The sequence below is a fragment of the Urocitellus parryii genome, chromosome 12 (genome assembly GCF_045843805.1).
Source record: "Urocitellus parryii isolate mUroPar1 chromosome 12, mUroPar1.hap1, whole genome shotgun sequence".
Classification (NCBI taxonomy): Eukaryota; Metazoa; Chordata; class Mammalia; order Rodentia; family Sciuridae; genus Urocitellus; species Urocitellus parryii.
This window is the reverse complement of record NC_135542.1, coordinates 94,386,488-94,530,666: the sequence shown is the minus strand read 5'-3', so window position 1 is coordinate 94,530,666 and position 144,179 is coordinate 94,386,488. Positions and strand designations below refer to the sequence as shown.

At 41.5% G+C, this 144,179-nt stretch overlaps 1 protein-coding gene across 1 annotated transcript; it reads left to right on the top strand.

The window, feature by feature from the left end:
- Positions 1-70,569: 70,569 nt before the first annotated feature.
- Positions 70,570-130,672, top strand: Eva1a (eva-1 homolog A, regulator of programmed cell death). Its single transcript, XM_026397454.2, has 4 exons — positions 70,570-70,856; positions 94,578-94,663; positions 101,568-101,738; positions 129,427-130,672. Exons 3-4 carry the CDS (start codon positions 101,639-101,641, stop codon positions 129,798-129,800), a joined length of 474 nt encoding a protein of 157 aa, XP_026253239.1. The 5' UTR covers positions 70,570-70,856; positions 94,578-94,663; positions 101,568-101,638; the 3' UTR covers positions 129,801-130,672.
- Positions 130,673-144,179: the final 13,507 nt, after the last annotated feature.

Here is a 144,179-nt window from a genome sequence, read left to right as displayed (position 1 = left end):
ACATCAATGCATTTTAGTCAATTCTTCTAAGAGAATCATGGAAGGAAATTAGCAATTGGCTAGAAAAGGATCATTTCTAATTTTATAATAATGTCCACTGGTTTGCTATTATAAATGTAATACGTCTTTAAAGGAACCAGAAAGTGATTTTTTTCCCTATTAAAAGAGAATAAGTTGACATATTGTTTCATGGACACTGCAAGAAGGCACAAGTATCCTGGGTCAGAGACAAAGGACCTTATTATACAGCATGACTATCAGCAGGTTTGTAAATGTTTCCCTGGCCTCTAATTCCCACATGGGTGACACCACGGTGCCCAGATTATGGTGCACACATAATGTCAGAAGCAGACATTTTTAAAAGACTATGTATATTCAGAACCTCCAATTTTTTTTGGGGGGGGGGTGGCGAGTACCAGGGACTGAACTCAGGTGCACTCTATCACTGAGCCACATCCCCAGCCCTATTTTGTATTTTATTCAGAGACAGGGTCTCACTGAGTTGCTTAGTGCCTCGATTTTGCTGAGGCTGGCTTTGAACTCACCATCCTCCTGCCTCAGCCTCTCCAGTTTTGAATAGAGAAAACACCCTCTCTCGCAAACTGTTTTGTGTTTCAGGTCTCATTACACTGCTCCATATGTATTCTTAATCTCCCTCTCTCTCTCTCTCTCTCTCTCTCTCTCTCTCTCTCTCTCTCTCTCTCTCTCTGGTACTAGGGATGGAATCCCGGGTTTCACACTTGTTAGGCAAGTTCTCTACCATTGAGCCGCATCCCCAATTTTGATAATCTTTTAAATACAAGATTGAACAATTAACAAGATTAAACCTGAGAAGAACATAACTTATTGTGTTCTCTGCCTCTCACTTGCCCCCCCCAAAAAAGAGGACAGTCCCTTGTGTGACCCCCAGTCATGTGCTCTTAGAATCTAAGCTGATAACTGGAAGGACAGAATTATGTAGTGGATGACCCTTTGAAGTGGCAGAAATCTTATTAAACAGCAATCAATTAAGGCTGCTCCCTGACCTTTCCTTCCCTGGGGAGTCAGAAGATGAAGGCCCCAATCTGATGGGCCTTAGCACCCAGCCAACCAGGGAGCATGTCCAGGTAAAGACATGCTCACAAGGACTCTCTGTGTTAGGTATCATTGTTCCCAATCATAGGAAGAACACCAAGTTTATCAACTTGTTCAAGGTCATTTTCACTCAACTAGATGAGTGATTCAAACTGGTCTTTCCAGTTCCCAGATCTGTCCTTTTTAGGGCAGTGAGGAGAGAAAGTTTTCAAAAGGTGGAAATCACCAGGTGGAACTCCAACCAGTACTGTTCTCCTCCCAACAGAGCGACTCTGTTTCATAGCTTGAGCATTTGCCTGAGATTACATTTGAAGAGAGAGGGGAAAGGAGAGAAAGAGAAAAGAAACACTGTACTACTCAGATACTTTGAGGCTGAATTAAATAAGACCAGCTGTTAATATATTTATTATCAAAATTCTCAGTCTATAGCAGTCATTCTCAAATCTCATGTACTTAAGAGTCAGCTTGGGTGTTTGTTTAGCCTGGAGATTCCTAACCTCGATCTCAAATATCAAATTGAATAGGTCTGGGGTAAAGCTTAGGAATTTGCAGTTTAAACAGGTGCCCAGGAAAATTAGATGCAGGTGGTAAGAGAATGCATTTTGAAAAACTGAGCAAAGACATTTCGAAAAAAGCATGTTCAGCAGGAAGCACTCAGAAGGGGTCTAATCATGTCCATCTATCATAAATGCTATCCTCTTTGGAAATCTGTCCATGAATGATCCAACCGAGCTACTTGGGTTGGACCAGGGGTCTCTTCACTGATTTGAAGCTGGAAAGAGAGTCGTTTCTGCCATAAAAGGGAGAAAGGGAGCCTTGGGATTGGACTTCACACAGGAAGATGTTGCATGGGAGTCTCAGGGGGAAAAGAGAGCGTTCTAAAACCAGTAGAAAGGAAACCCTGAATAAGAAGATGTAAGAAAACCAAAAGAAATGGACAGAGAAGTTATTCTCCTGAATGATACTGAGTACTATTCTTAGGAACTCAGAGGTATAGAGCACATTTCTCATCTCTAAGTCATAGCCTGACAGCCAGCCACAGACTCAGCCCCTTCACCTGAGACTGATGCCCTCAGAACCCTTCTCTTTGGATTCCACATTACCAACACATTCCTGAAAGGTTTAAGGACAATAATTTGAATTCCAAGAAGCCACAGGGATGGCATTGGTGAGCACAGATCTTTGTTGCAGGGGGAGTTAGATGATACATGGGAGCCAAACTAAGAGCTTTATAGAACACTGACAAAAATTATACCCCAAATCAAATGTATTACCTGAGAGGGGTGTGTGGGAGGTGAGGGTGATTTCAATGCCTCCCGCAGGCACCATGCACATATCATAGCAATCGATGATTGGCTGGTTTTGCTTTTTCCCTCTGCTGTTTCTCCCATTAGCAACAGAGGCTACAAAGACTCCAGGGTCACTAAATTTATACTTGGCTTGCTAAGGTCTGGGTCAGCTCCACATCAGGGTGGGCCTGCAGTGTCTGGTGCTGTCAAGAGCCTGCGAAAAGTCAAGGTTAGCTCCAAATCATTTGCTGATTGACCCATGTGAACACATAGGCTCATGAGTGGTTCTAAACCTGGCGGTTCCCCCGGTCTATGTATGCATGTGGGTTTCTATACCTGCTTCTCACTACCCAGAGATTGCTGGCTTGCTGGGCACCCCCACACAGTCACCCGCCCAGGGACCTCAACTTTACCATATTCTAAATTGAATTGATATAATCATCTCACCTACACAGACTTGCTTCTGTATTTAGATCTTGGTGGGTGATATGGCCACCCAGTTGTCTAAGCCATAACCCTGGGAACCTCCACTAATTCCACCCTCTCCTTCCTCTGCAGCATCCCACCAAGACCCTGTGCTGTTCTAACATCCTTAAGCCTAACCTCTCCTCTGGGTCTTTGCCTCTGCCCTAGTTCAGTCTTCCTCATTTCTCCAGAAGATTTGTAATAGCTTCCTTACCAATCTCTTTTCTAGGGTTTCTTAAAGGAGATGTTATTGGCATTTGGGGTTTGATCAAACAGTTCTGAAATTATATGATCTCTCTCTCTCTGTCTCTCTCTTACTCTCTCTCTTCTTTTTTGCCTCTGTCACCTGTGTACATAATGAAAGCAAAAATAACGAAACGGGGAACAGACTTCAAAGGATCAGCAAGCTCTCTTTATTGAGCAGCAGAAAGGCACATTTTCAGGAGAGAAAAATGGCGACTGGTTACAAGAGGGGTCCAATTTTTTTATAGGGTTTAAGTGAGGCTTAATCATCATGGCAAAATGTGTAGTGAGACTTAATCAGACACATTTAATTGTAGCAGAATGTGTGGGTAGGACAGTCAAGGAGAACAGTTGTTCAACTTCAAAGCCCGAGTAGGGGAAAGCATTTGTGCCAGTTCAAAGCCCAAGGTACAAAGCCCATTGTTTTCCCTCTCTTCCATCCCCCAGCCATTGTCTCCCTTTCTGGGGGGGGGGTTGTTCCCCCTTTCCCCTGGGGGTTATTGTTTTCTATATCCTTCACAGGAGATGTCAATAGTGCCCTCTAGTTGTGAGAACCAACCTCTCTTCCCATGTGTGATGCTAGGAAGAGGTTAAATTCTGGTCACAGAACCAGGGTCAATATGGAGCCACGGGAACCACTGCAGGTGATCTGAGTCAAATCTGGAGACAGGAACTTGTTCCCTTGGTGGGGATCTTACACCCTCCCAGGGTAGGAATGCAGGTCCACCTGGGAACTTGGACCCATCAGACATCCTATCTCTTCTCCAGGCCTGGTCCCCTTCAACCTGGTCTCTTTGGTTTTCTTGTTTTCCTCTTTTCATGCTACACAATGTCCCTAGGAGACAGATGCCACTTATAAGCTCTAAATGTCAGAAATAGTAATTTCTCCCAAACTTGCATCTCCAAGTTAAGATATCTCTTCTAAGATCAATACCTTTATATATTTAGACATTTAATATTAAAAAGGAAGCTGAAAACAAGATGAGATAATGAAAATCCAAAAGAATTCCATAGAATAAATGAACAAGCTCTAATTAGAGATATTGATACTGGTTTCATAGGGTCATTTCAAAAATAATGTATTTAGGTCCAAACAATGTTTATAGAGGCACACAGTAAAATGAAAACTTGGGGAAACGAAAAGACCCAAGTATCTACAGCTAACTGATTTTTGATAAAGGTACTAAGAACACATAGTGGAGAAAGGACAATCTTTCCAATAAATGGTCCTGGGAAAATTGGAGATCGATTAACAGAAGAGTAAAATTCAATCCCTATGTCTCACCAGTTACAAAATCAACTCAAAATGAATTTTGTTAGTCAGTTTTTCATTGCTGTGACCAAAGTCCCCGAAAAAAACAACTTAGAGGAGAAGTTTATTTGGGGGCTCATGGTTTCAGAGGTCTCAGCTGATTCCATTGCTCTGAGTCCGTGGTGAGGCAAAACACCATGGCCAAAGGGAAAGGCAGAGGAATTCACCTCTTGGTGGCCAGAAAGCAAAAAGAGCAAGTGGAAAGGGCTGAAGATAAGATGAAGAACTGGAGATCATTCCGTTAAGGGAAATAAGCTAGGCACAGAAAGATGAGTAGCACACAGTCCTGCTCACGTATTAAAAGAGAGGATCTCATAGAAATTGAAGTAAAATGGTAGTTAATAGAGGCCAGGGATGGATGAGATGGGGAGGGAGGAATGGGGAAGGTGGACCAATAGGTACTAAGTTATACTTCAACAGGACTAGGAAATTCTGGTGTCACTCTACTATCGCACAGTAGAGGGACTGTAATGATAATAATAATGTAGCTCATTTCAAAGAGCTACAAGTAAGGACCTGCAATGTTTTCACCATAAAGAAAAGAAAAACTTTTCAGCATATAGAGGCGTTTAACACAATTTAAACATTACACAATTGTATTGAAACATTGCATGGACCCCATGAATATGTACAATCTTTATGTTTTGTTTTTTGGTACCAGGGATAGAACTGAGGGACACTCAACCACCGACCCACATCCCCAGACCTATTTGGTATTTTATTTAGAGATAGGGTCTTACTGAGTTGCTTAGCACCTTGCTTTTGCTGAGGCTGGCTTTGAACTCGCCATCCTTCTGCCTTAGTCTCTGGGACACTGGGATTACAGGTGTGCGCCACCACGCCTGGCCTGTATGTTTTTATGAATTAGTTTAGAAACAAATTTAAATTAAAAAAAAGTCAAACATAAAGAAATTAATGATTATTCAAATTTTTAAAAATATACTTTTCAACAAATATTTCTATACATGTGGAAAAAGGTGGAGATATATTTTTTTGGCCATATATAGAAATAGATTTCTAATGGTTAAAACTTAATGTAAGAATTAAAAAGACTTAGAAGAAAATATAAATTGTATGTAAAGTCTGTCTTGCTTGGTGACGCAAGCCTGTAGTCCTTGAGACTTGGGAGGCTGGGCCAGGAAGATTGCAAGTTCAAGGCCAGCTTCAGCAATTAAGTGAGACCCTGTCTCAAAATAAATAAGTAAAAATGGCTGTAGAATATAACTCAGTTGTAGAGTGCCCCTGGGTTTGATTCCTAGTACCAGAAAAAGGAAAAATAGTGATAAAACCATGAAGAAAAGATCAATGAACTTAGTTATATTGATATTAATAACTTCTGAATAACACAAAATAACACAAATAAAATTAAAGACTAGATTAGTCCAACTAAAGATCAATACCCAGTGTATACAAAGAACTCCACATGGAAAAAAAACATGGATAATTCAACATTGAACTTTTTAAAGCATATCAATAATCATTCGTGCAAGAAAATAATAAGACTTTGAAACATAAAACAATTTCATCATCTGAGTCACAATACCAAACAAAATCAATCAAGGGAATTAAAACTAGATGAAGGGAATTAAAATTAGAATAATGATAAGACAGTATTTCTTCTTTCTATATTGAAACAGAGAAGGGGAGAGTATAGGAGTAGGGATAAAGTATTTAGTCCACACTCTGTTGATAGGATATAAAATTTGCTAAATATGATAGTAGCTTAGAACTACTATACTCTTTGATATATTAATTCCACACCTTATCTACCCCCAAGGAAAACTCACACATTAAAGACATGGAGACTGTTCACTGCAAACATTGCTTACTATAGCAAAGAACTGAAAGGAACATGATGGTTAAATATACTGTGATAGGTCAACAGCTAAATATGCTATGGTTTATTCACTTCTTACGATACTACACAAGGAAAAAAAAGATACTGCACAACAGAAAAAAATATATATGTGCAAATGTGGACATTCAGAGAGAAGATAACAGGTTTAAAAATCAACTGTTATCATATATTGTTATATAAAAAATATGGAGAAAAGAAAAACTGCTTTGCTTGAGAAAGGAAGTTTTTGGTAAAGGGTGGGTAGCCACAAGGGAGTTAAAACGTCAATGTACCTTTTTGAGAATTCCGATATGAAATAAGCCCTTAGTATTGACATTAGAAAATTTCAGTAAAGGAAGTCACTAGAGACTTACCTTTGCTGAAAAGTATAGGGAGCAAACTACAAGAAGACGAAGAAAATTATTTCAGAAAGAAGAGCTCAGCTTTTTCCTTACTCTCCTTCCTAATTCTTCCCATAGGAGAAAAAGAGCCATCAGCAGTAGCAAGCAGCAGCCAGCAGGTGGCACCACCCACAAGCTTCCCGCTCTGGTGGGCCACTGCTTTCGTTGGGACTAAAAAGTTTATTTCTCTTTTTGTTGGGGGGAGAGATCTCTCCCACTCCTATTACCACTGACATTAATATATATATGTAGATATGTATATATAATATTTGTACATATTTATTTATATTTATATATAAATATAGGTTGTAATTACATTCCACAGACTTAACAAAACATTGTGGACTTCATTATTATTTCTGAAGAAAAGTCGCAAATGTCCTGTAGCATAGTAGTCCTTCCCCCAACTAGCATCTGAAGACATTATCACCCAGCTGATAACTCCCTAGGGCTGTCAGAGAGCTACTCCTTCTTCTGCAGCTCTCACCGCACTCCACCCAGGGTCCCAGCTGGTAGAGGGCTTCTCGCCTGGGTGCAGGTATCAGGAAGTGGGTGTTGTTCCATTGGAGTAAGCCAGGTATTCCTTGTTCACAAGCAGATTGGAGGTTATTTCTAATTCTCTTGTTGTGTTTCTCATTTATGTGCAGATGGTGAATTGATGAGTTTGGGATCCGTGGAGTGATCTGGTCTACAGACACGGGTCCCCCTTTCTGAGGAAATACACACAAACCACAGCTATTTTTTAATTGATCTATATTTTTGCAATAAACCCAACTATTATGAATACTATTTTGAGGCACTAATCGATGTTTTTCCTTCTTGTGTATTTCCTTTTCTTTTTTTCCCTAACACACATGCGTGCACACACACACACACACACACACACACACACACATGCACACACACTTGTGTAAGCCCCATCTGCTGGTCTCTGGTTAAAGCCAGCACTCACCAAGGAGACAGTGTTAGATACCCTGAAGGTAAACATTACCATCAGGGCAATGCTTTTGTGATTAAAATCATGATTCCAAGTTCCCTGGGGTGGGGAGAGTCTGGGAGGAAGTCAGGTACTGAAGTCTGAAGGGTTAGGAAGATCTAGGAAAGGAATAGCCACCACCTCCGTGACCAAGTCCCAGAGCATCTGTGGGTCTTGAAGACAAGAGTAATTCCCCATGCTCTCTGAGAAGAGTTCTTAGGAGACTGAGGGAGAGCAAAGAGTGATGGGGATTCCAGAGAGATATTAGGGGACTGGGGACAGGAGTCCAGGGACCAGCAGCAATATCTCAGCAGGAGGATCAATTCCTTCTGGACCAAGGCAGAGAAGAGGTGGAGAGCTGCTTCCCTACCTGAGAGGAGTAAGGTGGCCTCGGCTCAGTGGGGAGGGAGTGAACCTGAACACACTTGGGTGAGATTTCTACTGTTCCCATGGAAAGGTGACAAAGATGGTGGCGTTGGGCCTCCAAATAGATACTGAATTAAATCTAATTGAAGCTGTGTCCCCTTTACATGAATTTTAGACTAAGATTCCTCCCTGAAACAAAGACAGGTCTTGTTTCCTTATCAACACTGCTCATGAATGAAACCTCTCGGAACATCTTTGCTTGTTCCATCATAAGTCAGACATACAGCTCCCTTGTTTCCTGAACGAGGCCTGGAAAGAAATACAGATATGAAAATAGACAAAACACTCAGTGTAAACTGTAAGCATCAGGAGTCACTGGTCCACTGGAGGTTGACTGAGCACAGAGAATGAATATTCATTTCACACAACTCTCAGACTTTCTGCTTTGGCATCTTTCAGAAATCTCCGAGGGTTTCCACTCAAGTCTTCTTATCTCCCCAGGAAACACATTCCATTTGGCCTGGGTCTTATTCTTATCTGAACCTCTTTGCTGATGGCATCTTTCCTATTCCTTCTCAAACATCTAGTTAGCTTTAGGTACAGACCTACAACTGCCAGCCACATCACCCCAGGGCACATCCTCTGGGCACTAGAATTCAGCATCTCCAAACCCTTATTTTTTTAGTTTACTTTTTCCTGTTGAAGAATAAAATAAAAAGCACCAGAGCATTGAAAAATACAAAGTTTACTATATAGCCTGATAAGGAGTTCTAACCAGAGAAGAAATTCACTAGAAGCTTCCAGAGCAAAAGTGCTGAGAAAGAGGGAGGTCACACTGGTAGGCTGATTAAGGATGCCATGAGTCCAGATGCCTCTACTGTGAGCAAAGATCTTCTAAAAGGTCAGCCAGGTCTTCTTCCCAGGGCCACTCAAATTCATGGTCCTTTATTGAGTTGGGATGAAATAACTTAGGGTTCTCATCTCCTGGGCAAGTGTAAATGGACAATTTAATTTGTTGTTGTTGTTTTAACCACCAAAATCAATGGTGTTTTGCTTCTAAACACTGCTTGTTTCCTTTCGGTAGACTAGATTCCCAGAGTGAGATTTCTTGGCCAACAGGTATGTGGATTTGTGATTTATTAGAAATCATCAGACCACCTTTCAGAGTGTTATAGAGCTGCACTCACCATCAATGATTGTAAGCATTTCTATTTCCTTTCTCTTGGCTGGCTTTGCATGTTAGCTCTTTTTATTTATTTATTTTTTAAAGTTTTAAAAATTGGGGGCAATCTTGTTTGTGAAAAGTGGTATTTAATATTTTTTATTAACTTACATTTTCCTATTGGTGAGATTTGAGTTTCTTTCTGTAGGCTTATTAGTTACTTGCATTTCTTTTATCAATTGTCTGTTCATACACATTTTTCCATTTGTCTGTTTTTAAATAAAATTTTAGGCATTCTTGGTACTTAAATACACTAACTCATTTGACCTGTTAAATACACTAATCCATTTTGTCCACTCTATTGATTTTTAAATTTTTTTTCTTTGGGGTAAATTTTATCATATGCATTAAAAGTAATAAGCAAATATATCAATATGTTATTTTATGGCTTCTGAACTTTGTGTCTGTGTGGGAAGGATTCCTCATTCCCAGAGTTTTACAAATGTTCTCTGAGTATCTAATTAAAACACATCCATAATATGTGATTACCATCATTTCTTGGGTGTTCTTTTCTATCTTGTTAGGGCATCTGTACTGGGTTAGATGTCTGGAATGTCCCCCCCAAACTTGCCTGTTTTGCAGATACCCAGTACAGCAACATGAAGAGGTGGGGTTTAGTGATTGTATTGTGAGGGCTTTGACCCATCATTGGATTAACCCATTGATAGCTTAGTGGATTATGGGGAGGTGGTAGAAACTGTAGGCAGGTGGGTTTGGAGGAATCAGTCACTGTGGGAATGCCCTTGGGGACTATATCTTGTCCCTGACTCCTCCCTTACGCACTTTCTCCTTCCTCACTGCCATTCTTCATCCACACCCTTCCACCATGATGTTCCGCCATACCTCAGGCCCAAAGCAATGGAGCCAGCCCACTGTTGGCTACAACTTCTGAAATCATAAGCCAAGAAAAAGATTTCCTCATAGAAGTTTTTTTTTTTCAGGTATTTTGGTCACAGTGATGAGAATCTAACTAATAAAGCATCCAAAGATATAAGTTAATTTTCCTTCTGCAGTCTGGAAGCCTCTCTGATTCTTGGGAACTCAGTAGATTACTATGACCTCCTATAACTATGACCTCCTGGAGTTCAGTACATTGGTGATGTTTTGCCAAATAGGAACTTATGCTATTATGCCCAGACTTGGGTGAAAGGGAATATTAGTGGGAAGTCAGAAAAGAGGGGCAGGGGTCCGTGGATGTGGCCAGATACTGCATGGAATTCAACATCCTATAGTAAAATTGGAGTAGACTATAATAAATGCTGAGGGTCTACTTCTGGAAGGGTCTCAGGTATCCTCTGCATTTAGGATCAGTGTCTGGTGCCTCTTTCTCTCTGAATGATAGACTCATGGAAGGTAGAGAGGACTGGAAAATTCTACCTTCAGATCTTGGAGGCAACAGCTTCTTTTCCTTGTTAGTGCCATAGTGTGAGAATTTAGACTTTCCCTACAATTATGAGGATATGTGGCAGCAGAGACTACCTTACTCTTTTCTGTTCCATCCTGGATACCAGACATACAGATACACGGTGCTACGAGTATCCTTAGACATCACTGGATAAAGTCTTTGATGGACACTGGGCCAGTAGACAGCTTATAAATCAAACTAAGGATGAGCAGGCCACACTTCATGTCACTGTAGCTGGTCACATGTAAGGCTGGGCACAACTGAAGAGCAGATCCTGTTTGGGGGATGTATGAGTCACCCATATCAGGCTAAGCATAGAGGAGGCACCCACAGTGGTAGGTCTCTTTTTCCTTGATCCTCTTTCCCTTTCTAACCAGGAAAACCACTACCATCTCTGTCATCTAAAAGATTCAAAAACCTTCCATATTCTGTGGAGTAATAAAGTTCAGCTATGGAATGGCTATTTTTGGGTCTCATTCCCCATTTGAACAACAATTTCTTCTTTTTTTACTTCCTCCTCCTCCTCCTCCTCCTCCTCCACTACCACCACCACCTCCTTTTCTATTCCTCTACTTCCTCCTCCTTCTCCTTCTTCTTTTTTTCCAGTACAAATGAATGTTTGGGATATACAGAGGCCTAGAATAAGAAAGGAAGGAAACTCTAAAATTACCTGCATAATAAAGAGGTAATTTTCATTAAACAACACATGTCCACAGAGTACCAGGACTCAAAGATAAAGATAACAAAGAGCTGGGGATGTAGCTCAGTGGTAGAATGCATTCCTAGCAAGTACTAGGTCCTACTACAAAAAAAAAAAAAAGAAAGAAAAAGAAAAAGAAAAAGAGAGAGAGAGAGAGAGAGAGAGAGAGAGAGAGAGAGAGGAAGAAGCACCATACACACACACGGGGGGCGGGGAGAATGAAGAATCTTAAGGAATGTTGGGGAGGGCATTGGATTCTATACTGTAACACATAGGAGCAAAGCCTTCTATGTATGAATGTGAAGAGGCAGAAATTCATTTGTTCCCTCTTTTTTTGGATTTAGAGGAATAAGAAGAGGCAAGTACAAGAGAAGCTCTGGTAAGCTGGCAGGGTGGGGGGGCAGTTGGGAGGAGTGTGCAGCTGGCAGCCCTGGTCTGACCCTTCTAGGCCATAAACTCATGAATGGAGGATCCTTGAAGCTGGAAATAGTAGACCAGACAAAGAGATTCAAGATGGAAGACACACTTCAATACCATGTGGATTTGGTGGATCTCTTTGATTAATTCTTAAGAATCAAACATGGCAGACAGCATAGAAGTTAAAAAAAAAAAAAAAAAAAACACCCTGAAAAGTGGTAAAAAACAAATAGGATACAAGAATGAAAATTTACACAGAGGCAGAGTTAGGTCCACCTAAACCCTGAGGCAATTCTCTGTGGACTCATAACCAACAATTACTGGACACCTCCTGGGTATGAAACATTATGCTAGGAACTGGAAATTGAAATATAGTTGCACAAGATCTAGCCCTTACCCTGTGGAGTTTGTTATAGTCATGCCATCCTGACATGGAGTGACTTAGGCCTTCTTCTTGCTTCTCTACTAGGGACTCCCTGGCCATTTTTCAAGACTCATTTCAAATCCAAATTACTCAACAACTCAAAAAAAAAAATTAGCACTCTCTCTCTCTCTCTCTCTCTCTCTCTCTCTCTCTCTCTCTCTCAGAGCAATTTTAAGAAACTAATTTTTAATGCTTTATTGCTGTCATGAGTTTCTGTCTTCCTCAGGAGGCTACAGAAGAGAAACATTTCATGTTGTTGACATTTGAATCTGTTAGCTTTGTGATGTTCATTGACATGTGCATATCAACCCAGGAGTGGGCTGTGAAATCAGTAGAGCTTGGCCAATCTACTTTTTAAACGAAGTAGAAAAGAACAGAAACCACCAAAGTGATCCACACATTATATAAAAATGAGTAATGTATGAAATTTTTTTCTGTTACCTATGTGGGTGTCCTAAGTCACAGTGTAAGAGATTCTTCTAAGAATCATTTTTAAAAGTCAGGAAAACACTTGAGGCTCAGTTATTTCGGGGTAAAGAACCAGAGGTTCTGAGGCTTTCAGACTATACCAGACACCGGGAGTACTGGGGTATTACAAGTTTTTAGTTAAATGCACAAATGAAATAACAATCATTTTCTACAGGTTAAGGCAGGGATAAGAAAAAAAAAATTTCTATAGAAATAGTGGATATTTTAGGTTTTGTGGACTCTGTCACAGCCATCCAACTCTGCCAGTGTAGCCCCAAGGTAGCCACAGACCGACCACATGTAAAGGAAGTATGACTGAGTTCAAATGAAATTTGACTTTCATATAATTTTCAAGTGTCATGAAACATTATTCTCTTTGAGTTTTTCAACCATTTAAGAATGTAAAAGCCATTCTTAGCTCATTATGTTTTGCTTAGGCAGGGTATGTCCCTCTACGTTGTCCAGCTAGCCTTGAACTCCTGGACTCAATCAGACTCCTGCCTCATCCTCCCAAGTATGTGGGACTGCAGGCATGTGCCACCATGCCTGGCTCATGGTGTTTTGTTTTGTTTTGTTGGTATCAGGGATTGAACCCAGGGGCACTTAAACACCAAACCATACCCCCAACCCTTTTTATTTTTTTATTTTGAGACAGGATCTTGCTAAGTTCCTTAGAACCTCACTAAGTTGCTTGCTGGTTTTCTGTTTGCGACTAAAAGGCTCAGGAGTCACTCCAGTTAAACTGGGCTAGCTGGGTTGCGTGAAATAACCACACAAGAGACACAAATACCTTTTTCTTTGGGGTGGCTGTGACGGCTCCTCTGACCTTAAGTGTCCGCAGAAAGAGAAAGAGAATACACGTGCTGAGCCCTTTTACTGAGGAAAAACTATTCAAATGAGGCAAGGGGTCAGGTTTCAGGGGGCTGAGTCTAGCTTCATGTTGTCCACTGTCAGCAGGTTGACTGACATCTAGGTAGGCCACACCCAAGGACACAGTAAGAGGAGGGGACACACATAAGACACTTCCATGGAACATTCTATCCTAAACAGGGCAAGGGGTTATATTACAAAGGAACAGGTGAGTGTAGCTCCACCCACAGGGGCTGTAGGAAGACAAGCTCAGGCACAAAGACATAGTCACTGGAACCCTAGAGGAGTGGGGCAGTCTAGCAGCATGGGTGCCTGAAGCCACATGGCCCAGCAGGGGAGTTCACTCAGTCAAGTGCAAGGTTAGTCTCTCACAGTTGCTGAGGCTGGCTTTGAACTTGTGATCCTCTTGCCTCAGCCTCCCAAGTCGCTGGAGTTACAGATGTGCTCCGTGTCCAGCTTCACAGTGTTTTAAATACTGGGTATGAAATAGAAGATTTGAGGTTTGACAAAGCCAACAGATGAAGCCCATAGCCATCATAAGTATAGTTCCCAAGAGGAAGGGGCCCGTCGCATCTTGGTGGGGAGGGTTGGACCTTGGAGTTGGAGAGGAGCTAAAGGGAAAGGGGGAGATGGGGGCTGGAGTCTTTTTTTATCCTCTCTGTGGGAAGGAATAGGTCAGGCAGGGCAAACAGGTTTATTATTAACCAATAGGAATAGTTTCAGTGGGCTCTGAAACCATGGTATGGGGCTGTCCCTGGTTTCCTGCTCTCTCGCCCTGCAGTGTTTAAGGCAGGTGGATGGAGGTCTGAAGTGTGAGAATTCGATAAAGGAGACAGTTGAGATGGTGGGCTCTGCATTTGGTTTGGTTAGTTTGTATTTGCAAAGCATGCTCCCAGGTGACATTTGGCTAATCCTTGGAGGGGCAATTCCCCCAGGGTCAGCAAGGAGCCAGATATTACAACATCAGAACAAAGAAAAGAAAACACATGGCTAATACACATGGATTGTCCAAAACCAAGTGGTGAACCATGGGCTGTAGATTTATCAACACATGGGCTCAGGGAACGAAGGTAATGTCCAGTACCTAACATCTAATTGTTGTAAAAAGTAAGAGTAAATAAAGAGTATCTCATGAAGCTTCTGGATTCTTGCCAATAAACAGGAAGAGAGAAACTAATTCATGATAATAAGAAACATCCTGTATCCACTTAAACTTAAAGGAAACCCTTTCCCCTTTTGGCCGATGTGTTCTTTTCATTCTGCTCTGACTGTCGCCAGAACCTAACTATCCCCTGCCCGCTCTTTCCTTTTATTTCACAGAAAAAGGTAACAATCAGAAGGAACATGCATTCTCAGAGTCATTAGTGTCAACACGATTACATCTTCTCAAGGCCTCTAGTAAAATATCAGTGTGATTTCTGTGTTCTCATCATTTTACCCAGGCCTGATTAAAGTTTTTGGAGCTCCTAATCTAATTATGCCATTGTGAATTCCTGGGAGGGCAGGGATGGTGTTTTCTTTCTCATGTTACTTCCTTGCTCAAATCTTTTCACTGGCTGCTTTTTGCAGTGAGAAGGAAATCCCAAGTTCTGTCTGGGGCCCTCTGTCTTTTCTTCTCTTCCCCAGGTGCCTGCCCTAGGCTGATGATTCAGACGCATCTGTTGACAGGTCTCCCCACATCACTCCCTTTTCAGTAGCCACGTTGTGGGTCTCTTGATTGACAACTGGGTTCCTTCTGTCTGCCAGAACTTCTACCCTTTCCCATTCCTCATTCTTGAGGTCTTACCCTTCTGTGAACTGGTTCCCCTGCAGGTCTTTTTCACAGCTACTTATGGCTTCTCCTTCACAGCTGTGTCTGCACCATGTCATCACCTTGTAATGTTAGTCTCTTCCATTAGATCCTGGCCCCTCCAGGGCTTGAGGGTATGGGACACAGTAGTGACTCAATAAGCATTCACTGAATGGATGAATGAATGAATGAATGAGCACAAGCCAGTGCACAGCACCTTGAGGCAGAGTGGGGAGTCTGGAGCGCAGGACAAGGAATGACCGCTGCGCTGTGTGCATGGGTCCTGCAATATTCCTAAGTGACTTGGTAAATCTTCATCCACGAGGTCATTTTCAAGCAGCAGCCGCCCAGGGGGAAAACGCATTCTCAGCCTGTCCAGGGAGAGAGAAAATGAGAGCGAGAGAGCATTAGGGCCTTTGAGGGTTGATCATAGGTGTGCATGAGGGTGTGGGATGGTACCCCTCAGTGATGCTCCTGGGGGATGGGGAGAGACAGAGAGTGAAGTGCACAATCCTTGTTTAGTGTAGTTTGCTAAAATTTGAGTAGACACTTTAGACATTTCCCCCAATAACCTTACCACGCTTACTTCACTATCACCATGACATCATCTGGAGACTTGACTGACAATGCATAATAGCTCCATATTCTCCTGTTGCATATAATGAGCAAATGAGGACTATTTTCAATGGTTGGTGGATCTAGGGTTCCCTCTTTTTTCTTTTTTTTAAAAAATATTTTTTTTAGTTGTAAGTAGACACAATTCCTGCTGAGGATTGAACCCAGTGCCTCATATGTGCTAGGCGAGCGCTCTACCACTGAGCCCCAGCCCCAGCCCCTCCCTCTTTTATTTCTATTTTATTTTTAATATGTTCTATAATCTGTGTATGCTTAGATCATAAAGGAAACCTCATGTTCAGGAAATGAACACACTATCCCAATTGTGCCAGACCCAAATGTTCTCTCCACCAGCCTCTCTTTGCATAGCTGTAGTGCAGTGTTGAGCATGTGGGATCCAGAGCTGTGGTACTAGGGTTTATAGGCTGTGTTTTGTGACTGAGCACCCGACTGAACCTCTCTTGGCCTCAGTTTCTTCGTTGGGAAAATGAAGTATAAGTAGCAACTATCTCCCATAAATATTACCAAATTAATGATCAAATGCAGGTACCATATTTGGAAAGGTGTCTGCATCATACTAAGGTCAAAGTGAATGTGAACTATCAATATATTTGTATCTGAAATTAGTATTGAAAAAGACAAAACGGCCGGGCACAGTGGTGCATGTCTGTAATCCTAGTGGTTTGGAGGCTGCGGCAGGAGAATCGCAAGTTCAAGGCTAGCCTCAACAAGGCCCTGAGCAACTTAGTGAGACCCTGTTTCAAAATAAAAAATAAAATAGGGCTGGGAGTGTGGCTCAGTGGTAGAATATCCCTGGGTTCAATCCTCAGTACCCCCCCCCAAAAGAAAATTGACAAAATGTAATTTAATTCATGTGAAATAGTTTCAAACTACTTATAGTGCTGTGTTGGTGTATAATATAGCTCAGAAAGCTTTTCATTGGAAATAATCAAAATAAAACAGTTTTGTTACTCAAAACAGTACTCAGTAGTGATCTGGAGAAGCCAGTGCTTCAAACCAGGTGAGGGCTCAGAAAAGCAGATACTCACTCAACTGATGAGGCTGTCTGCTGGTGGGTCCTCTGGGGAGGGCTGGTGGCTGGAGAGCCGCCATTTTCTCATTTAACACAATGAAACAAGAATATGCCCACATTTCCTCTTCCCTGGTTGTACAAAGACGTTTTTTCCTGAAGTGGACTTTCTGTCTTACTAGCAAATTGCCCACAATTTGGGCTGAAAGAAGGAAGCTGTGTTGTGGACTCCTTACAATCCCTCGAGGAATGGGCACACTTATCCCCAATTTAACGTCGTTGAGGACAATGACATGCCCAAGGTCACACATCAATGTGTTGGGTCATTTATTTGTTGTGTGCCAATTATACCTAAGACCAAGGAGCTAATCCTCCTCAAAAGGATTAGTGTGGGGGTGCAGCTCAGTGGGAGAGTGTGTACTTAGCATGCACAAGGCCCTGGGTTCAATCTCAGGCACACACACACACACATACCACACGCACACACACACACACACACACACACAAAAACAGAAAGAAAGAAATAAATAAAGGAGAAGAAAAAGGCTTAGCCTGATATGAGTAAGCCATTTAAAAATCCTGTATTGGGGTAGGTGTTGTAGCTCAGTGGTAGGGCACTTGCCTAGCATGTGTGAGGTACTGGGTTCGAATCTCAGCACTACATATAAATAAATAAAGGTCCATTGGCAACTAAAAAAAAAAAAATACTGTACTGCAGTGGTTGCTGGAGTGTAGGGAGCCAGAGTGGGCTTAGAGAACAGTCAGGAATGTCATTTTACACAGGTCTGGAAGGCAGGGTCCCCCAAAGAAGAGTAATTGAACTCAGTCTTGAAATAGGAATAACCCTTTGTCAGATGACAAGAGGCAGCCCTGGAAAATCCTCCTGACCCAAATGATCACAAAGGGAAGGGCAACTCACAATTAACTAACCAAAGTATGTATATTTGATTTTCTGCATTTTGATTAAGTTTAAAATTTAAAAATTACTACTCTCTCATAATTTTAATGTAATTATTTAAAAATTTGGAAATTACCCAATGGAGAAAAATAACAGACATTTTCAGTTTATGTATTTTCAGAAACCTTTTTGTCTGCCTTCAAACACGAGTGCACATCAGCCTAAAACAAGATGCCATCGATGTTCTGCCACATCAGTGAACATGCACCTTCAACATCAGTTATAATGCTTGCCAAGTGTTAAATCATGTGGTTGCTCTGCACTTCATTTGACTGAGGCCCCATGGGTGGACATTTAGGCTGTTGACTGAGCGACTCTGAAGCTATGCCAAGCTGAGCTGGAGAATGTGGCCCAGGTAGTGGCAGCTGGGGACGAATCAGGTAATAATTACTCAGTGATCCGTGCCTGCCTTTCTTGTAAGTTATTTGCTTTAGATTTAGCTGCAATTTTGAGAGCTAAATCCGCGTATTTTGCAAGAAAAACAAATAAGCCAAAGTACCTTCTGCAAAGGAGAAATGGGTTCATGCGGGTGAGATCTCAGAAGCAGCTGGAGTGGCCCCTAGGAGCAGGTGGAGAGGGGGGAACATGAGACTTTCCAACCTCCTGAGGATGAGTTCATCGTGGGTGTAGATTCTGAAATGTAATACAACCTTGAAAAAAAATTAGAATATTTGCTTTGGAAACGAAATTTATATCCACAAAATCGTAGAGTGCTTATACAGTAAACCTTACAAAGCTCTCCGAGTTCCAACATAAACATGAGTACTTTAAAGAGTCCCAGCAGTGTGACCTTGAAATCAACATACCTTGGAAGCTTCTCGCTAGCTTCCTCTTCTCTCCATCCTCTCCGTTTTTTCGAGTGTCTGTCTTGTGCCAGATGCTTTGCAGGCACTGAGGATGTTTAATGGATGGATACAGATGTCATCTGAGAGGACCTTATTCATAGTCATTGGGGCAATAAGCTATAGAAACAAATTCGCTAAGGCTCATGTACCCACAATGCACATAGATCTTGGATGAGTGTAACTTTGGGGAAATCGGAGCTAAGTTTGCAGAGCAGCTGATGTTTGCGTGAAAATTTTTTCCCCCAGAAAATGAGGGGGAAAGGCTTGCACAAAGGCGCAGAGTGGGAGATCATGACCTCTGGACGTGCAGGCAAAGGTACAAGTCACCTGGAGTCTCAGGGCACACTGAAGATGAGGCTGAGGCTGTAAAGAGGGGGGCCTTGTACTACCTGGAGGGAGACTTAGATTGTCTCCCATACACACAATGAGGAACCACCAAAGGATTCTTTGTAGAGAAATTGCTCATGATCTTTCCCGGCTCCTTGCTTTCAAGAATACTCTAAACGTAAATGGTCTCCCCAATTCCAGCTTTCTTTCAATCTACTTAACTCTGATTCATTCTTCTGTTGTGGGGCAGGTCACTCAGAAAACACACCAAGTCCCAGTTTTGTCCAAAGTGGAGAGTCTTTATTTAGCCTGCCAGCCAGCGACTTGCTCCCCGCAGGACCCATAACTTTCTCTGCAAGGAACAGCCCTGAGCCTGAGCCCTTTAGGATATTTAAAGGCAATAACCACAAAAACCACATCCAGGTTGACATAGCTGCAAGCAAGCAGGTACAGAAGCTGACAATGGCAATGGGTACATTGGTATTTCCCACGGGACTTTCCAGATGGCATAGCAGCAAGCAAGCAGAAGGGAAGTGGGTCAAAATGACCCTAGTTCAGTACAATTTAGAGATTGGTTATTGAACGTCTAGACAATCAATCTCTGACAAGGTACATTGCCTAAGAAAAATGAAAATCAAAGTGGACAATTTGACATTGTGTAAGAATTGCTATTTTGTGTTGCCAAGTATGTTGTGCTAGGTAATGGGTACAGACTTGGGGTTTTCCCAAGGAAGAAGCATTTATTACATGATATGGGGTTTCAGGGTAAAATGGAGTCTGTTTGGTCATTGCCCATATAGCCCGGCCCATAACACTTCAAGCTTCAGCTTGAATGTCACATCTTTCCTATTTACCTGTCTCCTGGCAGCCAGATTTGGATGTGCTTCCCAGTACTCTGCTCTTCCCAGACTGCACAGATCTCTTAATCCCTGACCATACTGCACTGTAACAATTTGTAAAGCTTAGCTGCCTTATGGGCTGTATCTTCCTGTTTAATTTTTCCACCTCAGTTCCTAGCACAGAGTCTGTGCTGGAGAGATGCATGCTTTCTTTCAAATCCCTACAGCTTCTCTGCTTTGTACCGCGGAGGCCAATCATCGCAGATTACATTTCTTGGGATAACTTGCCAATTGACGTTCTGCTAGCTTTGGTCAATGAGAGGCACTGGTGGGGAAAAGGGATGAACCAGGGTATTTCTTTCCTTCTTCTGCTTTGAGTAGCACCACTGGAAATATGTCCCCCAAGGTTTCAGCTCTTACTGGATAACCGATTCCAAGGTTCAAGTTCCTGCCAAGTGGTCACTGCATCTGGCTCTGATAACATCACCTCTTCCTTTTGTCCCTTCATCTTTGGGGATGGTAATGGTTTCCTGCTCCTATTATTTCTCTGTTGCTTTATTGTTTCCTGCTTGGTTTTTTTTTTTTTTTTTTTTGACTTTTCCTATACCATTAGAACTAGTTCTCTGTATTCGTTCTCTTCTGTTGAGCTCACCCTGCATCTTGACATTTTCATGCATGGAGGGCTTGACAGAAAGGGCTGCTCAAAAAATTTGTATAGGTAAATTTATTTTTTCCTGTGAGTCAACTTTCCATTGCTGTGACAAATTACCTGAGAAATATCAACTAAAAGGAGAAAAAGTTTATTCTGGCTCACAGTTTCAGAAATTTCAGTCTATGGTTTCTTGGTCACATTGCTTCGAGACCTGTGGTGACTCAGTGCATCGTGATGGGGAGTGTGTGATGGAGTAAACTGTTTACGCAAAAAGAAAGAGATTTACAGGAAGGAACTGGGATCTCAATAGTCCCTTCAAGGTCACACTCTCCATCACTTAACTTCCTATTGTTTGGTTCCATCTCTGAAAGTCACTTCCCAATGATGCCACAGGATGGTGACCAAGCCTTATTATGCCGCCTTTGTGAGAAGGGTAAATAAATAACATCTTCATATGCAACCAGTATATCGAATACACTCCAGTGAAATCTTAATCAAAACACATCTTTCATTTGGGTCCTTTTAAAATGTATTTACCCTGGACTGTCGACTTTATTGCTCACTCAGGTAATGATAATTGTGCACTCACTTCATTGCAAATGATCTCTCTCGAGCAAAAAGAAAGGTTAGTTTGTGTAATAATAAAAACTCAATCTCATCCCCTCCTCACTGGGGAATAAAACAGGGAAAAGCTGCTATCTGGGAAGGTCTGGTGATCTGTTTCTCACATTCTCGGTGCATGTCCTCCGAGCTCGTTAAGAAGGTTGGCAACTAGGCTGAAATTGAACTTGATAGGGAGCAAGGTCAGCTTCTGCTGCACTGGGGACCTGCATCTGATGTCACCTCCTTACAGTCACATACCTCAGATGTGAGCAGAGCCTCCTGATCATTTGGATGCCCCTCCTCCTGCCAGAGCCCTTGGTTTGATGAGGGCCCACTCTGCACCAAATCTCACAGTTGGGGGTCCTTTGGTACCCCAGGCTCTGCTCTCAGCCAGAACTGAACACTGCTGCAGCCTGGCTTTTCCACCTCTTGGTGGTCTGGGGGACACACATCCTCGCTCTCAGGAATTCTGGCAGTGCAGCCCAATCCCGGGGTGCCTCCTCTCTTCTGCTGCCCAGGCCATCTCTGTGTGAGCCAGGCACCTGTTTCCTGTGCTCCCGACTCCCATGGAACACAGTGCGAGACCTCTCAGTGTCCCTGGGAGGCCCCCTGCCTCAACTCCAGTGAAGGAGCAGCCCCTCCGCACTCCTCAAAGGGAAGTGGGGACTTGGAAACAACGCGCTCCCAAGAAACCATTTCATGCCTTTTTTCCCTTTCTCTCCTCTCTACATTTCTACAGATCCTTCCATAGTCTCAAGTTAGGGATAATAATTCTGGATCATAGAATCAGTCCTCAGAAATCTCTTTACACATTCTACATATTGTGAGCTTTCTTTCACTGGTGTCTTGGTTGAGACTGAGGCAAGAAAAGTCTCTCCTAACAAGCATGTCACAGTGTGAGTGAGCACCTTGGAAATCCTCAATTTGCTCATCCATTTCCTGGTCATGCAGGTACTCACCAGACGCTTGTTCCTTGGGTAGGGGACCTGGAAACATATCAGAGACTGGACATCCCTAATGCTTAAGCAATCCTTATTCCGAATGAGGGGGCACTGGCTGGGATCAAATGACAGAGTATGGACACATACTGTGTATGCTAGTAATTACTTCCACACTTAAATGTACACTTCCACACTTAAATGTACACATATCTTTTTCTTTTTTCCAGTTGTATGGCAAATATCCTCCATCTACCCTGTGATCACAAAACCTGACTCTTCTTGAGTAAGTCCCTCCTCTCCTCTATCCAGGTCTACCCCGCGCGCGACACAAATGCGAGGCGCAGTCCGCCGGCGCCTTTGCCTGGGCCGCCACACGGTGGCGCTGTAAGAGGCCCCTCAGCCTTATACAAAGCGACTTTTGTCCGTGTCCCGTACAGCCGCTGAGGTTCGCTGGGAGAGGATGACCCCATTCCCTCAGCGGTAACTTCAGCCAGGAGTCACCCCCTCTGGAGCTCACGAGGTTGCAGCTCAGCTGAGTTCTGCCCCCAGTTTCCTTTCGCAGCCGCCTTCCAGGTGCCAGCTGGTCCCAGGAGCCCTGGGGCAGCGCAGGCTCCTGGGAATCCCAGCGATCCTTTGTTTTCCACCCCAAACACAAAAGGTCCAGTTATCACCCCCTCTTCCTGGGCAACAGGGCTACTTGCCATCCATCTAGACTTCTGAGAAAAGTCCCCTCTGTGATTCCCTAGGGGACTCCAGGATGCCCTACCTCTTTCTCTCCTTCTCCCCTCACCCCAGGCTAGCAGCCTTTATTGAGGTCACCTTGGTTTTCTGTCCTACTCTATAAACCAAAGTAGTTGACACTTTTCTCACCAGAGAAGGGGACTACAAATTTAATTTTAATCTTTTGCAAGCACCCTTCTTGTAAGCCGGGCGGCCTCAGAGAGTAAAAACTGTGTCTAATATGCTTGAAGAGAGAGAACAGCCCATAGCCCTGACCTTGAGAACAGACCTCTGGGAGCACATTTGAAATCCATGTAGCAGTTTGACCTCTCTGCCTGTTAAGGAAGTGACTTTGGATTCCAGGGGCTTGTTCATGCATGACAATTAGTTTTCAAAGCTTTCAAGAGCAAAGGGTAGACTCCATGGAGATGCCAAGTGGGGAACCCAGTGTTTTTGTTGCAGAGCTGAATGTCACAGAGTGTCCTGGCTGTCATACCAGGGTCTACCCATTCTCACTAAGGAAGAGCCAGGCACTGAAAGGAGCAGAGGGCTCCCCAGGTGACAGTACAGCTCACAATTTGGGAAAATATCAGCTGCTGTCTGAACACAGGCTGGGCTGCCACACGGTGCAGAACAGTTTGAGGGATGCTTTGTATGTTATTTCTAAGCTTTACAGCCACTTTTTGTGCATAGATATTATTACACCCATTTTAAAGATGAGGAAGAACGTGGCTGAGAGAGGTTAATTAGCCAGTTCAGTGTCACACAGCTAGTGGAGTTGAGGTTCAATATCTTTGCACTCAAAAAAGCTCAGTCTCTTCCCACAATTGTATGTTGCCTTTTGAGAATGGTGTCCACATTGGAAAAGGATGATAAAGAGAATGGATCTTGTTATCTTGCCGGGTCCCTTGTGAGGTTTTGTCTGTGAATCATCATAAAAATCATTCTGACATACTGTCCCCAGGGGGAAGAGAATCGAGGCAGAAGCACAAACCACTTCTTTTCCTTAGCAGTGGGTGGGTTTCTTGCATGTCTCTGTGCCTTTGTCCCTACTGTTCATCTGCCTGGAGTTACCTGCCTCCCTCCCCACCCAGCTCTATACCTGGGGAAAGCCTGACAGTGGAGCTACCTCTTCTGAAGAAGGATTTCTTTCCGAGGGCTCCTCTGCACACACACAGGTGGGTTAGACACCTGTCCTCTGCCTTCCTTTTAATCTTGTGCAGGTATTATTCTAGCTACAGGCATTGCCAAGATGATGCCGTGGTAGGAGGGGATCTCTCTTTCACTCAAAATCAAAGCTCATACCAGGAGTGATTAGAGTCCCAATGAATCAAGAACAGGAAGATACCAAGGGGATCTGCAGAACCCCAAAACCAAAGGGGACTGTGGTCAGCGAGTGAAGCTGGGGCTGGGAGCCAGGAACCTTCACAAGGTGATAGGACAACACTGGGAGTCAGTCCTGAAGGGACGCTCAGTCTGGCACGGGGCCAGCTCATAGACGGTCCTCCGTATGTGGGTGCTGGATGGGAAACGGATGAATGGAGGATGATGAACAGCCTTTATTAAGCCAAACCGAGGCTGTGTTTGTCACAGGCAGTGATTACCACCGTCTGCTTGAAGTCATAATTCTCTCAAAGACTCGTCATGCCCCTGGCACTTCCCACTAAATTTCCCAACTGATTTCCCCGTCAGTTTGACCAGAGACACGGACCACTGGAATTGCCAAACCACCGTGACCATCTGGCTGCGCTGTGAGCAGCAGCGGGTCTCTGTCCGAGCGCCTGTTTGCAGAACTGGAGGTGGCCAAGCCTTACACTGTGCTCCAGCATGACTCAAGTCCTCATTTGGGGCCCAGTCCCTAGTCCTGGCCATGAATCTAATTGTGCCCAACACCCCCTTGTTTTTCTAAGTGGGTGTTGGGAGTTTCCTTGGTTAAGCCTCCAGGTCTTCCCTCCTTCCGGATTTAATGAGCTCATTTATTTTTCTTTTTTCACTTAGCGAGTTTTAGGGCCAGTTAACGAGTGGTAAGGTTCTTTTTAAGAGCCAAGTTGGACCAGAGTTCAGGGCATTTTTCTTGCCATTTCCCACTCTCAAGTCCCCATTGTCCCTACACATTTCTCCCCAACTCTAGCAGCTGCCCTCCCCAGAGCAGTTGCTCTATGTGAAAGTTTCTGGTACATCATGACAGGGAAATCTCAAGACTTATTTATTTATTTTTTTTTTCCTTTCTCCCTTCACGTGCTTTCCCTGGAACAATAATTTCAAGATGCTTGTGCTTTCTAAAAAAAAGGAGGCCTGTTGAAGCACCAGGGGAAGAGATCCACTTTTGAGTTCAGGGTTTCCCCTGTGAGTTTGTCGGAAGTTTTGGTAGGTTTGGGAGTGGGAGAGGCTGGTTGTGAATTCCAGGGAGACTGCCAGAGGCCGTTTAAGCCTCCTTTGTGGGAAGTTGAGTGGAAAGAGCTGCGGGTAGAGAGCAGCAAGAGAAAAAGACTTGGAAGCCTTGTTGCGGTTGTTGGTGCTTGGGAAGTCCCCAGCCCAGAAAGAATGTGCAGGAATGCAAGGTTTATCTGGCAAGAAGAGAGATCAGCGGCAACTCCACGCTGGCTTGGTTTCTAGAAGCTCCTCTAAAGTGATGACTTCACAGCGGCTTTGTTGATTCATGATGTGGGGGAAGCTCCGTCTGAAGAGTCTCCTGTATGTTTGGCCATTGTCCACCCAAGAGACAAGACTGAGCATTTATTTACTCTGAGGTAGACACCGCACTCAGCACTGGGCATGAGGAGGAACCATTGGACCCAGTCCTAATGAACACCCACAGGTCATCTCTGCACAGAGAAGCAAGGATACCTGTGTGATGGGAGAAGGAGGCAGGGGCCTGGGGCCGGGGGGACACCAGAGGATAAATCATGAGAACCTCAGCATGTCACACTTAGATAGTTTGCAGAGTAGTTGTTCACCAATTATGTCTTGCTGAACTGCTACAGCTTGGGCACAGTGCTGACCACCAGGATGGCAGAGCCCTCAACCTGATTTTTCACAGGGAACTAGACTGAGGGTGGCTATGGGGAGCCTGGGTTGCTCTACAAAAGCTTCATACTGGGTGAAAGCCAAGGCTCAGATACCAGAGTTCTTAGCACCCAAAACCCATTTTGAAGCTTGTTGTGATCTGGTTCCCTACTGGACCCCTGCAGAGCTGAGAGGAGGCCTCAGGTAGGGCGAGATGCCTGCCTTCTTCTGCCATTGGGTTGCTGTGTGCATTTGTTTCCTGGGGATGCTAAACACAGTATCATAGACTGGGAAGCCTGAACAAGAGGGATTTAGGGTCTCACAGCTTTGGAGGCATCCAAGATCAAGGCATGGGTGGGGTTGGTTTCTTCTGAAGTCTGTTCCATGCTCTCCTCTACTTCTGGCAGTTTCTGCAAACTGTGTCATTTCTTGGCTTTAATTTTATTTTTTATTTTAGTGTGTGTGTGTGGTACTGGAATTGTACCTAGGGGCACCTTACCACTGAGCTACATCCCCATACCTTTTTATTTTCATTTTTTAAGACAGAGTTTACACGAAACTGCTAAGCCTGGCCTCAAACTGGCAATCCTCCTGCCTCAGCCTTTTGAGTTGCTGGGATTATAGGTTTTCATCATGGTGTTCCTTGACTTTTAGAATCACCACCCCATCTTCCTGTGGTATCCTCCCTGTCTCTGTGTCCAAATTTACCACTTTTAAAAGGACATCTGTCATACTGATGAAGACCAATTCTAATGACCTCATCTTAACTAATTGCATCAGAAATAAGCCTATTTCCAAACAAGGTCACATTCTTTTTTTTTTTTTTTTGTACTGGGGATTGAACTCAGGGTCGCTTAACCTCAGAGCCATATCCTCAGCGCTTGTTCTTTATCTACTTATTTATGTTGAGGCAGGTTCTCGCTAAGTTGCTGAGTGCCTCCCTAAATTGCTGAGGCTGGCTTTGAACTTGCAATCCTCCTACCTCAGCCTCCCAAGCTGCTGGGATTACAGACACGAGCCACCGCACCGAGACCAAATAAGGTCACCTTCTGAAGTACTGGGAGTTAGACTTCAATGTATGAATTTTAGGGGGACACAATTTAATCCAGAAAACTGATTCTGATGGTATCAGCATCCTGCTACCATTAGCAGCACCTCATAGGAGAAAGCAAGAGATGGATCCACCTCGAGGAGGGTGAAGAATGGTGTTCTGGAAGAGAACCAAAGGGTGGCCTGGAAGCAGAGACCCATCTACTGGTGGGAGGGTTTGAGATGGAGAGCAGTGTGGTGTGTGAACGTCTCATGACCAGCTGCAGAACCACAGAAGGGGGAGCAGTGATGCAGACTTGGTCCTGTCCCATGTGGTCAGAGACAGCAGGGGCCTAGAGAGGAAGAAAACCCCCACAAGGGCAGCATCAGAGAGGCCAGGACAAATTGTCCAAGGAAGGCAACAGGCAGAAGACCCCTCAGGACCTGGTAGAGCCATCCTGGGCAATTGCAGAATAGAGGAGAACTACAATCAGGGACCAGCGTTCTTGGGGACTTGGGGTCATCTGGTAGGCAAGAATCAAAGCACAGGCCTGTGCAACTGGGGTGACCGGGGCGATTCAGGCGGCCACCCGGGATTAGCCAAGACTCTCAACCACTTCCTCTTTGAAACACAAGAAAATTTAATTAAAAAGCATAATTATGGTTGTGTGTTGTAATATAGCTTTGTAGATTGACAAATAATTCTGAAAAAGGAAATAAGGGACATTTGCTGTACCAAACATTAAAATTTAAGATCTAGTGATTGTCATCAAAAGAATGTGTCTGGCACATGAATAAATGGTCCACTGGAGCAGGCTGGAATTCAGGAATAGTCACAGTATGTAATATCCCATAAAGAGGACTTCTCAATTTAGTGGGAAAGTAATGATTCGTTCAAGAAATGGTGTTGATCTAATTGGCTCTCCCTCTGGAACAAAATGGAGGTAGATCAGCTTATACCATATGCATAAATAAGTCCCAGATGGGCTGCGGTTAAAGATCTAAATGTAAAGAAATAATACACACAGTGGCACAGACCTATAATCGCAGCTACTAGCTGGTGCAGGAAGATCGCACCTTCAAGGTCACTTCAAGGTCAGCTTTAGCAATTTAGGAAGATATTGCCTCAAAATATAAAAATTTAAAAGTCCTGGTGATGTAGCTCAGTGATGGAGCATTTGTCTAGCATGCATGAGGCCTTATGTTGAATCCCCAGTACTGAAAAAGAGGGAGGGAGGGAGGGAAAGAGGGAGGGGGGAGAGGAAGAGAAAGAGAAAGTACTTGAAAATTTATATAATTTTAGGAAATAATATTTTATATAATGAAAGGAGTTTCTAAAATCCTAAAGATATGGGGAAAAAGACATGTTTCCACATTTTTTTTCAGATTAAAAGGAAAAATAAAAGGAACCCTTAAGCAAAGTCAAAAGACAAACTATAGACTTAGATAAATATTTGTAGCACAAATGAGTGGGTATTATCTTTAATATGCCCAAAGTCCACATAAATAGTTATTAAAATCGCAAAAGGTAACAGGAATATAGGAAAAAATTACTAATAGGCAGGTTGCAGAAGAGGAAAGAAGATTTAGAGGTAGTAGAGAATGGAGTAGAGGATTAGAGAAAGTAAAATTAATTCTTTATTCATGGGATTGGCAAAAATTTTCAAGGCCATTAACATCCTGTGTTAGAACACAGAGAAATGATCACTTTTATACCTTGCTAGTAGGAATAGGAATGGCTAAAAACTCGAGGGAAGAATAGTCTAGCAATATCTACTGAAGTTCACACTCCGGCTTCGTAACCCCATGTTGAGAAGTCATTTCAGTGGATACAAGAGCCTGATCCTTAAGAATATTTTGATGAATTGATGAGGCTGTTTGCAGAAGCACTGTCTGCTTTGGTGAAATATCAGGCAATGGAGGATCATCCATTAGCAACGGAATGGCTGAATAAACATGGTGCCTCTATGCTGTGGGACACTGTGTAGCTATCACAAAGGAAGACAAATGAGTTAGCTCTAAGTATCAGTGTATTCACATGGAGAGATACTAACATATTAAGTGCAAACAATAAAGTTGAGGGGAAATGGGTATACTATGATTCCATTTTGTTAAAAAGCAGAACGAGAAAAATAAAACATGCACATGTGCCTGCTCCTATTTGCATGTATGTATACCAGCTCCAACAAATGTGGTTTAATAGCTTCCATGGCTTCAGGATGTAGAAATGAGAGGGAATTATTTTTAACTTTTTCGTTGCTGTTTTTATTATTACAAGAAGTTATTTTTTAATTCAAAGCAATCAGAGCAATTTTAAAGGAAATAAGGGATAAAGTAGTTAGAATATGCCTTTGACTCCCTGGGCCTTCAGAATAAAGTCCCACTCTTTTTTATTTGACGTTCAAGGCCCCTGGATCTGGTCTCTACACCCAGCATCAGTGTTTCCCTTTGTTCTGTTCCTTCCCCTTGGTACCCCAGCTGTGCAGGACTAGGTGCATTTTTGGCACCAAGATCCCACCCCATCACCCCATGCACCTTGTCCTCATGTCTCATGGGAATCCCTGAGTCTGGCGAACTACTACTTACCTATTCATACACCTCTTTCTGTCTATCTCTGGGTGGCATTGCTGGCCTGTAATCACATGTTTATTTTAGTTTTATCTCCCACTGGACCGTAACTTCCAAGAGGGCAGGAATAATGTTTCTCAGAGTGTCCCCTGGGCCTTCCTTGTCTAGCTCATTGTAAGCGCGAAACACAATAAACATTTGTTAAACGAATAAAACCACAGAAGAGAGAAATGAATGAAGAATGAACGCAAACATTCGAGATACAAAGAAAACACAGTCTGTTGCCCTCGAAATGGTGGGGTGGCGAGGCGGGCATGTGAACAGCACAGTTATAATACAAGATAATTATTGTCATGGGACAGAAGGAACTTAAGCTACTTAAAACTGCCTGGGGAAAGTCTGGAAGGTTTCACAAGTGAGGAAGCATTTAATCAAAGTCTTGAAGGATGAACAGACATTTACCAGGACAATAAGAGGATGGAGCAATGTTTCTGGTACAAGGATCAACTCCTGCGGGGTGGGGTGGGGGGGCAGCCGCATGAAAAAGCATGACTTCTTCTGAAAACCTCGAGAGAGATTTAGAAGGGCTTGAACACAAAGTTCAAGGTTGGGGAAAGGAGTGTATGAAAGATAATAAGCGAGGCAGTTTGAAATCAAGTCATTCATGGCGAGATCTTTCCAGAAAAGGTTGTAAGCAGGGTATGGCCAGAGAGGTTTAGATCAAGAGCAAGGATGAGTTAGCATGGGGACAGGAGATAATACCCCATAAGGGAGATTGCCCAGGATCACAGTATAGAGACGGCTGCTACCCTCTACTCAGGTTACCAGGGTGAACCAGGGCCGGAACTGTGGGCTCCAGGCAGCAGAGATGGGCCAAGCAGGAGGAGGTCAAGTTGACATGCATGGTGCTTGATGGGCTGGGGAGTGGTGGGGAGAATCAAAATGACCCCTAAAATTCTGATTTGGCAACTTATATTTCATCTATTGTAACAATAAATATTGGAAGAGAAGTCAGTCTGAGAAAAGCAGAGAACAGTGAACTTGACTTGGGCCCTGCTGAATGTATTCATTTTCTAGAGCTGCCAGAACAAAGTGACACAAACTGGATGGTTTAAAACAAAAGAAATTTATTCTCCTACAGTTTTGGGGGAGGGTTGCGTTCAAGATCAAGTTGTGGGCAGGGCCATCTCTGCTCTGCAGCCCGTAGGGGAAACCCTTCCTTCCCTGTGGGCCTCTCCTCAGATCCTGGTGATGGCTGGAAATCCTTGGTTCCTTGGTGGAGCTACATTTTCTAGCTCCTCCTCTCTCCCACATGGGATCCTCCTTGCAGATTTTGTCTTCATAGGCATATGCCTTTTTATAAGGATGCTGGTTATATTGGATTGGGGCCCACCCAAAATGATTTCTTTCTTCTTTTTTTTTTTTAATACAAGGAATTGAACCTAGGGGTGCTTTATAACCAAGAGATATACCCAGCCTTTTCTATTTTTGAGATAGGAAATAAGGATAAAGTAATTAGAATATGCCTTTGACTCCCTGGGCCTTCAGAATAAAGCCAAACTTGCTAAGTTGCTTGGGGCCTCACTAAACTGCTGAGGCTGGCCTTGAACTTGCAATCTTCCTCCTCAGCCTCCCTTATCACTAAGATTACAAACATGTGCCACCGTGCCCATTCCTTAATGATTTCTTGGCTATATCTCCGAAGGACCCTGTTTTTAAATAAGGTCCCAATTTTCAAGTACAGGAGGTTAAGACTTCAACTCCTTATTTAAAAAGAAGACACAACTCAACCTATTTGAGTTTGAAGTTTGCTTCTGAAGGGTCATGGGAAACCAGGCTCCAGGGTTCTGGGGTGCATGCTTGTAATTCCAGGAGGCTGAGACAAGAGAATTTGCAAGTTCCTGGGCAGCCTAAGCAACTTAGAAAAGCCATGTCTCAAAATAAAATTAAAAGGGGTGGGATGCAAATCAAAACTATTCTAAGATTTCATCTCACTCCAATCAGAATGGCAGTTATCAAGAATATAAGCAATAATAAGTGTTGGCGAGGATGTGGGGGAAAAGGCACACGCATACATTTTTGGTGGCACTGCAAATTGGTGCAACCACTATGGAAAGCAGTATGGAGATTCCTTGGAAAACTTTCAATGAAACCACCATTTGACCCAGCTATCCCACTTTTTGGTCTATACCCAAAGGACTTAAAAAAACAGCATACTACAGGGATACAGCCATATCAATGTTCATACAGTTCAATTCACAATAGATAAACTGTGGAACCAACCTAGATGTGCTTCAACAGATGAATGGATAAAGAAACTGTGGTATGTATATATACAATGGAATATTACTTAGCATTAAAAGAGAAAAAAATTATGGCATTGTCAGGTAAACGGATGGAGTTGGAGAATATCCTGTTAAGTGAAGTAAGACAATCCCCAAAAAACCAAAGGCAAAATGTTCTCTCTCATGAGTGGATTCTGATCCATAATCAGTGTGTGGGGAGTGGGGGAGAATGGAGAAATTTGATTGGGCAAAGGGGAGAGAGGGAAAGGGAGGGGCATGGGGGCAGGAAAGATGGTGGAAAGAGATAAACATCATCATCACCCTAGGTACATTTGTGACTACACATATGGTGCGACTCTACATCCTGTACAACCAGAGAAATGAAAAGTTGGGCTCCACTTGTGTACCATGAATAGAAATGCATTCTGCTGTCATGTATAACTCATTAGAATAAGTAAACAAATAAATATTGATGGAAAAAAAGGGGGGTATGTGAATCAGTGGTAGAGCATCCATGGGTTAAATGCCCAGTACCACACACAGTAAATGAGTAAACAAATAAATAGCCCATGGGACCTTTAGGTGGAGATGTCCAGGAGTCTTGGGGGCGGTGGGGCAAGGGTTCAGGTAGAGGCCTGGGCTGCTTATCTTTATTTAGGATTTTCAAACAAAGAGATACAGCCTGGGCTGATCATGGCAGGTAAGTAAGTGGCCTGAAAAGGAAAAGCTTGGGGAAGGTCATGGTTAAGGATTCCACTTAGGAGGCAACTGGGAAGGAGGGTGCATGTGTTCGAGGGACCCTGTGCACGTAGCCGTGACAGAGTTGGCCTGTGTCCTTCTTTTCCTGGGACCTGACCTTCACCCACTAGGGACCACACTCTATGCTTTCTGTTGCCTGATTCTTTCAGCTCTGAATTTCTGGCCTCTCACTGCTTTTCTCCCTTATGCAGGAAGCACTGGAGCCCCGCGGGCATCTCCTGAAGGAGTCAGCAGGGCTATTACAAGATGTTGTTGGGGCAGCCAACTCTAAACTCAGCACCACAGAGTGGCATTGATGAAGCAAACAAGGCTGGCTTGTTTGTATTTTGTGTTTCCTCAGAAAGGAGCTGGCAGTTTTGTAATAACACGGAGGAACTGCACTTCAGTGCATCACCCACATTATCCCTGCCTGGCCCACCAAGCACCACCCATGGTGTAACAGACTTACCCCCGCTATCCTACACCCCCACCACAGACAGGCTGCCAAGTCAGCTTCCAGAAAGCTGTGGATCCTGGACTGAGATTGAAGGTGAGGGCAAACCAGAATGGGGCAGCTGAGGGCCTCTGTACTTGGGTCTCTGAAGATGTGCCCTTCAAGTAGCATGGAACATGGAAGATGCCGTCATGAGGGCAGATGCTTGGCTGCCCTGTCCACTAGTGTAGCCCCAGCACCCAGTTGGCTCCTGGTACACACTCAACACCTACCTCCTAGGTCTAGATGGCCTAGGATCTGAGACATTTGTCCACACTGGGATCATGAAAGGCCTGGCTGAGGTCACGATGCTGGGTAAATAGGAGAGATACTCACAGAAGTCCTTGCATCTTTTTCCCTGTGGCCAGTGGCCAGACCCACTGCCCAATGGCCCTCCTGTGCCTCTTGCTGCTTGCTCCAGTGAAACCTATCCTTTCTGCTTCTGGGGAATGCAGGAGAAGCAAAGACCAGAGTCACCCTTGCATTATGGCAATAAAAACAATGGCTAATATTTATCAAGTGCCTGTACAGGGTGAGCTCTGTGCTCGGCATTTTATTTGCATTATCTCAGGTAACACTTGCCATAACTCTCTGGGGGGAGGAGCTGTTTATGTCATCATTTTAAAAATAGAAAATGAAATTAAAAATGGTGAAGTCACTCTGCCCAAAGCCTAATAGCTAAATGGTGGCACGGGAGTGTTTCAACGGGATGATCCGCATTTTTAAGTCCACTCTTGAGTCCCTTCATTGTACTTGTGAGCTTTGCTGGTTTCTTGTTGAAATTTCTTGTGCACTTGTTGAGTGGTTAGCTTGTGAGTTACGGCCCAAGAGATAGGGAAGGAACTATGTAGCCGCACCATGGCGCACACCTGTAATCCCAGAGGCTCAGGAGATTGAGGCAGGAGGATCATAAGTTAGAGCCAGCCTCAGAAACTTAACAAGTCCCGAAGCAACTTAGCAGGACCCTGTCTCAAAATAAAAATTACAAAGGGCTGAGGACGTAGTTTATTTGTAAAACATCCCTGGGCTCAAAAAAAAAAAAATCAAAAATTTAAAAACAAACAAATAAATAAATAAATAAAAGGACTGGGAATGTAGCTCAGTGGTAAAGCACCTCTGTGTTTAATGTGATAAAATAACTTCAATTCAAATATATAAGTAAATAAATAAGTAAATAAAATAAAGACTGATGTATACAGTTAGGAAGTCTTCAAGGTAGCTGCAGTCAAGTTCCAGGTATGAGAACACATCTTTTTCTTTGTGAAGAGAGACAGCAGTGAGTTTGGAAGGAAAGGCAGAGGACTTGGATGTTCAGGTCATTGCCATCCCATGAGCTCCATGTATCTTATGACTGAGTTCAGCTGTCACCACGTACAGGTCTACAAAGACACAGCCTCACATTTGGGCTTCTTTGTCAGCAAATTATACATCAGAACCTGTGGTCTTCAGCCTTTGGGGATTTGCGGGGACCTCAAGGATAATCCAGCTTGACTCTGATTTCTCTTTAGCCCTCCTCCCATTGAGAGGCAGAAACTCTCTTCCTCTCACTGAATCTGTGGATGTCTGCTTAGCCTGCCTAAGTGACACTGTTTCTGGCCTCCATTTTTAAGAGGTTAGCAGCTTCCACTTCCTACTCTGGGTAAGTGATACTTGGCACTAAGATGTTGTGCTGTGAGGAAGCCTAAGTAGCTCCACGGACATGCAGGTAAAGAGGAGCTAAGACCCCGGGGTTGACAGCCTTTGCTGACAGGCTGCAGTTTGGAACCATCTGGAAAGTGGATGATCCTCCAGATCTATTCAAACCTTCCTTTTCAAGCACATTATTCAAGAACAGCTCCTGCTCAAAATGCACAAAATTTATGAGAAGATTAAGAGCTTGTTGCTTTGTTAAGCCACTAAACTTTGGGATGGTTTGCTCTGCAGCAATAGATAACCAGAATAAGGGGCAGGTTGTAGGTGTTCTTTTGTTGGTATTTGTTGACTCCACTCAAGTCACTGCTCAGAAGACTCAGGGGTCTGTGAAGTTTGAAAGGCTGGTGTATTATCCTGTATGAGGATTGCTAGATGTCTGAATGTTGTCAGCAAAAGTCACTAAGCCTGATGATCACAGGAATCTTTGGGGTGTGAAAATCAGGTTCTTTTTTTCCCCTTCAGTCAACCAATTTTCTCTGATTTCCTGACACCAACTGGGTGTCCTATAACTCAATCCAGTTCTGACTCTAGCTCATAGTTAGCATCAAACTCCACGGATTTGACAACTTAGTCCCATAAAATTGCTGCACACATAAAGTAGATGGCACACTTCAGGTGCTATCTCACCACTATGAGATCCCCAGGACACCAGTCTTTCTGTCAAACTTTGCTACAAAGACGGGGATTCCCAAAATCCCTCTTCCACTCAAGGATTATTGAACGATTATCTAGAACAATTTATATAACTCAGGAAAGTTGTCTACTGAAGTTTATTATAAAAGATACAAATGAACAGCTGGATGAAAGAGTAGCCCACAAATTTGGAGGGGTCTTGAGCCTTGTCTCCATGAAGTTTGGGGTGCACCACACCCTCAGTTCATGGATGTTTGCCAAATTGGAAGTTTTTGGAACTCCATCATGTAGAAATTATGGAGGCTTAATTGTTTAGGCACAATTGATTAAGTCATTGACCATTGGTGATCTCCCTGGAGGTCAAAAGGTAGTGCTGAAAATTTCAATCCTCTAATCATTTAGTTGGTTCCTGGGACTGAGTTCCCCTGGAAGCTGTCTAGGGGCTCACCAAGACTCACCTCATTAGCGTAAATTCAGGTAGGTTCCACACAAGCTTGTTACGAAAAACAAAAGACATTCCTATCACACCCATCACTCAGCTCACGAGTTTTGGAAGTTGTGTGCCAAGTACTGGGGATAAGGATCAAATATTTATTTATTTTATATTATGTTACAGGGAATTAAGTATATAGATTCTTGGGACCTATCCCAAATGTATATTGAGTTAGAATTTTCCATAGTGAGACCCAGACATTTCTTCTTTTTAAAGCTTCCCAGGTGAATCTGATGATCAGCCAGTTTTGAAACTACTAATCACAAAGCATTTGTGAACAATTGAGGGATACATGCCAGCATGACCTACAGGCACATATTGTCCTAAATTAGACCTTACTGGAATCTTTCCAAATCTTCAGATTCCTGGGTGGGATGAGTTATTTCTACTCCCTGGTTCAGCCAACCTAGGGCCTCAGGTTCTCACCAGACAGGCCCTTCATTTCACGTGTTGTTGGACTGTGATCCTTGGTATAAAATGTCTCTGATGCCCATGGACCAAGCTAACCTGGCAGTTCTTAGTGTTATTTGCCAACTATCTACAAATATCTACTTCCTTCGGGAAGTATTTTAGAAGATGGCATTGTTATCATAAGAATCACCACTCTATGTGTATTACTGTTCCTGAAGTCCTTCCAGTGACTACAACTATCTTCTTGGCACATGGTAGAATTGCATTTTCTGGACCCTTGTGAAGGAGGGGAGAGAGAGACCATATAAATAGCTCTAGTCAATGAACAGAAGGGATATGTGTCATTTCTGGGCCAGAATATTTTATTATGAATGCACAACCCTCCAGAATTCTCTTTCTTTCCATCTGCATTATGACTAGAATTATTCTGGATGGTGGGATGTGGGTTCCTGAGCTACTCCAATGTCTAGGCACTCTTTGCTGACCTACAGTGGATGTGTGGTGTCAGCAATAAAAGGATTGTTATTGTTTGAAGATACTGAGATTTGGGGGATGTTTGTTATTGTAGCACAGTCTAGTGTAGAATGACTGATGTAGTCAGAGGTTGTGGGCTTCACTCTGAAGCCTCCTTTCTCTTCTTTATCTTCTGGGTTTAGGGCATTCCCCTTTACCAATTTGAATTTTTATTTTTTTTTTCTACTTCAGTGACTTGCTAACCACAGAGTTCTGTCTCCATTCTTGCATGAACAAACACTTTCCCCTCCAGTAAGTTTATTAGGGGCCTGTCAGTATTTTCAGAACAACCAGTAAGGAGGAGAACATGATGTTATCAGTTGAATGATAATAGCCTTTGTTTGCCTATCACATGGGACTCTGATAATTTTGAAGCCAGGGCATAAACTAACAAAGAAAATTCTACTTAACAACATTTAAAACACTGAAAAGTCTGTCTTTTAAGGTACATTTCACAATTTTTCAGAAAAGTCAGTGGTATGAGATAATCTCTCTGTCCATGAATGAGCATGGTTTTCCCACACTAAGTAAAGGTGTGATACACATTCATATGCTACGTAATAATATTTCATTAAAAACCAGACTGCATTGGCCGGAGAAGTAGCTCAGTGATAGAGTACTTGTCTAACATGAGCAAGGCCCTGGATTCAATTTCCAGTACTGAAAAAAGAAAGAAAGAGAAGAAAAGTTAACATATACAATAATGGTCCCATAATATTATAATGGAGCTGAAAATTTTCTGCCTAAAAATCAAATCTTATTGGCTGTCAGTCATACAAAGTACAGAATATACAATTATAGATAGTATGTAATACTTGATAATAATAAACAACCATGTTAATGGTTTACGTATTTACTGAACTTTTTATTGTTATTTTAGACTGTACTTTTTCTGCTTATTTAAAAAAAAATAGTTAACTGCAAAACAGCCCCTTGCATTTCCCTGAGGAAGTATCACAAGAAATCACCACTCTATGTGTGTTATTGTCCCTGAAGTCCTTCCAGTGAGACAAGAAGTGGAAGTAGAGAACAGTGACATTGATAATTCTGATGTCATGTAGGCCTAGACTAATGTGTGTGTGTGCCTTAGTTTTTAACAACAACAACAGCAAAAGGTTAAAAATAAGGTATACCATATAGCCTAGGTGTGTAGCAGGCTACACTATCTAGGTTTGTGTAATTACACTCAATGATATTTACACAATGACAAAATTGCCTGACACCATTTCTCAGAACATATCCCCATCGATAAGTAATAAATGCATGAAAAAGTCAGTGGTGTGTGATAATCTGTCTGTGGAATGAATGTGGTTTTCCTTCACTATACCTATGTGATGTGTGTGTGTGTGTGTGTGTACATATGTATGTGTATATGTATGTACACACATATGTGTATATATATATATATTTACATATTTATATTTTTAGATATAGTTTTCCTCTCATATTTTAGTAGAGATTTGATCCTTTTGGTAATGAAAGGGGAGGCACTTCCTTGTCTCCTAAGCCAGCATGCTGGGCTGCACCTCTGCAGCTGTAACTTGTCACTGATTATTATTCTTTTCCTCGAGGGGAGAACATAAACTGAGTGGCTGCTTTCTTTCATCTGTTTTTTTGCAAAAAGAGTCATCAGTGTTTCCTGTGCTGGTATCCTGGGTGGTGAGTTTTCTTTATTCATTTAGCAGATAATTAGATTCCTCACTAGATCAATAGCTTAATTTGGTTTCAGAATTTAAAAGATTTTACCTTTTGTACAAGTAATGTGTATATATTTTGATTATAAATAATTCACATATTGCAAATAATGGCCAAATCATTCTCATCTCCAGGGTAAATTGTTATTATCAATTACATGTGTATTCCTTCAAAAATTTATGTACATATATATATTCTTCTAAAATTATATATTTTTTTAATATATGGAATTTATTATGTGAATCATTCTGGAAAAGTGCTTTCTTTACTTAATAACATACCTTAGGAAACTTTCTATATCATTATTTTTTCTGTTTATTTTATGTAATATGGATATGCCATAGAATTTAATAATTTCCCTGTGAATAGACATTATGGTTATTTCTTTCTTTTATTTTTTTGTACTGGGGATTGAACTCAGGGACACTCAACCACTGAGCCACATCCCCAGTCCTACTTTATATTTTATTTAGAGACAGGGTCTCACTGAGTTGCTTAGCGTCTTGCCATTGCTGAAGCTGGCTTTGAACTGGAGATCCTCCTGCCTCAGCCTCCCCAACCGCTGGTATTACAGGCATGCCCCACTGTATCAGGTGACATTATGGTTATTTATAAGATTTTTGTAATTGAAAAAAACATGCCAAAAATATCTTTACATATGTCATTATTTTCTAGAATTAATACAAGAAAATGGAATGGCTTTGTCAAGAATCTGAAACTTTTAAAGATACTCTCCAATCTCCCTCCAAAGTGGCTGAGACCATTGCTCCTTATTGTGCCATCATTTTATATTAAGAAGAGTTTATCTCAAAGGCAAAAATGTTTCATTTAAATTTTCACTTTTCCAATTAGTATAGATCTTAAGTTATTTGTTTTTCATCTTTATTTATTTATTATCATTGTTATTGTTATTTATAATACTGGAGATTGAACCCAGGAATGCTCTACCACTGAGCTAGATCTCCACCCTTTTTATTTTTTAATTTGAGACAGGGTCTTGCTAAGTCACTGATGATGGCCTCAAACTTTCAATCCTCCTGTCTCAGCATCCCAAGTGGCTGGAATTACCAGTGTGCACCACCAGGCCAGCTAAACTGTTTATCTTCTGTACATTACTGCTTTAAAATCTTCTTTCATTTTCTTCTTTTTTTAAAAATATTTTTTAGTTGTTGATGGACCTTTATTTTATTTGCTTATTTATATGTGGTGCTAGGAATCGAATTTGGTGCCTCACACGTATGAGGCAAGCGCTCTACCGCTGAGCTACAACTCCAGCCCTTCTTCCATTTTCTTATTGCATTGTTTGCTCTCCTCCTCTTTCTTTTCCTCCTCCTTCCTCCTCTTCCTTCCCTTTCTTTCATGTAACAGGTATTTATTTCATTAATTTTGGAGGCTCAAGATCAGGTTTCCAGCATGGTTGGATTCTGGTGAGGGCCTTCCCCCTGGCTTGTAGATGGCTGCTTCCTCATTTTCTCACTGTCTTCTCATTGGAGTTCTCTACATATTCATCATAACTATTTTCTCTGAGTATGTCTGTCTGTCTGTCTGTCTCTCTCTCTCTCTCTCTCTCTCAGCACTGGAGATTGAATCCAGGTTTTCACCGGTGCTAGGTAAGTGCTCTGCCACTATGTTACATGTCCAGCCCTGATTATATCTCTTTCAACTTTGTTTCATGGTTGTTTTTTCTGCTTTGCCTCAATACTTTTGTTTCCCATTAGTAAGATTCTTCTGTTCTTTGAGCTTAGGAGTTTAAGCTTTGTAATGGTATTAGCTTTCCTGAACCATTTCATGATTTGTGATTGTGAGTGACGCTTTTTGTTTTTCCTTCTTAACTGCTATGCATACATTACCAGCTTGCAAGCATGCGTAGAATACGGTAACAGGCAGGAGAGAGAGACATTCCATGCTCCAGAGCTTGTACTACAGTGTGCATAGTGAGGCCAGCTCTATTACTTAGTTAGATTCTTAGGCATGAGGAATACTCATATTTGCAGGAGGTGGTCAGTAGCCCAAGGGCAACAGACTGCTCTCTGTTCAAGTAGACAAACTCATTGCCCTATCTAAGTATAGACAGCTTTGTTGCTTGGTGCCTGATCCAAGTGGTGAGGGTAGAAGGGTGGAAAGATGGGAAGGAGGAGGTGGATTTTATTATGGGACCTTGAATAGTAACCCTGTTAGTGATTTTGGGGTCCCTGGCTCATACAGACTCTCTCCCCAGAGACTGTGCCCTGATTTTGCTTCACATTTTGTAGGTGCCTTTTCCTGTACGCATTGTGTTGTGGTGTTCTTCTCTAGCTTAAACCTATCTATGTCAATGTTTTAATGATTTTTCCTGAATTCTGGTCCACTGAGGGTACATTTTCCAGAATAAGCTATCCTTTCTGAGAATTTGGAGTGATGTGACAAGTTCCATGTATGACGTCAGCCATTTACAAAAAATTGTTTTTTGGTTCTGGATATTGAACCCAGGACTTCTTTAGAGCTAGACAATACTTTACCATTGAGCTACACCCTTAGCCAGTCATCTTGAACCTAATCTTACCTAATTTATATTGCACTCTTCACTCTGATCCTTCCAAAATGTTAAATGTTCTTCTGAGCAAGAAAGAGCAAAAAGCAATTGGAAGGTTTGTCTCATTAATGTCAAAATTCTCATCTAGGCATAGTTTTGTTGCACTGATTATTTAATTAAGCTAAAATAGGTAAGTATAAGGAAGAAACTGGACAAGGTAAAAAATAAAATCTATCTTCAAATGAATCTCTGGCAGCAGTATTGTCTACTGGAATTTCCCCGAAGGCCCTATCCTGACTTATGAGCCACAGGTGTCAATGTGTTTGAATATAATTTACATATTTATATCCAAGTTGATTTTCAAGTCACAACACTTCTACAGCTACCACTCACTATTGAATCCTCTGGGAACAAAACTGTCCTCTAACAAACTTGGCTGAGCTAAGTGGAAACAAACAGATTATAAATCACACAGAGCGGCCTTGGCTTGTGGCTTGTGGCTCAGGGGCAATATTTTTCTAAGTTGCTCATGCCCATGACAAATATGTGCCCTTGCAACTTCTTGACTAGGCCTTGCTTCAGGTGGGCAGGGGAATTCCTGCTAATGAACTTGGGCCTTGGCAAGTAACCTTTAATTTCTCCTTTCTCTTTTACCTACTTCAAGGAGTCCAGCCTCTCTGTTTTCTGATCCCATCTGTGTGAATGGGAAAGGATCAAAAAGATCAACTTGATATCTCAGTGAGTGAGTTTCAACCACTGTGTTATTTGATCCTGGGGGTTATACCTGCTGGGCTTTGCACTCCACCCCAGTAACATACACTACATAAGAAAAGCTTGGTTCACGTGCTCAAGATGAGCAATTACAATGAAAAGAACTGATATTTACATTTACATCAACAGAGAAGATGGGTGACCCCAGCTTCCATTAATCTTCTGTCCACAAATTTTCTCCTGTGCATGTTAGGTAACATTTTCCTATGTAACCAGACAGAAAACATGAGCAGAGCTGGCTTTTTCCTTCACCATCACCAGAATGAGGGACACTATAATAACTTGAAACAGAAAAGAAAGAAGTCAGAGGAAGTTGTTGAACTTTGTTCTCAGGTCAAGGCTTTTAGGAAATGAACATACCTTTGGAGAACTCATTTATCAGGTTCTTGATGACTCAGAGAGTCATATCTTTAATGAGGTGACAAGACATTTGAACACACTAATCTTGAAACTATTGGAAGGAAAGTCAAGAGGACCTCTAATTTATTGACAAATGTGGAGCTATTCAAATTCAAACTGGGCATATTTTTCTTTATGGAACTTCTTCTAGTTCACTGTGAATACAGATTTGTGGAAATTTTAGGTATTTGGTAGAAATGAAGTCACAGTCTTTTTTTACATCAGAAAAGAGTCCTCTTTTTTTTTTTTTTAAATGTGTCTGAATCATTCTTTTAAACTTCAAAAGCTGCTGTAGGATGGAAATCACAGAATATTCAAAACGGCCAAAGAGTATCACTAACAGTGTGGATGTTTGGGTTAAAAGTGTATTGTATCCACCAGGAAGAAGTCACAATTCTGGAGTTTTGGGACAAGGATCTGCATATCCTAGACTAAACCGTGAGTGTATGCCATAGTTTTGATAATAACTTTAGCTTATTGGTATGAATTCCGTAACTAAAAGGACCAAAGTTGAACCAAGACTAGTACTAGGCCTGTAAATGTTTTGTAAAACCAACAGTTAGTGAAATGTGTTTTGATTTGCTTTGGTATTGGAGCTAAAAAAATATTCTATATTGTTCATGAACAAACACTAAAACTTAATATACAGTGTACACACATATGAAGTCCATGACTGGAAAAAACGACATGCCCTGCTTGATGAAGTGCTTTGGAATGTTTCTGACTCTTGGCTGGGCTCTGTCACAGGATCAGGATTCCTAAATGCCAAGGACTGTCTTGCAAGATGGGCACCAGTGTTGCTATCATTTGGCCAAACCAGAGCTCACCAATCCCCAGGCTACATGGGATGGTTCTCTCTCTGTCACCTGTGTGCAGGAGGTTTCTCATCCACATTCTGTAAGGAACCCTCCTGAGGAAGGAATTCCAAGCAAAGGCTCTTTGATAACTGTACACTGACATTTCGTGTTCTGTGTTTTGCCTGTGGCATGACAGCTTTGACTTGAATTTTTCTCTCCTCTGTACTTGACGGTTGCATAAAGCATTTTTGGGTAATGAGACTTAAAATCTTTGCTCTGGATAAATGCCATCCTTAACTGTAGGCTTTTCAGCTTGGATTATTGCCACACCTATTTTATGAACATTTGTCTGCACCACAATGCAATTTTGGTTTATTGTCCAAGGTCAGGGACAAATTCTAACCCCTCCCCCACTGGTTTTGTTTTCTGTACTTGTGTACAGTACACTCGTCTGCAGCTGAGATGTCTTTGGCACACTCTTGTCTTGCTGGCCTTCTTGCCTCCAAGCCACTGCTTAGAAGCACAAAGACAGTTTCTTTCAAGCTCTAATGGATTTAGCCATAGTCCATATTCGTTAAAAAAAAAAATCCTTATGAGTTCTTGGATGTTATGCAATCTTTTGATTTTCATTCTCCGTCTTTTAACAACCTATAGTCAGTCAAAGCCTAGGGGAGAAAAGAAGAGATTTTGACCTTTAAACTGTTTATGTAATGAAACTAACTCACATCTTTTTATGGATTTTTTTAATTATAAAAGTAATATAAGCTTATTAGAAAGCAGTAGACATAGAGAAAAAGAAAATCTATAGAAAATGCATATTAGGGCTGTGGATGTGTCTCAGTGGTTAAATGCCTGTGGGTTCAATCTCTGGTTCCAAGAAAAAAAGAAAAGAGAATGCATATTAGTTTCAAATACCACTTTTTTCCCTTAACTTTTTTCTTCATTCACTTATGTAGCATAGCAGCTCAGAATGATATTTAGCTTTTACATTTCACACTATATTCTAAGTTTTTCATCATGTTAATATTAATTTGTATTAATTTGTAAGTAGGTGCAATAGTTTTGAGACATTTAATCATAGATGTGTTCCATAATTTAACAACTCTTATGTTGTTGATCATTTTTAGTTTCCAGATTTTCATTGGTATACATAGTGATATAATGAATCTTTATATATATATATGACTTTAAAATATATTTAAAATTATTATCCTATACTGGTGGTTTGCCATCCAAAACTCCAGAAGTCTCACCAACTTAAAGTTCAGATATTTAAGGGAGAAAACCAGAAATACAAATATACATCTTACAAAACCATGACACACTTACTAAAACTAAGAAATCAACACTAGTTGCATACATTGACTAAAGCAGACTTTTTTTTTTTCAAATTTTCCCACTTTTTTGCTGATGAATTTTTCTGTTCTAGGATGCAATCAAGAATACTATATTACATTTAGGATTCAACTTTTAGAATACAGTGACTAGTAGTTGATTCAGAATGATAGCTGAGTGACATGGTTTGGGGATCTTATTTTGCTACCAAAAATGTCTTTCTCTTACTTCAATTCATAGAAGGCAGCCTTATTGTGGGTGTATTTCTTTCTTTCTTTCTTTCTTTCTTTCTTTCTTTCTTTCTTTCTTTCTTTCTTTCTTTCTTTCTTTCTTTCTTTCTTTTTCTTTTTTTTTTTTTGGAACTAGAGATTGAACCCAGGGTGCTTACCCACTGAGCCACATCCCTATCCCTTTTAATATTTTATTTAGAGACAGTCTTTTTGTTTTTAGTTGCAGATGGACACAATACCTGCATTTTGCTTATTTATTTATTTTTATGCGATGCTGAGGATTGAACCCAGTGCCTCACACATGTGAGGCAAGCACTCTACCACTGAGCTACAGCCCCAGCCCTAAAGACAGCATCTTGCTAAGTTCCTTAGAACCTCACTAAGTTGCTGAGGCTGGCTTTGAACTTGTAATTCTCCTGCCTCAGCTTCCTGAGATGCTGGGATGACAGGCATGAGCCGCTAAACCCGGCTGTGGGTGCATTCTCCAGTCACAATTTCCCCCCTGCTTTTCTCTTTGAGTATTTTAGTGTAATTATCAAGTTCTGCATACATTTCTTTTTCTTTAGTTTCTAAGTCCCCTGAGTTTTCTCTCTATGACCCGGTTCCTCATGTGATCTGGCTCTTCGTGTGATGTTTGGTGGACCATAACAATTCTGATTTCTTGCAGTCTGGCAGACCCTCACTGGTGGTTGTTGCTAGAACTGGACACCACACTCCTGAAGTCTCACCGACACAGAGCACATTAGAATTTCCACTACCTCGTCCACATCTGGCTTCCATCTTCAACACTTGGCTTTGAGACGCGGTCGTCCTGACTCTAGTAACCCTTGAGCAGCTGTATCTCTCTTTACTTGCATGAATGCTTATTTGAATAAAATTCCTTAATCTACTCTGCCTTAACCCATGCATTCCCCAAGGGAAGGAGTAGGGAAAAAATCTTGGACATTACAATAGTTTGTGGCTCTCCCAGGCTCAGTCTTACCCAATAAAACCTTAGTCCTGAGAGAAATTGAATATTTTAATTTTTAATTAAATACTTTATTTCTTGAGGGGAAATTACATCTAATTAAAATTTTATCCTTAAGGGAGGTGATAATGAAAGTTATATAGTTATTATCTTCAATAAAATACAGATGGTTCTGATCTGACAAGATAATTTTAATTTTATGGGGACTTAAATGTGTATATCACTATGAATTGATACAACAATAATCATATTAAACAGGCAGTACCTTGGTCCCAAACACTTTGGTGGCTCTCAAGATTGACATAGTTAATAGTTCAGTATGATTATTCAGAATTAAAGATTTTTCCTCATAGACACCATGATATTATTTAGATATATGATATAATGAAAGAATCTGCCTAATGCTTCAATTAAATACAGACAGATTAGGATGAAAGGTATTTGCCTCATTTATTTTTTTTTTTATAAAATTTCATAACCAAATGAAAATACAAATAAACTTATTCAGGAACAATCATTAACAAATCTTTCCCAATCTCTAATGAGCATTGAATAATGCTTATAAATCATCACTATTATCTTTTATTGAGCGACTGGTATGTACAGATTCAATGCCAAATTCCTTTCATTCAATTATCCCTTTTAATCTTTTTTTTTTTTTTTGGTAGTGCTGGGGGTTGAACATAAGGCTGTGTTGCTAGGCAAGCACTCTACCAACTGAGCTATATCCCCAGCCCATCTCTTTTGATCTTTATAAAAAAAAAATCATATGAAATAGTCTTAATATCTACATTTTACATTGGAAACTGAGGCTCAAAGAAGTTAAATAAATTGTCAGGATTATTCTTGTCTGAGACCGTGACACTGTCCTTTAAAACCAGCCTACTCAAAAAGTTCATGTGCTTAATCACTACAAACACTACCTCTCACTTATTTCCATTTTCATCTTCACTAATACATTCTAGACTGCATCTGCTTGAACTCCTAGGATCCACTTTCATTATTTTTCTGGAGAATTATTGATTATTTTCTGCACATTCTTTCAGCCAACTGGCATGGCACAGATTTGGGCATGGAGAATTAATGTCACTTAATTGGTATTAGTTACCACTGCCAGCACCATTAGAGTTAGAATTTAGTATAGAAAGAGTTTGAAAACAATCCAGATTACATAATGAAGTCTCTTGGGGCTGAGCATTTGCTAGAATTAAAAAAAAAAAAAAAAAACCGCTTCTATGGATCCTGAGCCTAAAGGAATTCAGCCAGTTTCAGCCAATTTCAGAGTTAGCATGGCCGAAAATTTTATGAAGCACTTAATTCTCTCCTGTATGCCCTGTTGAGGTTTTCTGAAGTATTGTACTTGGGTTCACCTGACATGTCTATGAAGAAGGCTCTGGAGGCAAGAAGATTCCTAAAAGCAAGTTGACAGCATTTCCTGTGGCTCTCACAGGATTTGAGGCCTTCTGACCAGCTCAGGGCCACTAACTCCACAATGGCTGTTTTCTCTCTGAAAAACTAGGGATTCTGCGTAAGTCCAACCTCAGTATTTGGTGCTACTCTTTTTGACTCTTAGCATTTCTTTCTTTCTTTCTTTCTTTTTTTCAGTACTGAGAATTGAACTCAGGGTACACTCAACCTCTGAGCTACAATCTCAAATCGTTTTTCTTTTTCTGTGTCTGACACAGGGTCTTGAGGCTGGCCTCGACCTTGTGAGCATCTGTTTTAGCCTCCTGAGTGGCTGGGATTATAGGTATGTGCTACTGTGCCCAGCTGCACGTCTTCAAACATGAGAAAATATTCAATGTTTTGTGGGATTCCCATGTTCTCATAGAAAGGGTAGTAACGATTTGGGAAAGAAAGCAAAGGAACTACAGAGAACAAAGGTCAAGGTACACATTGTATAATGGTCTTCATCTGTTTGGGGCATTATAACAAAGCATCATAGAAATTGGTAGCTTATAAAAAACAGAAACTTATTTCTCACAGTTTGGGGGTTGGAAAGTCCAAAATTAAGGTACTGGCAGATTTATTGTCTTGTGAAAGTCCTCTTCCTCGTTCTCACCATGTCTTCATGTAGTGAAAGGGATAGGAGGATCTCTTGAGTGTTTTTTATTTTTGTTGTTTTTGTTTTGCAATATTAGGGATGAAACCAATATACACTCTACCACTGAACTACATCAACAGCCCCCCACCCTCACCATGCCCCAGTCACCCTTTTTGAGATAAGCTTTCACTAAATTGCTGAGGCTGGCTTTGGACTTGTGGTCCTCCTGCCTCAGCCTCTTGAGTTGCTGGAATAACAGGTATGTGTGGCACCACCCAGATTGGAGGGTCTTTTATAAGAGCACTGTGTTAGTAAACTTGCCAACATTGTGAAGAAATACCAGAGTTAACCAATGTAAAAAGAGGAAAAGCTTATTTGGGCTCAGAATTTTGGAGGTAGTTTGACTCTGTTGCTTTGGGCCTGCAGTAGCACAGTACATCATGGCAGGAGCACTTGATGGAGAAGGGCTGTTCATGTCATGGGGGCTGGGAAGCAAAGAGAGAGAGAGATGAAGGGGCCAGACTCCAAATATACCCTTCAAGGGTACACCCCTAGTGACCTCACTTCCTCCCACTAGGTCCTGTGTCCTAAATGTTCCAAGACCTCCCAATAGCACCATGGATGGGGGACCAAGCCTTCAACACATGGGCTTCTGGGGGACCCACCAGACCCAATCTACAGGTGGCACTAATCTTATTCCTGAGAGCTCAGCCCTCATTACCTAATTTCCTCCCAAAGTTTGCAACTCCAAATACCTCACATTGGGGGTTAGGCTTTGGCATGTGACTTTGGGGGCAAAATAAACATTCAGTCTACAACAACAACTCTTAAGAATTAGTAAATGACAACATTTTATCACGCTTGCTTCTTCATTTTTTTTTCCTTTTTGGTACCAGGGATTGAACCCAGGGGTGCTTAACCACTGAGCCACATCTCCAGCCCCTTTTTAAAATTTTATTTAGAGGGCTGGGGATGTGGCTCAAGCGGTAGCGCGCTCACCTGGCATGCGTGTGGCTCGGGTTCGATCCTCAGCACCACATACAAACAAAGATGTTGTGTCCAATGAGAACTAAAAAAAAAATAAAAATAAAAAAAAATAAAAAAAATTCTCTCTCTCTCTCTCTCTCTCTCTCTCTCTCTCTTAAAAAAAAATATTTAGAGACAGGCTGTTACTGAATTCCTTAGGGCCTCACTAAGTTGCTGAGACTGGCTTTGAACTTGCAATTCTCCTTCCTCAGCCTCCTGAGTTGCTGGGATTACAGGTGTGTGCTACCATTCCTGGCTTCATATTTTTCTTTAAGAAGAACTACAATAAAGCTGAGTTTTGTTTTGCTCACCTCCCAATTCCATTCACCTCCTTCTTTTCCTGATAGCAAGAATGATCATGAATTTGTCATGTCAAGGTATAAATACACATATACTATATGTGTAAAACAATACTAAATTGTTTTTTGTAAAATTATATAAATGGTATCCTATGGTACACATGTATATATGTTTCATGTTTTTGTAACTTTTCATACCCACCCAACATTTCATTGATGACATTCATTTTTGTTGTTATGCAAAAATACAATTCAGTCATTTAAATTATTATGGTATTCTATCATTCCTACATAGCAATATTTATCTGCTTTCTTTAGGATTTGCATTTGGGATATCTTCAATGTTATGATTCCAAACAGAGCTGAAATGAACATTGCTCTGCTTTCTAATGTACAGTGCAGGACTTCCTCTGAAGCATTAACCTGGGCTTGGAATTTCTGACTTGCCAACTTCCAGGTTCCAATTATTATGAATGGGTCTCCAAGGTGATGAGCAAATCATGCTTCTATTGGCAGTGTTTGACAATTCCTGTTTTCCCCCATCCTGGCCAACAGAAATATGTCAGACTTTCAGCTTTGTCTTGTTGAGAAATGTTAAATGAAAGCTGTGTTATTTTCCACTTTGTTTTGCTGTTACTAGTATTTTCTTATGCTAATAATCCATTTATGTACTGTGCACATAAAGAAGAAAAACTGCTCGACCCCTCTATTTTTTTTATTGCATTGATTTTTTTCTTATTTTGTGGAATGAAGTATTTTCTGCATATAAATCCTTTATTGTTTAAATATGCTGAAACTGTTTTTTTTTATCCTTTTAAAAAACACAAAGGTTTTAAATAGTGGCCTTTGTTATATAGAATTTTAGTTTTGATATGGACAAACTAAGTATTATAATGTCTGCTTTTTGTGTCTTGTTTAGGAATTCCTTTCTTTTCCAAAGTCATATAGATACTTATTTTAAAAAAATGACTTAGCTGGGTGCAATAGTGAACACCAGTTATCCCAGGAACTCAGGAGGCTGAGACAGGAGGATCGCAAGTTTGAGGGCAGTCTTAGCAATTTAGGGAGATCCCACATCAAAGTGAAAAATAGAAAAGTGTCGGGAGACAAATCTCAGTAGTAGAGCACCCATGGATTCAAATTTCAGTACTCTAAAAGCAAACAAAAATTTGAAAAATTAGCTGGCCACAGTGTCACACCCCTGTAATCCCAATAACTCAGGAAACTGGGGCAAGAGAAATACAAGTTTGAGGCCAGCCTCAGCAACAAAGCAACTCAAAATAAAAAAAAAATAATAATAATATAAAGGGCAAGGGGTGTGGCTCAGTGGTAAAGTGCTTCTGGGTTCAATCCTCAGTATCTTCCCCCCCAATAAAAAAAGATTAAATTCTAAAATTAAAATATTTCTTTAAAATGGAGTGAGATGATGATCCAGAGGTATTTTTTATCTGTGGGAACTTGCATATGGGAATCAAGTAGCAGCCTTAGTTCCATTTATTAAATATTCTGTCTTTCTCCTAATAATTTATATTGTCTTATCTGCTTTATACCAATGACTCTTCCATACTTGAGCTGCATCTGGGTTCTTCATTCCATCCATCTGTTCATCCGTCTTTGGGTTGTTGCTGTCGTTCTTGCTTACTATCTTACTTTATAGTAAGACTGTATCACTTTTACTTCAAATTCCTTGTTTTAGTTCTTTTTCAGAATTGTCTTGACTACAACTTTTGTTTTCCCTTAAGCAACTTAAATCTATTTAAAAAAAATTCCTGTTGGAATTTTGATTAGAATAACATAGAATGTATAGGTTAATTTGATAAGAATATTGTGCCAAATATCTTCCACTTCCTCCTTCAAACTCTCCTTCTCTATTTTAATCTCTTCTCTGGACAACAGACCTTCACTCAGTTATTTTTCTACACCTCAGTTTCCTGATCTATAACATGAAGATTGCAAGAGTACCATCACAGAATTGTTATGAGGAATTCATATACTGAGCACATAGTAAATCCTATGTAATGGGCTATTAAATAAGTGAATACAGTATCTAACAGGCTCAAAATGATATCTATTAAAAGTACAAGGAATTGGGCTGGGTGAGGGGGCATATGCTTATAATCCCAACAGCTCAGGAGGCTGAGGCAGGAGGATTGCAAGTTCAAAGCCAACCTCAGAAGTTTAGTAAGGACTTAAGCAACTTAGTGAAACCCTGTCTCAATTAAAAAAAAAAAAAGAGCTGGAGATGTGGCTTAGTGGTTACATACCCCTTGGTTAAATTCCCAATACAAAAAAAAAGTACAAGGAATTGTGAAACAAAATATTTTTTTATTTTATTTTATTTTATTTTGATTTTTTTGAGTCTCAGCAGCTTATTTAATCTCTATAGCTGGGGCCAAGGGGTCAGAGCAGTTTGACCAATACCCCACCTCCCATGACTAGACCTTGGGGGCATAGAAAAACAGATTGGTAATCAACAGGAAAGTGGGGAATGAGAGTGTCTTCCCTGCCGGTCAGGGCTGGCTGGCACCATCCTGATCACAGTGTCCTGGTCTTGACTCTCCCCATGGTTCTACATGCAGAAGCTGAGCAAATGTAAATGCGTAATCACATTAAAGAGATTTTTTTTTCAAAACCTATTTAAATTTAATAGTAAATGCTGCATACATTGACAGCTAATTATGTATCCCACTCCTTGCAAGATTCTGGGCACACACAATTTCAGTTAATCCTTGCTTGAGCAATTTGAGGCCAGATACTTCACTTATCCCATTTGTACAGATAAGGAAAATAGGCCCAGAATGACTCAGTGATTTTCACAAGGCTATGCAATTGTTGAGAGGTGGATGCAGGGTTTGAACTCTGTGCAGTATGACTGAGAAATCATCCTATGAAACTACCAGACTGCTGCCTCTCCCCTGAACCTGAAGGAAGTCTCATGAGATAAAGTCTTTTTTTTTTTTTAACATTTGAATCAGATGGGGTATAATTTCTCATTTTTCTGAGTGTACAGGTTGCAGAATCACATTGATCACACAGTCACAAGGAATTGTGAAACAAAATATTTTAGATGTGAATCCTGAATATGCAAAAAATCTTGACATGGAGAAGAGTATCATAAATATTGGAAATGTCCATATGTTTTCTGAAATTTAAAATACAAATCAATATATGATATAAACTGTGCATTGGAAATTCTTCAGGGATAATTGGTGAGTTGGGATATACTGTAGCATGGTAGGAATCACAGAAAGCTCTAAAAAGCTCTGATGGTTAATTTTAGGTGTCACCTTGGCTGGATTTAAGGAATACTAGAGAACTGGTAAATTATCACTTCTAGGTGTATCTGTTAGGATGTTTCTAGAGAAGATTGGCATGTGAGTTGGTGGACTGAGTGGGGAAGATCTGCCTTTAATGTGGGTGGGCACTATCCAATCAGCTGCCCTCCAAAAACAAAAACTAGAAAAGGGAAGGTGAATCCTCCCTCCTGCCCACCCCACTCCCTCCTACAGAAGGCCTTGCATGGAACTTCTCAGCCCCCATAATTCTGGGAGCCCATTCCCTTAATAAATCTTGTCTTATCTGATAGAACAATATATGGATGAGATAAATGGAAGGCAAACAAAAATGTTCCAATACAAATTAAATAGGGAATATAAAGTTAAAAAAAAATAAGGAAACAACATACAACAATAACAACAACAAAAAGATAATAAAGCAATCATAACAAAATGTCAGAACTAAAGGAAAACGTGAGTGTTATGACTTCAGAACATACAGAATATCGAGTAGGATGAAATAAACTCAGAAATAGACATACTAATGGAATCTGTGGAACCTGAAAGAGATTCTTAAAAGTTGATAGAAAATAGAACAATTAGACAGACAAAATATATTTCATTAATAGCTATAGATGCCAGAAGACATAGAATAATGTCTTTGAAGTTAAGAAGGAATATCATCGTAAACCTAGAATTCTATGCCCAAATTTTCAACGCAAGGGTGGGGATAAAATAATTTGTGAAATAAAAAAATTTCAAGAGTTCATGTTTTATAGACTCCTTTTTTTTTTTTTTTTTTTTTTTTTGGTACCAGAGTTTTAACCCAGGGGCGCAAACCACTGCTAACCACATCCTCAGCTCTTTTTAATATTTTACTTAGAGACAGGGTCTTGCTGAGTTGCTGAGAGCCTTGCTAAGTTGCTGAGGCTGGCTTTGAACTAGTGATCATCCTACTTCAGCCTCCTGAGCCGCTGTGATTTCAGGCTGGGGCCACAGTGCCTGGCTTTTATACACTCTTGAAAAAAGAATTACTAAAGGATGTACCTTAGTAAGAAGAGACATAAATCCACAAGGAAGGAATGGGACATAAGAAACAAGGAGCAAAATATCAGTAAAATATGTTGGCAAATCTAATGAAACAATTTGGGGAAGGAGTTTTAAAAATGAAACTAATGTAAAAAAATGGTAGATTTTAGTGAGGAGATAATACCTGTAAAACCTTTATCTTCTCTAGGCTGGGGATGGGTGACAATTACTTGGACAGGGCATAGGGTAGGGACACCCTTTTGATGACAATAGCCCTAACCAATAGTTTCAGCTTTTAGTAGTCTTCTTTCCAGGAGAGAGCACAGATCTAACCTCCTGTCATGTAAAAGGTGCTTCTGTATACCATCACCCTCCAGGACTTGAAATCCCTAAAGGAACAGAATTCCATCTGCTCGTTTCTGGAACCATAGCTTCATAGCTTCAACCCCTGTTCATTACTTTCTCACTCATGGAAATGTTTATTTTGTCTGGGATTATGCTGTATCTTATTCATATTTTTTTCTACAGTTTTTTTTAAAACTGTCTTTGAAGAAGGGAGAATTTCAAGCCAAAATGCAGAGTACAATGCATGTTTCATTTGAGGGAGTTTCATTGAAAACTTCCTCAAATCTGAGCTGGATTACCCAGGCTCAGCTCACCATCACCACCACCTGCTTCCACTGGCTTCCTGCATCACCAAGCAGAGGTCAGGAATGATATTTTCAGAACCTTCTTATCTCTGTGATCCCAGATTAGCATGTCTATGAGAGGTATTTGCCTGAGTGTGGAAAGCAGAGGAGTGCAAGAGGCCACACTGTCTGAGAGCATTTGCTGGCTGAGGCAGAAAGCAGACGGATACAAGGCTCTTAGCACTTTGGGGTATTTACTCTCATGTGAATGACCCTCTTTGGTACTGCAGGCAGCTGAGATAGCCAACAGTGGCCTCTTGAGAATCTCTTACTCCAGAGCAGCTGGCTAAAGTAGGAGGGTAGGAGTTTCTTAAGTTTCTGATACTTGAAACAGCTTCTAAGTGAGTGCTACAAAACTTCTTTTGTTGGTGAAGCAGGCTGGGATCCTCACAAATGGCCTCTTTGACCTTTGTTCCCTACCCTTACAGACACATATAAAATAGTCAAATATCCTACTTTCAAGTCTACAATACTTGGAGTAGTTTTAAAAACCTCCAAGGTGGTCCCAATGAGGAATGTAGCTCAGTGGTGGAGCATTTGCCTAGCATGTGTGAGGCCCTGTGTTCAATCCCCAATATTTCCCAGATAGAAAAAAAAAGAATCCATTTATTGTTTTCTCCTGATGCGTATGACTGTGTGGAGTTCCCTTCCACACACGGGTGGGCCTGTATAACCCAAATGAAGTGGAAGGTTTGGTGTGTAATTTTTGAGGCCACCTTTTAAAAGGCACTGTGGCTTCTGCCTTTTTCAGAATGCTTGCTTTGGGGGAAGCCAGTTGTTAAGCCATAAGAACATTGAGATGGCCCGCAGGAGAGGCACACCTGATAAAGACTGGCAGCTCCCACCAACTAGCACCAATCGCTAGCCATGTGAGTGAGCTACCTTGGAGGAGACCTGCAATTCTAGGCAAGTCTTCAGATGACTTAAGACCCAGCCAACATCTGACTACAACCTCCTGAGAGGCCCTAAGCTAGTTGAACCTCTCCCAAATTACTGATCCACAGAAACCATGACAGATAATAAATGATTATTGTTATAAGCCACTAAATCTGGCGGGCGGGGAGAGGTTGTGCAGAAATGGATGATTAATACATTTTTACATTCACAGATAAATTTTCCCTTCTTATTTGTCCCAAGTTGTTTTATTTATGGACCCGTATAGTCACCGAACAGTGAGAATTAAACCCATGGACATTTACTCACCTGGAATTATCTGACAAGCCCAGGCAGCGTGGTTTTTCAAGCCGATTGCCAATTTCCAACTGGAAGAGTTATTTGGATCTCCTAAGATTATTAGCATGCCCCTTTCCTTGTTCTTACACAAAGAAGATGGCAGGTTAAAGAGTGGTCAGAATGTACTCGGTTTGATTCCCCTTTGTACTCTTTTTCTGGCTGTATAATCTTGATCAAATTTCTAAAACTTTTCTAGAATTTAGTTTTCTTGCCTATTAAATGTGAATAATAGTATCTACCTCACAGGTTTATAAGCAGATTAAGATTTAAAAGTACGTAAAAACTTACAACCTTGTGTCTGGCACATAAGTTCATTACTTATTAATGTCTTCTATGATGATTAGGATGATAATAAATACAGAACTTGGCTTTCAGTGCCCTTGACAAATCCTTTCCTGCTTTAAATACCTATTATATTAAATACCACTCCCCAAATTTGTATCAAAGAGCAAGGGCCTTTTTATTATCTCTCCCAATTCTGTGAGTTCACCATGATCAATCAGTTGGGTGTTCTGCTTCACATGGTGTCAAATCGGCCTATGTTATCTGGGGACTTGACTGGATTGGGATCTGCAAGACATGGTTACATGTTGCAAGGATTGGTCTGATTACTATCTGTTGACTGGGAGCTCAGTTGGGGGCTGGCATTTGTTTATTTACTTATTTGGTTCCTGGGATTGAACTCAGGAGCACTCAACCCCTGAGCCATACCCTCAACCTTATTTTGTATTTTATTTAGAGACAAGGTCTCCCTGAGTTGCTTAGCACCTTGATTTTGCTGAGGCTGGCTTTGAACTCGCCATCCTCCTACCTCAGAGCCACTTGAGCCACTGGAATTACAGCATGTGCCACTGTGCCTGGTGGGGTTTCTCTGTGTTGTCCATTCCGGTCTTGAACTCCTGAGCTGGAGTGATCCTCCCACCTTAGCACCCCCAGTATCTGGGACTATAGGCATGCACCACTGCATCTGGCTAGTTTGCATGGGCTTTGAACAGAGAGTCTAGAGATGTAGCTTTTCTATGTGGCTTGGGTCTCTCACAGCATGGTGACTAGGTTCTAAGAGGCAGCACCTAAACAACAAAAGTCCCAAAAAAGTGGGAAGTAAAAGGTAGTGATTCCCTTAAAAAGGCTAGATCTGAAACTGGCCTCTCTGGTTTGAGTGTGTCCCCCAAATTCATATACTGAAAACTTAATCTCTAAATTCATATGTTAATGGTATTCAGAGGAGGGGCCTTTAGGAAGTAATTGTGAGATTTATGGGACATAGGCTATACTCTCAAGAGTGGGTTAATCCATTCCTGGATTAGTGGATTAATGGGTTATCAGTGGTGTGGCTTTGTTACAAAAGTCAGTTTGTCTCGGTCTTTCACCACCGTGATATATTCTCTGCGCTGTGACCCGGTAGGAAGGCCCTCACCAGATGCTGAGCAGATGTCGTGCCTTGCTCTTGGATTTCCCAGCATGCAGAACCATGAGCTAAATAAATCTATATTATTTATAAATTATCCAGTCTGTGAAATTCAGTTAAAAACAAAGGAAAACAGAAAATTGGAACCTGGAGTAGATCATTGCAATCAGGGTACCTGAAAATGTAGAAGTGGCTTTGATGGGCAGAGATTGGGAGAGAAAAGGAGGTATGGCCCAAGACTTATTTGCCAAAGAGATGAGCACAGATAAAGGGGGCCAGGTGGCATTTCTTAACCCAATGAGCAAAAGGCCCCCAGGGTATCTTGGAGATCTCTGAAGCTGCCCCTTCCATCACAGGTTCAGAAAATGTTAAGATCTTGGGGACAAAAAGATCTTGCTGCTCTGAACTGCCTTGAGTGTCTGCTCCCCACCCATGTTCCAGCTGTGGCTAAAGTGGACCCAGGTGCAGCTCAACTCACTGCTCTGGAAAGTACAAGCTATAAACTTTGGCAGGATCGCACCACCCCGTGGTTCAAGCAGGTCCATGTGTGGTTCATGCCTCTGCTCCAGAGGGTACAAGCAATGAGCCTTGGCAATGTCCACATGGTGCTAATCCTGCAGGCATGCAGGACACACGGGCTGTGTGGTCACGGCAGCTTCCACTGTGATTTCAGAGGATGTCCTGAACAGTCTGGGGGGGGGGGGCAGGCAGAAAACTTCCATAGAGGTGAAGTCATCAGAGACAGTACCAGGGAAATGCCCATGTGAAAAGAGGGCCCAAGTTGCTGCTGAATGTCCCCACCAGAAAAGTGTTTAATGGAGCCTCAGGGGCAGGACAAACTCTTGAGTTCCCAGCAGTGTAGAGCAACCAGCATGCAATACCAGTGGGGACAGCTGTCATGAGACTCTGAATGGAGAGAGCTGAAGTGTGGGCTGAGCCCAGCACAGCCATAAGGGTGGGACTGCCAAGGCTCTGGGGGCCCTGATCCCCATACCAGTGTGTCCAGGAAGCAGGACACAGAGTGAAGAAAGATTATTCTGGAGCTTTAAGGATTAACATGGTTTCCTCTGTTGGGTTTTGGACTTATGTGGGGCCTGTCACTCCTTTCTTTTTGCTTATTTTTCCTTTCTGGAACTGGAATGTCTATCCCATGTGTTTTGGAAGTAGATAACTTGTTTGATTTTACAGTCTCATGGTTGGAGTGCATTTGCTGCAGGCATACTTTGAGTGGCACTCGGATCTAATTCAGATGAGACTGGACTTTGGAGTTTTAAATTGGTGCTGAAATAAGTTCCAACTTTTGAGACTATTGGCATGGAATGAATGCCTTTTGCATGTGAGGACATTAACTTTGGGGGCCAGGGCTGGAATGCTATGGATTGAGTGTGTCCCCCAAATTTATGTGTGAGGAATATTCATAGGTTAAAGGTATTTGGAGGAGGGATCTTAGGGAGGTGACTGGGACACAAGGGCTCTGTTCTGATGAATGGATTAATTTATTAATAGATCAATATATTAATGAATTGTTGGGTTTTCATGGAACTGGTTCTGTACAGAAGCCAGTTTGATTCTGTCTTATCATGTGATACCTTTCGCCATGAAGAATTCTTCTTCTTTCTTTTTTAATTGCAACACTAGGGATTGAACGTGGAACCTCAAAACATGCTAGATAGTGTTCTCCAAATAAGCTACCTCCCCATTCCTTTAATTTTCACCCCTTTTTTCCTTGCAGTGCAGGGTTGAGGGAGAACAGAGGGAGAGACACAGATCAAGACAGGGTGAGGGAGCCTTTTAAATTTTTCTTTTGAGACAGGGTCTCACTAAGTTGTGAGGCTCTCTTGGAACTTGCTGTCCTCCAGCCTCAGTCTCTTGAGGAGTTGGGATTACAGGCATGTGCTACCATTTCTGGTGCCATAACTATTCTTGATAAATGACCCAACCTTTAGTATTTAGTTATACCAAAGAAAATGGGCTAAGACATTGACATAGGATCACGTCTGCTACATTTTATTTGCCTTGGATGGATTCAAGGGTAGAAGCACACTCTACCTCACAATGAAGAAGGGGTGACAAAAAAATGTACCACCCTCTTTAAACCCACCCCATTTTCCAATTTCCTTTCTAGAATCTCCCCCCACCCCAAATCCTCTAAGGGGTTTCTATTTAAGTCAGATAAGTCTATGAGCTCTCCCCAAATAGACCTAGTTGTTCCTCTTCTCTCTGTCCCAGAGAATGCCCAACCCTCATAAAGCTTTTCCTCAGATGCCCCTATCCTCTGGGAGATCCCCAAACTGACTGTCAGAACTGGCCATCATCCGTCAAAGTCTCATGTGTCGTTTTATGACATCACATGGGCCTGTCATTTGGCCCTTTCCAGGTTTGAATCTTCCTTCGGAACATCATTTCCCATGGAGTGGGCTTTATACTTCGTGGCTTCATGCCTAAGCTTGGTGTAAGTTTTCCCCTTGATCACTGCTTGGTATTCTCTGAGCTGAATGATATGCCGTGGGGGAGGTAGTGGTGGAAGGGAATCGACATTTATTGAACACTTGGGGGTCAAGCGTGATGCCAAGTGTTTAGGCCTCCATCATCTCACGTGTTCTTCATGCTCATCCTATAAAATTGGTGATATTATTCCCAGATGACAGAGGAGGAAGCCGAGTCCTTAACTTGCCCTGCTGAGAACTACCACTCAGTGGAGAACCGGAATCCAATTCAGGTCTGTCTGATGTCAAAGCCCTTTCCTTGCATGGCCCTGCCCACAGCTCCCTGGAGATGACACTCTCTGGGAAAAGAAGAAACTGTGTTAGAGACTGCAGACGGTGGTTTCTAAAGCACTTGAGCCATAAGAGGGCATCTTCTCGGGAGCCCCTGCTGCGTGCAGGCATGGACTTTGCCTGGGACCAAAGCTAAACATTAACTCGCTCAAACTTTGCCTTTTCTTTCTTATTTTCCAACTCCCATGACTCCCGGTGGCTTTGGTCAAATAGACGCTATCCATTATTATTCCATTTTAAACAGCTTCCGGGCATCATGACAGCATGTTTGGAAACACTGTGGCATATTTGTGGTGATTAAACTTCCCTGAAACATCTGGATTCCCGGCTTCCACGGGCCTGGTGGCTCCAGCACCACCCGGGAGCCCCCCACTTAGGCCTTTATTTGAGGAATCTCAAGCGAGTGCTTGTGACTCTTTCTCCCCAGCCTCAGAGGGGACAGAAATCGCTGCCCAGGCATTTCCAGAGGGTTTCGAGGGGATCAAAGAGAGAAAAGCAAACACTGAGGAAAAATGTGCTATTTATTCTTGGAACAAAGTTACATTGGCAGCCTTCTCCTCTCCAGTAATACTTGTTTTCCTGAAAGGATTACACTTGCGTTGGCTTCCTCCCTCGGGATTTAGCTGCCACTCAGCTCATGACCTGTAACTCCGATCTCCCGCCCTCTCCCAACCATGCTTTCAGTTTTCTCATAGGCTGGGCAAAAATTAAAGAGATTAAAATCACCCATGGGAGAAAGTGGGTTAGCGCAGCTGCTGTGAATGCCCTGCGTCAGCAACCCAGGTCAGCAGCTCGGATAAACTGGCCATGTGAGCCGCCTTCCTGGGCCACAGATCGGGCATCCTGGGCCTTTCAGCCTCTCTCTGGGCAAGACTTGAGAAGGGTGGGGCTGAGTGAGAAAGGATGCCCGGTGGAGATATCTTTTTTTCTTTCTCTCTCTTTTTTTTTTTTTTTTGGTCTGGGGATGGAACCCAGGGGCACTTTACCACTGAGCTAAATCCCCAACCCTTTTAATTTTTCTATTTTGTGATAGGGTCTCACTAAGTGGCCCAGGCTGGCCTCCAACTTGTGATCCTCCTCCCTCAGCCTCCTGAGTAGTTGGGGGAGACCAGGCGTGTGCCACTACTCCCAGCGTCCTAGAGGTGTATTTAGAAAAACAACTCCACGCAGGTTCTTTATGGGCATTTCTGCTTTTAAATCAATAGTTAAATTCATGGATGGTTGTATGGCAGAATAATTTTCTGGGATATTTGAGTTTTGTTCTCTTGGCTATAGTTTTTATTCTTTCTCCGGGAGGTAGCAAATGCTTTGTGTTCCTCATCTTTCTGTGAGAGTTTTTGTTGCAGGGCTGAAAACAGACTTTCTAGTAGGAGAAGGATTCCTCTTCCTATCTGTGTTTTGGCTGGCTGCATTCATTGAGGGGAATTCTGCTGCTCTGGGCTGAGGTGGGAGGGAGGCTTTGCATTTCTAAGGATGCACAGCCTGAGGAGAGACTAGGAAAGTCCCCTAAAAATGGAAGTGTGGCATCAATGACAGTGTCCATGAAGTGTGACTACCTGGACTCTGCCTTCCCACGGCACCCACCCCGGGGGCTGCTGGGAGAGATGAGAAGTAGAGGTGGGGTAGAGCAAACTAAACATGAAGGACTGTGGCCTTGAGGATCCTTGTGGAAAAAATATCTAGGTTCGATCCTCAGGTGAACTTGCCTCATGGTTCCATGCAGGCTTGGACAATCAGCTGGATGTGGTGACCATGTAGACAGAATCTGGAGAGCTTTCTGTGCATGTTCTATATCCTGCCAGTCACCAGGGGCCTCCACATGTCCCTGGGGTGGGGATATGCTCCAATAATGACTGAAATTACAGCGAGTAGAGCGCCCTGAGCAAATTAAATTCAATTTAGAGAAACAAAATAAATGTGATGTTTCTTGCACCCTCATTATGTAGCAGGTGCTGTACTAAACTCTGGGGACAGAAAGATGAAGAAGCACAGAGCTCAGATCTGGGCGAGGCCACATAGCACAGAGCTTTACGATAGAGATAAGCCACTGAAGACCTAGAAAGGATCCCTGCCGCTGCCTCTACTGGGGGACAGAAAAGACCTCCTGGAATTGTTCACCTTGTTCTGAGATGATCTGGAATTCTTCAGAGAAGTACAGGGGCAGGGGGGTGGGGTGGAGTCGAGAACATACCGTACCAAGGTACAGAGCGTGAAATGGCATTACGTGTTGGGGAAACTGTACAGAGGCTGACGTGGCTGAAGCATAAGACAGGTTGTTACTGAGTGGATACAGAGGCAGGTAGGAGCCAGCCCTCTGCATTCTATGCTAAGGAGGCTTCACTTGACCCTGGAGATATTTTAATGATTAAACAGTTGCATTTGTTATGAGTCAAAGTCAGTGCAAGAAGGTTGCAAAGGAGGAATGATCTCGGAGGTGGGAGGGGATCTCAGAAATGGGGAAATTCAGAAGTGAAGGGAGAAGAGTGTGAAGAAGGCTGAGAGCACCACAGATAAATGCAGACAGATGGAAACACAGACACAGAGACAGCCACTCAATGAAGGCAGTTCCAGGCAGGACAAAAACCAGACTACCATGATGAGCTATGGGTCCAATGAGGGTTCAGAAAGTGGTGGTGGGTAGGGAAGACATCCATTTGTCTGAGAAGTTTTGTTATGGAAAAAAAAAATAAAGATGCAAAAAATATCTAAAAATATGAAAAGTCTATGCAATAATTTATTAACATATTTTATTTGTTTGATTTTTATTATATAGACAATTTATAACTGTATAGATGGAGACCTTGTGGTTAATGAGCATGATGTGGGATAGTTAAGCTAATTAACATATCCATCACTTCAAATGCTTATCATTTTTCATGATGAAAACATTTGAAATTTACTCTTAGCAATTTCAAATATACAATACACTGTATTCACCATGCTGAGCAATAGAAGTGGAAAAAACTCCTTATCCCTCCTGAGAGTTTGTACCCCATTCTCCCCCCCACAAGACTCTATAGCCACCATTCTAATATCTGCCTTGGTGACCTTCGCTGTTTTAGATTTCACACGTAAGACAGGCTGTACAGTTCTTGTCTTTCTCTGTGTGGCTTTTTCCACTTAGCTTATGATTCTCTAATTTCCTTCATGTTCTTAGTAATGGCAGAATTTTATTTCTTTTTTTAAGGCTGAATAGTATTCCGAGGTCCAGCTTTTCTTTATCCATTCATCTGCTGGTGGACACTTAGGTTGATTCTGTATCACAGCTATTGTGCACGATGCTGCCATCAACATGGGAGGGAAGACATCTTTTGACAAATTGATTTCAAATCTTTTGGGTAAATACCCAGAAGGAGGATTGCTGGAGCATATGGTAATTCTATTTATAGTTTTTTTTTCCCCCCAGGAACTTCCATGCAGTTGGCCATAGTGACATTTAACATGTTTTAAATGATGGGGGATGAGGGGTTCAGGCATGTTCAAAGCTGAGGGCAAGGAGACAGTGGGAATGATTAAAGATGAGGAAGGAGGAAGTGAAGCTGAGGAAGAAAGGTCTGGCAAGCAGGGGCTTGAAGCACAGAGAAGACCCCAACCTGAATCCCATGTGCCCAGGGGACTTGAAGTCACTCATCCGTGTGAAAGCTCTGTTGCCCCGCACAGCTCATTACAAGTAGATCCTGTGCTGCCAGGGAGTAAACCATTAAAAATAAATCAATGACTCACCAATTATATACTATAGACATATTAATCAGATTTGATAATTTAAAGGATTCCTAAGGAGGGACGCTTTGGTGAAGTAAATGAATCAGCCTTTTATTTATTATCTGATCTTAGGATCAAAAATCTCAGATTCCTTGTTTACACCTCCAGTAGGTCCCTAAGTTGGTCTGATGCATCCACAGAGGAGGCTCACCAGCTACGGATTGCAGGTGCTCCTTTGGGAATGGAAATCACCCCAATTTGGATATTGCTAACCAGTTAGTTTGATTAGATCTTGCACACTTGAGCCTAAGGACAGTCTGCTCTGGCCCTTGCTACTGCAAATTTTATAAATCCGAAATGTATGTGCTGTGGGGTTTTCAGAATCCCACACAGTCATCTGTTCTGCTAAGTCTGCACTCCTACAGGAAATCAAGAGGTTTGGGATGATTTGTCTTGAGCTGTGTATGCCCATTTATCTTTCAGACCAAGATTCTGCAGAGTTATGGGAACTAATTCTGAGGAATTTGGGAGAATTGCAAGTAATCTTATCATGCAACACTGAAATAGGGCTCAGTTTTCAGATCAGTTATGCTGTCAGGTTGAGCTGCTTTGATTCAAATTTATACTTTATTCCAAACTCTAGCACCTCCTTTTGTTCTAAATGCATAGCTTTCTGTATAAGATGGGCAGCTTTTTGATAGGGCATGGGACTAAAATGTAGCAGGGTATCTCAATTTTATGAGTCAATGGTATTTCCAACATAAAATAGACATAGACATTTATTTTATTGACAACTTTATGGACCATGTATATTATGACTAGGGATCTAGCTTGCATATTCTTAAAGAAGAAGAATTAGCAATTTCTCTAGGCATGCTAAATAGTTTCATTGACTCAGTTTTTGTAATTGAAACCTCTCTTTTTTACGGTAGCTTCCTGTTGGTTAGGAAGGGACTGCTTTACACAGATGATTTATTAATGTTAAGTTTCTGCTTATTTAACCTTGTTAGCCAAGATGAAGAAAGTAGAGGGGCTGTCAACCCTGGGCACTAGAATTTCCCTGTAAAAAACATGGAGGGAAAGAAAAGAAGAAAAATTTATATTAAGCTATGTTTATGGTTTAACTGGTGAAATGTTTTGATTTAAAACCTATCATTAATCAGAAATAATGTTGCAGTGGGCAGCAACTGGATAGAGAAATATTTTGATTTCTACTCTATTACTCCAAGCAAGAAGATAAAGTGATTGAACCAAGAGTATTCAGATCTCTCCTCCTCTGATTGGCAAATAATTCAATGACATAAGCCTGCACTCTGTAATAGAGCAGATAAAGTCAATGCTTAATTCATGCTTTCTTCTCACAATTTCATCATTTTGGGCAAGATTATTTTTTTGGGGGGGTACCAGGGATTGAATTCAGGGCACTCAACCACTGAGCCACATCCCCAGCCCTATTTTGTATTTTATTTAGAGACAGGATCTCACTGAGTCACTTAGTAGCTTGCCATTGCTGAGGCTGGCTTTGAACTTGCAATCCTCCTGCCTCAGCCTACCAAACTGCTGGGATTACAATCATGTGCCACTTCGCCCGGCGGAAGATTATTTTTTAAGAAAGGTAGGGAATGTGATTAGGGCATTGTGGGGGTATAGCTGTGTAGTTCATATTCCCTGGAACTTTTAGTCCTATTAAAAGTTGTCTTTGACAACTAAATGGTGTTTCTAAATGGTGTTCCTGGAAAGAAAGACGAAGTATGGAGGATGTAGTTTTTATAATTTGGTTATATCCACCTCAGAGAAGGTACAACTGTAAATGTTGATTTATTTGGTGATTAGAGGCATCAGACTTTATGAAAAATTGGTGGAAGTTTGGATGTAAATAAGGGGTGCTGTGTTCTTTGACCTCTGGTGTCTGGGAGGTGTTAGTAACCAACACTATCAAATGACCAGCTTCAACTCAGAACACAGTCATGGGATGAATGAATTTAAAGGCCACCTAGCTAATGACCATCCATGGGCCTTAACAGAAATCCCATTCCTTTGCTGAGGAATGTAATGGCAGAGATGAATCAATTGGTTAAAAATGAAAGAGGTAGAGAAAGGAAGGAGGTGAGAAAGGTCAGTTGTTATTCTGCTTTCTTCAAACTAACATTTTAAACAAGTGTACATTTTCTTTTCAAGATCACTTTGGCTAAGATGAATAGATATGAAACTACCGTAGGGCAAAGCATTAAAAAAAAATTCTTGGCCTCTTGATTTTTCCTAAAGTGACATCATTAATGGTGACACATTGGTGTCTCTGTCTGCACATCCATTAGCTTCTCATTGGGCCATGAGGCAATTTCCTTTGTCCCTCATTATTTAGTTTACATGACTGCCTTGCTCCTGCACTCCTGGAGATCATTTACTACTTCTGGAACTAATAAGAGCTGGAAGTTTGAAGGTTTCTTGTAAATAGCAGTGCCATAGTAGAAGCAGGCATGGATTCTGGTTTCAATCATTTGTACTTTCCTAGGGTGGAACCAGATTCCCTACCCTTGACTAGGCGGGGGTTACTCTGAATTTAAAGCAGAGGTTAAGTCTAGGGATTTTTGTCCATTTGGCATTGTCTCCTTTTTTGGATTGGGGATTGAATCCAAGGGTGCTTTACCACTAAGCTACATTTCCTCAGCCCTTCAGATTTTTTTAATTTTGAGACAGGATCTCACCAAGTAGCTGAGGCTGGCCTGGAACTAGCGATCCTCCTGCCTCAGCTTCCCTAGTAGCTGTGATTACAGGGATGCTCCCCCGAACTCTGCAGGCATTGCTTAATATGCCTTGGATGGGGGAGTGATTTTGGTGTTTTCCTTTTCCTGATGACTTTTGGAAACAACCCATTCCTAGACTGAACTCCTTACTGATTTATAATCTCCTCTATCTGTGAGGACTCAAATTTTTTTCTCTACATTTCCTACAAAAGTGATTCTGCATCCTGACTACATGTATGAATTACCTGTAAAGCATTAAAAAAATACAAATAAAAATAAAAAAATTCTACCCTAGAGATTCTGACTCAGTTGTTCTGGTCTGGAACTCATCCTGCAATCTGAGCACACTTCCCAGGTGAGATCGGGTGTAATATGCAGCAAGGTTACCTACGGTATCTAGGACAGTTCTCTGTGAAGGGCAGGCAGTTTCCAGGAAGTGACAGGTATGTTGAATTGCACTGATAAATAAATGTCTACACGATTCTGGGGTGAGGACATTTCTGGACATATCTCACTGTAGGCATCTTGTGGTCCCTTCAGCAGCTCATCATTTTTGGGTGATTCATGATGTCTAAAGGTCTCACTCTAATTCAGCTGGAGCTCTGCTTTTGTGTGTGTGTGTGAGGTGTGTGTGTGTGTGTGTGTGTGTGTGTGTGATTCACCTTTGGATTTTAGACCATAGTTTGCTCATTAGTAAAATGATGATAAAGTCTGGGGTTGTGCTTTTGTTTGAAGCAAAAACTAGCAGAAATTTGCCCCAGTGAGCTTATGTCAAATCATCAAATTGCTGTCATTGGAAACACAGATGGAAGTTTGAAAATAGAAGCAGCAGCATTGTGGCTGGGGTCATGTCTAACAGTAGCTAATCAATAGGGCCCATGATGACATGGATGTAGTGATCCTCCCATTAGCTCTTATCTTCATGATATTTGAGCCTCTGAGGGAAAGCCATGGCCTACTCTCACTGAGTTTTGAACCACCATGCTTCCTCTGTATGAACTTAAGGGGCCCATGGGTCTAGATGTTCTCCATGGGTTGGCCTGTATGAGGGATGGTGGTTCCCTGCTCTGATCGCCAGTGACTTGAGAGCCCTGTGGACTCTGCAGGGAGGCCCAGCCGATTGGCACCATCTGCCCACATCAATAAGGCTCTCACTCTGAAAGCCCCAGATCACAGCCCTGAGCCTGAACCCAGGCATGGATCCTGAGCTGTGGATCCTGGTTTCCTGCCATGAACCCCTTTCAGTTCCCCACTTCTGGTTAGAACCATAGCCGCACACTGTGCACATGGACCCCTCCTCTGCTCTGCCTGGGTTATCCTGTGCATTTCCACTCATCTTCTGTTCCCTGACTGCCTCTGCCCTGAAGGCCATCCCAGCAAACCCTGCAAGGCCTGGTTGAGCGGCTTCATAAGGCAGCCACTAAGCCTCTGCCCTGGTCTAGCATAGGGGCTTCGTGTCCCTTCCTCCTGTCTAATCTGAAGTCTTATCTATTTATTTCTTATTTTTTGTAATTCTGAGGATTGAACTCACTATACTTTATTGCTGAGCTACATTTTCAAGTCCCTTTTATTCTTTATTTTGAGACAGGGTCTCACTAAGTTGCCCAGGCTGGCCTCCAACTTGTGATCCTCCTGCCTCAGCCTCCTGAATAGCTAGAATTACAGGTGTGTGTCTCCATACCTGGTTTAACTGGGAGTCTTAATCGGTATTTAATTCTTTATTGTTATTCCTCTAGGGATGGAAATTAGCTGGAAATTAGATGGAAATTAGTTGTGCTTTCATGGAAGCACCACACCTATCCTCTTGGGATAGATCACCCCAGGGTTTTCAGTTTTTCTTAGTCTGTGGGTTATCTCCTCTGATCTTTTCTCAGGCAACATGGTGTGGAGCTGCCACAGTAGCTTAATAAAAACACAATCAAGGGAGCTTTCTTTTACAGGTGAGGAAATAGGTTACTGAGAGTTCCAATGACCTGTAACCATAATAAGTGAATTTCAATGAGGATTCTTCCTCCCTGGAAGGAGGTGGGAAGGGTGGTAGTGGATGAGGTCAATGGAGGCAGCAGACTGAACTTAAGAAACTTGGGCTTTAGGAAAAAAGGTTCACCTCATGTTTCAGTGTTATTTATAAAATGAGAGAACAAGAGTACTTACCCATCAAGATGCTGTGAAAATGAAAAGATATAATTGTATCTATAATTGAGAATTTCCATAAAGGCAGAGGTACATGCGCGAGCGCGCACACATACACACACACACACACACACACACACACACACACACACAACCAGGAAGTGGGTACTTTGAGGAGTCTTCTTTTTTTAAAAAAATATATTTTTTAATTTCCAGTATGATTTCCTCTTTGACTAGTGTTTTTAAAATTTTATGTATTAATTTTTGTGATGCTGGAGATCAGACCCAGAGCCTCATGCATGCCAGACAAACACTTTACCACCAAGCTACATCCCCAGTTCCTGAGGGGATCTTCCTCTAAGACTCAGTCATAGCCCACAGATCCTCTGACTTAGCCCCTGCAAGCATCTGCCTGTGTAGGATCCTGGAGCAGTCACTTCTTTCAAGATTTGTTTCCATTCAAGAATGCCTGCTCTGGAGAATGATGTGTAGGAGCCCTAAGGAGGCTCTCTGGCCAGCAACAGATGCACTGATGTTCTGCTTCACAACAGAGGCAGGGGCTACCCTATATAGAAGCTCTAGTTTTTTCATACCTGTTATTCCTAAAAGGTGATGAAGTTCAAAAGTTCAACAGCATTTGCTTCATTTTAACAAAAATAAGGCAATGTTTATAAAGTAGGATGCTCAGGGGCTGGGAGTTTGGCTCAGTGGTATAATGCTTGCCTAGCATGCACAGGGCCCTGGGTTCAAGTCCCAGCACTGCTAAAATAAATAAATAAATAAACAATACTGAGCCTAATGACTGATGTGTATTGTTTAACATATATTGCCAGTTCTTAGTAGTCAGAGTAATTTCACATCTAAAGCTAGACTGGGTCCGAGTGCTTCCAGGATCCTTTCTCCAGCTTGGGGGGGAGGAAATGAACAGAACCAGTGGTCACTAGAACTTAGTCTAGAGCCAAATGGCCCCCTAGCAATTCTATATTCACCCACTGGCAACTGTGCCATATTCATTCGTTCATTCATTCATTCATTCATTCATCATACATTTACTGAGCACCAGTTGTGTGTGGCCCTATGCTCAGTGCACAAATCTCTGAACTCTCCGGTGCTGGTTGTGTCCTGGGCTGGCAAACATAGCACTATGTCAGGAAACCTGACTTTGGCCATGCCTCTCCAGCTGCCTGCTGATAAAGTTGGTGAGTTAGAGAGTGCTCTGCTGATGGCACTTTGCATGCTGGGCTATGGAATTTGGAGTCAGTCAAGTGTGTGTTCTTTTTACAGATAAGGAAAGTGTATCTGAGGGAGAAGAGCTTACCCAAGTTCAAGATAGTAATTTAGTGATTGTCTGAGGCTAGAACCTGGTTCCTTGATTTGTCTGTCTCTTCGTGAGAGCAGGATAACTCGTATTTTCGCTTTCATTTAAACGGGTGCTGTTTTCCTTTCAAGTCAAGGTGTCAAGTTAAATGGAGTAGCTCTTGAGTAGTCTAGTTGCTTCTCAACTCTGTATTAGATCACCTGAAGAGTATTTCCAAAATACTGATATGGGAGCCCCACTCCAGACTAATTAAGTATTTGTGTGGGTGGAGCTGGGGGTTCTTAGTGGTTTTAAAAGTTTCCCAGGTGTTTTTAATATAAAGCCAGGGAATGGAGGTCTATAGTCAGTGGTCTAGAGAACAATGTTTCCAAATTGTAAGGCATACTTGAATCCTTGAATCACCTGGGGAATTGTTAGAATGCAGATTCTGTTCAGTAAATCAAGGAAGTCCTGAGAATCTCCATTTCTAGTAAGTTTTCCATGTTCTATTAATACTGTCTGTTCCTGGACCACACTTCCAGTAGCAGGTCCAGTCGGTGCTGAGATTTTGGTCAACCACTGGTACTTGTTACTCCACCCAGAGTCCTGGGAGTCACTTCTCTCCTGCTCTCTTTCAGTCTCTCCACATCTCCACCCCATAACAGTCCTTCCTCATCAGATATAGGATTCTACTGTACTGCCCCCCTTAGCTCCTATCCTTTCTTGATGGACTTGTCCTGTATTTTTCCCTGTTCCTCAAGATCATTCACAACCTTTGTCCTTTGCTGGACTGCCTCCTGATGGGGCTCTTTCCCTCTTGCCTCTGCCCAGTCTATTTTCACTCAGCAGAAAGCTCACCCACTCCCCGACCCATGACAGCATCCGTGGGGATCTCATCTTCCCTGCATTTGTGACCTGTGATGATTGTCTAGGAACAGGATGCCCTCCTTCTGGTTTCGGTTCTGCATTTCCAACACCGGAGCTCGGGCCCCATCAGATTCTTAATAAATACTTGTCGAATTTAACGAACAAAACCTCAAACCTGAGTGAGCAAGGCCAAAGGCTTCAGCTGCTCTCTTTCCCATAAAAATGAGCATTCCTTCGAGATTATGCATCAGGCTGTAAACTCTTCACTCGGGAAAAAAAAATACAGTTGATCAAATTTAACAAAGTAAGTGGCTATTTCCTGTCTGAGTTGGGTATTTTAATACGGTTCAAAGCAGGCGACAGGACAGAAATGGGAGGATGGATGCTGGCAAGAGCTTGGAGGTCTGCTTCCAAAACTGAGCTTGTCACAGAAGGGGGAACTGCTGGAAGGTTCAGGACAGGGTGGGGACAGCCGCTGGGGAGTCTCTTGGCTTTGGAGACTGTCGGAAGCGCGGGGAAGCAGGCAGGAGTTGGGAACGCAAACTAACTTGGCGCGGAGGGAGGCGCCGCGCGCCGCTGCCGTTCAGGTTTCTTGTCTTGCGAGATCCCACATGGGCCGCTGGCTTGGGGAAGGGGGCGGGGGAGAGGGAGGGCAGGTCCAGAGCCGAGGGGATGGAGGAGGGGAGAGACCGAAGGAAATGAGACAACCTTTTCCTCCCACGGACTCGGGCTCCTGCAGCGTTTGCGGGGCTCAGCACAGTTGTCCGTGAGCCCCGAGGCCGGGACTCCGTGTGCCCAGCTCAGGCCCGACCCGTGCGGGTGGCCGGGATTTCTCTCCGAGACGCCGGTGCCAACCCAAACCCGAGCGGCGCTTTGTCGCGCGTCCTTTCCTCGGTGATCGGCTCCGGGTGCCCCGGCTCGGCCCCCGAGCGCCGGGAGTGCAGCCCCCGGAAGTGCGCGCCTGCGGTCCTGGCGAAGGTAAGCGGCGCCCCAGAGCGCGCCCAGGGCGCAGGGGTGCCGGGCTTTCCCAGCGGGCCCCGGCTTCTCCCGAGCGCCCCCTCTTCGGAAACACCCAGAACACTTAGGACCTGAAACTGCTGCTTTGTTCTCGAACCCCAGCCCAGGTGTTGTAGGCTGAGTCCCCCAGGGATCACTTGCTTCCTAGCATTTTCTTTTTCTTTTTTTTCCTCCTCTTCCTACTATTACCCTGTTGCTGCCTTTGCTCCATACGTTTCTTTTTCGATATCAAACAACTCTTTGCTCCCCATCTCTGCAGCCTGGCTTCGGACTCCTGGTCCTTTCCAAATCTGGGCGCCTCTCTCCTCCACCTCCGGGAGCAGGGCTGAGCCACCCGCCCCGCGACAGTGACTGGCTTTGACCTCGGGCCTGCCCGGGGTTTACCTGCATGAAATTTAAGTGTCGCCAAGTTGAACTATTTACCTGGCTTGTTTTGGAGGCACCCAGCTCCTGGCGCGCGTTGGGCGCACCTCCACCCACCGACCCTGAAATCAGAGTTGCATTGAGGAGTGAAAAGGCTGTTGGCGCCCCCTAAAGCCTCAATGGGATGCTCTGCTAGTGGAGAGGGGTGCAGTCAGCTCCACACCGATAATCTGCGGGTGAGGGGGTCTCACCGACTCTGGGGTGCCCACGATATGGGGCTCTATGGAACGCGGAGGTAAAGGAAAGGTTCGGAAAGAGGGGGCAGAATCGATCATGTAGCACTAACTTTCCATTTTGCTCTAACTGCCTGAGCTCTCACATCAAGCCTATGAATAGGGTCTCCTATTCCTTTTTACAAATGGGCGAAGTGAAATGCAGGGAGATTAAGTAGTCGCCCAGGGCCACACAGTTTGGAAAGGGCCCAGCCAGCATTTAGATCCCAGATCGTCTGTGCTATACACAAAACCTAGTCCAGCGGTAGAGGGTTCCTCTGTACCCTCTGAGCCGCCTCCTGCTTGCTCAGACCATGGGGGACCAGGCTTTTCCCTTTTTGAACAAGTATGTCTTGATGTTTTTTGTTCAAACTCAGACATCCTTGCAATGGAGTGGCCAGCTGAATCTCACTTTCTCATCCCTTCCTTCCCTGCCATCCAGCCTGTCACCAAATCTATAATTCTGTCACAGAAGGCTGGATCAGGACAGGTCCTGGAGCCAGACTACCAGCCTTTGAATCCCAGCAGATGCTGATGCCTTCCTTCCTGTACTTTTTGTAACTGGACTTTCTCATCGGTAAAGTTGGGATGATAGGGTTTTAAAGCAATTGTTTCAACTGGGGTTTTGATTTGCCCCTCAAGAGACATCTGGTAATGAATGTCTGGAGACCATTTTAACCATAAAGTGGGGAGGATGCTATTCACATGGGGCGGGGAGAGATCAGGGGATGTTGCTAAGTATTCTATGTTGCAAAGGACAGCCCATCACCCCTCAAGGAAGAATTATCTGTTCCAAAATATTAATAGTGTGGGTTGAGAAACCCTAGCTTAATGTATCAGGTCAAAGAGTGCCATTATTTCCAGCTCTCCCCTTTCATCTGCTCCTGTTTGTCTGATTATACCAGTCTCTGTCCTCCTATCTCCCCTCATTCCAGAACCAGAATTTGTTGCTAAGCCAAATCAGAACATCTACTCTATTGCCTCATACTCTTTTCTGTTCATTTGTTTTGCTTTATTTACTTTAAGAAAATTTTCAATATTTTTATTGATGCATTATAATCCTACCCAATAGTGGAATTCATTATTACATATTCATAATGCACACAATGTAACAATATAATTTGGTCAATATCTTTCCCCAGTATTTTCCTTTTCCCTTCTCACATCTCTCCCCCTATCCTTTACTAGTCTCCCCTTAATTTTTATGAGATCCCCCACCTTTCTTTTTTCCTCTCTAGCTTCTGCACAGAAGAGAAAATAGACAATCCTTGACTTTCTGAGTTTGGCTTATTTTGCCTACCCTAATGCTCTCAAGTTCCCTTCATTTTCTTGCAAATGACATAATTTCATTCTTCTTTGTACTGGCTCGTATTCTTATTGGTCTGAAAGAACATGGATTGGCAGGTGTTTTTCAAGCATTAAAGGTGACTCCTCTGTCCAGGTTGGAAAATCATCTTCTTTACAAAATAAAATATAACCTTTGACTTTGTACACATGGCTCTTTGAAATTAGCCAGCCCTCCCACCCTCACTTCTGCCACTTTCTCTGTGCTTCTGCCATATCTCCTAACTCACTGCTCTTTTGGCCTTACTTTCTGGACTGTTCCTTTTTCTCCTTGATTGGCAAATTCTTTACCATTCTTTGAGACTAGAACTCAAGTCTCCTTAAGGATGATGCTTTCTAAGACAATTCTGTTGCTCCCTGCTGCTCCACCCATTCCACCTTTTTTTTCATTCAATAACTCTCTTACAGTGTGTACTCCACCATGTAGAGATCTCTTGCTTCGCTCTCAACTGGTCTTTATATACCTTGAACCTTGCATAGTGCTGTGTTCCCAGTTGGGGGGCAGGGAGCACACTTTCAGGCTTTGAGGTCCATTTGCCTGCATTCATTTCCCAGCTCTGTCACTTGTTAACTCTGTGACCTTGAGCAAGTTAACTCAGTCTTTCAAAGGTTTATTGGTAAAATTTGAAGAAATATTCTGCCTTCTCTGTAGACTAGTATGACTAACTAATGGGATCATAATTGCTCATCTTGGGACTAAGTGCCTACTCTGTGGTTTAAGTTTAGCATTTTATGAGTTTTTACTCAATCCTTATAATGTCTCTTTAAAATTAGTATTGATATTGTCCTATTGGAAAAGAAATGGAGACACTGAGAAGCTAAGTAGCTTGTCCACCATCATACAATTCATTAATGGTGGGGTCAGGATTTGCATAGACATCTGGATTGTAGAACACTCACTCTTAACACTGTTTTGGTAAAGGTCTTAACCCAGAGCTGGGCGTATAGTAAGCACTTGGTACATGTGAGCTGAGGTTTGTTGAGTGCATTAATGAGAGCCTAAGTTCTCTGGGTTTTCATCTATATCACACTTGTGATCTAAGGCTGTGCCATTCCATATATAACTCCTGTTCCTTTCCTCTCCTTGCCTTCCCCACAGCCACAGAGGGGCAGGACATTGAGGTAGTCTGCCACAGGCTGGGCCAGCACCACTGACCTCAATGCTAAATGAAGCCTAAGTGTGCTTAGTCAGAGCTAGAACAGCATTATCTCTTTGGGGGTAGAGGTGGAGTCAACACCCCTGCTTGGAGGAGAGAGGTGTGGACATGGGGTCAGGAACTTCATGACCCTGATTTTGTCTTTACCAAGCATGTGTCCTTTACAGTGTACATCGATTAAAGAGGGTGAAGCCAATCAGTGAGTGGGGGTGGATGAATAAGCCCCCCAGCTGTCTCACCTTGTACTTAATTAGATGCAAGAGAACAGCTTCTCACCAAGTGTTAGGAGGAATGTTGATCTCTTCAAGGTAAAACTTGTTCAAGGGATCTAATGACCCATATGGGGTATTGGAGAACCAGGTTTGGACCCTGTGTGAGTTATATGTGACACTGGATACTAGGTTACAGCTGGTCACTTCACTGACTTAATCTTATTTTCCTAAAAGCAGCCTTGGCTTTGAAAGCTGAGCCCCCTCTTGCTATTCCCTGGGCCACTTGCTCTGTAGACTGGGCTACCTTGCACAGATACCTGCACATCTGTGCACTCTGACCTTCTCTGCAGCTGTCTTACACAGCTGTAATTCCTCTGAATTTGCTTGCTTTTGCAGATTTTTTCCCCCACACTTCAGTGGGATGAGGTCACCTGGTATATGCAAGGACTCACAGTTTTGTTATAGACAGTGGAAAGACTCCAGTAAGGACTTTGTGTGTGTGTGTGTGTGTGTGTGTATGGGTGCACGCACTGGTGAATGAACCAAGGAACACTTAACCACTGAGTTACCTCCCTTTTTATTTTTTACTTTGAGACAGGATCTAAGTAAATTGCTGAGGGCCTCACTAAGTTGCTGAGGCTGGCCTTGAATTTGGAGTCCTGCCTCAGCCTCCTGAGTTGCTGGGTTTGCAGGCGTGCACTACGGCACTGGCAGGACCACTTTGAAGGGTGGAGAAGGGTGAAAACTAGTCCATGGATACATCTGAGGTTCTGCAGATGCCCCGTGTAGCATTGCCTTTCCCTTCAGGCCTCATACTCACTGTCTCCTGGTATTATCCCCTCCCCTTGGTCACCAGCTGGCCAATCTGAAAAACAAATTCTCCCAGGATGGTAGTGACTGGAGTGAAAGATCCAAAACCTTTGGGCATCACTTGTCTATAGACTGAGATTTTTTACAGTGTAGCTCAGAAAATGAACTGGTCACAGGTGACGGGGTGGGAGTATCAGGCTTGGTGCCTGGTCTGCAGGCCTCTGATGTCACACCTTGTTGGCTGCCAACTTGAGTGGCTCCACTTAACTGACCAGTAGGCAGATTTCTAATGAAAGCTGACTCCTGGTTCCAGGGAGATACCTTTGGCCCTTTTTTATGTTCTCTGTGAAATATATCTGCTGTTTGACTTGATGTGAAATCCTATTTGGTGCAGTAAGAGGTATTTTGGTCTCAGGCTAGAGTGCTGGTAGAATCTTGAGGTGTTAGCATGACTTGATATACAGTACAAATAATAGCTCTGCGCTGGATGCCTGTTACCATGAAGACATACCTGGTCCAGATCATCAAGGTCACAGTCCATGACATTCAATGGGCATGTGAACAGGTTATCAGAGTGTCTTCAGTAGAGTGACAGAGCTGAGCAGAGACCTAAGAGCACAAAGGAACCAGCTAGCAGTCTGCTGGAGGAATTCAAAATGCCATCACAAGAGGCTGTTTGAGCTGGGCCTTAATGCATAATTAGGAGCTTGCTGGGTTTTGTATGGCTGGTGGTCAAAGGGTGTGACAGACAAGAAACAGTATGTATGGAGGAGAAAAGTCTAGAAAGGGACTGGCAGAGGTTGAGGTATACTGGGGGACTGGAAGGCTGGAGGTGTGTCTGGGGAGGTGACTTGGACCATTCAGCAGTCCAAGAGTCTGTTCTTACCCTGTTGGGAGACAGTGGAGGGGACATTTGCAGCTCAGGTGTGTTGAGCTCTCTGAGTTGCGCCTCTGCCTCCGGTCTCTGCTGGTCTTGTTTCCTCATAGGGCTGTGGGGCCAGAGTCCAGGGGCCGGGGAGGGACAGTGTCTTCAGTAAGCAGAGAAGCCACAGTCAAAACAAAACTGTGGTTGTGGGTGGTGGTTTTGTTTCCTTTTCAAATCCCTGGCTGATGAACCATGCGGATAGCCCCTCCAGGGAGTAGGCTTTGGAACAATGACATTTGGAGCATGGAAAAGCCTGTATAAATTGCTAAGAAATTGCTGACTTTCTCCAGATTTAGAGAGGAAGAGAGGCAAACAGGGAGGGAGAAAAGAAGTGCAGGGGTGGGGGGGTGGTGGAGGAGAGAAAGAAAGACACGGAGAGGTAGAGGGAGAGGAGAGAGAGGAGGAAGAGAGATTCTGTTTTACATAAAATTCAGCCTGTGATCTAGCTGATCAGATGCTATCAGGACTGACATATTTCCTGGGAATTGTGTTCGCATTGCAGTTCTTCTTTGAGCTTAAAACCTTTTGCAGGCACTTTCATTACATGAATTCCCCATAGATGATAGGTATCCGGGGTTGTTGATTGGATAATTGATGTGACATCACTCTGTTCACTGTGGGTGATCCTCAGGCACATAGGAGATGCTTCGTGATAGATGAGTGAGTGAATGTGTTAGCATGGAAGTCCCAGTCACCACCTTCAGCCTGCGTGGGGAGATAGACAAGAGAGACAGACAGACAGCACAGCACAGCACCCTAGGACCATGGGGAGAAGATTTAGATGGGTGCAGAAGAAGGCCTAGTCCAGCCAGGGATCAGGGAATGGAGGCAGAGAGAAGGGTGCTGTCTTCTGGGGACCAACTCCCCCAGAGAATGTGGTCCCATGGATAGTTCCTAGTGGTCAGTTCTCATAGTGGCACTTGAGGTGGATGCCAAGGGCTTCCGGTGCCTTTGTTGGATTGATCCTTTAAGAAGGAAAGAGGGACAGACCCACGGCTAAAAGGCAGACCCACCCAGAATCAGAACCAGTCACTGATTCTGAGTCCTTCACCACTGCCCTGGGCAGTCTTGGGGTAAGGTATGATCATCAAAGAAGCTTTTCGAAAAGCTGTTTTCTAGACACTGAGGTTGAGGAGTCGGGGCTGCTGTGGTCAGGCAGGGGCAGCCACTTCCTCCTTTATTCTCTCCCCTCCCTGCTGTCTAGGGCCAGTTAGAAGCTCTCCACTCTGGGGCTCTGTGACTTCTTCCTCCACTCACCCCGTCTTTGATCACCAGGGCGGCCTGCACTTTGTCCTCCACGTTGAGAGGAGGAGGAAATGCTCAGAAGAGAAGCTGCCATAAACTTGTTAGGAAACAGGGTTTTTCAGAACACCTGCTGTGGGCAAAGTGCCCCCCTCCCGCCCTGTACCTTCCTGCTTGTCACTAAGAAGGACAGTGGCTACAGGGAACAGACTTCAGGGGAGCTGATTCCTGCATGGACACCTGGGATCACAGGGGCTTCCTACCACTGTCTTTCCTGGGCACATACATGACCTCATGACGTCATCTAATCCTTATTACCTTCCCAAAGCCCCACTTGCAAATACTGCATAGCATGGCTCTCTGTCCTTTTGCTGGCTCATCTCAGGAGGACAGAGCTCCCCACAGCAGCCCAAAGAAGAGGTGGGTGGGGTCTCTTACTGGCAGACACTTTCCTGAGGTCCCCTACGGGGCATGCTCTCTGGCTGACCAACCTCTGACAGTGGCTCCTTTGCTGATCCCTGAGATGTGACGGTGAACCTGTGGATGGGTGCAAGGAACCTCAGGAGGGAGTCTGCACTGCCACTTGCCGGCTGTGAGGACTTGATCCCTCAATATCTCATTAAGTCTGCCACAAGGGGCGGGAAGGGTTGGCCTGTGCATTCCCCAGCATTCCACCCTCAGAGCCTTAGGAAAGTTCAGGGTGAGGAGTGTCCTTGAGGGGACCCTTTGTACTCACAGCTCAATGTTTGCTAATACCCCCCAGCTGCCAGGCGTAGTTCTAGGCCCTTGGGGACACAGAGATGAACAAGGAGTTTTTTTACCCAAGGAGTGTAGCGATTCAGTGCAGAAGGACAAAGGGATTGGAGATGGTGCTGCAACAATGTTTTGCTGCTCATCTTTCTCACCAAAATAATTTATCTGAAAGGATAGTGTGTATCTTAATGATTCCCGAAATACCACGTGAACTCTGACATATAATAGGTGCTCAACCAAAGAACACTATCCTAGTCCATTTTCTGTTGCTATGACTGAATACCAGAGGCTGGGTATTTTATAAAGAAAAGAGGTTTATTTAGTTGATGGTTCTAAAAGCCCCCAGCTTGGCCTCTCGTGATGGTCTTCTGCTGGATCAGGACATGATAGAGAGAGAGCATGGGGGAGACACCAAGCTTGCCAATTCAGGTCTCCCTTCCCCTTCTTATAAAGCCACTAATGCAATCGTAGGAGTCCCACCCTCATGACTCATCTAATCCTTATTATCAACCCCCCACACCTGCAAATACTATTAACTTGTGACTTTAGGGATTTAGTTTCCAACACATGAATTCTGGGGACATACCCAGATCATTGCAGTTGATCTGCCCTAAAATGCAGTACTAGAGGCAATCCCAGAATGCCATTGAGTGTCCCAAAGAGGGACCCCTAAACTCATGGACAGCAGGTGAGTATAAGAGGACATGAACTGAGGAGACGCTGACATCCAGGCTGATGAGAGGGAAGGAAGGTAGGCAGAGGGACTGGGGAGATAGGGTGGCCAGGTGAGTGGACAGAGTGTACTTCAAGAAAGGAAGTAGGTAGGTGTGGTAGGACAGAAGGATAGTGAATCCATAAAGGGGCAAATTAAGCCCTGCAGGAGGGGCCTTGCTAAAGACTCTACTCTGGAGGCACTGGGGAGCTACTGCAGGATTTCACACAGAGGAGAGACTGGGTCAGAATTTCATTGTAATAATAGGCCTATCTGGCAATAGAGTAGACACTGGAGAAGAAAAATGATGATCAGATACCACGGTGGCATAGGTGGCAGAAGCAGCCTGGGGTCTGGAGCCAGACATGCCTCAGTCTACTTCCCTGCCCCTTCGTATCTCTTCACAACTTGCTGCGTAGTACACTTCTCTGAGCCTCTGTCTTCTCTGAGAACAGGGTCTCTAATTCTTCTCTTATGGATGGTTTGGCTGTCGGTCAGGGTCATACTGGGTGTAAGATGTGAAATGTCTACAATGTATCCATAATGGCCCATGATATTAGTGGCCAGCATTATTTTTAGTAATTAAAACGTTACTTATTATCATCCAGGTGAGAAATAATGAAGGTCTAAATAATAGACACTGGCAGTCAGGGTGGAGAATCGGGCACCCACTCAAGAAATACTTGGGCAATAAAGTCACTCAATTTGGTGACTGATTGGCTGGGGGAGTAAGGGAGGGGCAGGAATCTAAGATGACTATGGTATTTTGGCCTGGGCAGCTCACAGTTAGGATAGTGGAGCTATTCATTAGGAGAGGTGATGGAGGAGGAGGTGGGGGAAGGAGAAGGAAGCGTTTGTAGGAGAGGATGATGAACTCAGTCTCAGACATGCTGAGTTTGAAGCATTGAGGAGAGCCAGGGAGAGATGTCTGTGGGCAGATGGTTTTGTAGATTTTGATGTTCCAAGGAGTAGTCATGAAGAAGATTCATGAGCAAACTTAACAAAGAGGCAGGGGTGTCATGATGTAGATCAGTCTATGAAGGAGAGTCATGGAGTGTGGTTAGAGGAATTATAATGGCTAATGCTAATTAAGTGTTCTGAATACTCTATGTATAATCATCTCTCACCAATAATTGCCAGGGAGGACTACTGTTATTTTACAGCTGAATGAACTAAGGCACGGAGATGATAATTTGCCTGTGATACACAGCTACAACTTTGGATCTAGAATTATAGCCAAGAGGTCAGGATCTAGAGTCTGTGCTGGCCTCCTTTGAGAGTTGAGGGTCCTGGGGTCCCATGCTGTCCTCTGGAAAGGAGAGGACCTAGTGAAAGCAATGCATGAAGGGGACATGCAGAGAGGCAGGGGGAAATGGGAGATTGGAGTGTGGAAGAAGAGTCCTCAGGAGGGAGAGGTTAACAGCATCATGTCATGCGCTGTCCCTATGAACTGGAACGTCCATAGATCTGGGAATTAGGAAAGGGGAATTTGAGAGATGAATTGGGCTAACAAACAAATAAATGTAAGGTGAGACAGTGGAGATACTAAGCTTAGGCAATTATTTCCAGAGCTCTGCTATAGAAGTTAGAAGAGAGAGAAGACAATGGCTACATGTGTGAGGTAGAGGCAGGTTTTTAGAGGATGCCTGCACAAGTTGACACGGAGAGGAACCAGCCTGAGGAGGCCCTGCAGAGTGGCCACAAATGCTCTATTCACACTGGGAAAAGCATCTCCATGTTCGCCTTTCCTTTCCACATTTTTAATGTTCCTTCCCATGATCTGGATGGCTACCGTGTTGAGAGTTGGATGTCACCGAAGAAGACCTGGACAGCGTTTCAGATCTTTGGCCACAGATAGGTGGTGCAGAGGCACTGTCTTTCGCCATGCCCAGTGGTGAATCATGACTTGTTCAATCCAGATATGATCAAATTCATGTATAGCCTGTCATTCACTGAATTTGCCTTTGAAAGAGTACCTGAGACAACAGTGTGCTGGGGCTCCATGTCCCGCTGGGGAATTGGTGTCTGCTCTGAAGACAGTGGGAAGGTAAGAATGACAGACTGATGGTGGGAGGCCATGGCAGGGGGAAGAGGACCCAAAGCACAGTGAGGGTGTGGGGAGGGGACACCAGCTTTGGACTGGACACAGGATGACTAATCCTTTGAGCAAACAGAAAGGTGGTTGAGGACAAAGGCAAATCTGTGGGAAGAAGCAGGGTGGCTTATCTTGTAGGAAATGGAAGATATATTATAAGGAGGTTTGATTGAAACGACCCTGGATGATTTGACTGCTGCCATTTAAATTCTTACTGATGGGAAAGACGGGCATTCTCTTTTGAATGCTTTGAAACCAGGTTTAGAGAATGCAGATCTAACAGGCTCTGAGACAATATATTTATCTAGGAGCAAAGACAATCTCAGTGTTTTTGGATATCTAGGATTTTTAAAATTCAGACACAGGCAGATACCACAGAGGGTTAATAGCTTGACTTAAGAAATTCAGCTTTGTGGTGGTTCATGGCACCGACATCCCTGAGGCTTGGGGCTAGATTTAGGGTTTGGCTGCCAACTTCCTAAAGTTGCCTTGGTTGAAATGGCATCTTTGCTCTTCTTGGAAACATCTCAGTGAAATGCAAACACCTTCACAGAGGGCCTTTTATGGTGATGCTCTCCCAAAGAGCCACTGTCCTGAATCAGAAAGGCCACACAGGAAATGGCCTCAGGATATGTGTGTGTGTGTGTGTACGTGTGTGTGCATGTGCGCACGTGCGTGTATGCATATGCACACGTGTACACACACACACACAGAGTTTTCATATGTAGCAAAAATTTAGATGAGTTATTGCTAAATCTTGAGCCTTCAGGTATCAGGAAAAGTAACAGACCATCTTTCAAGAGTCACATTTTAAGCTTGGCAGTTCCCTTGATCTTGGAAGACACTGCGGGAGGCAAGGAAGGACATTCCTTGCCAACCCTCTCCCCACCCCTTCCCAGCCAGGTTGATTACTGAGATGTGGGCATGCTCAGAGTGCCTTTGGCTGGGTGTGCATGTGATGGACAGACAAGGCTTTCTCCTTATGGACAGAGAGAGGGAGCTGAAGGTGTCTTGTTGAACTTTTCCTCGGTAGACAAGTAGATTATCTGAGATACCCTGTGGCTCAGCACAAATGTGCACTCCATGGAGATATATGATCCTGTGTGTGACTATTCCAATTCTACCAGGTATGGGTTTCCTGTCATGGTTAAGGTCTATGTACATGCTCCACACTGATTGCAAGAAAGAGTCCAGAGGGCTGTCTCCATATTTCAAAAATCCTCATGTAATATATCAGTAATGCTTATGCCATCCAATCTTTTGGACTGTAGGATGCCAGAAGAGTCTGGGAGATAGTAGGCAGTGTGCCGAGAAATTTGATTTCTTAAGAAAAAAAAATTTTTTGTCATTCAGTGAATTATTTATTCAACAATTTGAACAACCAGCTGTGTGGCTGGTTCTAGGCTGGGCAATGGTAAAGAAATAGTGATTTTGATTGTTTTAGTTCTTGCTTTCTTGAAACTCACCATTATTAGAGGACAGACATTAGAGAAATAAATACACAGATAAATACATAGAAACATACTTTGGTAAGTGCTATGGTAGGTAAGAACAGGGTGGTCTAGGAGGGAATGAGAGAAGACAATTTTGATTGGGTGTGACTTGGGAAGGGGATAGATAGGTGGACCCCTAGCGTTCTATACAATATACTGTTTATTGGTGGGGTATTACATTGTTTTAAGAGAGCTAAAAAGAGGAAGTGACCCTGGGATAGGGCTGAGAAAGCAGTTCTGGAAGGCTTCAGAAAGAAAGGGACATTTAAAAACAAACTTGAAAAATAGGTAGAATTTTTTGGTGTGGAAAAGACAGTAGTGGTATTTTCAGTCAAGGGAACATGGTGTATTTAAAGAGGACAAAGGATGAGTGACAGTAGTTGAGCCAGGCCAGCTAACACAGTTAATAGGTTTTCTTTTAGAAGCAAGTCACTGGAGGGAGTGACAAGTTACTAAGGGGCCAGTAAATGGTTTTCTGGAAGGGACCAGAAAGTACATATTCTAAGCTTTGTAGGTCATAATGCAATTTTTGTCACAACTACTCAGCTCTGTCACTACAGTGTCCAAAATGCCTTAGACAATATGTAAATGAGTAAACCTGGCTATATTCCAACAAAAAATTCACACCGAAATAAGCGGTGGGCTAGGTTTACCCATGAGCTGTAGTCGACCATTCCCTGCTCTAGAATGACATTTTCTGGTGACTTGGTGAAGGTGGGATTAGAAGGCAGGGAGAACATGGAGGTAGGGAGGACAATTAGGAGCCAGTGCTTAATTCAGAGCAGCCGAGGAAGGGCACAGTGGGGAGAAATGGTTTGTAACGTGCTCCAAGGACTGATTCGTCCAGTGAAGGAAAAATATTATGGACATCATGGGCATGGGACTCGGCAAAACACACACCCCCTAGGAGGTCACCTGATGGTCACCGGACATTGTGCTTGGTCATGACCTGGATTTTCTCATCGTTTGGCATAATTTTTAACTTTTCTTAGGAATATGAAGTTGTGCTCCCCTTTGGTAACAACTTCTGTCCCCTAAGAAGATACCTAGCTGCCTCCTCAGAGAATGGCTGGGTGAATGAGTTCTGTGCTCCTAGCTCTGCTACTGCTTTCCACGCAGAACTTTTCCTTTGTCCCCCACCCCCGCCATCATGTCTGGTCACCACTTTTACTCTGCCCCAAGTCCAGAGACGTCACTGCTCATTACATTCTTTCCATCGTGCCTACCCCTCAGCTGTGCTGGCTCTAATGGTCAGCAGCCACGTTTGGCTACCCTGACCATCTTCTTTGTTCTGCTTGTTTGTCTGTAGGAAGATGGTTCTCCTAGGAAGGCCGATCTTCTTTCATGGCCTTCCCTGTTTCTCCACTGCCAAAATTTCCCCCTGTCCCATTTCCAGAAGCCAGGGGCACACTATTTCTGCTTCACTGATGAATTCAACAAGCATTGTTTTTTCTTTTTAAATTTGTTCTAATTATTTATACATGATAGTAGAATGCATTTTGACACATTGCACCAAAATGGAGCCCAACTTCTCCTTCCTCTGGCTGAACATGGTGTAGAGTTCAACAAGCATTTCTTTTTAGCCTGAGCACATCACTCTTATCTAGTTTCTACCTCTTAGCCCAGATGATCTGTTTCTTTTACCCTCTCTTGCTTAGTGTATTGGGTTTCTCCCATGTAGTAAACGGTACAGCGATTTTCAAATGTTTTTTATCATTAAAATTCTTTAAATGAATTAGCATATGGAATATTAGTGAGTAGAGAGAAGACACATTTTATTATCCATATAGTTTATTTGATAATTCTGGTTACATACAGCTCATTAATGAGAATGTTATGATAAATATGAAAATTTGAAATCAAGGGTCTGGGATGATCAGCGCAACCTCTTAGCATTTCATTCTCAAATGCACCTCTGGGTATTATATTGGCTGTACCACCTGTTTAAGGTTGTGACAACTAGACATTGGAAGTGACAATATTTTTAAGCAGGTTACCTTGCAAATAGGCTATTCTGATTTCAATGAAACAGAAACTTGAAAGAGGAATATATAGGAAAATTTGGTTTTCATCTTGACTCACTAACACTATGTAACAGTTGTTCGCATTCCTTCATTTTAAGGATCTAACTGGAAGAAATAGACAAACAGGTTCTTCCACTAATTTGTGTCTTCATTTGGCAGAAAGTACTTCCCAAAGTTATGTCATTATGAGATGTTATTATGGCATTAAGTTTTTATTTCCAGAAACTTCAGTGCCTGTTGCTCTACAGTAGTCACTTAAAGCCTTTAACATGACAAAAATGCTTAATTTGGCATGTTGAGCCTGAACTTTGGTTGTTCAGTTTTTATCATTGACAGACACTTCATCGGTCACAGGAGAAGACCTAATAACAGAGTAGCCTTACATTGCTGAGTTGGTCTTGTTTAGCTTTGTAAAGGTCTGCCAAGCAGATTACAACAGGCATTGAACCTACCAATCATATTTATAATGATGCAGCCAATTATGTGGTCACTTATTACGATATGGTTTACCATTATGTCTTTATAAGACTGTGCACTCGGTGGAAGTCACTGGGCATTGCCAGACATATTTAACTGAATGTGACACCTGGAAGCCAGGGTACTTGCATGTACAGTTGTACAGCATGAAAGGGCTTGCATGGATCTGTATTGTTAAAAGACATTTTGGAATTATGGATTTCCTAATTAATGACATGTCTATATGTGTTCAAACGTATTCATGGTTTTGGCAGAAGCACCTCGATTCTGAAGTGGGCGTGAGCATATTCACCTGCGGCTTGTAAATCAATGGAATCTGTAATTGTTCACCTTTTGTTTGTATGTTTGTTCATTTGTTTCTTTTCTGTGGCTGGGGATTGAACCAAGAGCACTGTGCATTCTAAGTGCACACTCTACCCCTGAGCTACTCCAGCCCTTTATTATTCACATTTGGTATAACACACATGAGTGTGTCTATTTACAGTTTTTTCCAAATATTTTTGAAGTGTAATTTGAGTCTAATGTTTGCATAACATTTGAAAGAAATAGGTGGATCTCACTGTACTGGAGAAAGCTATAAGACAGTTGTGATCTCAAGTGGGACATTTGGCAGGGCTGGTTTGGAATAACCTGTTGCCATGGGATGAATATCTGTCTGACTAGCTCAGGGCTTTTCACCACTTCCCAGGTGTTCAGCAGCTTGTCAGGTCTGAATTGACTTGAATTGGCACAGGGCAGGTCCTGAGGGGTTGTGGGAATAACTCCCTCTGGTGAGGAAGGATCCGGAAGGTCTCAGGTGCAAGCTGCATGTCTACCCAAGAATCCACACAGTTCCCTCCTGCCAGGGAGGTTAGCACAGCCCCTGCCTAGTCATCCCTTTCCTCCAGCTCCCGTGGAGGGGGAGCTGTCTGGGCTTCCAGACTCCCTGTAGTCCATCTTTTTGAGCCCCCTGTTGACTTCCTAGTTACTCCTGGGCGTATGCTCTGGTTTTTGTTATGGTAATGGCCTCACAAGTCACTTTTGGAACTGCATAGAAAAGAATCAGATGACCAGGAATGTTTCTTGTTTCCATTTTCATTTTCTTTATTGAGCATTTTTTTTCTATGAGTTCTCCATATCTGCAGGAGCCTCAGGTATACTGGACCTAGAAGGCCCAGGAGAGCAGACTGACACCTTTGCTCAAGGATGCTGGTTAGGGATAAAATGGCATCTGGTGGGACATCTTTTTGAATGTCCTAAATTAAGGATCCATATATCTGCCATTATGTCCTGCTCTACTATGCCATTCTAGAGGGAAATGTCATGGGGGGCTTGGTCAGGATTATTCAGGCTCATATTTGGGGTGACTGTAATTCTTTTTGCATTCAGTGTGATAAAAATGTTGTGATGGTCTTCCACTCCATGCAGTTATTGCCTGCCAGTCTCCACCATGGTTTCTTTGTTCTCCTGTAGACACTTGCATGGTGCTCTCAAGGTTCCATTCATAGGTCTTTTCTCCCCACCTCTCCCAGTAGGACCAGCCCCCCTTAGTGCCCAGGCTTATTGACTTGAGGCAGTAAATACTTCAGTGGGTCCCCTGTCATGGGCCTAGATCTTAGGACATCAGTCCTAATGAGCCCACCGAGGGCTGATTGCAAGACCTTACTGCCTATCTTCAACCCACGTGGTCCACTCACAGGACCAGTTTTTGATTGTTTTTGGAGACATGTTCCTTTTCTGAGGTTCTGCCTTATGTAGGCCCTCCTGGGACAGAAACTCCTTCTCCCAGGCTGGTATTATGTCCCTAATGTCCATGAACAGACCCCAGAGACTGAAAGCTTGTCTTTAAAATAACTTCCTGGGTTAACTATCTGCTTCATCAACCTAGGGGACACTTTGTAACTTGTGGTCATTGATCATTTTCAAGTCCCATAGGGTTGGCTCAGCTCTTCTGTCTGCAAGGCCTAGTGCCCAGTTCCTGTCTTGTTCTCAGGGTTGAGCCTTGGCCCTCTCCTCACTCCCACCAGTGGCTCCTGGGAAGTGTGAGGTGTCCTGCAGGGGTTCAACACTCTCTACACCTTCCATTCATTGGGTCCTTGGATGAATGCATCTTGCATCCTGCCTTTCAGGTTTTGAACATTCCTTTGGATTCTCATCTCTCTGGATTCTCATACCCTGGTTGTAGAGACCCATGACTGGACACTTGACTTGCATGCACACTGGAAGTCTTTGGGTTGCTGGTGTTGGTGTCTCCCATCTTGGTTGTTTTGGCTGCTAGTTGTCGTTTGATTTCGACATTCAGTTCCATGGGAGCTTCCTTTGTCTTTATGGTTTGGGGACTACAGAAATAAACTAAAACTGGAGTGAGGGCTAGGAGCATCCAGGGCCTCCACCACTGATTTATTCAAACAGCTTCAATCACTTTCTTCTTATTCTGAAAACTTCACATAATTAAAATCATTCCCAGCCAAACACTAAATAAATTTTGCACATGCTGCTTGAATTACGGTGCAATCTTATCCCTGTGTGGCTTTCTCAGAGATTAATATTTCACTAAAACCATCCCTCTGGGTAGGCTGAAGCCAGCAGCTGTGGAAACTCAACATTTGCTTTGTACAATGAAACTTTAGGACAGGGCTGCTTTTTACATTTTTTTGGATATGCTGCTCATTTGGAAAAAGTAAGCACTCTTGGCAAAGTCCATGTGGCATGAGCCCCAGCTTGTGTTTCTATCTGTTCAGATATAAAATGATGAGAAAATGCGGTTCTAAGTGCAATCACATAACACTGGCACATAAAAATTATTATTATCCTGTATTAAGAACTGCTTTGGCTTGGATGTGGTTTGTCCCCAAGGGTTCGTGTGGTGGAGGCTTGGTCTTCAGTGTGGCGATGTGGGAGGTCATGGAACCTTGAAGAGGCGGGGTTTCATGGGAAGGCCTTGGGTCATTGGGGGTGTGCCCTTGGAAAGGATTCATGTGGTTCTCTTGGGACTTCAGTTTGTCCCCAGCTGCCCTTTGGCTTCTTGTCTTCCTGTCTGCCCACGTGAGCTCTCCCTCTTGCCCGCTGCCCAGTCTTTCTTGTGCCATCTACCATGAGGTGGTGCAGCCAAGGAGGGCTTTGCCAGGGTTGGTGCCATGCTGTTTGGAATTTCAGTCTCCAAAACTGTGAACATCAATTACTATGGTTTTTCTTCTCTAGCCTTATTAATATGACAAATTATATCAACTTATTTTTGAATACTGAATAAGTCTTGCATCCTGAGAATAAGGCTCACATGGTCAATGTCATAAGAAAAAAAATATTTTTTTTATTGATTATTAAAGTCTATTTGCTGATCCTATGTTAATGACTTTTTTTTTTTTTTTGGTACCAAGTATTGAACCTAGGGGTGCTTAACTACTGAACCACATACCCAGCCTTTCAAAAAGTATTTTATTTAGAGTCAGGGTCTCACTAAATGGCTAAGGGCCTTGCTAATTTGCTGAGGCTGGCTTTGAACTTGTGATTTTCCTGCCTCAGCCTCCTGAGCTGCTGGGATTATTGGTGTGTGCCATTGCACCTGGCTAAGGACTTTTTATGTCTATATTCCTGAGGATTTTAAGTCTTCTGTTTTGTTTTTTTGTTTGTTTGTTTTTTTGTTTTTTGTTTTTGTATTGGGGCCTTATACATGCTAGACAAGCACTGAGCTGCACCCCCTGCCTGTTTTTGTACTATCCTTGCCTGGGATTAGTATCAGGGTCATGCCAGCTTCATGAAATGAATGGGTAAGTATTCCCTTCTCTTTGATTTTTTGGAAGACATTGTATAGTATTTGTATTATTAAGCGTTTAAGCGTTTGATAAAATTTTCCAGTGAAATGATCCGGGTCTGGAGATTTTTTTTTTTTTTTTGGAGGGGGGAAAAGGATAAATTTTAAGTTTCAAATTATAAGTTTATTAACAGTTATAGTGCTATTTAAATTATCTCTGCCATAATGGGTAAATTGTGGTAATACTTTGTGTTTCGTAAGGAACTAGTTCATTTTGTTTAAATTGTCAAATAGAGTGTGTAGAGTTTTTCTTATATTTCTTTTTTATCCTTTTGACATCTGCAGGGTCTTATAAGTGAGGTCCCTGTTTTATTCCTGATATTGATAATTTTGTTTTTATTCCTGTTTTTGTCAGTCTTGCTAGAGGTTTATGAATTGAATCTAGTAATTTTCTGTTATGACATCTATTTTGTCTGTTATTAATTTTTACATATTATAACATTTTCATTAATTTTGCCCATATTATTATATTTGAAGTTAGTTCCTTATAGACTACGTATAGTTGAGTCATGTTTTTTGACCTACTTTGCCAATAGTTATCTTTAATTGGTATATTTAGATCATTTACATTTAATGTAGTTATTATTTATTCAGGCTTAAGTTTGTCATTTTCTTTTTTTTTTTTCCTCTGTGGGATTTTTTGTTTTTAGTTTTGGTTTTGGTCTTTCTCTGTTTTCTATTTTCCATCTGTTCTTACTTGTGCTACTTAAGCATTTGTTTTAGAATTTCATTTTTATTTATCTATAGTGATTTCCATTGTGTGTCTTTGTCTAATTTTCTTAGTGGTTGCTCTAGGTATTGCAATATATGTGTGTAGCACAGTCTTCTGGTGTCATTTCACCAGTCTGAGTGGAATATGAGGAACCTTCCCATCTATGTCTCTCTGCCCTCCTCCATTTATAACTTATATTATCTTAGGTATTTCCTTTTTATTCATTTAGAATCATATCAGGAGCATCAAAGTTTTACTTAGCCTGTTCAACACAATTTAGAAAACTGATAACACAAATTTCAGATCTTTTGTCCTGATTCTGTAGGTCTCTAAGATTTTGTTATTTTTTTTTCTAGTCTGTTTTCTCTCCATTGCTCAGTTGAGTAGTGTTGTCTTTCAGATCACTGATTCTCTTCTCTGACTTCTCCATTATGCCATGGAGTTTGTCTACTGAGTGTTTTATTTTGGTTACTATATTTTCAATTCTATAATTTTATTTTTTCTTTATATCTTCTATTTCTTGGCTCAGACTTTTTCTTGGCTTTCAATTTTTTTTTCATCTGTTTCAAAGATCTTCACAATTGATCAGTGAAGCATTTTTATTAATGGGCATTTAAAAATCTTTGTCAGATAATTTTATCTTCTGTTGTCTTGGTGTTGGCTTCTGTTGATTGGCGCCTCATTATTGCTTGATGGGAATTCTGTATTATAGTGTTCTCCTCTGATATGGGGCTTGTGACCACACTGATGGTGATAAGAATACTGACTCTTCACAAGGCCTCCTCTGATACCCCAACAAGGAAGGGGAGGGGTACCTAGTTATTTCTGGGTAGGGGTGTGTGTGGTTTAAATGTGTACTCTAATGACTACGTGTTGGAAACTTGATTCCCCAAAGCAGCAATGTTGGGAGATAGGGCCTAATAATAGGTGATTAGGTTGTGAGGGCTCCGCCCTCATGAATGGATGGTTGTTACTGCATGAATGGGTTAGTACCTGAGTGAGTGGACTTGCTATAAGAGCAAGTTTAGTCTGCCCCTTGCTCTCGCTCTCACCCTCTCTTGCCCTTTTGCCTTCTGCCATGGGATGACACAGCAAAAATTCTCTCACCAGATTCTGGCACCTTGATATTGCTCTTTCTAGAACCAAGAACTGTGAGACAACTACATTTATTCATTATAAATTACATGATCTGTGGTATTATGTTAAAGTTACACAAAATGGACAAAGACAGGGTGGGGGTCTGAGCTTCCCATCTGGTCTCCATTGGTATTACCAGCAAGGGTGGCTCATTAACAACTGTCGTGGGTGAAAGACTCATCTCCCTCCTTGGCCTTCTCTGACATCAATATGGCAGAACTGTGGGGGATTCTTTTTATATAGTCTCTTAAGGGTGGAAGTCTAGACTCCTCACTCAGGCTTTGCTGGTGTGGGTGTTGTCAGTTTTTTTCCTGTGGTGTTTGGCTAGAGCAAAGTAGTTGTCTAAAAGCTTCCTGTCATGTTAGACTGCTCCTTTCCTGGTCTTTTGGCTAAAGGGAGCAGGTATTTGTTGGGTATCTTTTAGCTTGTTTGTCTGTACCTGTTGGGTTTGGTTTCTGGGTTGCTAGCCTCTTCAGTTACTTTATGCCCTTGGTTTTTGGTGCTCATTATTCTTTACCTGGACTAGTTAACTTCTCTATGGAGTCTTTATGGATTTTTCCCATTGCTACTCATTATTGTATTTCATTACTCTTTCCAAACCTTCCCTATATAAGTTAACTTACATTGCTTTTATGTTTTATTTTGTTTCCATGGTATGTAGCTAGATTGCAAATCTCTCTATTACTGGTCACATTTATTCACTTCTAGATTCATTCAAAGGATATTCTAAGTTTGTTGGTAGCAGCTAAATAAATGTGTGGGTTTTTTTTTTTAACTCTTAGATGTTCTAGCACAGCTGTGTGTGTGTGTGTGTGTGTGTGTGTTTGTGTGTGTGTGTGTGTCTGTCTGTCTGTCTGTCTTCATGCATGTACTTAGGGTAATGATGTCTAATTTAATCACCATCTTTCCTATCTCCATGCTTCCTCCCTTCCTCTCCCTCCCCTTTGCCCTATCTAAAGTTCCTTCATTCCTCCCATGCTCCCCTCCCATCCCCATTATGAGTCAGGATCCTCATATCAGAGATAAATTAATGATTTTCAGTGGGGCTTAGTAAATATTTATTGACAAGCAGTGTTGGCCTTGGATAGGATGGTCATCTATCTGCAGGCTAAAAGGCATTATAGGGTAGGAGAGCCATTCCTAACATTGGGTAACTTATTCCTAATACTGACCTCTGCCCAATCCTTTGTGAAGTTTCCAGGCATTGGGACTCCTATGGTCTGTGACCTTCATGTGTGTATTGTCTGGGGCCAAAGTAGGTCCAAACCCTGGTTCTGTAATTCAGCTGTTAGGCTCAAATCAAGACAAAGGTCTTGTTGGTGTCTTATAAAAATGTCACTGATGGTTCAGAAACTGTTGGTTCTGTTTTAAAGCCTGTTTCTGGCAGTATAAACCCCATATATTTTGACTCCCATTATGTGACACAATTTCTTTCAAAGCAGTTATGTGCCAGGTACTGTGCTAGCCACCATGAATGGGGAAGGATGAGATGCAAGGTCCCACACAGCAGGAGGTCATGGTCTCCATCCTGGAGACCATGATTCCTTTACTACGGCCACTTTATCAATGATACTTTGGTAGATAGGCTGGTTATGAAGCCAACTTTTGCAGGCCGAGAACTGAATGATAGAAGCAATGAAATGAAGAAGTGTGAGTTTCTGCATATTTGGCTTTTCTAGATGTTAGGCTTTGAAGGGAAGGAGAGTGAGTGACAAGGAACTATAGGGGTGGTGAGCAAAGGGAAGATCATGTAAGGGTGGAGGCAATTAAATGAGTTTATAGTAGATAATGTCAAATTGAAAGATTGAGAGAATGACTGGGAAAGAACAAGAAAGTATTTGAGAGTGAAAGATATACATACACCCATACAAATTCACATACACATGTATACATGTGTGTACTCACATATGTACATATGTTGTATATATGCTTGGAAGACGGAGAGAGGGGAGGATGGAGAAATGAGCTTGCAAAAAAAAGGAGGCATTTGGTCCTTTTTCTCTGGGAAATGGGAACACTGAGAGAGTGAGATTCAGGAATACATGTAGGTTCTCTTAGCAACATCAAGGCCTTTGAATGCACAGAGATGTTGTGAGCCACAGCCGAAGGGGCCCCAGCAAACTTACAGCTGCCAGCAAACTTCCAGCTGCCGGCTGATGATTGGCTCACAGCAGCCCCAGCAACATCTAGCTGATTGGCTCCTCTGCGGTGATGTTCATTGGAGATGCTCATTGAGCTGTTTCCCTGCCCTTTCAGACTTCCAGCTGATGATTGGCTCACATCGGCCCCAGCAACATCTAGCTAATTGGCTCCTTTGCGGTGATGCTCATTGGGGTGTTTCCATGCCCTTTCAGACCACAGAGCTGCTCATTGGGGGACTTCTTTGGCTCCGCCCACGTGACCCAGCCAATCGGCCTCAAGAGCAGGAGGATTGGGGGAGTGGGGGAGGCTTGTGTTAGTGTGAGAGGCTTGTGGGAAGCCGGTGGTGGCAGTTGGGCTCTGAGGGTTTTTCCTGAGGAGCTGTTTTGTTTGGCCTGTGTGGTTCTAAAAATAAAGTTCGTTTCTTTTGACAAGTGGCTCCTGAATTGTGCCCAGCCAGACTGCGGCAGAATGGTGGATTTCATAATCTCAACCTTTGCTGTGATTCAAGGACAAATGATTTTTTTTTCAGAAGCACCTGGGTGGTGGGCAGGAGAGCAGGCAGGTGAGGGCTGGAGTGGTTTGCGAATTAGGCCTTGCAGGTAGGGAAGGCAGCAGAAGGGTCCCGGAGAGCACAGAGCATGGTACAGTTGAGTAGCCAGGCTGTGTGGAGGACAGGTGAGCCCAAGATGAGGATGATAAACTTGATGAGCATAAAGAAGAAACTTCAGAGAAGTTGCAGAACACTGACCTTGATTCAGCGTGTGGAGAAATAGGATAAAGGTGCTGATTGAAAAGTGGGATTTCTGAGTGTGAGTCATTCATCCAGCCGTCACTGAGCATTAGCTCAGCACAGTTACTGTGGGAGGCTCTGGGAACGGAGAGAAATTAAGACATGGTCCCTGCCCTTAAAGGGTTCCCAGCTCCAGCCTCAGAGCTGAAAACCTTTCTAGATGATGTCAGGGTCCAGAATATGTCCCTGGAATTGATGTGCTGTGGTGCGTTGAAGGACAAATTGTGGGAACAAAGGAAGCCCCAGTGACTGGCAGGCTACCATGGTGGATATATCATCTGCAGGTGCTTATCAGCTCTAGAGAGAAAATTGGAGTTTCTTTCTGCTCAGCCATTTCTCTGTTTTTCCTTTGGAGTCTTTGCCCTCGGACTCTAAGTGACTGCCCTTGATGGTTGCCCTCAGAGCCTGCTTCTGCACGTAGGTGCATGAGTTGTAAAGAACTACCAATCTTCTGCCTCCAGTTTCCTTTTCTTGCTTGCTTTTAATTTCTTGCCTTAGGAGGGTACCACAAATTCTCTGTGGAGCAGAAGCAGCTGAGATTAGTATCTGAAGAGACATAAACAAGCAGGAGTCAGATGCTGCCGGAGCTGGTAGAATGTGGTGGTGATGAATGTGTTGTGTAAGTGGAGCAGGGAGTCTTCATGCTCCCGAGCTCCGTGACTGATTCATTCCCCCTACACAATCCTAAATGAAGCTGGTGACAGAAAGAAGCTTCCCAAGCTGGACTGAATGGAGGCCTTCAGGATTGAAGCAACGGGCTGTGGGAATACACACATCAGCATTGATAGGTTTCCAGTACTCACAGAGCTGCAGGAGTCTGCATTTCGTGGTTCACCTGGGCATTCTGTTTGGGAACCAAATTCCCTCCCTTCCTGTTCCAGAGCGGTCAACCTCCAAATTTTGCTGATGAAGGGCCAGAAGCATTCTTCTTTAGCTGTTGAATGGCTTTTGGCTGATGAGCGGGAAGAGGAAGCACATGTCTTTGATCTTCTACCTCTGGTTTCCTTTCTGCAGTGACCTTGGGAGGTTGGCTTCCCTGGGTGTCTAATCCACATTCCAGATTAAACTTTGGCAATGGCCTTTCTCCTTTGAGGAAATGCTGCCTGTTTCTCCAGAGATTAAGACATACACCACCAGAACTTCTCTCTTGGGTTCATGTCAACAGCTGGTCTACGGTATGATGTGATCTTCTAGATATGTGATGGCTTTGTGTCACCTCTTTTTTCTTACAGAGTCTGAGAAGTCAACTGGTACCATCCACATTTAGATCCTTTACTGGCTGAAACCAACATCAACAGGGATGATCTGCTCCTACCAGGTACTTCTTTGTTCCTGACAGCACACCATTCCCCTGGTAGTTAAAGCAATCATGAGATTACTACCCCCTGAGTGCTATGTAGTGAGATAGTCACCTGCATGGGGCTCACACACCAGGGGATGCTCACTGCTGCTACGGAAACATAAGATGAAATATACTCTCTCCAGGTACATTTCATTTTATACTTTGCCATTTAGATATTACATTCAGTATAGACGGGTGGACTCAAGGCTGCAGAGAATATAAATCTGCAGCAATGGGAATGAGGTTACCTTTAAAACGAAAGCCAGTAAGAACAACACACCATGCATCCAATTAGCCATTCAATCTACGGGGAAGTGTTTACAAGACAGGGTTTTTTGCATCTTCATCAAGAGAGCAGCATGTGGTCAGGAAGACAAGATTCTTGGGTGTAAGTGATAGAAAGAAGCTGTTTCTTTCAATTGTGCTGCAGTTCATCAGTAAGGAGGTGAAGAAATTTTGGGCCATGGATGAAGAAAACCTGTTGTAGAATAAGGTAAGTCTTGGTCGCTGCTGTCTAGAGAGTGCACTGTGATGCTGGTTCCTAGAGTGTTCATTAGAAATGTTTTTTTTTTTCTCTAGAATGGTGTGGGAATAATACGATGGGTTATTACTGGGAGAAAGCCTTCGCTTTGAAAATATATGGCATAGTTATGATTCTACTCCTGCCAACATAGTCCCCAGCATTGACATGTCCTGAGGAGGACCTAATCAGATCTTGTGCCAGGTGGCTTTCCAGTTTAATTAATGAGCCAGTGTTGGGCTGGGGCTGTAGCTCAGTGGTAGAGCACTTACCTAGCATGCGTGAGGCACTGGGTTCGATCCTCAGCACCACACAAAAATAAACAAATAAAATGAGCCAATGTTGGTTGATGATGCATTCTTTGGAGGACTTTGTGATTGTGACCCAGAGCCTGCTCACTTCTGGTCACTGGGAACATTGCTGACCCAGAGTTTGGAGCTGTACTACTCTGGTCAAGGCAGTGGGAGTTGCTAAGCATTCCCCTATTGGCCACCCTTTTCACTGTGTTGGTGATGCACATGAGAAACAAAAGCCCTGAGAATTACTTAGGCTGGTCAATAAAGTAGGGATCTTTCTTCCAGAGCAGGTTTCTCATCATTGGTGTATGAACGTTTTGGATCAGGGGCCTGTTCTGTGTATTGTGGGATATTTAGTAGCAATCCTAACTCCTATTCTGTGGATCAATCCCCCACTCAGGCACACAGTAGCTGTGACAACCTAAAAGATCTCCAGGTACTGTCAAATGTCCTCTGGGAGACAAAACAGCCCCAGGGTTGAGAACTACTGTTCTAGAGCCAACCAGTGACCAGAAGCTTCCTAGAGGAACTGAGGATAATGTTGGACTTGGCAGTATGTGTGTGCTTCGTGCTCCTTACCTTTATGTTGGTAGGAGATGCAGAGATGTTTTAATTACAGGGTAAATTGCCAATGGGAAGTGTCTAGAGCTACCTGAAGCAGGTCCCTCTCTATTGAGGGAGGGCTCAGAGAGAAGGATTTGGGAGTAGAATTTGGCTCTATGGTTCATCACTTCTGTAACACCACAAGCCTGTCTCATGTGCAGCTGCCCTTAAAACTCCCCTCTGCTGTGTCTTTTCCTCTGGCCCCTGCTCTCACTAGGGTACTCTGTAAATGCTGAGAGCTGAGCTATCTGCCAGGTTAGTAAGGACAAGCCCTCCCATCTCTGATGAGATTGATAAAGAAGGCACTAAGTGAAACTCGCTGGGATTTCTGCTACTGTGTGGCATCATAGTGCTCAGGCTGAAGGGGACACAAAGGTCCTGTAGAGCAGTACTTCCCAAACTCTCCTGGGCCTCTTAGGAGATTTTTTGATCCAGTGAGTCTGGGATGCTGCCCAGGATTATGCAGATTGAACAAATGACCAAATAATATGGATATTGCTGATCCTTGGATCATATTTTGAGCAATAAGGATCCAGGCCAGGCATCTGCAAATTATGCTGTGGGCCAAAATGAGACCGCTGTCTATTTTGTAAATAAGGTTTTATTGGATAGTCACACTCATTCATTGACATCATATGTGGTTGCTTCTCTACTGCTTGGCAAAATTGAGTAATTGTGATAGAGACTTTAAGGATCTTCAAAGCCTAACTAGTTGCTCTCAGCCCTTTATGGAAAAGAGGTGCTGACCTCTTTCGGCTGGTTTGTACCATGTGGACCATGGTGGCTCTTCTAAGGAGGCTGCCCTTTAGGATGGGCCATCCTGAGGTGGTCTTTCCTCAGCTTTGATCTGCCTTCCTTTTGCCCCTGGTTCCTGCATCTCTCTACATTGGCATCTGGGGCTTGGAGACTTGTGAGGAAAGTCTGTGCACCACAGTGAGGGTCTAGCTTACCTGTGGTCCTCTCACAGTCCTGAGGGAGTGCTGCTTGGTGGCCCACACAGAATCAGATCTGTCAGACCTGCCCTCAAAGATTTAGGAATACAGACCTCGTGCCTAACTGCTCTTTTTACTCATCTGTCCTTTTGTCCTGCCAGCCAGCATTTCTTGAGACCCTCTTTTCATCAAGGATCATATTAGGTACTTGGTGGCAAACATGTCAAGTGGCAATTCCAATTGTACTATTACAGATATGATAGGAGAAGAATATTTGGATACTTGATAGCCAGAGAGAGGCATTTGGGGAGCTCAGAGAGAGCTTCACTGTGGTAGATCTTTTTTGGATCATGAATTTTTAGAACATTTTAACACAAATACATTTTTCCATCTATTAATATGATGATTTTTGTGTTGGCTAATCTATAAATGTGATGGGTTACTCTTACTTACTACCCAATTTCTTAATGTAAGATTTTTACTTAGAATGAAACCATATTCATAATGTGATGTGAATTAGAATTTTATGTACTTCAACTTTAATACCACTAAAAAATAATTCTGCTATCATTCCTACTAACTGGAAACCAAAACTTGACTGTAGGATTCACTACAAGAAGTAATCTTCAAAATTCACTGTCATACCTAACACCTTATTATAGTAATTATCAATAATTATCAAGTTAAAATTATTAATAATTACTAATTTAAAATTGTGGGAGGATTTATATAAAATTTGCCATCTTACCTTATGTGTATAGTTCAGTGCATTAAGTTTATTTAGATTATTTTACATCCATCACCACCATTCCAACTCTTTTTTTTTCCCCATTCTTCTTTTTGGTATTAGGGATTAGACCCAGGGGTGCTTTACTTAAAGTAAAATATATATTTTTTTTATTTTGAGAGAGGATCTTGCTAAGTTGCTTAGGGCTTTATTAAATTGTGGAGACTGGTCTTGATCTTGTGATCCTTCTGCCTCAGCCTTTGGAGTTGCTGGGATTATAGGTATGTACCACCACTCTTGGCTCTAGAACTTTTTTCACTTTGTACCCCATAATAATAACTCTTTTTGCTCCACTTCCCCTGATCCCTGACAACCTCTATTTCACTTTCTATCCTTATGAATTTGGCTACTGCAGATTACTCATATGTGTGGAATCATGAAGTACTTTTCTTTTTGTGACTGGCTTATTTCACTCAGCATAATGTTTTCAAAGTTCATCTCTGATGTAGCATGACTTTCTTTCCCACTTAAGGCTGTGAATACTGCTGCATTATATGTATGCCCCACATTTGGTTTATCTATTCCTCTGTAAATGGACACTTGGATGGTTCCATCTTTGGGCTATTGTGAGTAATACGACTCTGGACATTGTTTACAAATTCTATTCACATCTCTGTTTCCATTTCTTTTGGGTATATACACAGAAATGGAATTACTGAGTCATATGATAATTCTATTTTAAACTTTTTGAAGAATCACCACTTTATTTTCCATAACAGCTACCCAATTTTACTTCCCTCCCCTCCCAGCAAAAGTATACAAGAGTTTTAATTTCTCTATACCTACCATTTCTCTACATGGTTAGTAATGTTGAACATTTTTTTCATGTGCTTATTGACTATTTATATATTTATGGAAAATTTTCTGTTCAAGTCCTTTGCCAATTATTTAATAGAGTTTTTTTTGGTTGTAAAGTTATAGGAGTTTTAAAAAACATATAATGGGTATATATTATATTATATATTATATGTATTATCATATGTATAATTTGCAAATGTTTTCTCCCATTCCATGGGTTGCCTTTCATGCTATTTTGTCATTTGATGCACAGATTTTTTTTTTTAAATTTTATTTTTTTGTCCTGGGATTGAACCCAGGGAAACTTTACCACTGAGTTACATCCAAAGCCCTTTTTAATTTTTTGTTTTGAGACAAGATCTTGCTAAATTGCTTAGGTTCTCACTAAATTGCTGAGGTTGGCCTCAAACTTGCAGTTCTCCTGTCTCAGCCTCCCAAGTCTCTGAGTTTACAGGTATGTGCCGCTGTGCCCAGCTTGCTACACAGAAGTTTTTAATTTTAATGGAGTACAATTTACCTATGTTTACTTTTGTTGCCTGTGTTTGGGTGTCATATCCAAGAAATCATTTTGAAATTCACTTCCTGCTCAATCTCACACCCACTCTCAACATGATCGTCATCTTTCCACAGTACAAATATGATCACATCATTCCATGGCTTCCTCCCTATTTTCTTCAAAGAGTTTTATGAAAGTTTTAGCTGCTACATTAAGCTCTTTGATCCATTGTTAGTTCATTTTTTATTGTGGTGGGGGTTAAGAGTTCAAGTTCATTCTTTTGCATATGACTATCCAGTTTTCCTAATACTGCTGAAAACATGGTCTTTCCCCATTGAACGGTCTTGGTACTCTTGTTGAAAATCATTTGAACATACATGTTAAGGTTTATTTATGCAATTCTGTTCCATTGGTCTCCATGTCTGTTTTGTACCAACCCCACACTGTTTTGATTACTGTACTTTGCAATAAATTTTGAAATCAGGAAGAGTGAGAGACTTCCAACTTTGTTCTTTTGTTTTATTAAGAAGATTTTTCAAGATTGTTTTGGCTCTCTTTCCTTGATATTTAGATGAATTTTAATGTGAAGTTTTCTGTTTCTGCCAAAAAAAATCAGTGGGATTTTGAGGTTTCCATAGAATAGAATATTTGAATTCTCTCTTGAAGGAAACATTTGCTAGACAGATGAGGGGAAGAGGGGCATTTTAGGCAAAAGGAAGAGTATGATTGAACACATGAGAGGTTAAAAAAAAAGCTTGGTGCACATGGGAAATTGAAAATCATCTGGAATTTTCTGAGCTTTAAGCAAGCTAGTTTCTCTGTGTCTACATGTGTCTGAGTTGGGTAGGAGATAAATGAGGAGCTAAGGCGGGTGTCAGATATTATGGAAGTGGATATGATGTTAAGAAGCTTAATGGAGATGAGCTTCAAGGTTGTGCTCCAGAATGATGTGATCATATTTGTACTGTGGAAAGATGACGCTCAGGGTGAGAGTGGGTGTGAGATTGAGCAGGAAGAAGGCATCAGCAAAACAAAGACAAGGTAGGAGACTGCTGAACACTTCCAGGCATGAACAGGTGAGATCTGTACTATGTACCATTCTGGGGGACAGGCAGGAGGGTCTGGATCTGAAACAGCCTTGTCTCACTGCACTTGGAGACAGAGTGTAGTCACTTCATTCTCTTCCTGGATCCTGGGGTCCTCACACCTGCTGAACTCAGGCTGGTATTTCTAACCCTCCACCTGTACCATCCGATTACCACCTCTTAGGAATTCAGAAGGCTGTTGAAGGAGACCCTACGCTGCCCCCTGGGCTCAGGAGGTCTCGCAACAGTAGCCAGACCCTTCTCAGAGTTTTTGAAGCTCCCACTCTTCATCCTGCCACTCAGGGGCTCCCAGATTATTGTGGTTGTTTCTGTTGATCTGAGCTTTGTTTAATTTTCCCCTGAAGCCTGCTGGAACTTACCAGAGTGACAGTTGTCTTTTCTGTTGTAACCTACTCCATCCGTCTATGGAATTTCAGCTCTCCAGGCCATCTCAGTGTGGCCCATGTTACTGACCCCTGTGATCCACTGAGAGCCCAAGTTTCTTCCCTGGCCTCAGCTCACAGCAGCCTCAAATGCAAGTACCAGGGTCCTTGCCATTTCTCTCCTTCCATCTTTAGGGGCTTTTCTGGACGTATTTGCCTAGTGAACTCGGTAATGACTATGCTGGGTCTGAGGACCATGGTGGGGAAGGGATGTGCTCCTGCAGCCAAAGGCAGCATCACTGGACCCTGAGATCTCTGTCCCGGTTCTGACCCCTAGAGGGATAGTTCTGTCAGTGGATGGTCTGTGCATGTCTGTGGATGGCCCAGCACAGGCACAGGCGGAATCATGGAGTTGGGGTCAGTGAGCTGGCTGAGCTCTTAAATTCTCAGGAATATTTTCGAACTCAAATGACTTTTGCAGCTCTGGGATAGCCAGCTCTGGCCCACTGCCAAGGGTACACAGTTTTTGACCTGAGGGATAAGGCAAACTGATCAAGGTACACAAGTGTCAGTGCAGGGGAAAGAAGAGAAGAGGAGCAAACTGTGGCTTGGGGTTACAGTGCAGGGATTAAGGTGATGGGGATTTGAACCCAGTGGACAGTTCCTCAAAGGTGAACCAGGGAGAATACAAGAAAGAGTACTTGGACAGGTAAGAGAGATGTGCTAAAGTGGGGAGTAGTGAGATGGGGAAGAGAGAGGAGAAAGGCTGGGAAAAACAGATATAAAGAGTTACTGCATCCTTGAAAACTAAGAAGCTCGCTTGAACAAAGAGGACAAGACCCTGGGTCATTGTGGCTTCCTGGCTGGGAAAGTTGGCTGGCATTGAGGAGATGGCTCTTTGTTCTTGAGCCTAGGCTACTTGGAACACAGTCCCTAGAAAGCCAAATGTACCTCATCCCTCACTTTATGTTTCTAAACAGAAGAGAAGAGAAGGAGTGTGGCCCCGTTGATTCAGCTGCAGCGTCTCCGGGAAGTCTCTGCTGGATGCAGCATGAAGCTCCCCTTCAGCCACAGCACGGAGCCAGTGATCGCGGAGCACGTGGAGATGGCTCTGCTCAGCAACATCCTGGCAGCCTACTCCTTTGTCTCAGGTGGGTGCCTGTTCTCTACGGGTTCAGGGCTGAGGCCTAGGTCCTGGTCCAGGGCTATTTCCTGGGTGACCATCTCTGATCTTATACTAGGAGAAAAATGCAATGGAACTGTATGTAGCAAAGGCTGTGTCTCTGCTGAGTTTTGAGATGAAAGGTCTTCCGGTTAGAAGTGAAGATTGGCATTTTCTAATTTGGTGGATGAAGGGTTGGTTCTAGGAGCTTTATTTTGCTGGAAATATTTAGTTTCCTTTCAGCAGAAGCGAGTGAACTAGCCTGGGGCCTATTGTTGGCTCCTGTCATTGTGCATCAACTCTGATGAGGAAAGAGGCTTTGAGTACCTTAGCCTGGTGATTTCTCTGCAGTTCTCAGCCATACACGTGTGTGTGTGTGTGTGTGTGTGTGTGTGTGTGTGCGCGCGCGCGCGTTTATGTATGTTTCATTCTGGGGGGCTGCCTGAGGTGTTTGGGAGAGAGGGAGACAGAAGGTAAGTCCAGAATCATCCAATATTTCCTCTTTCTTGGTGCAGAGTTCACTCCTTAGGAAGATGGCCATCTCCTCCAGACCATTTCTGGACACCTGATACTGTTCATATACAAGGAATGAGTTTCTAATTTTTTTAAGAGTCTGCCTTTGTTTTGTTTTTTCCTGACATTTCTGGATGTTGTATGAAAAGGAAGGGACTGGGGTACTGATAAAATTTCCTTTGGGAAATTTCCTTTGGGTTTTACTTTCTGATTCTCTAGCCAGAGTTCACACATGGTGACCTGAGTTAAAGTGTAGGACCTGACATTTCTATTTACAGTGGCAAATCTGAACCAAAGGAAATTTGGTAAAGGAAGTTCCTGGCTTCTCTTTGTGAGAGGATTGTGGATGACGTGGAACCTGACTACAGAAAGGGGACTTCTCAGGGCTTACCTAGCTGGCTCCTTTGTGGTTGGCAAGATGAGATATGGAGTTCGCATGTGACTCATATCCAGGGTTTTGTGTTCTTGGCTCAGTGAAGCCCAGGCCATTGGTCACCTCCTAACCCTACTTACAGAAGACTGCTGTCTCCTTCCCTGGTCACCCACACATAAGAGGAATTTCACTTTTTCTCTTTCTTCAAGGTTTTATTGGGGAGAGAGGACACTGGAGCTAGAATAGAGATGTTTAAAATTCTGACATCATGTTTTCATAAGCAATTGGACGGTAATCTCCTGACTCTACAGTGAAGATGTCCTCTAAATGAAGTAGCGGTGTGTTAGAAAGAGGGCCTGGATTTTCTAAGGTCCCTAGTTAGCTGTTGCAAAAAAAAAAAATTGTCTCTGGTGAGAGCAAACAGACTACTGGACTTTGGAGTTCAGTTCAGCACAGGAGGTACTTGGCAGTTTTCCATTTTGGTCAGCATGACCCTGAGTTGTGACCATTGCATGTGGTAACTCATTGAATGGTCTGGTGTTTACTGTGTATCTTGTGATTTTTGTCAAGGATGAAAGGGTACATGGTACTGTTTTTCTATTCCCTCTAACTTTCTGTCTTTCCACCCCATCTTCTGGAATGAAATGCTGTTTGTGATGCAAGAAGACAGTGCTGCTTTTAAGTGTAGGTTAAGATTAAATGAAGAGAATGCAGGGAGGCCTGGGGATGTAGCTCAGGGTCAGAGCCTTTGCCTAGCATGTGCAAAGTCCTGGGTTCAATTCCCAGCGACACAAAGAGAAAAAAGAAAAAAATAGTCTGAAACTTTAGAATATGCAACAAAAAATCCCTCTATTACATATAATTGTAGTATACCAATAATTTTTTTAAATAAAGAGAATGCAAGAAAATGGAAAATAGAATGTCTAAAATGAAATTTGTTAGATCCGGTAAATATACTTGACTGTCAACTTGACTGGATTGAGAGATGCCTAGAAAATGAGTAAAGCACAGTTCTGGATGTGTCTGTGGAGGGTTTTTCCTGAGAGGGTTGGCACGTGGGTTAGAGAAGTGAGTGGGGAGACCAGCCCTGAATATGAACAGCACCATCCAATAGGATGGGGGCCTGGAAGGAACAAAAGAGTTGCATAAAGGGAAGCTCTCAGACAGGCATGCTCCACTCTTCTGGAGCAGGTACATTTCTTAACGTGGCCATTGATTGTAGACATCAGACTCCAGATTCACTAGCCTTTGAATGCAGACTTGCACCAGCCACTCCCCAGGGGGCTTCCAGGACTTTAGTCTCAGAATGAGGACAGATGATTGGCATCATTTTTTCTGAAGCTTCTAGCTCCTTGGATTGAGAAAGAGCTGCTTTTCCTGATTCTCCTGCCTGCAGACAGCCACTGGGGAAATATTTAGCTTCTGACAGTGTAAGCCAATCTAATAAATTCCCTCTTATAATTACACACACACACACATTCATTTTCTGCTGGTTTTGTTCCTCTGGAGAATCCTACTGCAAGTTGTTTCTTGTTCTATCCATGTGGTCTGTTACTTTAACAAAACACTAGCTAATACACTTGACTACCTCATTCCTTTGTCCAGCTTCTAATTAAACCAGTAGATGAAACCCTGAGTGAATCCTGCTCACTTTCTCTCTCTACGTGTGTGTGTGTGTGTGTGTGTGTGTGTGTGTGTGTGTGTTTTCATTCTGTGTTTGGGGCCACTGTCTGAGGGGTGGGTAGTCTTCTTCTGGGAGACAGGAACACTGAAGGTATGTGAGTCTGGAAGGGTCTGATGTTTGTCCCTTCTAAAGTTGACTGTTCAGGAAGATGGCTGACTTTCTCCTCAAGACCATTTCTGGAGATTGATACTCTTTATATTAAAGGAGACATTTAAAAATACATGGAAATGCTGCATAATTTGCAAGAGCAAACTACTCCTGTGCTATTTGAGTGAGTTTCAAATTTTTTGATAGATGGCTCTTGTTTCTTTTTTCCTGATGTTTCTGGATGTTGTTTGGAAAGGAAGGGACTAGGTTCTGATTAGATTTCCTTTAGGGAAGGGCTGGTTTTACTTTCTAAATCTCTATGCAGGGTTGATATGTGGATACCCATTCTCTTTCTGCAACCAAGTTACCAAGCACTGCTGCTGTTTGTAGGTGAAAGCCAGTGGAAATGCATGTTCTCCCATCTCAGCGGAGCCTTTCACAAAGTGCTTTAGTTTTTCTATTTGTTTCTGGATACCTCTTACCCTTGTTCCTCGAAACAGTCATTTCAAATCATTAGTGTTATAATTCCAATAATTAAACTTTTCTGCTTACCAAAATGCTCACTTAAGATAAATGACAAATGACAAACTTATTTTTTACACTTAAGAAAAAAAATGTAGCATTAATGATTAAAGGTTAAAGTCCATAACATATAAGGAGCTCTTACAAATTGGTAAAAGTGTTACTAAAGAAAAGGTGGCAAAGGACAACAATTAGCAATTTGCAAAAGGAAAACTGGAAAAATACAAATTGTGAATAAAATGTAAACAGTTTAAATTCTAGCAAATAAATGGAAAATGTTAAAAAATGCAATTTACATTTTTATTTATACAATTCTTAAAGATCTGCATGATTAAGTATATTAACAGTTTGGAGAAAGTGTGGGAAAATGAGTACTTGAATATAGTGCTTAAGGAATTGTAAATTGCTATAATCTCTTTAGAGATTTTAGAGATTTTTCTCTAAAATCTTTCTCTTTTCTAGAGAAAGATTTGGCAATATCTATCAAAAGCCTTAAATATGCAAATGTACATTTACATATATATGACATATTTTTTATACACACCTATATATATAAAATATTACATTTTAGTTAGCAGTCTCACTATTAGGAATTTTTTCTTCCAAGGAAACAATCAGGCAGAAATATTACCATGAGGATAAACCACTGAGACACATCCTCATCCCTTTTTATTTTTTATTTTGAGACAGGGTCTCAAAGTTGCTAGTTGCTTAGGGCCTCTGTAAGTTGCTGAATCTGGTCTTGAACTTGTGATCTTCCTGCCTCAGCCTCCTGAGTCACTAGGATTACAGACGTGCCTTACTGAGTCTGGCTGAACTAGAAAGATGTTTTATGATGTGCTGTTGAATGGATAAAACCTATTACCACAGAGCATATGCTCTGTATAAATATCCCATTTAAATAATCCCATTATTTGTGTACATCCTTATATAAACGTAACCACATTTTATTATAATTTATATCTGGGTGCTAGATATAAGATTGTATGGTTATGTTTCTGTATATTTTTAATTTTCCTTTGCTTAGCTGTATTTTTAAAGTAGTCTATAACTCATTGATATTACTTTAAAATAAGTACTGTATTTTATTAGGATATTTTTACTTACATTACACCTACATTAAACAACTAACATTCACTTATATTTTCTGACTTCTTGAGCTCAATTTTAAATATCTCAAAAATTACCACTTGGATGTACTGTAAGCATTTCAAATTCAACCTGGCCTAGAATGGAATATTTTCCTTCTCTTTAAATATGCTCCTCTTTTTGTGTACTCTTATGGTTTGGATATGAGGTGTCCCCCCAAAACTCATGTGTGAGACAACACAAGAAGGTTTGGGGGGCTGGGGATGTGGCTCAAGCTGTAGCGCGCTCGCCTGGCATGCGTGCGACCCGGGTTCGATCCTCAGCACCACATACCAACAAAGATGTTGTGTCCGCTGAGAACTAAAAAAATAAATAAATATTAAAAGTTCTCTCTCTCTCCCTCTCTCTCTCTCCTCTCTCACTCTCTCTTTAAAAAAAAAAAGAAGGTTTGGAGGGAAAGTGATTGGGTTATAGCCTTAACCTAATCAGTAAATTAATACCCCTGATAGGGATTAACTGAGTGATAACTGAAGTGGTAGGGTGTAGTTTAGAGGAGGTGAGAATTGGTGTTTGGCTTTAGGGTATATATTTGTATCTGGCAAGTGGAGTCTCTTTCTCTGCTTCTTGGTCATCACATGAGCTGCTTCCCTCCGCCACATTCTTCCACCATATGTCCTACCTTGAACCCAGAGGAATGGAACCTGTTGTCCATGGACTAAGACCTCTGAAAATGTGAGCCCTCAAATAAACTTTCCCTCCTCTGCAACTGTTCTGATCGGGTCCTTTAGTCATAGCAAAATAGCTGACTAAAACATGTACCTATCGAGGACATCGCCTAATCCAGAAATATGATTTTTAACTTTTAATGTGTCTTATTCACTGTCTATATCAATTCATTAAGGGTCATTTCATTCACCCCTCACGGCCCCACATCTCCTCCTTTATTCCCATCATCACTGATTTGGTTCGAGCCCCATCCTTCTTTTGCCTGCATTGCCATAATGGCCCTCCTGACTCCTATCCTGCTTCTTAGTCCATATTTTCTAGCAAAACAATCTTTCTAAACTGCAGGTGTGATGATGCCGTGCTTTTCACTTTTTGTCATCCCTCAGTGGATCTTCATTACCTCTGGAGCAAAATACAAACACATTTGTGGGGTTTAACTGATAGATTATTTTTTTTAAGCTACAAACAGTAGAAAAGCCTCAATTTGTTGGCCTAAGCATATAGGAGCCAACAGGCTCTCCCCACATGTATTTTGTTTCCTTCTATCTCAGCACTTGGATTAGAAGAGTTCACATTTCCTAACTATTTGCAAAGAAACCCATTGGAGCTAGAATACAATATCTTATAATGCGGATAATAATCTTATTAGCAATAATAACTTCATCAATAACTTCAAGTATAGTTATTAGAAAGAATAAATGGAATAATTATTCATTTTAATTTAATTATATTTGATACTACATTTGCTTGGCTCCCTCTTCCATTCTTTTAGGTTTTTCCTTAAAAGTCACCTAGTAATGAGTTTGGCCTTTGTCACTTTACTTCCCTCCCTCTGCCAGCACACATTCAACACTTCATGTTTACCTTTCTACTTTGTCTGTTTTCACCTTATCATCATTTAATATACTACATATTTTTTATTATTAATCTTCCTTACTAAAATATAAAATCTCATGAGAAGAGATGTTTTCTTTTTCTTTTTTTTTGTTTGTTTGTTACCTGTTCTATAGCCTCAGAATGTAAAATAGTGCCTGGAAGCATCAGATGCTCAATAAATCAGTGAACAAACATGTATCAACAACCACAATATAAAAAGACATCTCAGAGTGGCCCCCTCCATCCAATTTCTAATCTTGAGTTCTTGCTTGGCTTCTATGTATCCTTCTAGAGCTCTTTTTTCCCCTCCTATTCTTTCTTTTCTTTTCTTTTTTCTTTTTGGTACCAGGGATTGAACTCTGGGGTGTTTAACCACTGACCCACATCCCCAGCCCTTTTTAAAAATATTTCATATAGAGACAATAGAGACAGGGTCTTGCTGTGTTGCTTAGGGACTTACTAAGTTGCTGAAGCTGGCTTTAAACTTACCATCTTCCTGCCATAGCCTCCCGAGCTGCTGGGATTAAAGGCATGTGCCACTGCATCCAGATCTTTCCACTTATTTATGCAGATCTAGGAAAATATAAGCACACAGTGACCTCCTTCCCTAACTTGTGCACAGGTAGCATATCAAACACACTGGAGCTATTTCAGAGAGCGGCCTTCCTCATTCTTTTGGCCATACTATTCCATTGTATAGATGGGCCATCCATCCTTTATCCAGGCCTTTTTATCATGGCTAGGAGCAAGTGGTTCAAATCTGTACAACAAACAAAGATTTAATCAATACCATGACTTGTATGTTCAAGTGGATCTGCAGAATAAGTTTCCAAAAATACAATTGCTGGATTAAAATATGTGTAAATTGTTAACAAAAATATCACCAAATTTGGAGAAGTTTCTTCCTTTTATATTTCAGGGGATAATTTGTTGAGGATTGGTATTAGTTTTTCATTAAAGATCTGGTAGAATTCTGAGAATCCATCCGGTCCTGGGCTTTTCTTTGTTGGTAAGCTTTTGATGGCTGCTTTAGTTTCCTTACTTGAAATTATCCTCCTGGTTCAATTTGGGAAGGTAGTAAGTCTCTATAAATTTGTCAGTGTATTCAAGATTTTCTAGCTTATTGGAGTATAAACTTTCAAAATAGTTTCTGATTATCCTGTATATTTCAGTTATGTCTATGGTAATATTTTCTTTTTCATCACAGATTTTAAAAATTTGAGTTTTTTCTCTCTTTCTTTTGGGAAGCTAGTATCACCCTGATACCAAAACCAGACAAAACCAATATCCAAGAAAGAACACTTCAGATCAATAACCTTGATGAACATAGATGCAAAAATTCTTAATTTAAAATACTGTCAAATCACATACAAAAACACATTAAAAAGATAGTGCACCATGATCAAGTAGGTTTTAAATCAGGGATGCAAGGTTGGTTCAACATACAGAAATCAATAAATGTAATTCCCCACATAAATGGACTTAAAGACAAGAACCATATGATTATCTCAATAGATGTGGAAAAAAGCATTTGACAAAAAGCACCCATTCATGTTCAGAACACCAGAAAAGATTAGGGATAGAAGGAATATACCTCAACGTTGTAAAAGCTATGTAGGTTAAATCCAAGGCCAACATAATTCTCAACAGAGAAAAATTGACAGCATTCCCTCTAAAAACAGGAAAAAGGACAAGGATGCTCACTTTCACCACTTCTATAGTCCTTGGAATTCTAGCCAGAACAACTAGTCAAAAGAAAGAAATTAAAGGGATACAAATAGGAAAAGAAGAGCTCAAAGGATCTCTGTTTGCTGGCATGAACCTTTATTTAGAAGATTAAAAAAAAACTCCAACAGAAAACTTCTAGAATTTATAAATGAATTCAGCAAATTAGCAGGATACAAACTCAATTGTATTCCTATACTCCAAAGATGAATCAGCTGAAAGAGATATCAGGAAAGCCTTCCCATTCACAATAACCTAAAAAAAAAAAATCTTGGGAATCAATCTAACAAAAGAGGTGAAAGACCTCTACGATGAACCTACAGAGTACTAAAGAAAGATATCCAAAAAACTCTTAGAAGATTAAAGATCTCCATTGTTCCTTGAGAGGCAGAATTAATATTATCAAAATGGCCATCCTACTAAAAATCCTATACAGACTTAATGCAATTCCCATCAAGATTCCAATAACATTCTTCATAGAAATACAAAAAGCAGTCATGAAATTCATCTGGAAAAATAAGAGGCCAAAGCAATCCTTAGCAAGAAAAGCAAAGCAAGAGGCATCACAATCCCAGACTTTAAATTATTCTACAGAGCTATAGAAACAAAAAACAGCATGGTATTGACACCAAAACAGACGAATAATAGAACAGAGTAGAAGACACAGAGACAAACCCATAAAAATAGTTACCTCATACTTGATAGAGGCATCATAATACACTGGAAAAAAGATTTCCTCTTCAACAAATGGTGCTGGGAAAACTGGAAATCCATATGTAGTAGAATGAAATTGAACCTCTATCACTCACTCTGCACAAAACTCAACTAAAAGTAGATCAAAAACTTAGGCGCAGGAACAGACCCTGCTCCTACTAGAAGGAAATGTAGGCCCAACACTTCAACAATGTCAACGACATCAAATATTGGCTTAGGAGTCAACTTCCTTAATATGACTCCTATAGCTCCAGAAGTAAAATCAATAATCAATAAATGGGATGGCATCAAACAAAAAGCTTTACAACAAAGGAAACAATCAAGAGTGTAAAGAGAGAGCCTACAGAATGGGAGAAAATCTTTGCCATGTGCACATCAACTTAGCATCAAAAAAACAAATAACCCAATTAATAAATGGGCAAAGGAACTGAACAGACACTTCTCAGAAGAAGAAATACAAATGATCAACAAATATATGAAAAATGTTCAACATTTTTAGCACTTAGAGAAAGGCAAACTAAAACTACACTGAGATTTCATCTCACTGCAGTCAGAATGGCAATCATCAAGAATATAAGGAACAATATATGTTAGTGAGGATGTGAGGACATTTATATTTTGCTGGTGGGACTGCAAATTGGTGCAACCACTCTGGAAAGCAGTATGGAGATTGCTTAAAAACTACTAGGAATGGAACCACCATTTGACCCAATTATCCCATTCCTTGTTTTATATTCAAAAGATTTAAAATCAGCATACTATAATGAGACATTCACATCAATGTTTGTAGCAGCTGAATACATTATATATATGAAACCAACCTAGATGCCCTTAAACAGATGAATGGATAAAGAAATTGTGGTGTAAATATACACAATGGAGTATTGCTCAGCTATAAAGAAGAATGGATTTATGACATTTGCAAGTAAATGGCTAGACCTGGAGATTATCATGCTAAGTGAAAGAAGCCACAAAAGTCAAATGTTTTCTCTGATATATGGAAGCTAACCCACAATAAGCGGGTAGAGGGGAAGAATAGATATTCAGTAGATTAGACAAAGGGGATTGAAGAGAAGGGAGGGGGTAGGAAAAGGAAAGATAGTAGAATGAATCCAAAATAATTTTCTTATATACTTATATAAATACACCATAGTGAATCCCACCATCATGTACGTCCATAAGAACTGGGTCCTAACTAGAATAAGATATAATACAAATATATCAAAATGAATTCTACTGTCATGTATAACTAAAAAGAACCAATACAAATAAAAATAAATAAAAAGGAAAGATAACCAGTAAAGTTTGTTCATAATAAATTCTTAATTTTAAGATAATATAAAAAGTTAAGAAAGTTGCATAGATTAATATTTGCTTAAGGAAGTAGGAAACCCCCTTTACTCTCCTTTTTAATCCTAATACAAGAATATTTCAGTGTGTGTACATGTGTGTATGTGTATGTTAAGGAGTTGATATTCATCATTTTTTGTTTTGATATACATCTATAATGGATATACAGATTTTTAAAAATATATTTTGGTTTCTTTAAGGTACTTTTTAAGGAGCATATATTATCATTCTGTATTTTTCAAAATTTTAACAAATAAAAATAAATATATCCTTTAAATAATAAACATTTCTTTGAATCTTTTTTCTTTTTTATTAAATTATTTATTTATTATGATTTGTTATACACAATGTCAGAATGCAATTCATTTCATAGTACACATATAGAGCACAGTTTTTCAAATTACCGATTGTACACAAAGTGTTTTCACACCATTCATGTCTTCACACATGTACTTAGGGTAATGATGTCTAACTCATCCACCATCATTCCTACCCATTTGCCCCTTCCCTTCCCCTCGCCTTATCTAAAGTTCCTCCATTCTCCCATACTCCCCCTACCATCATCATTATGAGTCAGCATCCTCATATCCAAGAAACAGTCAGCCTTTGGTTTGGGGGATTGGCTTACTTCACTTTATCTTCTCCAACTCCATTCATTTAACTGCAAATGCCATGATTTTATTCTCTCTTAATGCTGAGTAATATTCCATTGTGTATATATGCCACATTTTTTTTTTAATCCATCATCTACTGAAGGGCATCTAGGTTGGTTCCACAGTTTAGCTATTGTGAATTTTGCTGATATACACATTGATATGGCAGTGTCCCTGGTAGTTTGCTGTTTTTAAGTCCTTTGGGTATAAACTGAGGAGTGGGATAGCTGGGTCAGATGGTGGTTCCATTCCAAATTTTCCAAGGAATCTCCATACTGCTTTGCAGATTGGCGGCACCAATTTGCAGTCCCACCAGCAGTGTATGAGTGTGCTCCCCCCCACCATCCTCGCCAACACTTACTGTTGTTTGTATTCTTGATTAACTGCCATTCTGACTGGAGTGAGATGAAATCCTAGAGTGGTTTTGATTTGCATTTCTCTAATTGCTAGAGAAACATATTTTTTCATATGTTTGTTGATTGATTGTATATCCTCTTCTGAGAAGTGTCTGTTCAGTTCCTTGGCCCATTTGTTGATTGGGTTGTTTTTTGGTGTTAAGGTTTCTGAGTGTTTTATATATCCTAGAGATTAGTGCTCTATCTGGTGTGTGAGGGGTAAAGATTTGTTCCCATTCTGTAGGCTCTCTATTCACCTCACTGATTGTTCCTTTTGCTGAGAAGAAGCTTTTTAGTTTGAATCCATCCCATTTATTGATTCTTAGTTTTAATTCTTGTGCTATAGGAGTCTTATTAAGGAAGTTGGGGCCTAATTTGACATGATGGAGATTTGGGCGTACTTTTTCTTCCATTAGATGCAAGGTCTCTGGTTTAATTCCTAGGTCCTTGATCCACTTTGAGTTGAGTTTTGTGCATGGTGAGAGATAGAGGTTTAATTTCATTTTGTTACATGTGGATTTCTAGTTTTCCCAGCACCATTTGTTAAAGAGACTATTTTTTTCTCCAATGTATGTTTTTGGCACCTTTGTCTAATATAAAATAACTGTAGTTATGTGGGTTAGTCTCTGTGTACTCTATTCTGTACCATTAGTCTACAGGTCTCTTTTGGTGCCAATACTATGCTGTTTTTGTTATTTTTGCTCTGTAGTACATACAGTTTAAGGTTGGGAATAGTAATGCCACCAGCTTCAGTCTTCTTACTAAGGATTGCTTTGGCTATTCTGGGTCTATTATTTTTCCAGATGAGTTTCATGCTTGCTTTTTCAATTTTTATGAGCAATGTCATTGGGTTTTGATTGGGGTTGCATTGAATCTGTATAGTGCTTTTGATAGTATGGTCATTTTAACAATATTAATTCTGCCTATCCAAGAACAAGGTAGATCTTCCTATTTTCTTAGGTCTTCTTTAATTTCTTTCTTTAGCATGTTGTACTTTTCACTGTAGAGATCTTTCACCTCTTTCATTAAGTTTATTCCCAAGTATTTTATTTTTTTGAGGCTATAGTAAATAGGGTGATTTTCCTGGTTTCTCATTTCTGTCACTGATGTACAGAAATGCCTTTGATTTATGGGTGTTGATTTTATATCCAGCTACTTTGCTGAATTAATTTATTAGTTCTAGGAGATTTCTGGTGGAATGTGCAGGGTCTTCTAGGTATAGAATCATACTGTCTGCAAATAGTGATAATTTGATTTCTTCTTTTCCTATCCATATCCCTTTAATTTCTTTCATATGTCTGATTGCTCTGGCTGGAGTTTCAAGAACTGTGTTAAACAGAAGTGGTGAAAGGGGGCATCCCTGTCATGTTCCAGTTTTTAGAGGGAATGCTTTCAATTTTCTCCATTTAGAATAATGCTGGCTTAGGGCTTAGTGTAGATAGCCTTTACAATGTTGAGGTATGTTCCTGATATTCCTAGTTTTTCTAGTGTTTTGAACATGAAGGGATGCTGTATTTTATCAACATACATGCTTTCTCTGCATATATTGAGATAATCATATGATTTTTATCTTTGAGTCTATTGATGTGATGAATTACATTTATTGATTTCTAGATGTTGATCCAACCTTTCATACCTGGGATGAATCTTACTTGATCATGGTGCACTATCTTTTTGATATGTTTTTGTATTTGATTTGCCAGAATTTTGTTGAGAATTTTTGCATCTATGTTCATCAGAGATATTGGTCTGAAGTTTTCTTTCTTTGTCTGATTTTAGAATCAGGGTGATATTGGCCTCATAGAATGTGTTTGGAAGTGTTCCCTCTTTTTCTACTTCATGAAATAGTTTGAGAAGTATTGGTGTTAGTTCTTGTAGAACTCAGCTGTATATCTATCTGGTCCTGGGCTTTTCTTGGTTGGTATGCTTCTGATGGTGTCTTTTATTTCCTCTTTTGAAATTGATCTGTTTAAATCATGTATATCATCCTGATTTAGTTTTGGCATATCATATGTCTCTAGAAATTTGTCAATACCTTCGATATTTTCTATTTACTGGAGTACAAATTTTCAAGATAATTTCTAAATTATCATCTATATTTCTGTAGTGTCCATTGTAATATTTCTGTTTTCATCATGGATGTTAATAATTTGAGTTTTCTCTCTCTTTTTCTTCATTAGCATGGCTAATGGTTTATCAATTTTATTTATTTTTTTCAAAAAACCAACTTTTTGTTTTGTCAATTTTTAAATTGTTTCTTTTGTTTCAATTTCATTGATTTCAGCTCTTATTTTAGGTTGGATAAAATATACTCCTGCTTATCTATGTAAACAAGCAGGAGTTTCCATCCTCATATCAAATAAAGTAGACTTCAAGCCAAAGTTACTCAAAAGGTATAGAGATGGACATTTCATTACTGCTTAAGGGAACCATACATCATCAAGACATAAGAGTTATAAATATATATGCCCCAAACAATGGAGCATTTACGTTCATGAATCAAACTCTTCTCAAGTTCAAGAGTCAAATAGATCACAACACAATAATTCTGGGTGACTTTAACACACCTCTTTCACCACTGGATAGATCTTCCAAACAAAAGCTAAACAAAGAAACTATGGAACTCAATAATACAATCAATGACTTAGACTTATATACAGAGTATATTATCCATCAACAAGCGCATACACTTTCTTCTCAGCAGTGCATGGATCCTTTTCTAAAATAGACCATATATTATGCCACAAAGCAAATCTTAGTAAATACAAAAAAGTAGAGATACTACCCTATAAAGGCCTGGAGAATAAATATTTTCAGCTTTGTGGATCAGAATCTTTTAAACTCAACTCTGTTGAAGCATAAGAGCAGACCAGATGATGCATATGACTGGATGTAGCTGTGTTGCAGTAAAACAAGAACAGTGAGCTGGCCAGATTTGGTTTGTGAGTGATACCATGACAATCCCTGTTTTAAGTGAGCCTCTTAATATGTTGAAGAGTCATTTGTATTTCTTTTTCTGTGAAAAGTTGATAACTTTTATGTATTTGCTCTATTGATGGTCTTTTTCTTAATGTTCTTTCTTGGTGGTGGTGGTGGTGGTAGTGTGTGTGTGTGTGTGTGTGTGTGTTTTACAGGGATTGAACCCAGGTGTGCTCTACCACTGAGCCACATCCCCAGCCCTTTTTTACTTTTTGTTTTGAGACAGGTTCTTACTAAGTTTTTTAGGGCCTTGCTAAGTTACTAAGGCTGGCTTTGAAGTTGTGATCCTCCTGCACTAGCCTCCCAAGTCTCAAGATTACAGGTGTACACCACCATGTCCAGCTTTCTAGATTCTTTTTATCTATTAACATTTTGTCTCTGGCACATATTATAATTTTTTTCTGATTTGCCATTTGTCTTTGACAATTATTTTTCAATGCAAGAGTTTGGAGGACTATTTGTTTATTTATTCATTTTTTTGTTTGTTTGTTTTCATTTAACTGATATTCTCTGCATGTGTAACTGCAAGCATAGCTGTGCCCACCACATAGGAGCTGGCCAGAATTCAAATCACTTTTCTTATAAGCTTCGTATAAGGGAGGCCTAGCTAGCTCTCCATCATACAATTGATGTTAATCTCAAATTTGGACATTTGAGAAAGTACCCTTATTTCTGTCATTTCTCTTTTATTTATTTCCTCTATATTGTGAATCATGTGAGGTTGAGGACCTTTGTGTTCTTAGCCCTCTACACAGTGCCCAAGGCATTGCAGACTCACAGTAATTTGTGGAATAAATATATTTTATTAAATATACAGTTTGAAAAAAAATTTTAACATTGGAATATCCCCCAATGTTAAATATTATATGGTTTTGTGAAAGAGAGTTTGGTGAAAGTAGTGCTGTCATACATGGCTGATGGAAGACTAATGTACCACTTTTGAGGGATCACTTTTGACAATGTGTATTAAAAACTATGATAATGTGTATCCTGTTTGACATAGAGATTCCTTTTTGAGAATTCATCATAAGGAAATAAACAACAAATGGGCAAAAAGGAAATAGCATTAAATACAAAAAATATATCTTCCATCATTATATTTTTTCAACAACCTAAACACCCAAAGGTAGGAAACCATTTTTGAAAACTGTGGTGTATTTACTGGGTGGAATACCATGTAGCCATTATTGGTGTGATTGGGGAAATACTATGGAGTGATATAAATAATGTTATGCATTGTATGAAATATATACCCAGAGAAAAAGTTCTAAATTATATATATATACACACACATATACATACCCTGATTATAACCAATTAAATTAAATATGTACATTTTTATACAACAGGGAAAGAACAGAAGAAAATTCACTTAATATTACCTGCAATTCCGAATAAAAAAGAAGAAAATTCACTTCACTGTCCTACATATTGTATAGTTATATCTAGTTGCATATTATGGTAATTTTGTAACTTTTTTCCATTCCCTTCTTTTTAATGTTATATGATGTGTATATGTAAATATATACTCACATATCCACATATATAAACATACAAACATCTATACATAGACATATATCCACATGTATTAAATTTATTAATTGAACTTCTAGAAATTTTATATTCTTTATTTAGTTCAATAAATATTTTTGAGATACATACCATGAGCAACGCACTCTACTGGATGCTCTGAGAATCCAAAGCGATTCATTTGGATTCAATTTTCTCTTAATCATTTGGGAAAGATAATAGTTACGTAACCAATTATAATATAACTACATAAAGTGTTGCTTAGATTGAAGGAGCTAATTAATCACATACTCTTCTTTCTTTTCAAACTTAAGGACCTAGAAAAGCATCGGAAGAACACTGTGTCAACTTCAGCAGTGACAAAGCTGGATTAGAGACCATGTCAGGGTTTCTCCCTGACTCCCTGGAGTCACAGAGTATGTTAGCCTTCCATCACTGTGACAAAAATACCTAAGATAATCAACTTAAAAAGAGGAAAGATTTATTTTAGCTCATAGTTTCAGCCCATGATTGCTTGACCCTGTAGTTTGGGGCTTGTGGCAGCACAGTATATCATGGTGAGAACACATGGCACAGGAGGTCTGCTCACCTAGGGGTGGTTAGGAAGCAAAGAGAGAGAGAGAGGAAGGGGCTGCTGTTCCAGTATTCTCTTCAAGAGCACCCTCTCAGGGACCTAAATTCCTCCCACTAGGCCCCACCTCTTAAAGTTCCACCACCTCTTAATAACATCACAGACTGGTGACCAAGCCCTGACACATGGGAATTTGGGGGACACTCATATAAAGCATAGTGCATGATAGCTATTGAATGACAGGAATTTCCCAGCGTAGGGGAGAAAAGTGAGTGGGTATCATGAGGGTTAGGGAAATGGAGACTTCCTCATGGGATACTTATTGTTTATGTAGTGAGGACAAGAAGATGAAGAGGGTGAAATGAAATTTGGATGGCTGGCCTGTGGGGACAGAAATTCTCCACTACTTCTTCCTGGGAAGGAACAATTCAGTAAGGGGAGGAAGAGAGGACACAAGCTCTAGTAGGAATCTTCCCTCTCCTAAGGAATGGGTCAGAATTCCATAGAGACATCCTTATAATCTCTTAAGTGTTTAGAGAAGAGGTTATGCTAAGTACTCCCTGGTTCCACACAAGCCCTGTTATTCTCTTTAAAGCCCACTTAAAAACTTCATCTCTTCTACTCAAAGGATTAGAAACTTTGGGGTCAACAAGAAAGCCCAGGTTACCCTTGCACAGATACCAGTGGACACAGCCTGGGCTGACTGTTGCTCTCCACTCCAGCAGAGCCTGCTGGGCATAATGTGACCTCCAAGGGTGCAAATGAAATTAGCCCCAGGACCTCCACATAGGGCCTCTTCCTGTCCATGAAAACAATGGCCCTGCAGGAAACAAGATATAGCAATACATTTATTTTTATTTATTAAGGGAAAACAACCGACAATAGCCCTCCCCACTCTGCTTCCTGGGTAATTAACAGCTGTCTGGATCTGGTCAATACTAGGGTGGATCACTGGCCAAGAGGAAGTGACCTGGAGCAGCAAGTATTGGAGGAAAGAACAAAACAATCACCAGAGAGCTACAGTTCTGGTTTATGCAGAAAAATGATGTAGAAGCGCAATGCAAATTTTATCAGCTATGAAAATCTGCCCTGAGGTATCAGCTTAGGACCCAGTGAGATCCAGGAAACTCCCTTGCCCCTTGCCCGGATTGGTTGCTTTTACTGAGCTTCTCTGGGAGTCTGTGTCTGGGATACTGTATGTAGAGGATGTTTCTGATCTGTGGGGACAGGTAAGCTAGAATGAGAATAGCAATTTCCAAAATGGAGTTCAGAAATGCTCTCCAAAGTCAGGCGTATGCAACACGTGGGGTGAGGGCAAGGGTGTGAAAGCAAGAATTATTATTATTATTTTTATTTTTAGTATCAAAATACTTGGCTTATCCTGGTGAAAGCATGGATATATCTCTTCCCAGTTTTATCTTTTAAACAAGACTAACAATACTTACCTGCTCTTTTGGATTATGGTCATGGTTGCAAGTTGATGACCAGCACAAGAGGATTATCCTGCATCTTGGCAAAGATTCAGTAGATGGTAGCCCTATTTTTGTTCTATCTAACTCTGTTTCTATCAATCATCTATCTTACTTTTCCTTCTCTTCCTTTCCTTTCTTCCTTTCTCATCTTCCCCTTCCTTCCTGTGTATTTCCATCTCTTTGTGCATGCATGTTTGCCATATGTGTATCTGTACAGATTTTAACATTCTTGGGTTCCAAAGTTGGGAAAGGGGGCATGAAGAGGAGTGATTCCATTTGTAACAATTTGGAAAGTAAAGAAGTATCGCAAGATCTTCTGTTCATCATATAAATAGAATTAAAGATAAAAAAAATCCGTCATCTCAAGTGACTTCAAGTGACCAGAGAAAGCCTTTGACAAAATTCAGCACCCATTCATCATAAAAACACTTAGAAACTTAAGATAGAAGGAACCTACCTCAATATCATAAAGGCTATAGATGAAAAACCCAAAGCTGAACTCATTGTAAATGGTGAAAAACTGAAAACAACTCCTTTAAAATCTGGACCAAGACAAGGATATCTACTCTCACCACTCCTATTTAATATCCAATGATAGATATTCTAGCCAGAGCAATTAGGCAAGAGAAGGAAAAAAAAAAGACAAAAAACAGAACAGGAGAAAACAAATTATTACTGTTTGCAGATAAAATGATTGTATACTTAGAAGATCCAAAAAAAACTTCACCAAAAGACTGCTGGAGTTAATAAATTCAGCCAAGAAGCAGGTTACAAATTCAACATACAAAAATTAATAGCTTCCCTATATAACAACAGTCAATATGCCAAGAAAACAGTTCCATTCACAATAGCCTCAAAAAAAAAAATACCTAGGATTAATCCAACTAAGGAGGTGAAAGACCTCTACAATGAAAACTATAGAACACTGAAGAAAGAAATTGAAGAAGAAATGAGAAGATGGAAAGACTTACCATGTTCATGGATAGGCAGAATTAATATTGTTAAAATGACCATACTACTAAAAGCTGATTAGGCTGGGGATGAGGCTCAAGCGGGTAGCGTGCTCACCTGGCATGGGTGCGGCCCAGGTTCTATCCTCAGCACCATATACAAACAAAGATGTTGTGTCCGCCGAAAACTAAAAAAATAAATATTTTAAAAAAATTCTCTCTCTCTCTCTCTCTCTAAAAAAAAAAAGCTGATTAATGCAATTCCCATTGAATACCAATGACATTCATCATAGAAATAGAAAAAACAGTCCTAAAGTTAATTTGGAACAACAAAAGACCCAGAATATCCAAAGTAATTCTAAGTTAAAAAAAAAAAAAAGCAATGTTGGAGGCATCATAATACCTGACTTCCAGTTATACTACAGAGCTATGGTAACAAAATCTGCATAGTATGGACATAAAACAGACACATAGACCAATGGTACAGAATAGAAGAACCAAAGACAAACTCACACTTCTACAGTCATCTGATTCTTAACAAATGTGCCCAAAACATACATTGGAGAAAAGACAGACTTTTAAACACGTTGTGCTGGAAAAACTGGTTATCCATATGTAAACGAATGAAACTAGACCCTTATCTCTCATCCTGCACAAAAATCAATTCAAAATGGGTTAAAGACCTAGGAATTAGACAAGAAAATTTGCAACTCTTAGAAGAAAACATAGGGTCAGTACTTAAGCATACCGGCACAGGCAAAGACTTTTTCCATAGGACCCCTAAGGCTCAGGAAATAACGCCAAGAGTTAATAGATGGGATGGCATCAAATTAAAAATCTTCTGCATGCCAAGAAAACAATTTAGAATATGATGAGAGAGCTTACAGAATGGGAGAAAATCTTTGCTAGCTACTCTTCTGAGAGCATTAATATCTAGAATTTATAAAGAACTTGAAAAACTTAACACCAAAAAGCAAAAAACAAATAATTAATAAATCAGAATTTAAAGATTTTTATAGTTATACATAGTGATTGGGTTCCTCCCAGTAAACTTATACATACATGGAAATAAATTTTAATTCATGATCCCCCTGCTTTACCCTCCTGTCCTCCTTCTCCTTTCCCATTCTCCTTTCAGGATTATTTTAAATTCTTCTTTTCCTAAAGGAGAATTTTCACAATAAACTCTTGTTAATTTTTTAAAAAATATTTTTATTTTATTTAGTTGTAGATGGACACAATACCTATCTTTTATTTATTTTTATGTGGTGCTGAGGATCGAACCCAGGGCCTTGCATGTGCTAGGCGAGTCCTCTACCACTGAGCCACAACCCCAGCCCCTCTTGTTAATTTTTTTTACACTCATTATGAAATAATTCTTTGTAGAATTCTAAGAAAACTCCTGTAGAATGTTCTGTAATGCTAAAAGGGGTATTAAGTGTTCAGGGAGTTCCAGGCATGTCACTTTGAGCAGAACTATGCTAATGTAAGAGAGAGGGCTCTATTTTATTGAATCTTAATTATTCATGGGGGGTAAAAAAGACCCAGGAGGATCCACATCCTGGCATTCCAACAAAGGAATCAGCAATGAATCTGAAGATAATATGTTTTGGGGTCAAGAGTGAGACCCTTGGGTTGTCTGCAGTAAAGGCTTTTATGAAGGAGTCTGGGATTTAGTCATGGGAGACTGGAATTTTGAGGGCTTTTACAAAGATTAATTTTGGGGAGTTGGGGGGGATAAGCTATGTAAATAGGAGAACAATTAAAAATGTGTCATTGATATCTATCTTCAAAATATAATGGAGGAATGAGGAACTAGAATCCAGCTGTCGAGCTGGGAAGCTGCTGGAGTCACCCCGCTGTCTTGGGAATGGCAGTGAGAATGGAAGGGTTGGGTGAGACTCATTGATTCAGGGAATGGAAGCAAAAGAGGGAGTCAAAGAGGACCCCGGGCCTTGGGCATAGGTGACTGGTGGACTGAGGGGACACCTCAGGCAGAAAGGTAACAATTGAAAGGAGAAAGGGGCAGAGGACAGGTAGAAGGAAAGAGAACCTGGATGGTTGGAGGTAAAAGGAGAGGAATTTCATGTGAGATGTGTTTTGTATGAGATTGGAAGTTATAAAGGAGTTTTTATCATAAAAATTAAAATTTATCAGATGTACATCTCTTGAGATGGATGAGTCCCCCATTAGTTTATTTATTTGTGGGTAAATATCACTCATTAAAAGAGTCAAAATTCAGCCAAAATTCTAGTTTTCATATTTCATAGACATGGTTGTTGAGAAAGTTTGTTCACATAAATACATAGATAGAAGCAGAAAGAGTTTTATTATAATGACATCACTCAAGTCTTTGAATTAAATTTATGCTGTATGCCAAAAATCTGAGTGATCTGTCATCAAAAATTATTTGTAATGAGCTATCTGCTGACAACTTGATTAGGCCTTCCTTCTGTTTGTTGAAAAGTAAGAATGGAAACAAAGTTGGAAAGGGATGTATTGCCCATTCATTGGAGGCATTTGCCTCCTGATTTTTTTTTTAATATATTGGGGATTGAACCTGGGGGCACTTTACCACTGAGCTACATCTTCAGCCCTTATTGTTGTTGTTGTTGTTATTATTCTGGTACTGGGGATTGAACTCAGGGACACTCAAGCACTGAGCCCTATCCCCAGCCCTATTTTGTATTTTATTTAGAGACAGGATCTCACTGAGTTGCTTATTGCTGCGCTGGCTTTGGACTCACAATCCTCCTATCTTAGTCTCCTAAGCTGCTGGGTCCTTATTATTTTTTATTTTGAGATGGGGTCTTCCTAAGTTGCTGAGGCTGGCTTCAAACTAATAATCCTCCCACCTCAGTCTCCTCCGTCACGGGAATTACAGGCATGTACCACCATGCCCAGCTTGCTTCCTGACTCTGAGATTAATATTTTGAGTTATTTTCCTTGGTGGCCACTTTGGTACTTCGGGGTGGCACACTGTGATAAGGTTCAGGGTGTGGGAGCCAGTCTTGCCTTTTGTGCAACTGGGGAAGGGCACATTGAGAAGGGTGGGATGGGAGAAGGGCCACAGTGGAGGTGTGCACAGTGGAGGTGTGAAACTGGTAAGCACATCCCTCCTCAACGAGTGCTTTCTCAGGTGTGTCCAGTAGAGGAAAGAACAGTGGAAGTGTCCAGTGAAGGTCTGACAATTAATTTCTTCCAAATCATCTAGCCTGTTTGCCTCTTGGCACACGTTTGCACTGTGAAAACTGCTAATCTAGAGAAAGGCCCAGAGCAGTGAGGTAAAGCTTAGGCCATTTCAGACTCACAGAGACTTAGGCAGGGTCAGTGGCCTAATGGGCTGTGGACATGTGGACAGAGGGAGGACTCTGGGTTCCCTGACCAGCTGTCGCTACAGGAACAATGACCTTATTCCAGCCTGACGAGGCTGGTGGCAGAAAATCAATTCTGTTTGCAGTAGGGGTACAGATTTCTGAGGCAGAGTCAAGCCTGTTTTAGAGCAAAGAGGCTCCAAGAGAATTTTGAACAACTCAGACAAGCCAAGAAATGGCTTCTGGAGAAGGTTTTGTCTTAACAAACCACAGAACCGATTTTTCTAGAAAATAGTTTTTTTTTTTTTTTTTTACTTTGCTTTGTCCAAGTGGATTTTACTTTTGAATTCTCACTGGGACTAGGTCTTATGAAGCCCACCTTGGACTGAACTTTTCTTCCTGGTTTGGTTTTTCAGTCCCTGTGTCCACTGACTTTTCACCTGCTCTGCGTTCACTGAGCCTGCCCAGGGTGCCACATGCACACAGGTTTTCAGTCAGACACACTTGATTCCAGTTATGTTTTATCCTGTGCCTGTTTCTCCTATCAGACTTGGAGGTTCCCATGAGGTTGGAGATGACTAAGGTCATTTGACTAATGAAGGAGAGAGACCTCCTCTTACTTTATAAAAGAAAGACAAATCATTGGCTTTCACCCCATTATGGGAGGCCAAGTCCCAGGCTTTTATTTGTCCTAAGACATGTCCTGTGTATTCTAAGGACTTAAGAATTTCCAAGATTGCTCCAGGATCTAGACAAAACTCAGGCCCATTCCAACCTGTCATCAGATAGTACGTTGTTGTTTTACACTTTGTGCATGTTAATTGGGATCCTGCCGACATGAGCTAATCATAGATAAATGCAGATTGATGTGAAGTTCATAGGCTGTCCAGGTCACTGTTTCCTCAGGGAAACTATAAACCTAATGGTAGAAGTGGTGCCTTTTCTGTGGTCTCAAAATGAACATTTGCTGGTCAGTTTTGCAAGCACTGATTGTCCCAACACTCCTGTGTGACAGATCCACATCAGTATTGATACCGATTCCACAAAAGCATCAGGAAATGATGAGAAGATAATAGACTCCAAAACTGGACAGATTTGGATTGGTTTGCTTGGTTCTTTTTAATTGTCACAAGGCATCTAGAAGTCACACCACCTCTTCTTGCTTCTTTTATTTCATCAAAGACAACCAAAAAGGAAGGAAGGAGGTGGGGAAAGGCAGGAAGAAGGAGATGAAATAATAAAAAGAGACTATTTTAAAATGGCGGGGGGGGATTATGTCATGGGTTGCATGAAATTATAGGAACATATTTGGATAATTTATGTAGGTTCTAGAAAATCAGAGACTTAAATATCATTTCCTGCCTTTGCCAAGCATCCATTTCTGATGGGGACACAGATGTAAACAACTGGTGGAAAATTAGGCAGTTGGCTATTTGTGATGGTGGCAGACAGTGTTGGAGTGACTCGTCCCAGGAAGTGAAGGAGTCTGTGAGATGTTTTGTGAGCTTGTGGATGAGGTGGAGACCTTGGGGCTAAACACAGGGTAAGTAGGTTAAGTCACATCTACTGAAGACCACCAGGCCCCCTATGTATTTCAGGTTCACATTCACCATTCACCAGGCTAGTTAGTGTCTTTTTCCAAGTCCTAGTCTTATTCAGTATTTTTGCATTATCTTGGGTGGGGAGTTAGGCAAATTCATTTCAGAGGCCAATGGTTGGCTTTGAGAGATCATTTTAGGTGACAATATCAAAATTGGTTTTAAAAAATCTCTCAACACTCTGGAACCAGAGAGAAACAAAGTGGAGTTTTTGTATTTGAATAAAAAGAATCCTAATGGGCAAGGTATTTTTTTTTTAAAATGGAGAAATAAGATTTAATGCCATCACCTTTTTTCAAGACTTACATGGTTTACTCAACAGTAAGTGCAGTACGTGAGAGTATTTCAATTGGTAGTAAAGTTACAGTTTAGGGCTATATAATTGGAAATACAGTATCTATAGTGGGAGGAGTTATGGTTCTCTTTATTTTCTATGTTGGAATATTATGATGTTTAGAGAGTGACAGTGATATCAACCAATGGTATTTGAGACCTAGCAATATGCTAGTTGTTGCCATAGAAAAGTGGAATTTAAGATTCTATAATTTGTTCCCACACATATGTGGTTTTTCATATCTCTGTGCCTTTGTTCATGCTTTTCTCTCTGCCTGGGACACTTTTCCCCATCTTCATATAGCTAGCCCACCTCAGCCTTCAACTCTCAGTTCAGTAACTACCTTTCTTTCTTGGACCCCCATATCTCATCTTGGCTTCTCCACTGCCTCTGTGTTTCCAGAGCTCCCACCTCCCATTTATATTATAGTTCTTCATTTTTATAATGGAACAGGGTGGATTTGGATCCCTGCTGAACTTTTTGCATCCTAAGGCTGGTGCTCACTAGGTTCTCTGCATTTATGGATATTATATTAGCTGGTAGAATTCAGTTTCAGGTTACTTCACTATGCTTTTCTCCTATTTGTTGATTATTTTATCCACTAGTCTTGTTTTTTTTTTTTGTTTTCTTCTGCACTCTACTCTTTTTTCTTATTATTTCTATCTATACACACTGCCATCATTTCAATGGGGATTTCAGAGGAAGTGAGGAATTATTAACACATGGGTTCAACATGCTGTATTTGGACTTTTATTGGATACAGTTTAGAATACATAAAACTTCAAAATGCCTAAGCTCTTTGATGTAGCTGTTCCATTTCTAGATAACTAATCTATAGAAATAATTCTGCATTGGCAATAAAGAGATATGTATAAGGATGTAAAGACATTGACTGTTGCGTTGATCCTAATTGTGAAAAATTAGAAACAATTCATATGCTACAATTCATATACTACAGAACAGTATGTAGTAATAATAATAATAATAAAAAGCTATTGATGGACATGAAGTCCAGTGGAATAGAATAAAAGAGATAAATTCACAAAATTATAACTGTCTGATATTTAACAAAGGTGCCAAAAATATATCTGGGAGAAGAAAAAAACAGCCCTTAAAAAAACAAATGGTCCTGGGAACACTAGATATACAGAAAAATTAAATTTTTCAGCCTGCACAAAACTCAAATCAAAATGGATCAAAGACCTAGAAATTGGACCAGAAAACTTACAATTACTAAAAGAAAACATAGGGTCAACACTCCATCATATAGGTACTTGCACAGACTTCCTTAACATGACACCCAAAGCACAAGAAGTAAACCAGGAATTAATAAGTGGGATGCCAGAAATAAAAAGCTCTGTACAGCAAAGGGAATGATTGAGAACATGAAGAAAGAGCCTACAGAATGAGAGAAAATCTTGGCCAGCTACTCCTCTGATAGGGGATTAATATCCAGAATATACAAAGGACTCAAAAAAATTAACATCAAAAACCAAATAACCCAATCAATAAATAAGCGAAAGAACTAAATAGAAACTTCTCAATGAAAGAAATACAACAGGCCAACAAATACATGAAAAAATGCTGAACATCTCTAGTAATCAGGGAAATGAAAATCAAAACTACACTAGGATTTCATCTCCAATCAGAATGGTAATTACAAAAAATACAAACAGCAGTAAATGCAGGTGAGGTTGTAGGAAGAAAGGAACACTTAGATTGTTGGTGGCACTGCAGACTAGTACAATTACTCTGGAAAGCAGTATGGAGATTCCTCAAAAAATTAAGGATGCTGGGCTAGGATTGGGACCCAGATTCGATCCTCAGCACCACCTAAAAATAAAGGCATTGTGTTGTGTCCATCTACACCTAAAAAAAATATTTAAAAAATTAAGGATGGACTACCATATGACTCAGCTGTCCCATTCCTGAGTATTTTCCCAGATCTAAAATCAACATACTACAATGACAGCCCCATCAATGTTTATAGCAGCACAATTCATAATAGCTAAATTATGGAATTAACCCAGGTGCCACCAATAGATGAATGGATTAAAAACTGTCTCACACACACACACACACACACACACACACACATACACATACACATACATGGAGAGAGAGACAGAGAGAGACATATATACACACACACAAAATGTAGTTCTACTCAGCCATTAAAAAGAATGAAAATATGGCATTTGTCAGTAAGTGGATGGAAATGGAGAATATAATTTTAAGTGAAAATAGCCAAACTCAGAAGCTCAAAGGTCAAATATTTTCTCTCATATGCAGAAGCTATAGTAAAATAAAGGAAAGGAGGAGGGAAAATAGAGTGGAGGGGTAGAGTAGAGTAGAATAGAATAGAATAGAATAGAATAGAATAGAATAGAATAGAATAGAATAGATAAATTACATAAAAGAACAACCAAATTCCAATTAATAGATGAATGAAAGGAAGTTGAGTCGAGTAGAGGAGAAGGAGAGAGGAAAAGGAAGACAGGAGGGGAAAAGGGGAGAAAAAAGGGAGGGTATCATGAACCAAATCAATTTCCATGCATATATGGGTTTGTCGGGATGAACCCACTGCTATATATAATAACCATGAAGCTCTAATTTAAAAACTTTTGTTTACCTAAATACACAGATCTGGAAATCTTTCTAAGAAATATTCTTATATTTAAAAGCAAAAATCCATCTTCTGTGATCCCATTTGTATTATTTAGAACCACAAAAGGAAACCTATTTTGATTCACACTTACAAGTGAATGTGGAATATGGAAATTTAACTTGCTGATGTCCAGCGTGAGCCTACCAGCTTGACCATGGCCTGTCCCATGATACAGGCCAGGCATGTTCCCATGTTCTCCCTTGTGCCTACCGAGGGACAGTTGCTTACTCAAAGGCTGTCTTCCTATTGAGTACATCTTACTGGGGTCACCACTGGGCCTGCTTAGTGTATTGCTCAACAACAGAATAATTACGTTCTTCTCTCACCAAGGAAGCCCTCAGATTCTTATTTTCTTTTTCAATTTACTTGATGAGATCATTCTTAAAAGCTTAAGCTGATTGCAAACGTGTGATTGACTGTATATGTTATCTACCGCTGTGTAAAAACTTAACTTACCTAAAACTTAGTGACTTACAAGAATACATACTTTATCTCTCAGTTTCTGTGGTTCAGGAACCTGAGTGAGTGTGGCTTAGCTGCATTCTTTGGTTCAAGGTCTCCCACAAGGTTCCTGCAAGGCGATGAGGCTGGTGGTCACTGTAAGGCTTGACCTAGGGATGGTTCCCTGCCAAGCTCACCCACCTAGCTGTTGGCACCATTCAGTACCTTGAAGAATATTGGGTGAAGGCCACCCTTAGTTCCTTGACACTTGGGCTTCTCTGTAGGACAGTGCATACATGGTATCTGGCTTCATCAAAGTAAGCAGTTTAGCAGAAAGAGGGAATATAAATGAGCAAGATGAGCTCACAGCCTTATATAATCTAGTCTTAGAACCAGCTTTTACCATATTCTGTTTCTTATAAGTCAGTCACTGAGTCCAGCCCTTAAGGGATGGCATGAGTACCAGGAAGTGGGGCATCTCAGAAGTTGCCCATCACAGTGATGAAAAGGTAATTTAGAAGGTTGCAGGAGTAAATTCATGAGCCAAATTTACTTGTGTACAGTTAAAAAGAGCTTTTAGAAAGAGACACCTCTTAAAACACATGGCACCTAGGCACAGTTGTTGTATATAGTAGGTATTAAAATAGTTTTTGTTTCTTTTAACTTTTTTTTTGTACCAGGGATTGAACTCAGGGACACTCGACCACTGAGCCACATCCCCAGTCCTATTTTGTATTTTATTTAGAGACAGGGTCTCACTGAGTTGCTTAGCACCTCCATTTTGCTGAGGCTGGCTTTGGACCCAGGATCCCCCTGTTCAGCCTCCCCAGCTCCTGGGATTATAGGCTTGCACCATTGCACCAGGCTTCTTTTAACTTTTTATTCTGAAATAATTTCAAAATCAGAGTTGAAAGTAGAATAAAATAATCCCATATATCCTTTAACCTTTCTAGATTCACCATTTGACTACACTAATAGATTTGTCACATTTGAAGGCAATATTGGTAACCAGCAAGGCTTGGGGCTAGGTGAGAGGTTTGGGGGCAGGAGTCCCATCTATTCTCTGCACGTGAATCTGTTTTCTTTTCAAATGTTTTCTTCTTCTTCCTCCAGAAAACCCTGAGCGAGCAGCTCTGTACTTTGTCTCTGGCGTGTGCATCGGGCTGGTCCTGACCCTGGCTGCCTTGGTGATGAGGATCTCTTGTCATACAGACTGCCAGCGGCGCCCCAAGAGGAAGTTTCTGCAAGACCGAGAGAGCAGCAGTGACAGCAGCGACAGCGAGGATGGCAGCTCGGACACTGCCTCTGACCTCTCGGTGCGGAGACACCGCCGCTTTGAGAGGACTTTGAACAAGAACGTGTTCACCTCTGCGGAGGAGCTGGAGCGCGCCCAGAGGCTGGAGGAGCGCGAGCGCATCATCAGGGAGATTTGGATGAACGGCCAGCCCGAGGTGCCTGGCACCCGGAGCCTGAACCGCTACTACTAGGGGGAGCAGCCAAAACCTCTTGAAGCCACCTGGAAGGAAGGGGGTCTACAGGAATGGTGGTGGGCACAGGGAACTGAACCCAGCTCTGCTAACCATGGGCAGCAGAGAAAAGCCCAGATGTGCCCATTTTTCTAGCCAGGAGGACTGGTTTCTCCGTTTGACTCTTTATCTATGGAGAACCAGAAGAATCAAGTTGGCTCATCCATTTCCAGGTCTTGGAATGGTGCTGAAACACCCTCTCCAACAATGTGGATGGAGATTTGAGAAACAGGACTATGGTTTCTCTTGATTTCTGAGGATCTCAGAAGTTTCTACAGACTTGATTGCTATGTTATTCCTTTACAAAAGGAAAGATTCTCATAGCAAGAGAGCTGGAGATATCAGGGTGCATATAACCCCCCAAAATGCAGTTTTCTAAGTGACTCCATGCTGTGGAGGTGATTTTGATTCAGAGAGCATGATCCATGCTTATTATTTAAGGCTAAATTTTTAAAATCTTGAGTTGCAATGGCAACCTCTATCCATTTTAACTGACACCTCAGGGATTAAAATCCTATTTTTTAGTATAGTTCCCACCTCATTCATGAAAATGAATAGAATTATTGTATTATGGGGGTGTGTGTCAGTGAACTAGCAAATGCCAACCTCAAAGGATGAAGGGTTTTTATTTTAAATAGTTTATAAAAATATATATTGACATGCATATTTGAAAATGCTGCATAAGGATTAAAGTTGTGTGACCTCCTCCCCCTTTGGAAAGAAGATTTATTGTGACTCCAGATAATCATGATTTTAACCATGTTGTTTTAAAAAACGTTTGGATTCCTATGAAAAGAATGGAGATAGGAGCTGAGGATGGAAGCCAAAGTTAGGATGGGATCAAAAAATAAATGTTACATAAAATCTTTTGATTCATGCCTGTCTGTGGTGACACTTAGCTTTAATGACATCCTTCTATGTGGGTGGGTGTGGACTTTTGCCAGGCCCCACAAGGATGAGAATGGAGAAATTGTCCCTGAGGGATTATGGACATTTCACTTTTTGTAGGCTATGTGTTATGGTTGTGTATTAGTGTTCTCTAAAGGAAAAGCACCAACAGGAGGTATGATTATAAAAAGGGGATTCATTAGATTGGCTTACACAACCAGAAGCTGCATAGTGCACAGTGATCATCTGCAGGCTGGGGAGCTGGAGGTACCAGTAGCTGTGCAGTCCAAGATGCTGAAGTCTCAGAACAAGAGGGATCAGCAGGGCTACCCCAGTCTGAGACTTTCTGGAAATTCCCTGGACAATCACTGGTAGAGTCCACTTTTGAAGAGTGAAGAAGCCAGTCTGATATCTTCAGGCAATCACAGCAGCCATCAAGAACCCACTGAAGAAGTAGCAAGCTTGCATCTATTGCTGCTTCCTTGATCTTCCAATTTTTATTCCATTCAAGCCTCCAACCTATTGGACGGTGCTGTCCACACTTAGGGAGGATCTCCACTCCAGTTTGTTATCCCTCATGTCAGTCATTCCTAGACACACCCTCATTGACACACCTGAAGCTTCTTAATCTTTGGCATCCCTTAATCCAATCAAGTAGGCAATTCCAATTAACCATTATGGTTTGCAGTATAGTTGTTTATTGTTAGAGGAACAGAAGACTTATCTAAGGTTGGAAATAAGGCTGTGGCTCCAGGTGGAGAGAGAAATTTTTTTTTTTTTTCCAAGTAGTTCCGTACCTGTACTGGAGTGCAAATTCAAGTTTGAAGTCTTTTTTTTTATTGGTTGTTCACAACATTACAAAGCTCTTGACATATCATATTTCATACATTAGAATCAAGTGGGTTATGAACTCCCATTTTTACCCCAAATACAGATTGCAGAATCACATCGGTTACACATCCACATTTTTACATAATGCCATATTAGTGACTGTTGTATTCTGCTACCTTTCCTATCCTCTACTATCCCCCCTCCCCTCCCCTCCCATCTTCTCTCTCTACCCCAGCTACTGTAATTCATTTCCCTCCATGTTTGTTATCCCATTCCCCTCAAAACCTCTTATATGTAATTTTGTATATCAATGAGGGTCTCCCTCCATTTCCATGCAATTTCCCTTTTTTTCTCTCCCTTTCCCTCCCACTTCATGTCTCTGTTTAATGTTAATCTTTTCTTCCTGCTCTTCCTCCCTGCTCTGTTCTTAGTTGCTCTCATTATATCAAAGAAGACATTTGGTATTTGTTTTTTAGGGATTGGCTAGCTTCCCTAAGCATAATCTGCTCTAGTGCCATCCATTTCCCTGCAAATTCTGTGATTTTGTTATTTTTTAGGGCTGCATAATACTCCATGGTGTATAAATGCCACATTTTTTTTAATCCATTCATCCATTGAAGGGCATCTGGGTTGATTCCACAGTCTAGCAATTGTGAATTGTGCTGCTATGAACATCGATGTGGCAGTATCCCTATAGTGTGCTCTTTTAAGGTCCTCAGGGAATAGTCCGAGAAGGGCAATAGCTGGTTCAAATGGTGGTTCCATTCCCAGCTTTCCCAGGAATCTCCATACTGCTTTCCAAATTGGCCGCACCCGTTTGCAGTCCCACCAGCAGTATACAAGAGTACCCTTTTCCCCACATCCTCGCCAGCACTCGTTGTTGTTTGACTTCATCATGGCTGCCAATCTTACTGGGGTGAGGTGGTATCTTAGAGTGGTTTTGATTTGCATTTCCTTGACTGCTAGAGATGGTGAGCGTTTTTTCATGTACTTGTTGATTGATTGTATGTCCTCCTCTGTGAAGTGTTTGTTCATGTCCTTGGCCCATTTGTTGATTGGGTTATTTGTTTTCTTATTGTCTAATTTTTTGAGTTCTTTGTATACTCTGGATATTAGGGCTCTATCTGAAGTGTGAGGAGTAAAAATGTGTTCCCAGGATGTAGGCTCCCTATTTACCTCCCTTATTGTTTCTCTTGCTGAGAAAAAACTTTTCAGTTTAAGAAAGTCCCATTTCTTGATTCTTGTTATTAACTCTTGTGCTATGGGTGTCCTATTAAGGAATTTGGAGCCCGACCCCACAATATGTAGATCGGAGCCAACTTTTTCTTCTATCAGACGGAGAGTTTCTGATTTGATATCTAGCTCCTTGATCAACTTTGAGTTGACTTTTGTGCATGGCGAGAGGAGGGGATTCAGTTTCATTTTGTTGCATATGGATTTCCAGTTTTCCCAACACCATTTGTTGAAGATGCTATCCTTCCTCCATTGCATGTTTTTAGCTCCTTTATCAAATATAAGATAGTTGTATCTTTGTGGATTAGTCTCTGTGTCCTCTATTCTGTACCATTGGTCCACCCGCCTGTTTTGGTACCAGTACCATGCTGTTTTTGTCACTATTGCTCTGTAATATAGTTTGAAATCTGGTATCGCTATACCGCCTGATTCACACTTCCTGCTTAGAATTGTTTTTGCTATTCTGGGTCTTTTATTTTTCCATATGAATTTCATGATTGCTTTATCTATTTCTACAAGAAATGCCATTGGGATTTTGATTGGCATTGCATTAAACCTATAGAGAACTTTTGGTAATATCGCCATTTTGATAATGTTAGTTCTGCCTATCCATGAACAAGGTATATTTTTCCATCTTCTAAGATCCTCTTCTATTTCTCTCTTTAGGGTTCTGTAGTTTTCATTGTATAGGTCTTTCACCTCTTTTGTTAGGTTGATTCCCAAGTATTTATTTTTTTTGAGGATATTGTGAATGGAGTGTTTTTCCTCATTTCCGTTTCAGAAGTTTTGTCGCTGATATACAGAAATGCCTTTGATTTATGTGTGTTGATTTTATATCCTGCCACTTTGCTGAATTCATTTATTAGTTCTAGCAGTTTCTTTGTAGACCCTTTTGGGTCTTCTAGGTATAGAATCATGTCATCCACAAATAGTGATAATTTAAGTTCTTCTTTTCCTATTTTTATGCCTTTAATTTCTTTCGCCTGTCTAATTGCTCTGGCCAGTGTTTCGAGAACTATATTGAATAGAAGTGGTGAGAGAGGGCATCCCTGTCTTGTTCCAGATTTTAGAGGGAATGCCTTCAATTTTTCTCCATTCAGAATGATGCTAGCCTGAGGCTTAGCATAGATAGCTTTGACAATGTCGAAGTAAGTTCCTGTTATCCCTAGTTTTTCTAATGTTTTGAACATAAAGGGATGCTGTACTTTGTTGAATGCTTTTTCTGAGTCTATCGAGATGATCATATGGCTCTTATCTTTAAGTCTATTGATGTGGTGAATAACATTTATTGATTTCCGTATATTGAACCATCCTTGCATCCCAGGGATGAATCCTACTTGATCATGGTGCACAATTTTTTTGATATGTTTTTGTATCTGATTCGCCAGAATTTTATTGAGGATTTTTGCATCTAGGTTCATCAGAGATATTGGTCTGTAGTTTTCTTTCTTTGAGGTGTCTTTGTCTGGTTTCGGAATCAGGGTGATGTTGGCCTCATAGAATGAATTTGGTAGAGCTCCCTCTTTTTCTATTTCCTGAAATAACTTGAAAAGAATTTTTATTAATTCTCCTTTAAAGGTTTTGTAAAACTCCGCTTTGTACCTATTCGGTCCTGGGCTTTTCTTGGTTGGTAGTCTTTTGATTGCTTCTTCTATTTCATCCATTGATATTGGTCTGTTCAAATTGTGTGTATCCTCCTGACTCAGTCTGGGCAAATCATATGACCTAAGAAATTTATCAATGTCTTCACTATCTTCTATTTTATTGGAATATAGGTTTTCAAAATAATTTCTAATTGTCTTCTGTATTTCTGTAGCATCTGTTGTGATATTGCCTTTTTCATCTCATATGTTAGTAATTTGAGTTCTCTCTCTTCTTCTCTTCCTTAGCATGGCTAAGGGTCTGTCGATCTTATTTATTTTTTCAAAGAACCAACTTTTTGTTTTGTTAATTTTTTCAATAGTTTCTTTTGTTTCAATTTCGTTGATTTCTGCTCTGATTTTAATTATTTCTTGCCTTCTGCTACATTTGCTGTTGTTTTGCTCTTCATTTTCTAGGGCTTTGAGATGAAGTGTGAGCTCATTTATTTGTTGGTTTTTCCTTTTTTTGAGGAATGACCTCCAGGCGATGAATTTCCCTCTTAAAACTGCTTTCATTGTGTCCCATAGATTCTGATATGTTGTGTCTGTATTTTCATTTATCTCTAAGAATTTTTTTATTTCCTCCTTTATGTCTTCTGTAACCCATTGATCATTCAGTAATGTATTGTTCATTGTCCATGTGATGTAGGATTTTTCCTTCCTTCTTTTATCATTGATTTCCAGTTTCATTCCATTATGATCTGATATAATGCATGGTATTATCTCCACCCCTTTATATTTACTGAGGGTTGCCCTATGGCATAATATATGGTCTATTTTTGAGAAGGATCCATGTGCTGCTGATAAAAAAGTGTATCCACTTGATGATGGTTGATATATTCTATATATGTCAGTTAAGTCTAGGTTGTTGATTGTGATATTGAGGTCAATAGTTTCTTTATTCAACTTTTGCTTGGAGGATCTGTCCAATGGTGAGAGAGGTGTGTTGAAGTCACCCATGATTATTGTGTTGTGGTCTATTTGATTCTTGAACTTGAGGAGAGTTTGTTTTATGAACGTCGCAGCACCATTATTTGGTGCATAAATATTGATAATTGTTATGTCTTGTTGGTGAATGATTCCTTTTAACAGTATATAATGTCCTTCCTTATCCCTTTTGATTAACTTAGTCTTGAAGTTGATTTTATTCGATATGAGAATGGCCACCCCTGCTTGCTTACGAGGACCATGTGCGTGGTATATTTTTTCCCAACCTTTTACCTTGAGCCTGTGTATGTCTTTTCCAATCAGATGTGTCTCCTGGAGGCAGCATATTGTTGGATTTGTTTTTTTAATCCATGTTACCAGCCTATGTCACTTTATTGGAGAGTTTAAGCCATTAACGTTTAGAGTTACTATTGATATATGGTTTGTACTTCCTGCCATGTTTGATTATTTATCTCTTTATTTTTTCTAATTTAGTTTGTTTCTCCATGATTAGCCCTCCCCCCGTCCTCTGTCTTTACTGAGGCACTTCCCACTGATGGTTTTGGTTATTGTTTTTCATTTCTTCCTCGTGTAGTGTTTTGCTCAAGATGCTTTGCAATGCTGGTTTTCTGGCTACAAATTCTTTTAGCTTTTGTTTATCATGAAAGATTTTTATTTCGTTGCCGTACCTGAAGCATAATTTTGCTGGATACAGAATTCTTGGTTGGCATCCATTGTCTTTCAGTGTTTGAAATACGTTGTTCCAGGATCTTCTCGCTTTCAGCATCTGTGATGAAAAATCCATTGTTAACCTTATTGGTTTACCCCTAAATGTAATCTGCCTCTTTTCTCTTGTAGCTTTTAATATTTTCTCTTTGTTCTGTATATTGGATATCTTTATAACAATGTGTCTTGGCGTTGGTCTACTGTGATTTTGTGTGCTTTGTGTCCTGCATGCATCTACAATTTGTATATCTGTTTCCTTTTTTATTTCTGGAAAGTTTTCTGTAATTATTTCATTCAGCAGGTTACTCATTCGCTTGGTATGAATCTCTGTGCCTTCTTCTATCCCGATGACTCGTAGGTTTGTTTTTTTTATGTTATCCCAAATCTCTTGGATGTTTTTCTCGTGATTTTTTACCAGCCTATCTGAGTTGGCTAGACTCTTTTCAAGATGATATATTTTGTCTTCATTATCTGACGTTCTGGCTTCTACTTGCTCCACTCTGTTAGTGATACTCTCGATTGAGTTTTTAATTTGGTTTATCGTTTCCTTCATTTCTAGAACTATTGTTTGATTTTTTTATAATCTCTATCTCCTGATAAAGATGCTTAACTTCTTCTTTTATCTGTTTATGTAATTCATTTTCAATGTGATCTTTAAGGTTCCTTTCCATCTCTGTAAGGTGTTCCTTGAGTTCTTTATATGGCCATTTTTCTGATGACTCTAGGTCCTCCTGACTATTTAGGCTGTCCTTCATTGTTTGTACTCTTTTTCTTCCTTGCTTTTTTATGCTCATGTTACTTCTTGTTCTGTTTGACTGCTGAGTTACTGTTTACTCTTATAAATTTATTTGATGCTTGGGAGGAGAGATATTAGAAGGGAAGGATATTTAGAAGAAGTCACTAAAGAGAATGAGTGTAGGCAGGTAGAATTCAAGAAAGGGGGAATAAGAAAATTGAAAAGAAATGAAAAGACAAAAGAAAAAAATGAAAAGAAAGAAAGAAAAAATGAAAAAATAAAAATTTAAAACCAAAAAAATATTATAATGATAATAAAAAAATGGAAATTAAAGTTTAAAAAATATTAGTAATAATAATAGAATAAAAAGAATTATAAAAAATTGAAACCATTAATAAGAACATTAAAGAACAACAACAATATCAACAACAAAAAGTGAAAATAAAAAACAATACTAATAATAATCATTAAAAATAATAATAATAAATGCAGTCATAGAGCTCGATTAACTTCTCTTCCAGTAGATGGAGCTATGCCCACTGGGCCAGGCTTCTCTTCTTGATAGGTGGGAACCAATCACTGTGCCTCAGTTCTTCTTCTCAGACTGTGCAGGTCTCCAATCCTGAGTGCCTAGGGCCTTCTCTTGTGGTTCCTCAAGCCAGGCCCTGCTCACCTGTGACACTCACCACAATACTGGCTACACGCCGGGTCTGCTGCTCCTGGGAGCCTTGTTATCATGGATGCCTGGGCACACCCTTTCTCTTTGCCTCCCTCAGACCCTAAGTTTGTGGGCTTGGGGCTGAGGACCCCCCAGCAAATTTGTTCGCCCTCCGGTAGCAACTCCCCTGGTAGCTGGTGCAAGGGACCTCTGTTGTCAGCACTGGTGTGAGCGATAGCCGGGAGTTCTGTGCTGCTAGTCCCACGTCACTCCTGATTCCCTGGGTCTGGCTATTGTGCTCAGTTGGCTTTTACCTCTGTGAGTTCAGGTGGGCCAACTAGTTATTTCAGCGGGATCATTAGTGCTGAGTCATGAGAAGCAGGCGAACCAGTACTAGAATGCAGCCAATCCGGGCTCGGTGTGTTCTGAGAAGGGCAGACTATTCGCCCAGGATCTCCTTCAGCTCAACAGTGCCTAGTGGTCCTGATTGAACAGTATTTTGACAGTTTACTTCTCCCTATGCCCGCTCAGCTGAAGGGGTTAGAGACTTGATCTCTCCGCGTCCGCCGCCATGTTGGATCACTTAGATTTTAAATTGTCACTCATCTTATCAGCTGTTCCATTTTACTGGGCAGCTCACTCGCGCGGTGAAGAGTCTGCTCTAAGGTGCTCCGCGGGAAACGGCAGCGGCGGTGGCGGTGGCGGCGGCGGCGGCCGGAGAGAGAAAGTTGATGGGGAAGGAAGAGGAAAGACTGTACCATATTTAGTAATGGGTCACAGATGTCGCGACCCCTTGCCCGCAAGGAAGACGCAACTCGGGAATCTTCTCTCAGCAGTTTATTCAGGTCCTTGATACTTTTTCTTCTTAACCCCTGGATGCCCCTCCCAGCCTTAATAAAGCACCTCAAGCCCCAATGCGAAGCTGCCACGTGGACTTTTCTCACAGGGTGCCAAGTCACAGCGTGCCAACTCATTCTGATAAGGAGTTGTTTGTCACAGACTACAGGGGAAACCAGCGCCATCTTGTAATGGCGACCACAGCTCACAGAAACGGCTCACCACAGTTCCCCCTTTTTTGTTTTATTACGACAATACAGGCGAGAGTAGAGGTCCTATCCCACTGTGCAGAAGTGGCTGCATAGTATGGCTCAGCCCTAAGGAGGGCCCTTCCCCAGATCCGAGGCCATATCAGCCGACGCCTTTTTTCGTGGGGCGGGGCGTGGATAAGGTGGGGTAAGGAAGGACGTCAAACCCGCATGCAATAGGACATGCTCTCCTTGAGGTCCACTCCAAGGATCACTCAAGTGCAGTGCCTTGCCTCGCATCCTGTATCGTGACGATGGTGGACGGAGGGGGATAGCTGAGGCTGAACTGTGGCTGTTTACAACGACAAACAAGTTGACAGCACCCTGAAAGAAAGGCACGGACTTTAAAGCGATAGAGAAGCACTAGTGTGGAAACCCATCTGCGTGCAATGGCAGCAAGACCGGCAGAGTGCAAGGGCTTTCCAACACTAAGAGAATAGCGAGGAAAGACATGTCGATCCCAGTGCAATGTTATAATAACTTGGGGTGCAACGACCATGTCAAAGATTTACTGTTTAAGATGCGAAAGCCAGACCTGTGGCGAGTTGCCGTTTTCTAAAGCAGCAAGAGCTTGTATGATCATAGCCTTATCGTGAGCACTGCGGGCCTTGAGGCGACAGAGAAACCACAAGCAGAGAAACATACCAAAGCAACACATTGCATCAAAAATGCCTATTCCCACCCACTCCTTAAAAAAGGAAAAGGCAGATGACAACCAATTGGTAAATTGACCCAAGGTCACTGGATTGACATGGGTGTTATTCAAAACAGCAATCTGAGTTAGTTGAGACTGGATCAAGTTTTCTGTTTCCATGGACCAGGTTCCGGATAGATATTCTCCGATGATGCATGAGGCATTTCTGGAATCATAAAATCTGACAGAGGTTATACATAAATGTGCTCGTTGATCAATACAACCCAAATGTACTAGGTCAGACAATTCCTCAACTTGAGCTTGAAGTAACTCTATCCTTTGATTAGCAGCCAAAATCCCAGATAAAATGTGTTGATTAATTCTACTTTGAGATTTAGAAATTACTTGATTGTATTTTTACTTAAAAGCAAATTTATACTAAACACATTTATCTCAAATATCTGTAACTGAAAAAACAGAGTATCTGATAAATGTAAATATAAAACTTAAATTATAGGTTTTCTGTTGAAGAAAAACAATTAGGCAAATATATATTATCTAATTAATTAGGCATGTACTAATTAATTTATAGATTAACAAATATAGGTTATCTAAATATCTAAAATATATATATAAAGAATAAGAACATAACTTATAATTGTATTAACTTTATGTAACCACGTGGTCTTAAAATATTTGGATCCATTTAAATTTATTTTTTAACTAGGAGTGCACTCTTCTATGTGACGTCACTTGATGTAACTGAAATAAGATCCTTGAGTATACATTTTTATTTTTATAGTTAGCAATGAAAATAAGGATTTTTTGGTCATCACAGGAACTTTGCCGGCTTGTTCCTGTGGCGAGCAAACGCATCCTCATAACCTTCAAAATTAAAAGTAAAATATAAAGAAGCATATTTGATATCTCTCATCAATAGAACATTATTTAGTAACACAACTATAGAGAAAAAGTCAGGTTATTTAACTTAGAACTAGCTTAAATTTAGGACTGTAACATAGAAACCTGTGGAATTAAGTTTTGTCTGAAAAAGATATCTTTCATTAGCATTTACAGGTAGGCATTTTGTTGTAAAAAAATACAGGCTCTGAGCAGCTCCGGTAGAAACCTGAAACACAGCAGTACAGGTTAGTGGCTGGAAAGCGGGACTAGAAGTCCTCTCTGAGTGACTGTGGAAGAACCAATCAGAAGCCCGCAAAAGTGTGGGAGGTGGGACCAGGAAGCAGCTATGCCGGCCAGGCACCCCATGGTTACCATGGTGATGCAAACAACATGGAGTCTGGTGCCCATTTTCAGGGCAAAAGTTCTCCAAGTTTTCTTAGCCGATTGTATTTTGTTTGATTTTGTCTGCATTTTCCCCCGCCTGGCCAAGATCTTACTGCGGTAGCAGCTTGTTCTGTCTCTGCGACCTGCGGTTGCAGTTGTACATCCTGTACTTCCTGGCATTCCCCTAGGGAGTCTACAGATAGAAAGGGGTTGGTCTGTGGGAGGTGACGAAGTTGCCCACTCCCCGGGGCACCATTCCGCCCCTGGATTGCCCAGTAGACCTTGGGGTGGGCCCCTGTTCCTGGTTTGAGGGCAGCGGCCAGAACCTGTCCAGTAATATGAGCTCCATCAATATCCTTACAAGCTCGAATCATGTCATCAACACTCTTTGCTCTGGTAGATTTAATGGCATTTTGGCAATAGGAATTTGCATATTTAAGAGCCAATTGCTTAATGACCGGCATGGCTTGTTCCAAGTTAGGGAATATTTTTTCTGCTACCTGTATCAATCAGGCAAGGAAGTCAGAATAAGGCTCAGAGGGTCCTTGAGCAATTTTTGAAATTTTTGTTTTAGCATTTGAAATAGGTAGAGCCTTCCAAGCCTAAATGGCTGCTGTAGCTATCTGAGCATAGACCCCAGGATTATAATTAATTTGTTGATTTATGATAGCATATAATCCCAAGCCTGTTAACATTTCAAGGTTACGCCGTGGGAAGCCGGCGTCCTGATTGACTCGGGCTAGCTCGCGACACCTCTCTTGATTTTCACTTTTCCACAACAAAAAATCCCCTCCGGACAACACAGCCATGCAAAGCTGTTGCCAGTCACTAGGTGTCAGCTGATTGGCAGAGAAAGACTCGAAGAGAGTCAATGTAAAGGGGGCATGGGATCCGTAATTAGTAACTGCCTCCTTTAGTTGTTTAATATCCTTAAAGGCTAAAGGAACATGTACTCTGGCCAGCTGTCCATCGGCATCCAAGTTTTCAATTACTGGGAAGTTTGGGCCGTCTTAGGCTGCCACTGAACACCCCCCAGCCTTCTGGGGTTGTCCTTGTCCCAATCGGGGTTACAAGGAGGGAGCATGACTGCATCGGGGCCGTAGGTGCTTTAAATCTTGACTTTTTTAATCGACCCTCCAGTTCTTCTATCTCCCTTTCCAGTTTTTCCTCCTGCCAGCTGTTACCCTGGAGCCCAGTTAGTAACTCCCTTATCTTAGAAATGTAGTCAGCACTGTGAAGCCCAGCTGAAGGCCAGAGGCCTTGTTTACATATTTTTGTGAAAAACTAGTAAGGGAGTGTCCAGCGCCTGGAGTGCTGATTTTTTCAGACAGTGGCCAAGTAAAACAGGGTAACATGAAAATAGGAAATTTTATCTATATTGAACCTTTTTGTAGAGATTTTTTTTTTTTGCTAAGAGTCCTAAAATCAGCCATGGTGAATATTCTGGAGAAGGTCAATTAAGACTTTTCTGTGGGCCTGATAGGGAGGGGGAAGATGAGAAGGCGGGGTTGAGAGCGGCTAGGGTGGATCCAATTCCTCAGAACTGTCCGAGCTACTTGTGTCCTTGGGAGTTTTTAACTCAGTCAAGTCTGGATAGAGCCTTCTCCTCTGTTTAACTTTAGACTCCCTTATCTGTTCACCACTCTTACTCCTAAGACTTTCTGCTACCTCGCTATGTGACCCCTCCGATTTTTCTTCATGCAACTGCTCAAGAACGGCCTGACCTTTGCTCACAGCTTTTTGGCATTTACCATCCATTATACACCCCCTCACTAATTTCCAAAGCGGAATGGTACTGCCCCTTAAAGTTCCTTGTTTGTAAGCGAAATCCAGCTCTTTCCCTAATTTGTCCCAACTGGAAATTGTGAGACTCCCTGAAAAAGCAAACCAAGGAGCTACAGAGTCAGTCTCTTCTAAAAACCTCTGTAATGTGCTCCGCTTCACTTTAAGTCCCTTAGAACGCAGTAACCCATCCAAGGCCAGCAAAATCGGGCTTGAGGGAGTAGCACCCATACTGTTCCAAGCAGTATAAAGAAAGAGAAAATACAAAACTCCGCTCTCTCTTTATCTACAGAGGACACAACAACAAAAGAAACACAAAAAACAAAAGCGAAATGACACAACAAAAGAAACACAGAAAACAAAAGTGAAAGTACACAGTGCAGCTGCAATAAATATGAGGCTCTCTCTTTCTTTGTAGAGGAGCTGACCCCGCTTTGGACGCGGATCCCACTTACTGGGACTATCCCTGCTTTGATCGAAGATCCCACTTACCTGGGACTAACCGGTGCACCACCCCTGACTGACTGAAAGTTCTGGTTCCCGGGTCTCGGCGCCACTTGTCGCGACCCCTTGCCCGCAAGGAAGACGCAACTCGGGAATCTTCTCTCAGCAGTTTATTCAGGTCCTTGATACTTTTTCTTCTTAACCCCTGGATGCCCCTCCCAGCCTTAATAAAGCACCTCAAGCCCCAATGCGAAGCTGCCACGTGGACTTTTCTCACAGGGTGCCAAGTCACAGCGTGCCAACTCATTCTGATAAGGAGTTGTTTGTCACAGACTACAGGGGAAACCAGCGCCATCTTGTAATGGCGACCACAGCTCACAGAAACGGCTCACCACACACAGAGAAGGAAGCAATATCTGGTAGACAGATGAACAGCATCTATGTCTGTCTGTAAGCTCCCTTCTCTTGCTGTGGAGTAGCTTCCTTAGTCAGCCTATCTAGATGCTCCAGAACCTTGCTACTGGGAGGATCTCCACCGCCCCTGTCAGCATGCCTAAGAGGATGGTCAGGAGACTTCTCTAAGGGGTCTCTACTGCTTTAGCAATCCACTCGCAGTTATAGGGCTTGGAGGGCTGTCTTAATGACAGTCATAATCTTTGGTTGCCAAGAGGATGATACAGTTTGCTTCAAACCCTGGGGGACTCACTTGATAATAGCATTTTGGTTGGCCTATTTTGTCCATTAACAGTGCCCCAAATCTTCAGTCAGTATGTCTGGTCAGGATTCTCACCCTTCCAATTTTTGTCTTTAGCAATAGTCACAGGAATCATCACCTTTTCTTGGGCTTTTGACTAACATTATTTATCTTGGTCTCTGCCTCTTAGGAAAGTAGAACAGTCAGGAGGTACTTCGATCTCCAGGATTCATCCAGTTGCAGGGAAAGATTATGACCTTTGCTAGGCAGGGGCTATAGTAGGGGCAAAGAACTTTGGGGCACTTGTCTTTTTCTATTATTCTGATATCTTTCTACCAAGTCTATGATGTTCTCATTTTTAGGGTGCTGAGGACATTTATCTAAGGCTCACAATACACTAGGTAACAGTGTCATTGGCTGCTTCCTTCCATATAACAAGATACCAGCAACCTTCTCTATCTTGACTCACCCACTTTCACATTTTAGCTTTATCACTCCTCTCCTGGTGCCAGTTTCTGTATAAGATTTGCAACCAAAAGATGCCCAACTTAAGAGCATATTCTTTTAACCTTGAACCACAAAACTTGTTTCACAAAACTTGAAGAGCAGAATTGTATTTGGCTTTAGGGAGGACTGGGTCCAGGGGCTCAGATGCTATCAAAGGTTGCTCTTTTTCAGCTCTCATCTTCTCTCTCCTGCTGGTCTTATTTTCTTCTACTGCAAATGAAACTGTCCCACACTTGTACCCGTATAGTGCATTTTGAATTGTTTGCTA

Coding starts and splice junctions, on each gene's coding strand:
- Eva1a (XM_026397454.2), top strand. CDS start 101,639: ATGAAGCTCCCCTTCAGCCACAGCACGGAGCCAGTGATCGCGGAGCAC. Junction 101,739..129,426: donor AGCCTACTCCTTTGTCTCAG/GTGGGTGCCTGT, acceptor TTCTTCCTCCAG/AAAACCCTGAGCGAGCAGCT.